This window comes from Heptranchias perlo, chromosome 41 (assembly GCF_035084215.1).
Source record: "Heptranchias perlo isolate sHepPer1 chromosome 41, sHepPer1.hap1, whole genome shotgun sequence".
NCBI lineage: Eukaryota > Metazoa > Chordata > Chondrichthyes > Hexanchiformes > Hexanchidae > Heptranchias > Heptranchias perlo.
Window position 1 is genome coordinate 6,181,645 of NC_090365.1, and position 144,179 is coordinate 6,325,823.

At 46.5% G+C, this 144,179-nt stretch overlaps 2 protein-coding genes across 8 annotated transcripts; one reads left to right on the forward strand and one right to left on the reverse strand.

The window, feature by feature from the left end:
- Positions 1–5,111: 5,111 nt before the first annotated feature.
- On the reverse strand, positions 5,112–81,014 carry LOC137305995 (protein Smaug homolog 1-like). Of its 7 annotated transcripts, XM_067974997.1 has the most exons (14): positions 80,998–81,014; positions 71,098–71,189; positions 60,314–60,839; positions 41,747–42,262; positions 30,292–30,558; positions 23,636–23,745; positions 21,899–21,985; positions 19,846–20,146; positions 18,602–18,687; positions 14,918–15,033; positions 10,489–10,690; positions 9,484–9,610; positions 8,620–8,706; positions 5,112–5,946 (listed from the first exon to the last, which is right to left on the reverse strand). In XM_067974997.1, the coding sequence occupies exons 3-14, from the start codon at positions 60,507–60,509 to the stop codon at positions 5,918–5,920; spliced, it is 2,124 nt and encodes a 707-aa protein (XP_067831098.1). In that variant the 5' UTR covers positions 60,510–60,839; positions 71,098–71,189; positions 80,998–81,014; the 3' UTR covers positions 5,112–5,917. The 7 variants fall into 7 exon arrangements, with proteins under 7 accessions (XP_067831098.1, XP_067831102.1, XP_067831097.1 ...); XM_067975001.1 differs by lacking the exon at positions 80,998–81,014 and having other exon boundaries at positions 8,620–8,703; positions 71,098–71,320; XM_067974996.1 differs by lacking the exon at positions 80,998–81,014 and having other exon boundaries at positions 71,098–71,320.
- A 1,495-nt stretch (positions 81,015–82,509) lies between these two features.
- On the forward strand, positions 82,510–98,457 carry LOC137305999 (glia maturation factor gamma-like). Its single transcript, XM_067975007.1, has 7 exons — positions 82,510–82,831; positions 86,768–86,864; positions 88,344–88,393; positions 90,634–90,683; positions 92,809–92,891; positions 94,709–94,782; positions 98,181–98,457. Exons 1-7 carry the CDS (start codon positions 82,829–82,831, stop codon positions 98,250–98,252), a joined length of 429 nt encoding a protein of 142 aa, XP_067831108.1. The 5' UTR covers positions 82,510–82,828; the 3' UTR covers positions 98,253–98,457.
- The last annotated feature ends 45,722 nt before the right edge of the window (positions 98,458–144,179 follow it).

A 144,179-nucleotide genomic window follows, 5' to 3' on the forward strand; every position in this document is an offset into this window, starting at 1 on the left:
GTTCAGTTTTTGTCAAGTTACTCAGAAGGTTGTGCAATACATACCTCACGATAGCACCGTACACTCACCAGGCACACAATACAACAAGGCTGCAACATACGCTGTACAGATGTCTGAATAGTAACAGGGTTGAACCTTACAGGGGACCTGCCCCTCTATACCAGTTCAAGCCTCTAATTTCAAGTGTTATTCTAAAACAGGAAACTGTTTCTATGGTAAAGTCCTGGGCAGCTGCACAACTGTTGATACAAAAAAAGAAATCTCCAAAACAGACCAATACACCCGAGGGTGGTAAAGTGGGATATTTATAAAACCCAAATCTTATTTTACTTGACCTGTTGGGGGAGGGAGAATGGAAGATTCCTAAGAGGACTAACGCTAAATTACTGCTCGAATACAAAAAAAAAGGATGAAACCAGGCAGTTTTAAAACTTGGGAGAATTGCATTTTGTGACGCTCAGTGCATGGTTTAGCCCCAGACTGCCTTGAAAGCCACATTTATTAGCATAGTGACTTACTGCATTTTAGTTTAAACCACTCCAGTAGAAGTTGTAGTGTTCCTAGGTCTCAGGCAAGCGATTCAAAATATAGAAATTGTTCTCAAGGTAAGAAGTCCACCTTTCATCAAACCCCGACTTTTAAGGTGCAATATTTAATTTTGGGTTTTTTTTTTGCTTAAAAAGAGAGGCATCGCAGGATGTGATTGCATTCTGCACTTCCTCATAGTGGGGGGGGGGGGGGGCGAAAAAAAAAAAGAGGATGAGTCGCCCCCTAGGCTGTACTCTGGCACACCACGCACACAAAAAGCCCTCCCTCGCCTATTAGTTCCCTGCTCTCACTCTCTCGACCTGCTGCAAGAAAGCCTCCTCTTTAGGAAAGGGAAGAACACTTAAAATTACATTAAATCCATCCGGGCTTTATTCGTGACCTACAGCATTAACAACACTGCCACAGATCCAACAGTCTGACTGTTCCAGCAAAAAAAAATGACCAGCCAAAGATTGAAGACGGATTTAAACAATGACTTTTAGGGCAGCTGTCCTTATTTTTGCATCACTTAATTTTAGCAAAAACGATGGATCATGCGGCTTGTAATCTTATTCCCCAGTTAGTCACAGCTCGGCCTTTCACCAACACAGCAGACAAATCCTTTAGGGAGTGAACTTCACAAGCTGGCCATGGTTTAATGGCAGGACTCCAACTGGTGCATGAGTTCAGTTGAGTAGGAAGAGGGACAGAATTGGGTTGGGGCTGAGAAAGCATAGACAACATGGTGACTCAAAGGGGCAAGTGCCTCATTGCAACGGCACATTCAGAATGTGGGGGCTGTGGCAGAGTGACAGGACGTGTGTTCCAGCTAATTTAAGAGGGAAGGAAATAGCTTTAGGAGGGAAGAGGGGATAAAAACACAAGCTAGCTGAACAGTGGTGCCTTCTATCTGGCTTGTGTAACAGCAATCGCTCTTTCACGCAGTTTTAAACAGGTATTTATATTTTGCAGGATACATATTGGATTTGCAGTCCCACAGGAACCAGCCACACTTCCAATGTCACTACATTTAATAGGCAAATCCATCCGCCTTTGTAAAGGATGACGGGAGCTTAACATTCAAGCCCAACGTTACAAATTTACCAAATCGCCTGTGCTTAAATTAACAATTGTAAACAATTTTACAACACCAAGTTATAGTCCAGCAATTTTATTTTAAATTCACAAGCTTTCGGAGATTTTCTCCTTCCTCAGGCAAATGTTTCAAGATTTGCCTGAGGAAGGAGAAAATCTCCGAAAGCTTGTGAATTTAAAATAAAATTGCTGGACTATAACTTGGTGTTGTAAAATTGTTTACAATTGTCAACCCCAGTCCATCACCGGCATCTCCACATCTTAAATTAACAGGCAGTGCAGGTGGTGACAGGCCATGGTTTTACCTGGCTAATTTGCCATTCCTGGCACTCTGATCGTTGTCAGGTGCCAGGAGCAATGTGCTCAACTGCAGCCGTGAATTGCCATTGGCCGAGAACGGTCTTTGGAGGCAGGATAGAAAACAGCAGTCTCTAAGGGGCCAGCGACACACTGCAAGCAAATACAGACCCATTCTCCCTGCACCCTCCCAGCAATACAAATGGCCAACACATGTGCTGCATTCATGCATATGTTGTAACAGCTTAGCAAAACACAAACATAAGTGACGGAAAATATATCTAGGGAGCCGCATTTTCATGGTGGCGATAGTGTTTAAATAATGAGATGGGTTGTTGCCTTTAAAACAAGTTTTAACTGAACAAAAAAGGTAAATGAAGTGGGAACATGGACCAAAGCATTCTGCAGGCATGCTCAGAGCGGGGAGCTCAAGGTCCAGTACATTTTAAAAAAAGCAAGAACAAAAACCATCTTTTTAGCCTCCCCTCGGAGTCTGGATAAACCACACACAGAGATCCAAACATGAGGAGCATCTATTCACTCTACACACAGCGACACCAATTAGGGTCAGATTCTTTGGCAAACTATCAAGGCGTCCATCCTGCTTTAATAATGTGCCCGTGACTGTTCTTGTATAAATCAGCACTTTCAAGAATAACTTTCCTGCAGCTCGGTAAGGTGGGGGGGGGGGGGTTGTAAAAGTACATTTCATGCCCCAGTCGCAAAATCATAGACCATGGCACAAGTTTCAACAGGGATTTTTGATGCTATGCAAAGATGTTCCTTTGTACAAAATGATATATTCTCGATTACATGCTCCCTTACTTTCTTTTGTCATGTCTCTGGAAGTTGGAAAAACAAGGGTTTTGCTGTACATCGGGTAGGGAATTGTTGATTTAGGAAGGGCTCACCCTCCATCTTCCTGCGGGCAGGGTGACCAGCCCTCCTGTTTTTGAGATGGACAGTCCAGTTTCGCCAGGACAGCAATTGTGCTATTTGAGAAAAGGACAGCTTAAAAAAAAAAGTGGTTTTCCAATCCTGGGCTTTTTTTTTTTAAGAAGCAAAAAGGACGTGAGCTGCCACGAGCAGGCGATTCCGTGCATGGGGCAAATCACCTCCTATTCTTGGCGCACGCAGCACCGATCCCATTTTTAAAGTTTATAAAAAAAAAATGCCCCAGTCTGGTTTGGGACTGGGCAGAAGGTGAGCATCCTACCCCTGTACCCGCCTCTTCAAGACGACAGTTAGGACAGCATTTCTTACCTAATGAAACAAAATCTGTTGACCAGAGTGACAGGACCATTTAAAAAAATAATTCAAAGTCATTTAAAGTCGTGCCTGTGTTCTGTGTTGTACATGTCCCCCCTCCTAAAATGTAAACACATAAAACTTCTTTGCTGAAGCCACAAGACTCCAAACAAAAACAAAATGTGATTCATATAAACAGGCCCTTATATAACTGAAACCCTTTCGAGAATTATTCTCACTTTTCCATACATACATTTACTATATACATGAAACCTTTTTTTTTCTTTGAACAACATACACATTTTCTCCCCCCCTCCCCCATTCTGTGCCTCATGCTAGAAAATTATGACCTATGAACTCTCTTTAAATGCAACTGTAAGCGATCGGGGAGGATTACACAAATACACGGCTCCCCGATTTCTTGCTTTTTTTTTTGTTAAATTTTTCAAAAAAAAGTTACCTTTCCTTACATCGTCACAAAAAGAAATACCTTGTTCTGAAAGCACCAACATTACAAAACTGCAGAAAACAGTTTTTTTTTTGTGGTCGATACAGATGTTGCATTTTGATCAATTAGGGGAGGTACTGGGCCTTTTCCCTCTCTCCGTGCACCCCCCTCACCCCCTTCCACCCTGACTAGAGGCAGGACGCTGGTTGTTTTCGGTGTAATCGGCTTGCAGTCCCGTAGCTGCATATTTACGTTCGGACATTTCCTACCGGCAAATGAAAAAAAGGCACGAAAAGCAACCGTGCTTTTACATAGTGAAACGCCAATATCCCACCCGGCTACAGAACACTTCTGCGTTTGAGCAGCAAACACAGAAACTGAATTCTCAGTGCGTATGTCCGATTTCTCCCCGAGGTCTCTCACTGGGTGCCTAAACGTAGCACAGCCTTGGGTCCTTCTTCGCTGTGCCACTGCTCAATAATCCAATTGGGGTGCCCCTGCAACAAGCCACATGTCACGCTCTCTCCCCTCACCCCAAAGCAAAAACCCGGTCCGGCAACTCCAAACTGGCAAAATCTACTGCAGACACAACTGGGATGAAGTGTTAGGACAGCTCTTCAATTCCATCCTAAGACAAGAGTTCCCTGGGATGGGGGTGGGAGTTATAGGTTCTACCCCAAAATTTTTGCAGCGAGCTTCTCAGCTGCTCTGGTACCAGACCAAGAGCTCTGGGAAAAAAAGTGTTCTACTCTGGGTTTCATAGGATTCATTTGTAACTGCAAGCCCTACACACTGATGAAGGTGGTTGTTTGGACAGTGGTGGTGGTGGGTTTGGGGAGGGATGAGTATTTATCATCCTGGTTTAATCTTTCACAGGGCTGGAAAAACAGAGTCCAGTTTCTCATGGTCAAGACCCAATACCAGAAACACTCCCTCGGTTATAGTATGATAAGCGCTGGAAAGCTCAGAGCTCCTGGAAGGGTTTTAGATAAACGCTTAGTTTGTTTATCACTGCTCGTAGGTCTTGCTACTGGGGTTTAAATTGGAGCCACGTGGCCAGATTCCTTCAAGGCCGCTCATTTCTTTCAACCATTCCAAAATCCACGCGAGTATGGAAATCCCGTCCTGAAGGAGTCAAACAGGATTTCCGACTCCTGCCATCTCAAGCTCTTCATCCATGGTGAATGTTCTGCAAGTCAGCTAGCTCCCAATTCCCCAACCTCCCGAAAAGGTCAAGACAGCGTTCATGAGATTCAAAAATAAAACAAAACAGAATCACACATCTGACCCACAGCCAAACGAGAACGACGAAACGGTCATCGAGCCTCCGCCAGGAGCCGAGTCATCGACTATGTTGTTGATGGGGGCATTCGTAGTGATAGATTCGGTGGGGGTGGGGGGAGTGCCTCATGCTACGAATCCATAGTTGAGAAAGTGGGAAAACAATATCAACCACAACGCATTTGAGAAGGAGTAAATTCAGTCCAAACCGTGCTATTCTGGAGCCCGTTCAGATGTATTTTTGCTGTCAATACAAGCACAAAGATACAATTGTATATAAGCAACGCAATAACCCTAGAAAAAAAAAAGTCAGTTGTTTCCCCATTTTGCTCACCACATTGATTAATCCTCTTTGCAGCACCTCAACTGGAACATGCTGGAATAGCAGATTGGATAATGCAACATATTTTTATTTTTTTTTAGTAATGCGGGCTTCAGAACAGAACATCTCTTTTATATATTTTAAAACTTTCTTAATGGTTAACTTGTATTGTATTCATCACTTTGACAGTTGACCAGAGGTTTTAGGTTAAATTAGTGATAGACAGATACAAATGCCAGACCTGTACTACTGCCAAGTACTGCATGCACTGGTACCAGACCTATATGACAGCACAGTGATTAACATGTACAGGTTTATGTTAAGACCATTGTAACACCAGCCCAAGAGTTCCGGTCTCCTCTCTTTCTGTCATGAGCACTGCTCACCACCTTACACTGTCAATCACTAATTTCAGGTTAGTTCCCAGTTTTTAAATTAAGTTTTGAGCTATACGACTTATTTGTACCGGTGCAGAACCTTTTACCAGATGGGTACTGAAAAAAAGTTAAAACAAAAATATACTGGAAAACAGACCGGAAGTAGTTTGGGTCCCGGTCTATTTCCCCCAAGGTTAAATAAAGGTCAGCGGCAATATACATTGTAAGGTGTAGTGACCCTCTCAAACTTCAGTGGCATTTCCTGCAGCTGCTGAGTGATGTCAGTCTCTCAGTAAGTGTTCACAAGCGAAGTACAGCGTACTAAATAGTCGATGTCTTCTCCACTCCATCTGTTGAAATAAATTAAATCATTTCAGTGAAGAACCGGAAAAGGGCAGAATTACAACAACCAGAACATACTCATTTACTTTATTTATCAGGGTGGTTTGATAATGCAATGTGTCCCCTGCTAGCTGAAGCCCCCAGTGTGAATTCCAGCAGGAACCACTGACTGCCACCTACATACCCACTCCATCCAACCCCCATAGCTTGGCGTCCTATTTGACTCCGAGATGAGCGTCCCACCAGATATCCGCTTCATCACTAAGACCACCTACTTCCACCTCTAATATCGTGCGTCACTGCCCCTGCCTCAGCTCATCTGCTGAGCCCCTCATTGATGCCTTTGTTACCTCTAGACTTGACTATTTGAATGCTCTCCTGGCCAGCCTCTCATCTGCCACCCTCCATGAAATTGAGCTTATCCAAAACTCTGCTGCCCGTATCCTAATTCGCACCAAATCCCCATCTCCCATCACCCCCTGTGCTTGCTGACCTACATTGGCTCTCGGTCAGTGAGCACCACGATTTTAAAATTCTCATCCTTGTGATCAAATCCCTTCATATCTCTGAAACCTCCTCCAGCCCTACAACCCTCCAAGATCTCTGCGCTCCTCCAATTCTGGCCTCTTGTGCATCCCCAATTTTAATCGCTCCACCATTGGTGGCCATGCCTTCAGCTGCCTAGGCCCTAAGCTCTGGAATTCCCTTCCCTAAACCTCTCCGCCTCACTCTCCTCAAAACCTACCTCTTTGACCAAGCTTTTGGTCACCTGTCCTAGTATCTCCTTATGTGGCTCGGTGTCATATTTTGTCTGATAATCGCTCCTGTGAAGCGCCTGGAGACATTTTACGTTAAAAGGTGCTATATAAATGCAAGTTGTTGTTGGAAGCAGAGACCGTGAGAACAGATCACCGCCAACATACCGAAACAAAAAGCAAAAAAACTACAGATGCTGGAAATCCAACAGGCAGAATATGCTGGAACCACTCAGGTCAGTCAGCATCTGTGGAGAGATAGAGGACTTAACATGCCGGGTGTGGACCCATCAAAACATGTTAACTCCACTGTTCTCATCACACATGCTGCCACATCTGCTCAGCGTTTCCAACACAAACACACTTACTGTCCACCCAAGAAGCTTTATGAACCACATCATCCAGCATCGATTGAGGCTCCTTACCCTTCAAGCTCGAGCCTGATCTATGCTGAGGATCACTCAAACGTACAAAAACAAAAAAGCTGATCACCTGGAAGCGATTCCTCTCACCTCTCCCTCCCCAATGCAATCTTTATTTCTTTATTTTATTGATGCCACTAGCATGGGTTCTCCTCTAAACATTCCTCTCTCACTCCTAAGCTCCAAATATGCCATCCTACACATTTACTCCTCCTTGCATTCTCATTATGTTGAAATCAAGACTCATTATACCATCTCCTGTGCCAAGACCGCCCTCAGTCTGTTCTCCTCCATCATACAACTTTCTGGCTTTTCAAACCCAAGCTGGCGTCACCTAATACTAGTGTCCAACATCATCTATCCTACCCTTTCCAATCTTGGTGTCCCGCACCTTACCTACATTTCTCAATTTTAAAAAAGTCCTTAATTTGCACGTGTCGGGTAACTTGAATTATAACTGAACAAAGCAAGTAAATATTGCATAACTAAGTAAATTAACATTTATTACAAAAACTCATACACCTATTGTGCGTTGAGCTTAACTGCGACCGTATATGTTTATTGAATGTCCTTAGTGTTTTATAACTCATTCCAGCCAGCTCTAAAGGAACATGTTTTTTCTTTTTTAAAAAAAAGGATATATACTTTTAACATCTTACAGAAATAAACAGTGTGAAGAAGTTTAAAAAGGTACAGGGGTCATTTTTTTGGGGGGGAAGGGGGGAAAAAAAAAGGGATAACGAAAAAAAAAAAGGGATAATGCTTGCAGCAGCCGTAGTCCTCTGGACTCATTCCCCCCGCTACATTCACTGCTGACAAACAAATCACTGGCACTCGGTACCGTGGCAATTTTTTCCAAATACACTTATTAGAAAGATGATATCCCCGATGGCTCGTATGTCAGTCCGCCGTGGAGCTGAGCTATTCTGAACAGGGACGGTCCCAGATTCAATCCATGGTGCGCACTGATTTAAGGAAAGGGTAACAGGGAGGGATTATATTATTGGCCCGCAGCACCCTGGGCTAGTGAGGCAGGAATAAAGAAAGTTAGCCGGTGATTTGGCCGTTGATCACCAAATGATCCCCGGCAGAACATGGGTGTCAAGGTAGGACTGATGAAGCTCAGATGTGATCCCTCTCCTCCCCCCCCACCCCCACCCAATACCATGGTGAGTAGCAGCCAAAATGAAGAACGTTCCCTTGGTTGCAGCCGTAGCAAAGCAGGAGCCATGGACAAAACACACATTTGTCACGTGTTTTATAAAATTCCACATTGAACCTTTACCATCAGCAGACAGAGGAGACTTTCATCTGGGCTGGATTTATACCCAAATCCCAGAGGTGAAAGATGAACATCTAATACACTGCACCAACCTGCCTCCCTCCTCCCAATATTTTGCACTTATAATACTGAATATTCTTACTCTGAATTGGACGAACCTCACTGCATAAATTCTCTAGTCCTTAAAATTCAACGGTGGAATCCATGATTGCAGGCACTTACCTCCTAAGGCGTGCTCTGTCATACTGAGGCACAGAGACTCCAGTCTTGTATTAATCTCCGGCTCTGTCACTGGCACTTGACATTCTGCTGAAACAGCATAAAGCCTCAGTAAACTTTATATTCAGACCCTCGGCAGAATACAAATCCTCCCCGTCCATGTGCAGTTTCTTCCTCCCTCCCAAGTTTCTCTTCTCCCCTCAAGAGCGCGACTGTTGCTGGGATTTGCTTCCATTGGCCTTAGCAGCTCTTCAGTGACCATTCGTTGTAAGCGAACGCAGAGTGTGTTATCGGGCTACCCCACCACATAGGACACCAAAGTGCGGCCTGATCGTGTCCCCACCTATGATCCGGAGATGTGCACCTTCCAGCGGGAGTCACTGGACACGGATTAGGAGCGGGGAACCCTGGTTAATTTCTCTTCTCTTCCCTCGCACACCAATCCTAAGGCCTGAGGTCAATTGTAGAAATCCAACTGTTACCCGCCTCTTCTACCCACCGCCCCCACCCCCCCAACTCCAGCTAAGATCAAGTAGCTCAACACAGATAGGGCACGTTCCGATTTGTATGGCTCAGTATCACTAAACCAAGTGAGGTTTGGAGGGGAGGATGGAAAAAGGAAAGCTCTCTATGCAATTTAAACTCACTGAGGATGGCCAAGTGGTTGGTTTAAAAAAATATTTCCAGCATCCCTCAGTTTGTTCCAGACTAACGCCAAAAACAGTAAGGATTATTTTCAGGCACTTCAACCTGTCTTGCAAGCAAACTGCACCTCATTACTGTCAGCGAATCTGTCCCGCTCCGTAGGGTGATAGAACCATTTCAGGCCAATGGAAGAAATTATCTGGAGCCAAAAAAACTACAAACCTGACTGCTGGAACATCAGGATAGCTTGTGGGGAGGTGTGCACAGGTAGTGAGTACGTCCGTTGCACAGAGCTGCGACTCTGACTCGGCATGCTATTACTGCCACCTGGGTTTGCAAACCATAGGTTCTGCAGGAATAAAAGGAAAACATGTAAATCTCACAGGCAGATAGCGATCTATTTGTAGGTTGATTTTTTTCCGCTCTTTTTAGTAATAGGAACGCAAGAATTGCTGGACGAAGACCAAGTTCACCATCTACCACCCTAGTGGTCGCAGGATACAACGATAATGGAGTTTGAGCACTGGGTTAGTGTAGTTTCCTCACTCCACTTTGCCTGAAGGTGCTGACGTTTGCTGGATTAGTTCCATGGGCGCTGCCAGCTCTTTGGTACCTCATTCAAGTGGGGATTCTCCAATGTGAGATTAGACAGCGAACGCTGGCAGGCTAACCAGCTGTGGAGGGCAGCAGAGCGGAACCTGATCCTTTCTCACCCAACACCTACACTTTCCAGCAGGGGGTTGCCGGATAGTGATCAGGGCAGGAATCTTGACTGATTTTCCCTTCCCTAACCAGAGAACACCGGAACCTCTAGTAGTGTCCCCAAGGTTGAATCAGCTGAGGTCGGCTGGGGAATGAAGCATTTTCATTTCAGACTCCCTGTCGGCAAACACAGTACCAGTATCGCATTTCCATTTCCCATACCAGGCGTTCTGTGGACTCTGAGCAATTACCGCTATTCTGTGCCTGTGTCCACTAGGAACTGGACAGAAACTGCCCAAACTCATTTCATGGAAGATCCTTACAGCCAAGAAACAGAGAAGATGTTTAACCCATCAGTCTGGGCTGGATTTAAAGTCAGGCTAGCGTTTAACCCACTGCACTGCCCAGTCTCCCTACACATCCACTTCTGACAGTACTTACATCAAATAAGTTGGATAAAACAAACTTTGAAAACTTTCTGTTCCCTTGCACCCAAATGCTGTATTGCAGGAAACATGTACCAACCTGCCTGCCTTGGCTTGTCAGTGGATTAAGCGTATGCCTTGGAGAGACACCACCCAGACTAGCAGCAGAAGTGCCAATCAGACCCATGCGGTTGGCAGACAGACCCCGCGGAGGTACCTGGAATGGCCGTTGGCCTCGTCTGCCGAGCCCTCCAACCACAGAACCGGCTGTGGGAAGGGAACTGGACTGACCGAAACCCCAGCTGGGAAGAAGAGAAAAAGAAAAGATCTCATGAATTCAAATATAAACCAGAGGACAGCAAACGACAATAATATTTTACTGGTCAGCTAAACCAAGACAAGTGGTCAGGGTATATCAGGGTGCCTTTAAGGCTCCTCAGCTGATCTTCGCCCGTACTCCTCTCCTGAAGCAGTTGACGATTGCTGGGGCAACGGCTGTCCACACCATACTTACCTGCCCATTTTTCTGAACTCTATCCTCTCCTCACGATATCCACACACATGTACATTCCAGCAGGAGTCACTAGATTTAGATCAGGAGTGGGATCCTCGAATGATTTTCTGCTCAGTGGAACACTGAAGCTAACTGTGATTCCCCAGATAGCTACTCCGATCGAGACCAGCTAACTCGAGCACAGACCAGCGAATAAACTGTCCCATTACTTTAATAACTTTCACATCACGCGTTACCCTTTCATCTACTTCACAGTGCCTCATGTTAGCAAACCCGAATAACAGCAAGAGTCAATAAGTACAATTAGGTTTAAATAAACTAGGCGTTAGCCGTGGCTCAGTGGTAGCATTCTCGCCTGAGTCGGAATATCGTGGGTTCAAGTCCCACTCCAGAGACTTGAGCACATAATCTAGGCTGACACTCCAGTACTGAGGGAGTGCTGCACTGTCGGTGCTGCCGTCTTTCAGATGAGACGTTAAACTGAGGCCCCGTCTGTCCTCTTCGGTGGATGTAAAAGATCCCACAGCACTATTCCGAAGAGCAGGGGAGCTCTCCCTGGTGTCCTAGGCCAATATTTATCACTCAACCAACATCACAAACAGATTATCTGGTGGGAGAACCTTCACGACACGGACTGCAGCGGTTCAAGAAGGTGGCTCACCACCACCTTCTCAAGGGCAACTAGGGATGGGCAATAAATGCTGGCCTTGCCAGCGACGCCCACATCCCATGAACGAATAAAAAAATTATCTGGTCATCATATTGCTGTTTGTGGGACCTTGCAGTGAGCAAATTGGCTGCTACGTTTCCTACATTACAACAGTGACTACACTTCAAAACAAAAAGCACTTATTTGGCTGCAAAGCACTTTGGGACATCCTGAGTCTGTCTGTCTTTCTTACACAATGCACTCCATTTATTGCAGACACGGTATGTTTGGAGATTCAAGTAATTTGGATAAATGGTGCATTAAAAATGTGAGCACCACTGGTTTGTTCTGACACACTGATAACACGTGCATGACTCTTGGGGTGAGAAAGGCAGTTTTCCATGCATTGCATTGCATTAAAAACAAAAAGAACACACAAGTGGGGAGTCTGAAATCCCATATTTGATATGTGAGTCTTCCCACTGCATTTTGTGCACTCCTGACTCACCACTCATTGCAATTTCAGAATTGTACAGAGTCAGAACACAGTGCTGCTATTCTGCTTCCGCACACCATGGACTGAATTGTTCAGCTTAAGAGACATTCTGACTAAACCAAGTTGGCATAGATAAGTCTGCCATAAGTGGCTTACACTGTACATTTTATGATAATAAATAGGATGGCGGTGAGTTTAATGCAGTAATTGAAACTCAGGAGTTCTGCTGATGCTCGTAAAATCACTCGATTGAATACATCCTTTGTTACTCATTGCCAACTTTCAATTATCCTATATATAGTATCTTGAACTCTCCTGTTCATTTATCTTGACAACCATCAGGTAATGAATGGTATGGGTGCGACTGGGATTCACAGGTTAAAGCCTAACAGTTGGCACAGATTCACAGTTCTACCGCGGTGGTACAAAGTCAGTTTGCTGCAACCATGCCTTCGATTTTCAGTGCTTAAAACTAATATTCTGCATTGTCCAGTGCATGACTGAGCCATACAGATGAATGACTAGGCAGTGGCTACTTTGCCCCCTTCTTTTCCCTGAAGGCATTGCTGACCCTTGCCATCAGTTTTCAGCGTGCAAAGTTTAAAACTTGCCGTAAAACACGTACGAACAAGGTGACACACTCATTTTCCCCTCCCCTTCTCCTCTCCAGTCTCCCTGCTCCGTACATCGGCCACACTTGCAGCTGTGCACATGGAACCTTTTACATTGGGTGTTTCTGAAAATGCCTTCCAAGGTGGTCAGCATCTGGGAGTTGGCACCTGGCGTTCGGCTGTTAAATCCTAACTATGGAAACCGCTTCACATATACCTGGATCTGAAAGAAAGCCCAAAATATAAGCAGCTTAAGCGAAAAGCACACTGCAGGACTCAATGGTGCCAAGTTCAGGGACCGGGCCAAGAGTTCATTGATAGTAAAAATCTTTTGTCTGTGTCTTGATGCTGTAGAGTTTCTTCAACTGGACCATGGAACCAGAGACCAATCAGATCCCCAAACGATGGGGTAAATTTTAACACCCAGCCAGGAAGGGAGCGCGGGGGATTTTCAGGAGCAAAATTCAGAAAGTAAGTGAGCTTATTGAGAGCCATCAATATCACTTCCAGGTTTCACGCCTGGCAGCCAGCTGATTGACAGGCTGGTTGTATGTAGGCAGTGAAATAAGCTGCACGTCAGAGAAGTGGGGCAGGAGGGAAAGGTCGATCATCGGGCTTGGAAAAAAAATGGGGGGCGGGGGAGGGTTCAGAGTCAGCAAACATCATGGATTGGGCAGGGGGGGGGGTTCGGCCGACTGGGGGGGTCCTTAACCCCAGCAACAGTTAGTGCCAGGTGAGTTTGTTGGGCCTGGGTGAAGCACTCCTGCTCCTCCGAGCCCACAAGCAGTGCAATAAAGGCACTTTATCCGGCCCTTCCTGCCTGCTTTCACCTGACGTGATTCGGAGGCGATGGGAAACCCGAATAGGTAAAGTTAAATTTTCTTAAATTGTACAATACACAATGTTAAGTACCTAAAGTATCTCAATGAGGTACATTGCCCTTTTAAGTATTGCCCCATTGGCTTTATGTGGGGACGGGATTTCCTGGTGCTTGCTCGCCACAGGCGTACAAATCTGCCTGGGTTAAAAACAGAAGTGGGCGTGTTGGAGCCGGGATGCGGTCCCGCTCCGAAAGCTTATTTTCACTGCCCACCTGCTCCCAACCCACATGTTCTTGGGGGTTAAAATTTACCCCACCGTCTCCACGGACAAATTAACTCCCAGAATTATATCATTTTATTTCTGATTATATCAGTCACAAATATGACCATATTCGACCAAACATTTTCTATAGCGTACATGACAGTTCCTTGCCCCCTAAAAATAAACAGTCAACTTACAAATTAAATTCCATTTAAACAAACCCCTCAAACTTCCCATCCACATTGCAATTGCTGTGAAGTCTCTCTCTCTCCTCCCCCAACCCCTCTCCAATATACATAATCAATAAACTTGACCCAAAGTATGCTCTCCCCCACGAGCACATTACCCCTAGTACACTTTGCTCAGCCCGGGTATGATCCAAGGTGAAGTATACACGCACACAGACTAAATGCGTGGCATGGCATGTTCAGGGGTTCCACCCACAGACTTTTAGTTCCCAGGGAGGTTCCATATCTCAGCACCACTGGCCCCACTCTCTAGCCCCGGGGTCCAGCCCGCTATCCATAGCCCTTAACAGAGAGCTTGGAGCTTCTCCATGTCCCCACTGCCAAAGGCTGCTGGTGCTTCTTATATAGCACTTTGTACTTTTTGAATGAATACTTGGGGGTTGATAAACCCCTTGTTACTGATTCCCCAACCAGACAAAATGATCTGTCCCTCTTTACACCCATCCATCAGCACGTCTCTGTGTTGAATCCCCTCTATTACTCTCCATGCTTTTCTATCTTAGTTATTCTCTTCCTGCAATCAAAGATGCAAAAGGGAACAAGTGGGAGAGCGGGAATAGCGAGAACAAGCAGGAAGAGCGGGAATGGTGAGAGGTCGCACAGAGTAGAGAGCCGCAGCAGTCAGAGGCAGAGGAGAAAGAGAGCGTATGAGGGAAAGGCAGACACCATGAGCATGTGCAGACATGGCATACCGAAGTAAATTTACAGAAATGTACAGCAGGGCCACAAGCATCTATCGGAAAAAATGAGGGACTAATGTTTCAAGGGAAGACCCTTCATCAGAACCGAAAGCTGATAGTGTTTCTTCCCAAAATATTAACTATGTTTCAGACACTGAAGGCTGTGCTGTGCAGCTTTTATTTCAGATTTCCAGCAGTTTCCACCCTCCCTCACCCCTCAGATCTCAAGTATGATACCGAAAACTCACCTTCTCTGGCGAACACCTGGCATCTCCAGTAAGGCCTTTCTAGGAAAAGACCTCAGTAGCTTAAACACCTGCTGCTTCCATGAGAATAGTCTTTTCTTCTGTGTTTCAGTAAATGCCTGAAATCAATGACACATACATGTGATTCCCATGCAATACATAGAAACATAGAAAATAGGAGCAGGAGTAGGCCATTCGGCCCTTCGAGCCTGCTCCGCCATTCAATATGATCATGGCTGATCCTCTATCTCAATACCATATTCCCACTCTCTCCCCATACCCCTTGATGCCTTTTGTGTCTAGAAATCGATCTAGCTCCTTCTTAAATATATTTAGTGACGTGGCCTCCACAGCCTTCTGTGGTAAAGAACTCCACAGGTTCACCACCCTCTGAATGAAGAAACCTCCCCCCCCATCTCAGTCCCAAATGACCCACCCTGTATCCTGTGACTGTGACCCCTCCCCCCCCCCCCCCCGTTCTGGACCCCCCAGCCAGGGGAAACATCCTCCCTGCTTCCAGTCTGTCTAGCTGTGTCAGAATTTTATACGTTTCAACGAGATAAAAGATCGAGAGCGATAGATTTTTGGACTCTAGGGGAATCAAGGGATATGCGGATCGGGCAGGAAAGTGGAGTTGAGGCAGAAGATCAATCGTGATCTTATTGAATGGCGGAGCAGGCTCGAGGGGCCATGTGGCCGACTCATGCTCCCATTTCTTATATTCTTATGAGTCACTGAATAGCAAGCAGGAACCCTGGCATAATTCCACTCCATCCGTCCCCCCACCTATAGGCAATTGGGACTAGCTTAGTGGTATAAACTGGGCGACATGGACATGTTGGGCCGAAGGGCCTGTTTTCATGTTGTAACTTCTATGATTCTATGATTCTATAACCCAGGGTGTACTGAGGCCAACAGTAGCCTCCCCTCCCCACCATAGCTCCACCCTTGCTGAGATAAGCTAACTCAACATCAAGCAGGAATGGAAACCTGGGACTTTCCTCGTCTGCACGGTCAAGTTTTAAGCTGGGCTGTGCATCTACCAACTGAACCAGAGGGAGAGAATTGTTTGAGACTAGCCTGGCACTCGGTACTTTCTAAAGTTCAAGTTTAGAATGAACATCAGGAAGTATTTCTTCACACACAGGTATTATACATATAGTTTGTGCAATTTCCCTGCCATTTATTTAAGACAGGACTGCAGACAGCTTAATCCCATTGTTCCTTATACAATATAATATGTAACGTGTTCATTCTGGTGTGCAATACATAGCTCGCAACATCAAAAATTGTAAGGAGTAACATTTTGAACAGGACAGTGTTATTGTAAATCTACTTGCACATCAGGAACCCGAGTGTGACCAGTTAAAGGAAGTCACATTTTGTGGTGGTGGAATGGCACAAATATTTAGATCACAGGGTGGGAATTGGTACAAGTTTGAGCCCTGATGAATTGCACTACTCAGCACAATTTGCAGCGTCTCCCATCAGGAAAGGAGAACCATTCCTTGGCAATCCCCAGTATCCATAGCAGCACGTGTCCTGGTGACAGGACAAGGACAGCAGGCCACGTGCCTGCCCTCTAAGTTACAAGATGTCAGCCGGAACAGAGAAAAATTAGAAAAGGCGGGGGAAACAACTTGGCCAGAAAGTACCCCCATGGAAACAAAAAAAAAGTTTAAAAATGTGCATTTTTTTTTTTTTTAAGAACAAAAATGAGCAATTGTAGCTCCCGAGTGGCAACTGGCAGGTCTGAATGAAGTGCATTAACTCAAATAATCAGAATTTGCCTGATCACAACATCCTCATCAAACTGCAAAACATAGCCTGAACTGATTAATCACACTTGTGAGAGACAGCAACACTGATGAAAACCAGAATGTTTGAGACAAAAACTGCTAACATACAAAGATCAGTTAAAAATCTAAGACCCATCGCTGGTACTGAACCATAAAGTCCAAAAAGATTCCAGATGCAATTCTTGGAATGTGGCGAGTGAGCAGATCTCAGCAAGGGCTCCAGTAGGATGACGACAATTTGCACAAGCACACATGGGCTCGGCAGAAAGAGAAGAATCAGGGTTCCTGCTCCTGATGACTATCCAGTGACTCGCTGGAAAGTGCGAGGGTGGACACTGGGTGAGAACAGGATTAAACTGGCTGTGATCTATCCACAGTCTAACAACCTATTGTCTATCCCAACACACGAGGAACAGCCGGTTGGGTAACACACTGACGGTCATTTGGTAACGAGACCCTATCCCAGCAACATTCACGTCATCATGGCTCAGTGGCAGCATTCTTACCTCTCAGTCAGGTTAGTCATGGCTGCAAGCCCCACTCCAAGACTCCAGTGCATAATTTCAGGCTGACATGTCAGTTGCAATACTGAGGCAGTGCTATTGGATGAAGCATTAAACCAATGCCCTATCTTTTGGTTCAGGTGGATGTAAACAATTGCATGGCATTAACCAAAGAAGAGCAGTGAGTTCTCCCAGTGTCCTGGCCAACATTCCTGCCTCAATCAACACCATCAAAAACAGATTAACTGGTCATTCATTTCATTGCTATTTGTGGGAGCTTGCTGTGCGCAAATTTGCTACCGTGTTTCCTACGTTACAACAGTGACTACACTTCAAAAGTAATTCATTGGATGAGAATTGAAAAAAAAGAGAAATTAGGTAAATATGGGTTCAATAGCGCCCTTTACTTTGTACATTCTAATTAAGCCACTGCTGTGAGATTTGGGCTCAGAATAAAATACAGGAACAGGAGTAGGCCACTCAACCCTCGAGCCTGTTCTGCAATTTCTAACAATTCTTCTGAAAAAGGAAAACAGTTCCAGCAATTGGAAAGGGATGGTATGTTCTAGAAATACACATTACCACAGGATGCCAGCCCTCACCCCACACCATTACCACAGGATGCCAGCCCTCATCCCACACCATTACCACAGGATGGCAGCCCTCACCCCACACCATTACCACAGGATGCCAGCCCTCATCCCACACCATTACCACAGGATGGCAGCCCTCACCCCACACCATTACCACAGGATGGCAGCCCTCACCCCACACCATTACCACAGGATGCCAGCCCTCACCCCACACCATTACCACAGGATGCCAGCCCTCACCCCACACCATTACCACAGGATGCCAGCCCTCACCCCACACCATTACCACAGGATGCCAGCCCTCACCCCACACCATTACCACAGGATGCCAGCCCTCATCCCACACCATTACCACAGGATGCCAGCCCTCATCCCACACCATTACCACAGGATGCCAGCCCTCACCCCACACCATTACCACAGGATGCCAGCCCTCATCCCACACCATTACCACAGGATGGCAGCCCTCACCCCACACCATTACCACAGGATGCCAGCCCTCATCCCACACCATTACCACAGGATGCCAGCCCTCACCCCACACCATTACCACAGGATGCCAGCCCTCATCCCACACCATTACCACAGGATGGCAGCCCTCATCCCACACCATTACCACAGGATGGCAGCCCTCAATCCCACACCATTACCACAGGATGGCAGCCCTCAATCCCACACCATTACCACAGGATGGCAGCCCTCAATCCCACACCATCACCACAGGATGGCAGCCCTCAATCCCACACCATCACCACAGGATGGCAGCCCTCATCATAACATGCAAGTACCCACCTCATGAGCCAGGCACTTCTCAAGGAGCTGCAAGTAAGAGCTTATATTTTCTTCATCTGGTCTGGATACCAGCAACTGAGTGCAAACTGGAGGAAAACAAGAGATAAAAGCATGTTAAAATCTGCTCTCCTGGAATAAATTCTACAATCAACAATGCAGAAAACATTTTCATTCTTTCACCCTCTTCCCCGAACAGCGTGCTAATATACAATGCCACCTACCCTCTATCATAAAGACATCAGAAACTCGAGAAAACTTGGAACCAGATTACGATTATTGAGGGTGCTAGGTGACAAGCCAATTGCATCAAGATTGAAAAGAGAAAATATGAGGCACAGCAGGAAGCAGTGACTAGCTGCTTAGGTTTTAAAAGTCTGTAAATTATAAGAATGGAAGATTAGGGGAAATGATGAGTTCCACAGTTTGGAGCTCTTGGGAAAGAAAGAGCTAGAGTAGAAGACATTGCAACGAGTCTTGATTTCAACACATTGTGATGAAAGGAGGAGGCATTGCATGTACAATTAATACTATTCAGCCCGCTCCTTGAAAAGCATGGACAGTTTCCACAGTCTGTGGATCTCTCCTGCCTGCACTTACCCTAAAGCCTTCAATGGTTTTCAAAACCAAACTTAGAGGTCCTTTTTAAAAAGGAGCCAATCATCATAAAACTCAATCAATTGTGTTTCCTATCAATTGGCTAAAAATCCCATTTCAGTCCAAACATAATCCTCCAAGTGCCTGAATAACCTTGGTCTCTCTTTCTGCAAGCCCTCTGGAATGCACCAATGCTCTTTTGAGGGCAAGGCGGTTAAAACTACACAAAGTATCCCAAAATGCAATGTTATCAATAATTAATAAAAGAAAAACCAGCCAGTGCCCTGGTCACTATCCAGTGATCCCCAGCATGGCTTGGCAATCCCCGTAATCGACTGCCCTCCCCAATACAGTCTAAGCACCTACACGGAGAAGGTACGAGGTATCAGAGGGCAGCCAATGTCACGGAGCCATATGCAGTAGGAGTTAGAGACCTTGGGGGGAATTGGGGGAAAAAAAAAAGCTGCTGAAGTTTGTAATCCAAGTAGAACCAAAACTGAACAACCAAACTACTTCCAATTTTTGAGTTTCTACTTTTTGTTCTCCGATATGTTCGCAAACTCATTTGAGTCCTGAAGAGGGCGAGGACTACCGTTTAACCCTCTTCGAACTTTCCCCTTGTTAAATTTTGCTTTTGGGTAAGAACTAACCTTTCCCCATGACTCTGGTGAACTGTCCAGGTATGTCACCTTCAGGTACAGGGGCTGCTGCTGACTCTCCATCACATGTTGAGACACTCTGGGACTGAAAGCCACCAGACGTCGATTCCTTTTCGGCAGCTGCTTTGGTTGTTCGGCTGTCTGTGCCTAGTCCGGCTGTAGTAGTGGAGGAGTCTGTGTTGTGGCCCTCTTTAGGGGTCATTTGAGGTGGGGTGTAAGCTTTGATCGGGGTTATAATTATCTGCTGCAGCTCCTGAAGGGCATTTCGCAGGTTTCCTCCCTCAAGAATGTCCTATTAAGAGAGTGAACGGTACAGCAAGTGCTCATGATTCTAATCACTAGGCGCCGTGCATTATACGCTGGAATGATTCTCACTCAGTTTTATCACCTTTTCGCACTCTTTGAATTCATCATATTAGTAATCTAACTTTGTGGGGGAAAAAATTAATATTTTTCCATGCAATCCATCCACATGACTTCCGTGAATGAGACAGAGACAGTTTATTGCTGAATCTATGCAGAACCACAGAGAGTTTTGTGCTATGTGCCTGAAGTCTACTAGATATAAGGTTGAGGCTCAGACTACAGGCTTTCATGCCATCAGATTAGGCTAGATCTGCACCCAGGTCCCAATAGTCAAAGGACAGACAGTGCCCCACTGTTACCTATTCGCCCCTATCCCCCCACAACACAACCATAAGTCTTTTTACTGATCCATTACTTGCCAGAATTTTAAAATGTTACTATTAGTAATTTATGTCCAGAACCCAAGAGTCGATAGATAAAAAAAAATCAACTAATACATCTCCAAACATTCCCACTCCCCCTGTACCAAAGTGTGTGAAGGCACTAAGCCGTACAGACACAAAGATCCCAGCTTTGATTCCGGGTCTGTGGTGAATTAGCTGATCTCAGCCAGGGCAGCAGTTAGAATGCTACAACTGATAGTGGGACTACAGAAGGATACTTGGATAGGGAAGCATTTACACTTCCTGTTGAGCCCACTTGGGTAAGGTGCCCTCGCCTATAGCACTGCACACTAGCAGGAATCAGCATTTTCAGGAAGGGAGAAAATTGGCAATAAGTGTCATTTAAGTAGAAGACTCTCAGTGAATGAGCCACCATCGACAGCAGATGCATTACTGTAAACCCAAGCACTTAGGATGCAATAAAATCTCACTGCCAGATTCTTTCAGATCTTAGAAATTTCATATTTCAACATTTCCTGCAAATAACTGGCATACTTGTGGAATTTGGTTAATGTTACATAACTGGGTCTACCACAGTATGTCACATAACAGTACATTTGACTGCAAAGGAAGTTTAATAGGCACAAGCAGCAGACACCCACCTCTTCTAAGCATTACATCCCTCAAGAGGGATTCTTAACAAGGCATCTCTCCTGGAACCTCCTGTACATTAGAACTAACTGAACAAATTTTAAAACAGAACTATTAATTACTGATGGTTGAGGTGTACAGTCCTGTTCAGAGGGGGCTTGATTCAAATATGGCTTGTGGTCTATAGCTGGGTGTCAATCAGGAATATCTCATGGTGGCTCAGTTTACAATTACTTGGGGTGGGAGCAAAAAGAAAGGAATGACAGCGAGGAACGCACACCTCCCATGTTAACAGCCCAGACAGCTCAGTGTGTTACTGCACCACGTGATATGGGCCAAATGTCGTAGTAAGATCCGATTCAGAGATGGCATCGTTAGTTGATCTTAACCAGAATGACAGTAAGAGTGCTGAAGTTGGCTTCAGCGCCTCTGGGGAAGGAGACACAGAGGAAAGGAGTTCCTGCTCTTGGTCACTATCTGGTGACCCCCTGCAGAAAAGTGAATGTGAACGCGCAGCAAGAATGGGATGCGAATCAACAACTATACTCATGACTGACTATGTTGCCAATGTCCACAGCCTAAGCTCTCATATGATGACCGGCCATTTGGGCGAGATGTCAGAGGCCTGACCGTATCTATGAAATTATACCCAGCACTTGCAGAAGAAGGGAGATAATTGGGGAAAGAAAAATCCCTTGACTCACCTTTTCTAAGGATTTCAGCACGCCCTGTCGCTCCCTCAACTTCTGAATGCTCAGGGCTATTTTGTGCCGTGCCCCCTTTGTGACATTCTGCAGAACAAATTTTAAAAACATTTTAATAAGAAGTTGAATGTCCCTTTTTCTGTAATTTCTGTTTTTTTGGGCGAGATCAAAAAAGAAAGCTTCAGCATCAAACCTGAAGTCAAGTACCACTGACTAGGAGCCAAACCAAATCAGTGTGTTTAACTACATCAGTTGTTCCAGTTCCAGTATCCTGAGCCAGGGTGACAGTGTGCTACTACCATCACCCTTCGTTTCCCCAAGCCTTTTTTTTTTGGAGGGTGGGGGGGGGGGGGGGTGGAGGTGGAGAAAGGGGACAAAGAAGAAAACAGAAGAGGGGGAAAAAAGAATTAAACCAAATTCCCTTCTCCTGATTCCCATCCAATGTCCCCCTCTTTAGAAGCGTGCCTGGGTGGAGGTCAACGGAGGACAGAATTGGGCTCACGTGTGATAGTATCCAGGAGCACATAAGTATGGCCGCTTGGCTGAGGTACTGATAGCTGTACAACAGTATCCCACAACAAGTCATCTTCAGCAGAGATGGGGAGGGAAAAATAAAAAGCACAGCACGTTACTGAGAGTCACTACTGTCTTTCTCACTTGTGAAAAGAACTGAGTAATAGAAAGTCAAGGACACATTACACAGAAACTTCAAGAGGCACAAAACTATAAAATAATCATGTGGAATAGTTTAAAGATCACCGTTAGAAATTGCCTATTCAGCCCCACCCGCAGTCTCCTGCACAAGGACCTTACCCAGCACTCCGTCCTCGCTGACCTACACAAGCTCCCTGTTGCCCAACGCATTGAACTTAAAATCCTCAGCTACAAATTCCATTACAGGCTCACTTCATCCTCCCTCTGTAAGGTCCATCCTCCCTCCAAGCTAATGGCTCCTCCAGTGCCTTCCCGTCCTCTGCCTCTGATCTCTCCTCCCCAACATCAATGGCGGAGCCCTCAACCGCCCCTGCCTTACTATCCGCAACCCCTCCACTTCTCTAATTCTCTCCCTGCCGTCAAATTCTCTTCATCAAGCCTTAAGTCAGCTTGCTAACTTTCCACAACTTAGACTTTGCATCCATTCCTTTTCTCGTGAAACATCTTGGGACATTTTCCACGTTAAAAAGGAGCTATATAATTGCAAATTGTTGTTTATGATACCATCCAAAACTCTCCATTACGTTGCAGTCTTGTAGCCACTCCCAGGTAGCCACCATTTCAATTTTTTAAGATTTAAAAAAAATGTTGACGACACCAAGTGCCTGAAACAAAAAAAGTGTTCCATTCTCCAATTTTGACATCTCACCTTGATAAGCACAAAGTTACCACAGAAAAGTGATCTGAACTCTAGTTTATGGGGTGCTTTAATTCAGCTTTAGTATAGACAAGCAGCAATAATGACTGCTACATAAAATAAATAGTTGGTAGCCCAACATAAAAATTCAGGACCCACTTACTGTCTACCTCCCTGGTTTACATGACAAAAAACAATGAACGTTAGCACTTGGGCATGTGGAGATAAGTGCACAGTCACCATAACCTATAACGGCAGCCCGTTGACTTTCCAACATTTGACGTTTAATAGCCAAACTATTTTGATTGCGTGCAAGGGGGCGACTATAGAATTCCCCCGTGTCATTTATAAACATTACTGTATAATAAACTGATTAAATGACAAACCTGAGATTCCAGCTGGTGTTCGGTCAGGGTCATCATTTCCTCATAGGTTAGTTGAGAAAAGAGTGATGCGTATTTGTGTAGCCGAAGACTTTTTAACCAAGTGGGCACATCTGCAAAAAAAGAGGGAAGAGGGACTTCAGTTAAGTGGAGATACTAGAGAAGTTGGGGTTACTCTCCTTAGAGCAGAGAAGGTTAAGAGGAGATTTGAGAGAAGTGTTAAAAATCATGAAGGTTTTGATAAAAGTACACAAGAAGAAACTGTTTCCAGTGCCAGAAGGGTCGGTAACCAGAGGACACAGATTTAAGATTATTGATAAAAGAACCAGAGGCGACATGAGAAAAAAAATTTTACGCAGCCAATTATGATGATCTGGAATGCATTGCCTGAAAGGGTAGTGGAAGCAGATTCAATCGTAACTTTTAAAAGGGAATTGGATAAATACTGGAAGGGAAAAAATTTGTAGGGCTATCGGGAAAGAGCAGGGGAGTAGGACTAATTGGCCAGCTCTTCCAAAGAGCCGGCATAGGCACGAAGGGCCAAATGGCCTCATTCTGTGCTATATCATTCTATGTTTCTAGGATAGAGAAACTGAATCAGTTACAGAAACATGGAGCCACAGCAGTAATTCATGGTCTGCTTTACAGTACGACATTCCAGTGACAGACATTCGATAATAAATAATTCAATGTCATACATTGTATAATATGACAATTATAGTTATACAACAGACTTAGAAATGCCAGTGACCAATTTGGGTAATCACGCAATGAACCTGCAGTGGTCATAATTATTATTCACCCGTGTTGCAGTCAAGATCATCCATAAACAGCCATAGTCACATTGCATCCATATGCTACATAGCACTAGAATATAGCTTGACTGCTGTTCATCTCCAGTGATTTTTTGACAACTGACATCAACCTCCAGAAAGAATTCATAATCTCAAATATGCCAATGGAACAGCCACCTAACAGATCCAGATTCTTTCCCACAGGGAGAGGGAGAATGGGAAAATGAGTCACCCAAGGCACTTCCCACAGACCTAACGACTGGATAGAGAAGAACTGGTGTCTTGGTCGGGGATATAGTGTGTGGGGAAAGCAAAACAAGAAAGGGAATGACAGAAAGAGCAAACAAGAGATGTGGATTTGAAGCCAGGTCCCAGAGGCAAAATTAGTTTGTAATTACTTCTAATTCAGTTCTCCAACAAAAGCAATCACAGAGCTACCAATATAAACCATAAAGATCAAGAGATAAGTATGGATGAGGGTTCCATAGAACCCTACAGCCCCCATCACAGCCCTTAACAGCCTCTTGATTCATTCCTGAGTTTTTGCCTCCACTTCCCTACTTGGAAGACTATTCAAGGTACTGACCAAGTTCAGGAAGCGATTCTTCAGGCACACCATGATGTTTTCTATTTTACTGTGCCCTTATCCTCCAGTTGAGGTTTAATTTAAAACTAGTTCCACTACTTCTCCTGACGTTCCTATCCCTTTACCATCTCCTTACTCTGTAATCATGGTTTAACTAGCACCACCACAAACATGAGGCAGGCAAGAGAGAAACCGCATCTTCCGACTCAGCGAGCAATAGCACAAGAGATCTAGTAGCAATGTAAAATGTTCTTAAGAAAAGGCTATTAGACCCAAATAAACCAGTCTCAGATGGATTAACTTATTCGCCTTCTCTCCATAATCCCTTTATCTCTTCAGAAATATTCGTGGTGCTTTAAACCCACATATACTGTCTGCCACAACGTGATTACCCCTTCAGTGAAAAAGTTCTCCTCGACTTCCCTCCTGATTTCCTCATTTTTAACCAGTGTCCCCTGGGATTAGAACCCTTCACTTGGAACAATTCGTCCGGATCAGCTTAAGTCAATTCTCTTCATAAACTCGAAAACTTAAATTGGGTAGTATTAAATTCTCTACTTTTTAAAAAAGAAAACAAACTCAATTCTTTTAACATTCCTCAATTTAAATTCTTGATATATGGAATTATTGCTGCTCACTAGGGGAGCATACAGTAGTCCTTTTATTGCTGTCTATTTGCTTGTAATACAATGGATTCTTACACAACAGCAGAACATTATGTACCTTACACTGCAACATGTATTCGTTAACTCAGACCAAGTCCTACCTAAGATAAACCATTATTCACACAGAAACTCACTGCAATATAAAATACAAGTGATTATTGTAGATGATCACCAGTTAGGAGCCACAGTAAGTTGTGTGGATGGGAGCAGGAACTTAAAAGGGATACAGACAGGTTAAGTGCGTGGGCAAAACTATGGCTGATGGAGTTCAAATGTGGGCAAGTGTGAGGCCATCTACTTTGGATCCAAGAAAATCACATTGGAATATTTTCTTAATGGCGAGAGATTAGGAAGTGTGTCGGAGCAAAGGGTGTCCATGCACACAAATCATTAAAAACTAGCGCACGGGTACAAAAAGTAATGAAAAAGGCTAATGGAATGTTGGCCATTATCTCAAGGGGGCTGAAATACAAAAGGAAGGAAGCTGTGCCTCAATTATTCAGACCCTACCTTAAGTACTGCACTAAGTTTTGGGCACTGTACCTCAGGAAAGATATATTGGTGTTGGAAGGGGTATAGTGCAGATTCACCAGAATGACACCAGGGCTTAAATTAGGAGGACAGGGTGCATAAACTTGGCTTGTATTCCCTTGAGTTTAGAAGATTGCGGAGTGATCTAAATCAAAGTGTTTAAAATGATTAAGGGATTTGATAGTTTCTCCATATCTACCCTATTTCCTCTGGTGGAGGAATCCAGAACAAGGGGGCACAATCTTAAAATTAGAGCTATGACATTTGAGTGAAATCAGGAAGCACTTCTTCACACAAAGGGTAGTGGAAATCTTGAATTTCCTCCTCCAAAAGGCTGTGGATTCTGGGTCAATTGAAATGTTCATGACTGAGAGCGTCAGATTGCTTTTTTTTTTATTATTAGGTAAGGGTGTCAAGTGATATGGATTAACACAGGTAAAAGGATTTGAGGCACAGATAGATCAGCCATGATCTAATTGAATGGCGGAATGGGTTCAAGAAGATGAATGGCCTCCTCCTGTTCCTATCACAGCCCACTTGAGTTAGCCTTTTACCCAAAATTTTAGTTCAGAACTTTTCTCCCCTTTGCTGTGACCTGGCAACATCCACCATTCATTGAGCTGAGAGAACATACAGATAACCCCTGCCTGGGCTTCCCTTGATGCCACTCTGCAATCAGCTACTAGGAAGAGACAGAAAATGCCCTGGTATAACTTCCTCTGATTTTTCCTCCTTTATATGAAAGGGGAGAGAAGAGAAGTGAAGACAAAATTGTAGGATGTGTCTAGCCACTTCTGATGAGGAGACTGAGAAAAGCAACCCGTCAGTGAGGAACTCAAAACCTTAATACCAACTCATGGAAACTCCACTGTTCCATCCCACCTAGCTAATACATCAACACTTTTTGTACATTGCTGAATTTCATTACATATTTTCATAATAGTTGATTACTCCAAACATCGTGAAATGTATCCTCTAAATGTGGCTACAATTCATTGAGATTCCATTTCTGACCAATTAACGTCAGCAAAATGGCAGTTGCTGAAAGTCTCAGAATTTAACGCTGGCTACCAGACTGAGACCAACGTCAGTCTGATCATCAAATGACTGAACTGACCAGTCAATGAATATACTGTATTGCGTTCCCATATACCTTCGAGAGTAAGCCACAGACTACTCTCATAGACCACCTAGCACTGGCCAGACAGAAGCAATAACAGAAGCCTGGCAGCAGTCCAAATCTCTAGCATGGGGAAAAGTGTGCAGTGTAAGTGGAAACTAAAGCAGAGAAAGGAACAACCTAGAACAGCACAAATAATTAAAAGAAAATCTTTGATCAGCTTCTTTATTCTGAATATCTAGATTCTCACGATTTGCCAGAGAAAGCAATATCACCACCAAGATTTCAGAAATGTGTAATGATGGGTGCATGAATTTTTCATACCATGTCATCCTGAACAGTGAAAAACAAAAAACAGTACAATTATAGAATGCATCCTTCCAATCTAGGCGTGTCTGGAGTATTTGGACCTATATAGCACTAAGGGGTTACATGTCTATCACTATGTCGAGAGTAATTTGGATATGATTAATTAAGAGCACAGCACACTGTATACTGGCTTAATTCCATTTCTTACTGTAATATGTTGGCACCAATCCACTAAATAAGCTTAGTGACAACACTGGGAGGTTTGAACGATGAACCAGATCTTGTTCTGGCCTGGTTCTATCTATTCAGCACTTTGTTTAAGGAGTGACATGGTTAAACATTTCCTACACCGAGTGAAACAAAATCATCAGTTTGTGTGAAACTAATTAGAAAATTCCTAACACACTTATTGTCGAGGGACCAGAGATAAATGAACAATCTGTTGATGTTACCACTGACATTACTGATGCTATATAAAGGCAACTAAGTTCTATAGGCCTGAGACAGTAGAGTGGGCGGAGCAGAGGATAAAAAAAAATCACAGGATGTGGGAATACTTTTCCATTTACGAAGCACCATTTCTTGGGTCATATTACAAGGCAACACATCAGGAGGTTTTAAATGATGTCATAAACCAAGCATGCAAGGCTTCAGCAATTACAGATGTCATCTGAGCACATGGATAGGTTACTATCTTGTAACACACCCCCAAGCATTTATAGTACACACAGTATTAGACATCAAATGCATACAATTCGAGGAAGAAATGTAGACTGAGGGACTGAAATGGATGGAACGAAATTGCATGCATCTAACTCACACCAAAATAATCCAAGTTATTTCCATCAGATATTAGAAAAATAATGTTACTTACACACATCCAGTTTAATTAAAAACACCCTCCCTGATGTCATTCGTTGTGCCCCCCACACTGCTCATTTCCTGGGCATTATCTACATAAAGAACGGGCACTTGGTTGAGGTAGCGGAGATCAGCAACCACCAGCATAAGTCGCCTTCTTTGTGGGAGGGGGAAATGCTTGGACAACATTTTCTTTCCCCTTGAAATATAGAAGACGCTTTTTCTCTAGTCCTCAACAGATGCAATTGTGTCCAAAACCGAAATAAACAAAAACAGTGTAAGAGCACCCTGCATAGGATGCAAAAAAAACCCCAAGAATGTCTAAGGGCATGTGATTGTCCCAACAGCTTTAAACGCAAACTACAGAGACGACAATCACACACGGTCCCTGCTCATTGACCACTACTGGAAAGGAAAGATCAAGATCTGGCTCTGTTGTGATTTCCCTCTCCCCTGGTCAAATAGCCTGCCATCACTCCATCTAGGCTCATCAACAAAGAATAACCACTCAGGTATCAGAGGGCAACACCCATGATGTCGTATTACAACAAGTTATCAATTTCAGGGTAAAGACTTTTTGATGAGAAGTTAAACAGAGGCCAAATCTGCCTGGTCCAGGAGGATTATTCGAACTCCCCATTTCCTAGCAACATTCCTCCATCAACCAATTCCATCCCAGATAAATTAACAGGTCACTTATCTCACTGCTGCCTGTGGGATTTTGTTGTGTACCAGATGGCTGCCACATTTACCTGCAGAAGTCATTGCATTTCTAAGTAATTTATTGTGATGAAGTGACGAGACATTTTTGGGAAATGTGATAGATGCTACAAATGCAAGTCTTTCGGTCTAAGAAGTAGCTGTAACTTCAAAAGTAGTTTCTTTAAGGGCTCACTTGAGAGAACAGTATTCTCAGAGCTTCTAGCATCAGTGAAGTTCACCAGCACATGCTAATGTTTCCATTTACTGCTTTGGAAAAAATATTGAAAAAAGTTCTTGCTACCAAATAATGTATTTTATTGCTAAAATACACGGGAAAACTAAAAAGGTCAACAATGGAATATTTTTCAATTACTATAAACTATTCCAACGTGTTTTACTAGTTATTGATCAAAGGAGATGTGTGTTACTGTCTTTCCTGCACACTGATAAAGGCAATAAAATGAAGACCAGTATGCTAGCAAGGCGTAAGGGCTAATTTCAGAATGAAGGATTATAAGTCATCTGTGCACAATCAATAGTGTCCCCTTCTCAGAGCAAATTAAAAATATTCAGTGTGGAACAGTCTAGGCGAAATGATAAAACAAAGTTAAAATCCTGCAGGAAGGTATTTCCTTTCAAAAGCTGTGTTTGGTCTTGAAGGTGACCACTTTGACAAGAAAATTAACATTCTCAGGCACAGGAAAAAGTCATTAGGCTAAACAATCCTGCCCCCTTTTACACAAATCAAATGCAACTACCCAGCTCATTAGCTGCCTTAGACAGGTGCTTGCACTGCTCTGTTCCTGACACATTGGGCTTGTGTAACCAGCAGCAACCCCAATGCAAACTGGTCACGTTCAACAAGACTAGCCATCAGGAAAATCTGTTTTTTAAAAAAAACCCTAATTTTTACTGCCTGCTCCAATGTCCTTCCCTATAACTAATTCCACAAGTCTGGGTGAAAAATGTCTACCTACCTCTCATCTTACTCCTTACTTCCTAATCTTTATGAAGACTTTATTCTACTTTCAGCCTAAACTCTGTAGTGCAATCACATTTTCTGAGCCAATAACCTAGTCATTGTCTCTTACCTTTCATTCCACTCCCCTCCTCCTGAAATGTGTTTCGACTTGACCCCTGCTCCTCTGTCTGCTCACTGCCGCCACTCCCAGAGGAGGCTATGCTGCTCTGCGGGGAGAGTGGTGCATGGTCTGATGGGGCGTAGACTGCCCTGGTACGCAGGTCGTCTGGAGACATCCACTCGCTGACCACAGACTGGTTTGTTATATTGATCGGTGGGGTGAGGGAAACTGAGCGCTTCAGAGGACTGTGGTTGGTTTGGGTTTGGCCTTGGAGAACTGAAAATAAAAAAAATGGTACATGAATTTATTTGAAAAATTAAAATAAAGTAACCTGCCCCCTTCTACAACAAATAGAGTGGGCAAAACCAAAAAATACTGAAAAGATGGGTTTCAGGTGTTCAGTCCTGGTCAGTCCTACAAAAGAGTCCCTCGGCCCCCCAGTCTGACTGGGTTGCAAAATGTTAACCTCTCTTTTTCTCGGTTGCTAATTGACATTGCTGTGCATCTCCAGTATTTGCAGTTTTTTGTAATGTGAACACTTAAGGGACTTGTATCAGTCTGAATGGGTAATGGATGTGCTCCATCTGCAGCTGGAGAAACACAAGCAGTGTGAGGGCCCCCTTCATGAGCTGTCCCCTCCTGCAAGAGAGTCTAGTGCCAAAAGGTAAACACTGAGCTCCTGATAGCGCACTAGTTAATTCTAGAAACCAGATTATACTCCGTCCCCACGAACATCATCCCTAATGTTCTTCTCCAAACTTTGGCCAACTTAAGCCAAAGCACAACCCCATGCCATGTGCAGTGCAATTTTAAGCATAGAGGGATCTTCAAGAATCTCAACATGTCTGCCCTGAGATCTGAAATATATGACTCAAAGCATAAAAACTTTACACAACAAACTTTAAAAAAAAACAGCCCCTTTATGTACACACAATCGAATAAGTTATGATTCCATGGTTTAAATGTGTAGATGTATGATCCTTAGAATGCACATGTACAAGAAAGCTATTATAAAGCAGACTCTAATCACTTTTACATTTTTCAATATCAGAATTCAAAAGTTATAAATAGGAAAAGCATCTTACTTTCCACTTTCAAAAAACATTGAGGTCTAAATTTAACAGCAGGTCTAACTAAAAATGGGATTTTCCATTTAACAGATACTCAGCTACATTAGAACTAAGAGCAGTTTATGGACAATGGATTGTAGCCAGTGAATAATGAAACAGTAAACTGAACACCAATTAACAGATCAGCATTTACAAAGGCTAGAATGGGCAAAATTAATCCAGTGCTGGAGCATGTATTGTTGACACAGACTGGAAACTTGCACAAGGATGGATTTGCCTTGTTGCAATAGCACAGGCCTCTCATATATAAATAGCAAACACCAGAGATCGTATTCACGCTAAGTATATTAAGTCCATGTTGCCTATTTCCCGGCTCCATCCTTTCTACGACTCTACCTGGGTTAAGGTTTAATGGGTACCATCAATCCTCTGATACATCACTCCAGGGATCATTCTTCATGAGCACGAGTGTACGTCAGTAAACTATCCGACAGTTGGGGCAAACATCCACGCATGTACAGTCTGACAGGAGTTAATGGATAATGATCAGGAGCAGGAACCTGGTTAATTTTCTACCTCCGTTGCTTCCCTGACTGAGATCAGCTAAGAGTGACCGGAAGCTTTGCATTACTTTTTTTGAAAAATAATTTCTTCTTTTCTCTCCCTAGGTTTTCCTATCTTTCACATCGTCTTGGGGCCTCAATTATTCACAATATTTATTAACGACTTAGATGAAGGCATAGAAAGTCTCATATCTAAGTTTGCCGATGACACAAAGATTGGTGGCATTGTAAGCAGTGTAGATGAAAACATAAAATTACAAAGCGATATTGATAGATTAGGTGAATGGGCAAAACTGTGACAAATGGAATTCAATGTAGACATGTGAGGTCATCCACTTTGGATCAAAAAAGGATAGATTAGGGTACTTTCTAAATGGTAAAAAGTTAAAAACAGTGGATGTCCAAAGGGACTTAGGGGTTCAGGTACATAGATCATTGAAGTGTCATGAATAGGTGCAGAAAATAATCAAGAAGGCAAATGGAATGCTGGCCTTTATATCTAGAGGGCTGGAGTACAAGGGGGCAGAAGTTATGCTGCAGCTATACAAAACCCTGGTTAGACCACACCTGGAGTACTGTGAGCAGTTCTGGGCACCGCACCTTCGGATGGACATATTGGTCTTGGAGGGAGTGCAGCGTAGGTTTACTAGAATGATACTCGGACTTCAAGGGTTAAGTTACGAGGAGAGATTACACAAATTGGGGTTGTATTCTCTAGAGTTTCGAAGGTTAAGGGGTGATCTGATCGAAGTTTATAAGATATTACGGGGAACCGATAGGGTAGATAGAGAGAAACTATTTCCGCTGGTTGGGGATTCTAGGAGTAGGGGGCACAGTCTTCAAATTAGAGCCAGACCTTTCAGGAGTGAGATTAGAAAACATTTCTACACACAAAGGGTGGTAGAAGTTTGGAACTCTCTTCTGAAAACGGCAATTGATACCAGCTCAATTGCTAAATTTAAAATGAGAGATAGATAGCTTTTTGGCAACCAAAGGTGTTAAGGGATATGGGCTAAAGGCAGGTAGATGGAGTTAGATCACAGATCAACCATGATCTTATCAAATGGCGGAGCAGGCACGAGGGGCTGAATGGCCTGCTCCTGTTCCTATGTTCCTATAGTGACCAAGAGGGCGGGAATATGCCCTGCTCCCAGATCGCTACCAATGCCACTCAAACCATTTGCACGAGAACAGCTCAGCAAGTCAGTCCTCTGATTTTCCTTCTTCCCTATGGGAAAACACTTTTAGTTCCTAATCAGCATAGCCTGAAGGAGATATGACAGATCAGAAACTCAGTGTAGAGAATCCAAATCCTAACACTATGTGCTACTATGAGTGGAATACGGAGCAACTACTTACTTAACTGAGCTATATGCTTAACAAAAGCTTTGTAGAAAAGTGTTACCTTCTTTAAAGGTGAGGGAAAATAAGAGTTTAACATCTAAAAAGGGTAGCACATCTCCTATGGCATTACTTATGATCCACAGGTCAAAAGGTCTCCAATTCAACACTAATTTTGCATCATCACTCAAGAAGCTCCAAAGATTTTTTTTTGTATGCCTGGGGGGGGGGGGGGGAAAGAGTGGGGGAGGAGATGGAAAGGTCAAGAGTGATGCAGTCAGTAGAGGGGGTGTTTCAAGGAAGCATTTTGTTCCAAAAACAAACATGGGTGCAAGAAATTCCACTCCCACTGGCATGTCCCAAATGGCCGCCCTTGATGCTTGAACCTTTGCAGCGAGTGTCAGTATATTTTTCAATTGTGGGAGACACCATAGCCAAGCCTGATCACATCACTCTGCACCTCACTGGATAGTGACCAGGGACATTAATTTTCCATCTCCCTAGCCCATGGGCACCAAGGTGAATTGTAATTCCGTTATCATCCCAGCTGAGGCCAGCTATAGGTGAGGGATCATATCAGAGACCTTCTTTGTCTATATTGCTCAAGTTTCAACGTGACTACTGAGTCACCGAGAGGCACAAGAATATCAAGTGATTTGTTCAAGGTTCAAAAATGTTAGCTCAGAACTGTTCATGTCCTCCTATAATCCAATTAGAGCATGAACTGTGCATACAATGATTCAGAATGCTCACAGGAGCTCCCCTCAACAAATATAGTTTAATTAGAAACATCAGTTCTAAGATCTGAAGCTGTAATCACAAGTGCTCTTCAGACAACCTGCCCAGTTTTTGGTTTCCCTTCCAAATACCATTTCATGGTGCACTAATGTGCTGCACCAAGGAGCAAACTGTTACCATGACTCACTGTGTGATGGACTCAGTTGATCCACGTGCTGGAGGCTCTGAATAGAAGTTTGAAACTTACCCACTGGGAGGGGAGAAATTTAGCACAAGCCATCCTGCACCAGTGTCATACACCTAAGTGTTGCTGGTATAGACGCTAGGCTATTGCAGCTTACTGTTTGGTTGAGGGAGGAGATGAACTGAAGAATTTTAAATGATTTCCTTTTAAACAAGAGATGGCTTACGCTGCTGGTCTGTTGGTAAAGATACAATATACACAATATGCTTAAGGGACCACAATTAGGAACCACGAAAACAGGAGTAGAACTGAACAGTCTTTCATTACTCCAGAACACCAAATAAAAGTGTGCAACTAATACTGCCCAGACACAAGTGCTTGCTCCTTATTGTGTTATTAGAAGGCACATGTTTTCTCAAAGGGCAGAGAAAATTGGAGAGTTTTAATATTCTACCTCCCTTTCAATACCTTCAATCACTGCTCCCATTTAAAGAAAAGTTTCTTTTTTTTGTTGGACCACAGCTGCTGGTTATAGTTCTGTTGTCATTTACAGCTCCTCCAGACTGATCTTTTGTTTCTTAACTTGTCCCATTACCACGCTCCTTGCCTTGCACCATCATCTCTTATGTCAATTAATCACTCTTGCCCTCTATCCTATCGTAGACCTTCCGTTTTGTTCTTTTCTCCCCTCCCTCCCCCCTTTCCCTGGCCCTGTACTTGCATAAAAACTTTAACATCTTCCAGTTCTGACAAAAGGTCTTCAACCTGAAACAATAACTATTTCTTTCTCCACAGATACGGCCTCACTTGCTGAGCTTTTCCAGCATTTTCTGTTTTTATTATAGTAGTACGTGGGTGCCCCAACACAACGCACATCCCACTTTCCCCCAACACAACGCACATCCCACTTTCCCCCAACACAACGCACATCCCACTTTCCCCCAACACAACGCACATCCCACTTTCCCCCAACACAACGCACATCCCACTTTCCCCCAACACAACGCACATCCCACTTTCCCCCAACACAACGCACATCCCACTTTCCCCCAACACCAAGCAAGCACACAATGCAAAAATCAACATTAACCATACAGCTAGTACATTTTCCATTTTAGTCAGACAAAGTTTGTATTATTGCCAGGATATTGAGAATCTGAATTTTAAGCCCCTTCTTTCTTAGAAGCCACATGCTCACTTTACTGAACTTGCCTGTATAACCATCTGGACCTGAGCCCCACAGCTAGTGGATGTGAGTTTTCCCATTTGGGATGTTCTATGTTTGCAATCTCCCACACTTATATTAGGTGAAATATTAAATAATCTTTTGCCGTAAGTTTCTAATATTTGCCATCTACAACGTATAACCCCAAGGTGGTGCTGGGGAGATCACCTCTTCTCTAAATAAAAACTCACCAAACAAAATTAGCTGTACTTTTAAAATGAATGAAACTTGATTCAAATATGGAAATTTCCAAGAATACATCAGGCTCCTGGCACAAGCCACACTGCTTTGGGAAATTTTCAGCCAAAGTAAGAAGGTTATGCTGTGACTCAGTGGAGGAGAGGAATTTGGCCCATCATCTTTTCCTTCTGCCGCACATTCTTGCCTCTCTCTGTGTGTTGGGGTGGGGAGAGGAAGGCATGTCTATGGCTCCTTTCACTAGAGTTGCTGTTTCTGCATTGCATGTCTCCCACTAAGTTTTTTTCCTATTAAACTCAGACAGCTGAAAATAGCCCTATTATTCCCCAAAGCAGCAGCTGGACTAATTTTCCATCCAGTAGAAATCTGCACTCTTATAATAAAAACCCTGTAAGATAAACAGGGGATTCCAGTATTTTTTAGGGAGAGGGCTGAAGACAAGTTGTGCAAGTCTTAAGTACTGCTGCTGACAATTCTGTTCCTCCTCTCCTAAAAGGGACGTTGGTACCAGTCAAGTACATCTCCCAAGTGCCACTCTACATATATGAGCCTCAGCCGGCAATGCGCGCGTGGGAGGTTCAATCACAGCTTGGTCCAATCTTGCACTCAACTACCATGTGTGAGTGTGAGTGTGTATAAGCACATACACAGCCGAGAGACAGAGTGCCACCAGTGACATCACCACTGTCCCAACTAAGACAAGCCAACACTCAGACCAAGGAATGAACCATGAGACCACTCACTCATCGTACACCTCAGCAGTACACGGTGAATTTATCATAATGAATCACTGGGGAAGTTAAAAAGCAATTTTAATAGAAATGAAGCAGATTAATGATCTAATTCAAGAGCATGGAGGGGGGCATTTCTCATTCCTCTCCAACTTTCTAACAAGTTTTTGTATTTTTCTCCCTCTCAGTTTTTGTAAGCTATATTGTTAGTTCATTAATTCTATTTTTCTTTCAGAAGCTCTCTTCCTTTTCAGGGACAGGAGAAATCTGCATTTTGCAGGCAGGCCAACCTTTCAATTGTACATCCCAACCAGTAGCTTCCCAAGGGAAACATTTCCATTACCAAGAATGTCCAACCACCTCCATTATATAGCTTTTCTTCATGGAGGGAGAACACATCACATTAAAAAGCCCCATAAAAGGGAGACAGACCAGACAACAAGTTAACAAACTAGGCATATTTCCTGAGGTATGCAAATATAATTTGGGTAGACAGAGATCACACAAGTATGTTAAATATGTAAATACACAGCCAAGGCAAACTCATCAAATAAAACCCAGTTAGTGAAAACAGATGAATATGACAACAAAGTTAGTGTGGGGTAAAGCACATAGGTAAGTCAGGGCAGCCATTAAAATAGCTCTTATTAATTCCCCTGTTTTCAAATTAAAAACAGGGGAATTAATTTAATCTCCACTGAGGTTTGTTGTGCCCATAATGGCACACCTGTCATCATCAGGCCAGAACTCCCAGGCATTTTTTCCCTAATTTAAAAAATAAACCACCCGTTTCACATTTCTTTTTAAAAAAAAAGCATCTGGACAGAGTGACCAGCATAGCTCCAGTGTAGTGCAGAGAAGTGATGAGTTGTGTGTTCATGCTCACCATGCTCTGATCATAGGGAAAGGTCACTCCACACTTGGGGAGTAGCCAGTTTGGGACATGTTGTTAAAAGGAAGGCGACATCCCAACAGAGGGGGAAAAAAATAAGTCCTAGCAGCCAGCTCATGGCAGTGCTGGCTGAAATCTCAGCTGGGGAATAGTGTATGGTATGAATTGTTTTCTCTGAAATCGAAACTGAAGAAAATAAAAATCAATGCGCCATGGCAACACAAATTTAATTACTAGTCTACAGAGTGCCTGCAGTACATCTTACAAAGACAGTATTCGGTAAAGAAAACACTAAGTTCCCCTCAATGTTCTGTGGGAGAGAGATTGCCAGTGGTACTCTTTAGAAAGCCACAAGGATGTGTACACAAAGAACTCAGGAGCTGGACCCTCTGCACAGCAGTAAAACAACTGATTTCTGCTGCACACTTCCCAGTACTACAGTGAAGATTAGACTGTGTGCAGGCACTTACGGCACAGCAAGATCACTCAGTAACAACCGATTGTCCCCTGTTGGAGAATCTTTAAACCACATTTATATTGCAGGGCCAGTTAGCTAATTTCTATTATCAAATTTGCTTGGTTTATAACATATGGTAAATTTGGTTACACAAACACCTATCATGTGCAAAATTTGTGCATTCGCAGTTACTACAGAGCCGCATTTGTGACTTTTCCAATCCAGCCTCAGATCTTGTGTCATGTCGGGGAAGGTCCCAACCAACAAGCAATGTGAAAATTAAATTTCCAGCTTGTCCACAGCAAGAATAAAATGGCAGACAGCGGCAGGTGTCAGCAGTCACTTCCCATTACAATTCCTGCATCTCTAGAAGGGGGCAATAATTGAGTAGAGAAGTCATTCTTTTCCAGAATAAAACCCTAATCAGAACTGGCCTGCTGCCAATGAGTTTTCAACAGTGACATCTGACCATAGCTGATTGAAGTCCCTCATTTATTTCTATTGGTTTCACATGCATTTCATTCACAGAAAGCTCTAGATGCATAATTTTAGTTGACTGCACAGAGGAGATAAACAGCTGTAGGTTTGTACTGCCTTCAGACATTTTTGTTCCAATCTATATATAGGCTGAAGCCACTGGCATGGTTGAGTACTGAATGTTCTCTGTAGCTTTTATAATCCACATGTTTTCTATTATGTAACATCTGCAACAGACATTTTCTGAGTGTTGTTTTAATAAGTTATTTTCTCCCTCCTTTAGGACCCCCTTCCTAGACCACGCATTGCTCCTCAGCAAGAGGGCGGACAATTGGTATGCGTCACTGAAACCAAAACCAGATGCACGTGAGAGCTTGATGGTGATTTTCTAGGCTATTTTCTCCTTCTTTGAGGGGAAGTGCTGTTCTTCCTTTCTCTACACCACCCCCCCAATCCCAAATGACGTAGCCAAGTTCAGAAACTTGCGGTGAAAATTCATTACCTATTCTGTGGCGCAGTTTGTTGGAACAACTCACTGAGCTACTTAAATGTTTCTACTGCTAAAATACCCTGGAGAGGAATGGATGGAACAAGTGAATGATTCTTAAAATATGGCACTGCAGTCAGGGATTTCTGGATGAAAATTACTTTGCAGCAGTTAGGTGAGACTATCCAAGCTAAGCAAGCACATTGCAACCTTTTTCCTCCCCTCTTCTAAAGGCACCGACTCTTTTGCTGGGGTGCCACTCCATAGGCGCTGCTCATCCTTTTGTACCTAGCTATACTTTATTTGTGAACCTGAGCCACGATAGTGACGAGATAGTGTTGACAGACTTTTCAAGCACTGAGGACATCACAGCCAGGACTAATTCTGATCTCACCTGATGTTCATGTGCATGTGCTTTCCATTAGTAGTCACTGGATAGCGATCAGAAGTTCGAACCCTTTCTAGCCTGGGGTGTTGAGCCCTATCATCCCACTTGCTACCCAGACAGATCACCCAACTCAGCACAGGCCAAGAACTGAACCTGGGACCTTCTTGGCATTGCCTTTACCCGATAGGTCATTGGGGGAGCCCCTATTTGCAGTTTTTCGAATATTTCTGTGCAACATCAGAAGTTTCAGAGTCAAAATAAAATCCTCCTCTGAAAATAGAAAACTTTGGCACGCTCATCACTCTTGACGCTTCTGAATTCTCAATTCTCCATTTGTATTAAACTTCAGCATGCAATCCAGAAAGATCCTAATGACAAGCAATGCATTGTCTCTGAATATGTAATTCAGTTATTCTAGTGCAGAAATACATAATTACTTCAGTGCCAAGTGCCACATCTACAAGGTTCTGTGAGGGTATGAATTATTTTTCTACAATCAGAGGTCCATCATGTCATGAGATTACTGTGTACCATGTCCATATTCTCAAGCGGTTCCCAATTTCACTGCATGGATAACAAAGGATAATGACTGCAGACCTCAACACTGATTTTGAAATTGGGTGTACAATTTTCTTAAACTAATTGTTAGCTTTTCTCATTTAGGCAGTGTATTCAGGAAATTTGGGGACACTCAACTCAGGCTGGGATATGGCTCTGCAAATATCAGCAGCCCTCCGGTATCTTTCCCAAGTAGCTATTAATCATGCATGTACCCTTACAGTATACTGAACTATGGGACAGTGGAAATCATAGATCCCTGTCCTCACCCAACGCCCACACATGCAAACTTTCCAGCGGGGTCAATGGACAAGATTCGGAAGCAGAAACCGCTGGTGTTTCCTCTTGCCTAGCCCAGGGCTGCCAACATACTACTCCAGCACCTCTATTACCACCAGCTAACTTTGAGGAACCAGGAGCTACCTGGCTGCTTTCACACTGGGGAGTGTACTTACCAACTGAACTACCAGGAGAACTGAACATTTTGATGCAATGCTATGCAAAGTGAGGCCTCACACACTTGTTATAAAGTGAATTTTGGACGAGTATCTTTGGAGAGTACCTGAATACAGCTTTTATCTATCAACTCTGCTTTTAAGTATTTAAAGGGTTAAGCCATTATCATCAGGTATTGTTGAACTTGGCACACACACTAACTCACAGCAAACTCCCATGAGCAAACCACTCAGACCCGTGGGAAAAGATCTTTTAGTGCTTCTTTCACACCAATAGCATTGGAAGATAAAGTGTGCGCCACAGGGCTAGGCAAAAATCAGGTAATGCAAACCACATCAAATGAATCAAAACAATTAGACACTGCATTATCTGACCCTAAATCTGCATAAAAGCTTGTTTATTTCCTCCAATGAAAAGTTTATATTTTAACTGAAGCAGAAATGAGGATGAAACTCTGGCTAATTTCTATCAGTGCCCTAGTGCAAATAATGAAAACATTGGTATAAGCAGGGCTCAACATTAGCAGATGCCACAGGCATTGATTCACTTTTACATCACTGCTAGTGAACTGTAACTCCGTGACTACTCTTCAAAAGTAATTCATAGCCTGTGAAGTGCTTTGGGACATCCCGAGGACATGCAAGTTCTTCTGTTTGTTTGATAGTTTTTTTAAAAACATTTTTGTTTCTTTGGTACCAAATTGGGGCTATTTACACTGGAACAGTGAAGGTTCAGGGGTGCTCATACATCTTAATATACAATATGAAAGGTTTTTGAAAGTGTGAATAGTGAAAGACTTTTTGCAGTAATTGGTGAATGGGTAACAAGGGGGAACAGACTCAGGATTATCACTAGAAGAACAAAGGGGAAGTCAGAACATAGGAGCCCACTTGTGGTCAAGTATTCTGAGACAGAGACTCTAACATCATTTAAAAGGGAATTGGATAAATATCTGAAAGGGAAGGATATAAAAATGTGAAAAGGGCAGGGACGTGTAATTGGAGTTGATAACTTCAACTGAAGAGCTAGCACCAGCACAGGCGCCATAGGTCGAATGGCCTCCATCGGTGGTGTAAATTCTACGGTGCATGAGCCACTTGTGCACTGTTTCAGTCCAGTGTTTAAACCTAGTTTGCCTGATATTATGTATGTAAAATCAGTGTTGAGTAGTAGCAAATAAAATAAAAAAAATTCGACCAGGGTTACTACTCCCAAATAATGTCCAAGAACTTCTGCTGGAAAGCAGACAAATATGGATATTCAGCAAGGACCAAATCAGATTCATCTGTGATGTCCTCCATCATCAAATAGCCTACCATCACTCATGGTCTAGGTTTACACAGGAAGAACGGCACTTTGTTATCAAGAATCAAGACTTGGACCTTCTACTAGGTGCGGATTAGTGTTAGCATTCAGTGCTGCCTTTACCCAGTGGGGTGGGGAGAGAGAGAGAGTAAAGAGTTCCAGAACATACACCAATGCCAAAAAGCTTCATAATTGGCCACAAAGAAAGTAGATGTAGAACAGAAGAGATAAATGCAAAGTCCACTTTTGTTGACTGGGTCACTAGTCAACAAATTAATCTTTAGCAGCTACACAGGGACAAAATCCTGCAACAATGCCAGAAACACTCGTGAATTGAGCTCAAGTACAAGCCAGTCTTTATGTGCAAACTTGATAAATTAAATGTCTACCTTACCTGTGCTTGTATTGCTTCCAATGTTGTTCATAGCAGATGGCACCGATGCAGACGTATGCAGAGGCAAATGTCCATTCTCGCAAGTCATTGGCTTGTCCTGCCAAGCGGGGACACTGACGCACATGCCGCTATCCGCTCGATTCTGCCATTCATTTAGTTTGTCTTCGACATTCTGCCTTTGATTTTGGTTGTACACTCCTGTGTAAATAGAGTCTGCCCGGCCCACATTCTGTGAACTGTAGTTGCTCGACATGCGCTCCTCCAAGTGGGTTAGCCATAAGGCCAGAGAACTCCGGTCATCCAGTGAGGTGGCAGGATGGATTAGTGCATAGGATAAGAGCTGTCTACTCTCCTCTATGAACAGATTGCTATCGATGGAATAGGCCAGCACCTTCTGAAGCAGCTTCATATACTCAGACTTTGCCTCCACATTTCCAGGCTGAAGTAAAGGAAGATGGGAAAGCAACTGTAAAACAACTTTTTCCTTAGGGTCCTGATGCCACTGACTGATGAAAGCTGAAAAATGAACAAAGTACAACAATTCAAATAACTGGAGATAAGGCTGTCACTAAGTTTTCACCTCCATTCATTTGCCTTCAAAAATTACATGTGACATTAGCCCATGCATGTGATCAATGATCAGTAGCTACCTGGCAAACTCGAACTCAAGTCTTTGCATATGAGTAAAGGGAAATTCTGGATCAATAACTTGTTAAGCAAAAAATTTGTACCAAGCTTTTTATTTTGGGTGGGGTGGGGGGAAAATGAAGTGCAACCAAGCTTACAAAACGTCTCAACTATCACTAAACACGAGGCGGCACAGGGTGGAATGGACTCAATAACTGCTGCAATTTAGGAGTAGTTAACAAGGCTTATAATATTCAAAGATCAATATGCTTTCATTGTTTTCTTCAGCTTTGCAATGCACCGAAATTTAACAAGAATTGTTGCAACCAAGTTATTTATCTGGGCTGAACTATACATGGAGCAGGATTATATACATACAAAAAAAAACTTAACCCTGTTGATATTTATACTCAAGCGAGGCATTGTCATTAGGCCTGTTTAACATATTGACATCAACATACTGTGACAAAAATTGCACTTAAACCAGTACACTTCAATGTGTCAATGTAATTCTTGTGTGATGTGCTGAATTCATCTTTTCAAATTGCTCCCACTACTCCCCATAACAGACCTGTAACCACCAGTATTTCAACTTACAGTAGGATATAACTTTTTCCCATAATGTAGAACAGTAGAATAGGACGACAAATTTAGAGAGATTCACTTAGGATTTTCCTCCAGCTTTCTCTGAGGTTTTTAAACTTTTCTGTATCTCTCTCATCCAGCAGTTTCCCATTATCTGCCACACTGAACAGCAGTCACTTTCCAGGTCATTACCTCCTCCTGCTCAGGGAATTTCCAGCTGCGCAGGCTGTCCTCCCTCTCTAGAGATTGTACATTGTTAGGATAGAGGACCAACCAGCCATTCAATACACTCCTAATCCATAACCTGGACATGTGGATATGAGAACGAAATAGAAAATAGGACAGCAGACTGAGCACAAGAGTGGAGGAAAACCAACGAGATCCCTACAAACTTAAGGGGAAAGAAAAGAAAATAAATATGGTCACTGTTTGTTTTAATGATCGTCTACAATGTAGCCCCTCGATCAGTCCAGTTTCATGTCAAAATAATGCAACTGTCGCCCTGCATTGCTGACTATACTTAGTCTTACAGATGTTAGTAAATATGCACAAATTAAAGTTAGGTTTTGGGATTACTACAAATGGTGACATGGTGCAGTGGAATTCTAATGGACAGCACCAAGGAGTGTCCAACATGCCGGCACCCAGAATTCCCAAACGCAATTTTCTGGTCTCAATGATGTTTTCATAGGGAAGCCAGGCACGTTCCCTATGGAAGAAGATTATATTAAAAAAAAAAGCACAAAAAATAGGTATGAGGCGCCACTCTTTTGGTGCCTCCTGGTGCACCAGTGGAAGTCTGGAGTAGGTCTCTAGCTGGTTCCCTCTTGGCCAAGTAAGATGTGAACTGCAGGGAGATGAACTACAAACAACCTGCCTCTTACCTGAAGCTACCACCTGAAGCAAGCGTTGATTTGTGAACTCTGTCCCAAAATTTAAAGTATAAAAATAAACAGACCACCCAGTGGCACTTCCATGGGCTGTGCCAGTTTAGTTTACATTTAAATTCCCTGCAGAGATTCCAACTTTGATCGTATCACTGGGAAGACTATGATGAGCGAGTAGAAACTATCACTCCCCCTACCCCGCTCAACTTTCTACCCATCTCAATTCTTCCTAGTGTATAATTCAACAAGGGCTGGGAGCTCCTTGTTAATGCACTCAAGCATGCATTCTTCAAGTGAGAGCCTATACAGAATGTTGGCAGATTAATCATAAAGGGCACCAAATGAGGACGATCCTGTCCTGATCAGATATCCACAGATCCATGGGAGTCATGGACAGCAATCAGGAGCAGGAACCCCAGTTGATTATTCCCATCCTGAGGCATACAGACCAATAAGCTTCTAGGTTCAATCTCTGGGCTGAATCACCTGATCTCAATTGGACTAGCAGCATGAGTGCATAACTGGCCTCAGCACCCCTCAGGTGGGGACAGAATGAGGGAGGAAAAATAAAACAGTGCTTCCACTTGATCACCATCCAGTGATCCCTGCTGTAAGTGCGTCTATGTGGTCACTAGCCAAGGACTGAACGAGGCTTGGATGTGATGCGTCACCACCTCCCCACAGTTGAACGTTCTGCCAACTCTCAACTGTTCAGGTCAAAAATGAAGAATGGTGATGTTGGACTAGTACCTCAGGGCAACTGGCATCTTTGGAACTGTGCCTCTGCAAGACTCGGTCTTCAGAAGGGGTAAAAGCAAAGTGGAGGGAACAGAAAGAAAACTACCTTGTTTTTTTTATTATTTGTTCACGGGATGTGGGCGTCGCTGGCGAGGCCAGCATTTATTGCCCATCCCTAATTGCCCTCGAGAAGGTGGTGGTGAGCCACCTTCTTGAACCGCTGCAGTCCGTGTGGTGACTGTTCTCCCACAGTGCTGTTAGGAAGGGAGTTCCAGGATTTTGACCCAGTGACAATGAAGGAACGGCGATATATTTCCAAGTCGGGATGGTGTGTGACTTGGAGGGGAACGTACAGGTGGTGTTGTTCCCATGTGCCTGCTGCTCTTGTCCTTCTAGATGGTAGAAGTCACGGGTTTGGGAGGTGCTGTCGAAGAAGCCTTGGCGAGTTGCTGCAGTGCATCCTGTGGATGGTACACACTGCAGCCACAGTGCGCCGGTGGTGAAGGGAGTGAATGTTTAGGGTGGTGGATGGGGTGCCAATCAAGCGGGCTGCTTTATCTTGGATGGTGTCGAGCTTCTTGAGTGTTGTTGGAGCTGCACTCATCCAAGCAAGTGGAGAGTATTCCATCACACTCCTGACTTGTGCCTTGTAGATAGTGGAAAGGCTTTGGGGAGTCAGGAGGTGAGTCACTCGCCACAGAATACCCAGCCTCTGACCTGCTCTTGTAACCACAATATTTATAAGGCTGGTCCAGTTAAGTTTCTGGTCAATGGTGACCCCCAGGATGTTGATGGTGGGGGATTCGGTGATGGTAATGCCGTTGAATGTCAAGGGGAGGTGGTTAGACACTCTCTTGTTGGAGATGGTCATTGCCTGGCACTTATCTGGCGCGAATGTTACTTGCCACTTATGAGCCCAAGCCTGGATGTTGTCCAGGTCTTGCTGCATGCGGGCTCAGACTGCTTCATTATTTGAGGGGTTGCGAATGGAACTGAACACTGTGCAGTCATCAGCAAACATCCCCATTTCTGACCTTATGATGGAGGGAAGGTCATTGATGAAGCAGCTGAAGGTGGTTGGGCCTAGGACACTGCCCTGAGGAACTCCTGCAGCAATGTCCTGGGGCTAAGATGATTGGCCTCCAACAACCACTACCATCTTCCTTTGTGTTAGGTATGACTCCAGCCACTGGAGAGTTTTCCCCCTGATTCACATTGACTTCAATTTTACTGGAGCTCCTTGGTGCCACACACGGTCAAATGCTGCCTTGATGTCAAGGGCAGTCACTCTCACCTCACCTCTGAAATTCAGCTCTTTTGTCCATGTTTGGACCAAGGCTGAAATGAGGTCTGGAGCCGAGTGGTCCTGGCGGAACCCAAACTGAGCATCGGTGAGCAGGTTATTGGTGAGTAAGTGCCACTTGATAGCACTGTCGACGACACCTTCCATCACTTTGCTGAAGATTGAGGGTAGACTGATGGGGCGGTAATTGGCCGGATTGGATTTGTCTTGCTTTTTGTGGACAGGACATACCTGGGCAATTTTCCACATTGTCGGGTAGATGCCAGTGTTGTAGCTGTACTGGAACAGCTTGGCTAGAGGCGCAGCTAGTTCTGGAGCACAAGTCTTCAGCACTACAGCTGGGATGTTGTCGGGGCCCATAGCCTTTGCTGTATCCAGTGCACACAGCCGTTTCTTGATATCACGTGGAGTGAATCGAATTGGCCGAAGACTGGCTTCCGTGATGATGGGGATATCGGGAGGAGGCTGAGATGGATCATCCACTCGGCACTTCTGGCTGAAGATGGTTGCGAACACTTCAGCCTTGTCTTTTGCACTCACGTGCTGGACTCCGCCGTCATTGAGGATGGGGATGTTGTAAATGCATAGCAGCTGCACAGACTTTCCAATATGGCTTTGGGCTATTGAGCGCCACTCCTTAAACGTAAATCATCCCTTTTGTTTTTTCAATTTGAAAATCTCACATTTAAAAAAATGGAAATGGTAGAAGACCAAAGATTGTTCTGGGAAAGCTTCAAAGGAAGTTCTGTATCCAAATATCAAACCTAATCTCACCAGCAACCCTCTCAATCACATCAGCATGGTCAAGGTCAGAACATTCACATCTCTGCACATATTGACCGAATTGTTTCAAACCCTTAACAGCCTAATTGTAGAGCAGCTCAACAGCTTAAATCGAAACAAGGTGATAAAATGCAATGGCATCGCGAGACAGAATGCATTTATTTGCCATCACAGTAAAGTAAAACGGATTAACTCAGTAATCATGATCGTATCAATGGGGAAAGCTCCCTCCAGAGCCGAATAGGTAGGAGCATACCCAATGTAAGCTATACAGACCAGAGTGTCACAAGCCTCATCCCCAGGGCCAAGTTAGCTGAATTCAGATGGAGCAGTCGCTGGGCTGCTACGATGGGCAAACAGTCTGACACTCACCGTCTGGGCATACGCAACAAGAGGAGCCACTTGAGCAAGGCATCAGAGGGCACACACAGTCATTAAACAATACCCAGCAAGTGGCAGCATCCCAAAGACAGGAGAGGACAAAAGGAGTGGGGGGGGGAAAAAAAAAGTTGGGTAAATGACCTGGCTGATATCAGCTCATTCACCAAAGATCAAATTTGCTGGGCAGTATCACAACTCCTGGTCAGCTGCCTCCACAGTCAACTCACTGTTAAGTCTCATACATAAGCAATGGATGAGGTACTGGGCACACCCTCCACACATAGGACCAATCCAAACAAACAGTCCATGTTATTGAGGGGAGGGGGAGAAAACGGACAGTTGTTAAAGAAAATTCAATGTTTATTTTTCCTTTTTAAACTAATCACTGAGTTTAGAACTACAATACTATTTGTGTCTTCATTATTTAACTGAACATTAGAAATTAAAACATTTGTCTCTAGTTTACCACCTCTAAACTTTATGAAAACTGCGCATGCACATGGAAGTTAGCATAGTGCTGTAGGAACATATGAAACAGGAGGAGGCCATTCAGCCCCTCCAACCTGCTCCGCCATTCAATTAGATCAGGGCCGATCTGCACCTCAACTCCATTTCCCTTGACACCCCTACTGCAGTGTAGGGGCATTCAAGTCCGTCCCTCCCAACCATTCCTTGAAGCTCAATACATCTTGAGCACAAACATGTCTGGGGACAGTATGGAAAGCATGTGAAATTCAACTCTGCAGCAAAATAGCACCAAAAGGTTAAAAAAAGTACAGCAAAGGAAACCAGTGCTTACAATAAACCCAACACTTTTACTGTAAACAGCAATTCACAAACAAATTAAAAGAAAAGGATTGCTACAATGAGGCAGGCATCTGTAAAAATGGTATTTAAAACTCAATGTGTCATACACCCCAAGGTCAAAGATAAAAATAGCTGAACTCTGAAGTATAGATGGCACAGGCGCATGCTTGAGTGAAATGTAATTACATTTTACCCAACAGTCAAGTTTTAAACATATTCTAGAGATAGCATTGTGCAAAGCTGAGCCTTAAATTTCATTTTAAGTACTATGATATAATGTATTTAAGTCTCTAGACTGGGACTAAAAATAATCACAAATATGCATTTTTGTGTTTGTCACCACAGGCCACAAAATCACAAACTAAATTTTAAAAATGTCACGAACACGAGAAGTGGCAGAAGTGCTGACATATTTAGTTTAGAAAGTGCCGCACGCTTGTTGCTGTTTATCAAGAAGGTCGTGCCCTAATTTAAAAACTAGTTCACGGACCGACTCCAATGCTGTTCCTCAACAAATTGCTACAGTGCGAGAAGGTGACACCTAAGTTTATTTGCCTTGCAACTTTCCTCCCTAGGAGGGGATGCATGACCTGCGTTGGCTGCCTGAGTATTGACATGGTCGGAGAAGTTGGTTTGGAGCAGAGGCAGAACCAGACAGTATGAATCAGGGTACAGAGTTGAAGCTGAAAGTTTAACCATCATGTTTACACAGTCAGATGCAGCAAATTCCAACTAGGTCAGCCCATTAGGTTACCTGCTTTTACAACGTATTTCTTTGCAGTTTCGTTAATAGAAACATTGACAGACTCCCCTAATAGCTCAGCGAGTGAATTAACTATTTTGCACAGCACAGCACCATATATACCAGGAGTAGCCCAGGTTTGTGTGGAGTTAGCCAATCTCATCTGCAGCAGCAGTGGGGATGCTTTAGCTCATTTTGGCATCCCTAGTCTAAGGAGAGGCAAGATCAGGCAGGGCTCCTGCTCAAAGAACATTGTGATTTTCTTTCTGTTTGTACTCAGAATATTCCCAGCTCTAAAGGAGGGTCTGAAGGGGCTAATCTTGGCTTGCTTTCCTCTATATCACTGTGCTGAATTTCACAATTGTCGTCACAGGTGACCCCTGCAGAAAAGTGCGTATCTGTGGATGCCAGGTAAGGACAACATCAAGCCCAACTGTGATTGCCCCCACAATCAAAGATCTGGCCGAGATTCGTCACAAGGCCACTGGTTTGCGATGACTGAATAAGTCAAATTCCATTAATACATGGGATTACCGGATTTTCACCATGTTTTAGAGATAGTATTCTATGAGCCCATACAGTTTTCTCTGAAAACTACAAATCAGAGTCCTTGCTAATATATGAAGAATGTACACTTGGTTTAAGGCACCAGAGAGCTAGTGCAACCTATGGAACTGTACAGTTGCATCCAAGACAGACAAAAAGGAGGGGGAAAAAAAAGGATACCAAGGATTTTTGAAATCTGTTTACCAATGTCCAGAACTCTCAATCAAGAAAAATTATAAAAATGCTACTAACTACACAAAATCAACATTTGAAAAAATATGCAATTTCATAAATAAAAAAGGTGCTATATATCAAATTAAAAGGCTGCTTTACAGCTATATTTGTGTGAAGTTCTCTTTCAGTAGCGTTAGAGATCCCCTAACAGAGGAGGAAAATCCCAAGAAATTTGCACTTAAGCTAGCCCTCCAAGACCAAGGTAGAAGTCTATTATTAAAAGATAACAATTAAGAATCAAGGGGGCAAGAAAAATAATTGTAGGAAGGAGGAGACAAATCCAGGACTCACCACAACCATTATGGTAAGAGGAACAAAAGGAAGGAGTAAGAAATCTAGATCAACCTACCTCCTGCCACATCCCACCATGTCAGTCACTGGAGTAGCCCAAGAACTTCTCACAGCCCAAGATAGCACATCAAGCCCTGCAAACTGTACTGCAGGAATAGAAACTATATTGCAGAGTTTCAGTCACACTTAACGGGAAAACATCCTTAGGTTGAGACATTAAACCTGCCTGCTCAGGTGGACATTAAAGATCCTAGGGTACTACGTGATGAGGAGCAGAGTGTTCTCCTGTTGTCTTGGCCAATGTCCCTACCTCAATCATAATCAAAAAACAGATTAATTGATCATTAATCGAATCATCATAAAATATTTGAAAAGTCTGTAGTGGTCCAACGAAAAGGTCGCAAGACCATGGCAGCTGTCTGAGTACAATGATTGCAATGTCCTATCCTCATCGGATATCCACATTTACTTTCCTGCAGGAGTCTCTGCCCAGGGGCACTTGACTGGAACACTGCTACCAAGTTGGTAGAAACACCTAACTTGACAGACCAAACTTGGGACCTTCTTGATCTATATAGATGTGATATGTTCCCTTTGCCATCTGAGCCATTTGGGGAACTGGTGACAATGCTGGGTCAATTTAAATTTTCAAGGTGCATAGATTTTTTTTGAGTAAGGGTATGAAGAGATATGGAACAAAAGTAGGTACATGGAGAGGTACAGATGAACCTAGATCTAACTGAATGGCAGAACAGGCTCGAGGGACTGAATTACCTACTCCTGTTCCTATGTTCCAATCTCAATAAAAACTAGAATCCTGACAGAAGGTAAAGCTACAGCTTATATTCTCAAAGTCAATCTTCTAAATGTTTATAATTAGCACACACAGAAAGGACATTTCAAAATCTGTAAATAAGGTGTAGAGTTACATTTAGTCAAAGCACTGTTATCACTCTACAGGCCCATTATCTTTCACTAAAACCCTCTCTCACTGCCAGCTGATCAATCAACATTTGTGAAATTAGCATTCTTTCCATCACAAGACTGAGCTCTATGGAAAGCTCAAGCCATCCATATCTGTGGAATCTCAAAGATTATCTGCATAGGCTGAAGAAGCAGACTCCAAGAGTGTACTCAGGAACTGTTATGGGGAGTTCTCCAAGCGTCTTGGCCAACATTTATCCCTCAACCATCATCACTAAAAAGATTATCTGATCATTTATCTCATTGCTGTTTGTGGGACCTTGCTGTGCATAAATTTGCTGCCAAGTTTGACTACATTAAAACTGTGACTGCACTTCAAAAGTATTTTGTTGGTGGTGAAGTGCTTTGGGACCATCCTGAGGTCATGAAATGCGGTATAAAACACAAACATATACTCCTAGAAGTAAAGGGAATTAGGGGTTACGGGGAGCGGGCAGGAAATTGGACATGAATTTAGATTTGAGGTTAGGATCAGATCAGCCATGATCTTATTGAATGGCGGAGCAGGCTCGAGGGGCCGATTGGCCTACTCCTGCTCCTATTTCTTATGATCTTATGCATATGAATACTTTTTCCAAAGAGAATGACTCCTCAGTCACTCCAATTAAAATATCTACATTTTAAATTTACCACATGACTTAAAATATAAGCACTCTCCTACCAAGACGACAAATCTTCCTATTTAACAAGACAACATGAAATTTCAGGTAAGGAATTCACTGGACAGCCACACAGCTCATGCTGTGCTGCCACAAGGATTTTAATTCGGACTGATGGTAAACGTCAAATTGTGTGTCCACTTTGACTGTGAAACACCCAGGAGTACAGTTAGTTTACAGATTGTGTAATTTGAGCTACATAATACAATAGTGAAGTACTAGTGGTTACAAATCTGTCACTTGATGGCAGTGCTGGGAGCAATTTGAGATGATGAATTAAAGAACAGCACAAGAAACATATTGGCTGAAATGACTCTCCCTATAGCTTATTGGCACCAATATGCTAAATAAGCCTAGTTACAACACTCAGGGGTTGAATCAGCAAGCAGCTACATTCATTCATTGGGGAGCATCTTTCATCTTTGAATGGTGTTCTAATAGCGGTCATTTTGTAATTCAGTTTCAGCCAATTACTGTTGCATACTTGTTTAAAAGAGGCCGAGACTCTCCAAGGGTATAGAACACAATTCAAATGGTAAGATAAACAGCTCCAGCCTTGCTCTTATAGTGTAGGATATCTGAACCCTACAAATGCATTAGAATCCAGTTTTCCAAAAAGATCACGGTTTGTTAAATATTAAAGGCAATAATAAAACTCCAGATCCTACCGGAATTGCTCAGTACCTACTGGGTTAAGATCTTGAGTCAGTTTTGACTGTGTGGGGATCTGCAGATCAGAGTTCCAGTGCTGTAATTTCATTTCACTGTTATTACCCTTTACAGTCTGTACTGCAGGGTGAGGTACAAAGTCATATAGTCACAGGTTGGATTTCTGGTCAGTGCTGAGTTAGGCAGCAGTTGGGGTGCTACAATTAGCCTAGACACCCCTAGGCCAGGATTCTTGCTCCTGCTGGAAGGTTCACATGTGAATGAGATGCCCCAGCCCCTTTCCCTGGTTGAATAACCGAGTCACCTATGCTATACCTGACCAATGGCCACTTGGATGAAGTACCAGAGGGCTGCTGGCACCCTGGAACTACTGTAGCAAGAAAGAATTCAAAACCTTCCGCGTATCTTCTAATACTCACTGAAGCTGCAGAATTTCGGTCTTACACAGACTAGCTTTGTATAAGCCATAACTTTATGAAAGCTATAATTTTTTTCTTTAACAGGGTTTAAGTTTATGATGTAGAAGGGTCACCAAGCACATCAAGATTTTCAAACTATCCCGTACAAAAATCCCACAACCGTGCAGACATCTGGTGGGTGCCCAGATTGAAAATTGGTACCAGTCACCAGTCTGTTAAGTCGTTTAGACTCTTGGCCTACAGGAGATTAAGAACAACAGCATTTTGTGCAGTGACTACAGTTTAAAGAGATAGACTGGGGGGGGGGGGGCGGAGGAGAGAGAAAGAGAAAGAGAGGAGGATGGATTTCAGACATTTGCACAGCACAAACAGGACAAGTTAATTTTTTGGCTGCCAATGTCTGAAATGAGCATTTTCAAAAATAAGTAATTTCCTGTCATGACGCACTGTAGATGTACATTGTAATGTACAGAACAGAACCATGCTTGAGGAAAATTCTCTTGGCCAGACAACTGTGGATAACCATTGAATGTTTCCTGACAGACCACAACAGCAAAAACGTACCCTCCTGACTCAAGTCCTTTTTACGCTGACCTATATTTTTCTGTCTCAATATGTGCATACATCTTATTTTTATATAAAGGACAGTTCTTTCAATGGTTCAACTGAAAAGTGTAGTGCAAGGTGTGGTACGGAACCAGGAAGGTCCAAGTTTCAATTCTTGGTTCCTGCTTAGCTAATAGATCAGGAGTGGGGGTCTACAATGGACTTCAGTACCTCCATTCTAGAGAGAGGGGGTGGGGGCAGCCTTGATTTTTCAATTAATCTTCATTACCCTGCACTCCCTAGTTTTCTCCTGTCCTTACAAAGGTTTAGATTCTTGCTGGGATATACACTAGAATGATGGCCACTTGGACAAGGTAGTGAGAGTTACTAGAGTTGATAAAATCTGTACCCTAGCTACAGTAACCACCTTCAGGAAACAAGTGGAGAAAACTTGAGGCAGGATAGCAGGGTGGGGGGGTAAGATAAAAGTAAGAATATGATTTCAATTTAAAATCTTGAGCTGAAGTTACAAAACTTGAAAGTTTAGACAGTAGTTGAATAGCAATGGAAGCATAAGGGATATGGCTCATTTCGCTCCACCTCCAACACGTCATTTGGATACAATTTAAGAATAAATCCGTAAGAAAGCCAGAGAAAGGGTTAACCACCATGATTCTTTTCAAAAGGCAAGATTGAGAAAACAATCAAGCTATTGCAGAGGAACCTGTGAGTGACAATTTATCCAAGTTGCCATCCAGTGCTGCTCTCTACAAGACCATAGTATGTCAGTGGGTGCAGTTAGCCAGTGGAGAGCTGCAGCAGTTGCTCAGTGTCACTGCAATGTTTTCAGAAATGCCATGGGTCCTTTGAGTTTAATCCTACAGATTGCGTAAGGATTGGGAGGGAGGCGAGGACCAGAAGAAATTTAGGGAAAAAAATGAAAACCACAAACCAGTCTGTTTTGCTTCCTAACATTTTGCAATTCAATCTGAACATCCCATCAATTCCATCTGAATCTCCTTCACTCTCTGCCTCCCACACATTTATCCCAATAGGGAAGGGATAAATGAAAAAGGTTGCATTAAGGCTGTAAATTCAGAAGTATTTCAAATTTATACCCTCTTTATATTATAGGACCACTTCCTAAAAAGTAGCTGTATACAATATCCAGGGTGTCTGTTGCTTTAAATATGGCAGATCGCAGAGTGCTGCAACAGCCTGAGCATTCAGAAAGGAAAAATATCTGAGCAGTGAACTTAGTGGAATGTTTAACACAGAGCAGAAGTGGGTGAGGCCAAAGTTGAGGTCAAAAGGGTTTTTAAAGGAAGCTTTTGAAGGCAAAAACACGTGGCAACTTGGGTTTGCTACCAGAGGCCCTTGTGAGGTACCAGACTTACAGAAATTCAACTTCAAACTCAAATTTGTGTCACCTACTGCTCAATATTTAGGGTAAACGTCAAAGTTTCTTCGCATCAAACAGAACCAAGCAACATAGAAAAAATGAACTGAAAATTAAGCTCATTCCAGGGAGATCAGCAACTGAGCGGTCAGGGTGAAGACTCAATTCTGATTCCTGCTAAATGCCACTTTCTGCTAGTTAGAAAGGGACTGCAGTGTTATCACTGGGACCATTTAGCATAGAGATACTCATGCCATAGGAAAAATTGCACAAATCAATGTTTTAATATTATGTGATATTCTCAATTCATCAGTTCAAACTGTTGCCACCACTCACTATCTGTGACAGATCTGTAACCATCAGTATTTTACCCTGTTACATAGTTCAATGTGCTCTCTCCAAACACAACCTAAGATTGGAAAGGAAAAATCTAATTGTACGGACAGAAAGTCTGAAGTAGAAACAGAAAAGTCTGGAAATACACAGCACGTGTGTCAGCATTTAACAACAGAAAAAGCACGAGTGGTTACGTGGGAGAGAGTCTGTTCTGATGAAAGGTCTCTATTCGAAATGCTAACCTAACTTTTCTCTTGTCAAACAGTGATGGATCCGCTGCCCATTATTTCCTCTTATTTTTATTATATCGGATAGATGTTTTCCATTCATTTGGACACGGTGTGAAAAGATCTCCCACCCACCATTAGGCTTTACTGAAATCCTAGTGAGAACATGGGACCTGTGACTGTTACATCCTTGCAGCATGCAGAGTAGAACTCCTAACTTAGGTTTCATTACTTTAAATGCCAAAAGCTTCAAAGTGGTTCATAAGACCAAAAAAATCCCAACAATAGGCTAAAGGATTTGATAAAGACTAAAGTATCAATTATATTTAATCCAACAATAACACGAGATTTAAAATCCAAGCATCATTTTCAACAGAAACTCCTCCAACAGCTCAAGTAAATGAACAGAGATTGTACCAACAAACCACAGAGATCAGGAAGGTTTCATCACTGGCCTGTGCCAAGTTAGGTGATTTTAATAAAGGCAGTAATGAGGAGGAGGTGGGGGTTGCTACAATTAGACCCACTATTGCCAGGATCTCTGCTCCTGATCTCTATTCAGCAATCTTTGTATGGATAGGATCAAGGTTGGCCATGAAGTCCTTACAGTCAAATCATACTTACTAGCACAGTTTGCACATGAATGCTGTATGCTCAAAAGAACTTACTACAAATTCTCTCTCTAACTGAATGCATCAAAATATCTTTTGATACCCTGTTCATCCTATAAGCTGTTCATCACATCATTAAAACATTTCAATCTGGTTCCAACAGTTGCATAATTTTAAAACATTATTTAATGACACCGCTTTTAATGTTGAATAATGGAAATGACAGGCAACTGACAAGATGAAGTCATCACATTATCGGGCTTATGAATGGTAACCGAATCCTTGCAGATAAACAAGACAGTCTAGTCCATCAACTGCACTGTATCAAGGAGCAAAGAATTACGGATTACAATGAACGAGCAAGAAGAAATTAAAACATAATATACGGAAACTTTGCACCAATAGCCTTCAGAGTTGACATGACAGTTTTGCAAGGAATCGCAGTGCAACACATACATTAAACTGCCTTCTTTTGAATTACAACTTGGTCGAGTCATCAGAAAATAAGCCTCTGAATAATTTTGCCCTGGAGTGTTTAGCTCTGAAGTCAAATTTTAGTAATCAATCCAGATGTCAAAAAAATTGGAGCCAAGCCATTTAAAATTTTTTATAGATTACTAAGATTCGAGAAACCAACAATGCTGAGATTTTACATGATCTCCCACGCCCAGCATTCTCCCCTTCTCTCCTGAAGGCATGGACTCATGCTGGGATACATGACCAGAGACACCAGCAGCCCTCTGGTACCTTACACAAGATGGCTCTTCCAATGAAGAACCTCCATGAGCGTCAGGGGGCCCTCTGTTTAGAGACCATCAAAGCAAAACCTGATCCCTCATTCTCATTTGACGTCCACACATGTATTTTCTAGTAACGAGTCAATGGATGGTGAACAAGAGCGGGAAAGCCAGCTGGTTTTCTCCCCTCTTTAGCTCAAGGGTAGTACCCCAAATGCTTCCCTAGTCGAGATCAGCTCTTGCAGCAGAGATTAGAAATAGAATTTTGCCTCTTAATATTGCACTATGTGGTTCCTTTACCCACTAGGCAAAATAGGAGCCTTAGATTTTGCATATCAAAGCCAAATGCAAGGGATACAGGCTAAAAGGGCATCAGCCGTGGCTCAGTGGTAGCATTCTCACCCGAGTCAGAAAGTCATGGAATCAAGCCAACTCCAGAGACATGAGCACATAATCTAGGCTGACACTTCAGTGCAGTACTGAGGGAGTCCTGCACTGGTGGAGGTGCCATCTTTCAGATGAGATATTAAATCAAGGACTTGTCTGCCCTCTCAAGTGAACATTAAAGATCCCATGGCATTATTTGAGGAGCAAGGGAGTTCCCCCAGAGTCCTGGCCAATATTTACCCCTCAACCTATATCACAAACAGATTAGCGGGTTATTTATCTCATTGCTGTTTGTGGGATCTTGTGCACTAATTGGCCGCTGCGTTTCTCCACATTACAACAGCGACTACACTTCAAAAGCACTTAATTGACTGTGAAATGTTTTGGGATGCCCTGACATTATAAAAAAGCATTACAGAAATGCAAGTTCTTTCGCTTCTTAAAAGTGTAAAGATGATGAATTATGCATTAAATGTGGCACACCGAGTATGCAGAATGTGTGATCACACAAACAAGATCAACCCTTTCACTGTATACAGTTATATATAAATAGGCACTTTTGTACTTTTTTTTGTTCTGGTCTTGGGAGAGCAACTTCAGTGCACCTTTATCCCTCCTTTAGACTGCACCTTGTTTTCTTGTAAGCCCAGAGACCAGCGTTGGGGCACAGCTGGGAGAAGTGTGGCATGGCCAGGGAACCTGATGCTGAGCTGGCCACCTGCTTATGCCGTGATGCTATTTTGCATCATAACGTGTATTGTAATAGACTTGAACTCTCAATGCATTTAGCAGGCCGAAGGCAGAGGTAATTTCTTCAATGGGAGATCCACAAGAAAGGTAGGTTGGGTCATTTATACACAAGTTCAGCAAGTACCCATTTTCTGTCTGCTACACTCCAGGAGCAAAAAGATGCTAGTTATATAGCTCAAATTATTCTCCTATGTAAAAGAAGGGCAATATTGAAGGACAACAACATTCAGTGTTTTAAAATAAAAATGCCGTCTCTATCTGAAAGTTCCCATGAGATGTGAGTTTGGGCAGTCTCAATCCAGTACTTAGTAGCATCAATACAAAACCAGCCCCGATTCAGCACTAAATTAGCATGGTCACCCAGAGGATGCAGAACAGAGATGGCAAAAATTCTCACGCTAAGGATGAGGCAGAGTAGAGCCTGAGTTAAGCCTGAGTGCATAATATGAAAAGTATTCCATTCCCAGGTTTCTAAGTCTAAAAACTGATGGCTGCTTATATCTGCTACGCATCCATAACAGCGATTACTAAAGCACTCCAGTCCAAGCCGGCTCACTAACTCATTCAAAAAAAAAATGAAAGGGGCACAATAGAAACCCCATGTAGTTATGTAAAGCCAAGAGTGCATCAAGTTCAAAAGCTGTGTGTATATTATATAGATTATATATACACAGATCTTACGCCATCAGCAGGTTCAGAAAAACTTGTGTCTCCCTGGGCTAACCAGTTTTGTTTTCAGGTGATGCAATGCAACATCACAATGATAAAGCTACGCAAAAAATCAGATTGATTACGGCAATGCTAAATGAAATATTAATTTTTAAAATTAATTTTACTGTGGTAACTATATGAAGTCCATAGCCAGTCTGAATGAAACACAGCTTACTTGGGCTGAAAACTTCTGCTTTGGCAAAATCAAAGTGCACAGCTAATAACTAAAGATGAGAAATGCATCTGTGCATTCAATACCTGAAAGACTAGGCTGAAATGTAGAGGGAGTATTCTACCATGCCATTCTATCTACCCCCAGCCAGAGTGGAGAAACAATGTTTACAAGGCCTAGCAGCAGTGTGACTTTAAGGGTGAACTCTGTATGATGCTTCTAGATACCAATTAGTCAGGCAGTACTGGGCTTCATGTATTTTGTGTCACCAAAATAATGATGGACTGGATGATCCGGAGAGATCGAAAGGTCTAGTCTATCAATCTCCCACAACAGCTTCAATTTGACAAGATGGTATACACAATTCACCACTGATGCTCAGTCACAGAAAGGTTTTGTATGTCAACTCTATTTCTTAATATGCACTTTAAAGTTATTACTGTACTGTCTGTACGACAGACATCCTACATTAAGGATACAGAATCAATGCACTGGTCAATATAGAATCAACTGTCTGAAATGATGCATTTAAGGGGAAGCTCGATAAACACATGAGGGAGAAAGGAATAGAGGGTTAGGCTGATGAGCTTTATTCATCTAACCCTGTGTGGAGCATAAACACAGGAATGGACCAGTTGGTCTGAATGGCCTGCTTTTGTGCTGTGTACATTCTTACATGCTATGTAATTCTGTGTAAATATCCATTATCCGACTGCATATCAGCATAGAGACAGATGCTGCAAAGTCATGGTGTATTAAAAAACCTCAATTTTGCTCTACCAACAGCTCAACCAGTAAATGTACTAGCCAGTGTGGAACCGAGTCATACAGACAGGAAAATTCCAAGTTTGATCAACAGCAGGTGCTAAGTTAGCTGCTCTCAACTAGACCACCACTGGAGCATGGCAAGCAGCCTCCATGTCCTTGGGCTAGAGAGGACAATACTGTCATGGCTCCCACTGCCAATCGTTACCCAGTAACCCCTGCTGAAAAATACACAGGCGTGGGTGCAGAGTGAAGATGGGATTGAGCTCATCTGTGATGTCCGTCACTACTTGCTGTCAGGCTTACACATGAAGGATGGCTTCTTTGGCAAGGTACAGAGCATCGTACCAACGTAACCATCTCTGGCAGCAATCACCAAGAAGAAAATTAGAAAATAAATATTTCAGGGTCTAGACAGATTAGATAGAGAGAAACTGTTCCCATTGGCAGAAGGGTCAAGAACCAGAGGGCATAGATTTGTGAGTGGCAAAAGAACCAAAGGTGACATGAGGAAAAACTTTTTTTTTACTACACACAGCGAGTGGTTAGGATCTGGAATGCACTGCCCGAGGAGGTAGTGGAGGCAGATTCAATCATGGCGTTAAAAAGGGAACTGGATAAGTACTTGAAAGGAAAAAAATCGAGGGCTACGGGGATAGGGCGGGGGAGTCGGATTAGCTGGATTGCTCTTGCATAGAGCCGGCGCGGACTTGATGGGCTGAACGGCCTCCTTCCGTGCTGTAACCTATGATTCAGAGATTCAGGAGTGTAGCCTGCTTCAGTATACCAAAATTATTATTCTTATTGGGTATGTTCTCTGAGCTGTAAATTATATTGAATGTTTTTAAATCTTATCTATGGCAAGGTAGCTGGACTCTCAATAAGCTAGCCTTACATGCTTCTACTTTTTTTCACTATTGTTGGCAAATCAGTTTGCAAAGCTCCCCCTCTACCACTAGCCGAATCCCCACATTATACAATCATTGGGACATCCCCAAGGTATCCTCTATGGCCTTCAGTGATGGTTAGCGTACAATTTTCACACAAAGACCAACATTCGGATGCTGCACTCAGCTAATTCTACACAGACCAGGGATCATACCTCGGCCCTTCCTAATGGCTCATTTACTCGCTGCCATTATCAACTGAGCTATCAGGAGAGCGCCCAGCTCTCTTATTAAATCTCCCTTGTTAAAAAAAAATCAGGGAATCAGAATTTGAATTATTCTATAAATTCTACTATGGGGCCCAGGTTGGCTGAACCCACTCACCAGCATCATTGGCCTCTCCCTCCAGTATGTGGATTTCGGTGCAGTCGGCCAGCGAATGCTCCAAGCAGATCTGAAGAAATCGGGCCTGGGTCCGACTGACCCTCTTCAGTAGAGACAAAAGGGCTACTGTCTGCTCACATTCATTCCATCCCTTAAACCACCCAGCTAACACGCCAACTTGATCTCGAAACATCATGATCGCAAGCCTGCACGATTATCTGTTTCTCTTTTTCTCGGGCTCCAACACGACAGAAGAACGTCACATGTTTTCAGTCTGGGTAGTTAAGATTATTGTCTTTGTAACAGTCAGTGCCTTTTCTGTCAAAACATTTTTTGGGTGATACGAGTACTTTTTTCCTTCTTCCCCCCACCCCCCCCCCCCAGATACAATAGTTCAGGAGAACCACGGTCAACACTGGCAATTCAATGGAGAAACAACTTCAGGCAACTTCTGACAGGAGACCGTTGGAAGCTCTGCACTTGCTTATTTTTCCTTGTTTCTTGCAGTTAGGGTTTCTTGTCGTCACTGTTTAAAACAAACAAAAAAAAGGTATAAAAAATATAGAAATAACAAACACACATTTTTAAGCGTACTTTTGCTCCAATTTTCCACAGTCCCCTTTTTTCCCTTCCCCATCCTCTTGGCCACAGTCCGTGCAGCCCACCCTGCACCCAGGTCTCTGCCAAAACTGCTCTGAATGCACCACTAAGCAGTAAACAAGGGCAGCCTGGGAATTAGTCTCTCTTTCCCAAAGTGATGCAGCTAAAATTAGAAGCCAGCAGAGTGAGAAAATTTTAATCTGACCCCCACTATGCGGTTCAACTTTCACTCTCTTTCTACCTTCCCCCACCCCCTTCCCACATAACCTGGTTTGGAAATGCCCATAAGCTGCTTGGCACAACCCCACAGCAACATACAAGATGGATTAACACAGGTGTGTGGAGCAGAATTGTGGGCAGCAACTCATATCTTACTACTTGGATGTACCCTGTTGCTCACTATATCACTGACACTGGATGTCAGCCGTGGCTCAGTGGTAGTAGCACTCTCGCCTCTGATGGTTGTGAGTTCAAGGCCCATTCCAGAGACTCGACCAAAAATCTAGATTGACACTCCAGTGCAGTACTGAGAGAGTGCTACACTGTCGGAGGTGCCGTCCTTCAGGTGAGATGTTAAATCGAGACCATGTCGGCTCCCTCAGGTGGACGTAATAGATCCCACGGCACTATTCAAAGAGCAGGGTTTTACAAATTGTATAGCCGGGTGAAGAATAGAATACTTGAGCCTGGTCTTCAGTTGCTTGCAAGCCTTTAATCAGAGATCAACACTAACCACACTCTAGATAAGCTCTCATATAAATGGATATGAGTGTCCCAATTGATACACACCACCTGAATATAATTAACACTAATTGATCTAAATCACACGGATACAATTAACACAGGGGCATTCACCCCAGTGTCTTGGCTAATATTTATCCCTCAACCAAACATCACTAAAACAGATCACATTGCTGTTTGTGGGACCTTGCTGTGAGCAAATTGGCTGCCGTGTTTTTTACATTACAACAGTAACTACACTTCAAAAGTACTTAATTGGCTGCAAAGTGCTTTGGGACATCCTGAGGTGCTATATAAATAAAAATCTTCCTTTCCTCTTCTTTCTATAGCACGTAAAACTGAAGCAACTTAATTAGGCCACTGCTAGTTATACACCTGGCATAGAAAGCAAAGGAATGCAAGACCACTGAGGTTCACTGCAGTTGGGGAAAAAAATTAGAAGCTTGTTAACCTATCCAGGATAAGGGTGAGGCAAATTCTGCTCCGAGGAAGCCTACAATAGGGACACTTGTAGAAATGTCAACATGATTTTTGGACACTTGGGGAAAAAAAGTGTTGCTAATCAAGTATGTATGGTCCAATTTTTGCATGATCTGATTTTTGCATGCGTATTTATAATTACAAACATCACATTGTTTAAAAAATTAAAGGCACTCAAACTGGCATGGTCTGGAGCAGTAGGATTTGAATTTGCACCCACAATTCCCTTTATAACAAATTCCTCATTGCATCTAAGACATCACTGGGGGCAACTAAGCAGAGAGCTTAGCAAGAGTAGGAAGAAAAAAAGTGCTTTTGTACGTGCATGCATGTGTTGGAGAAGGAGGGCAGCAAGTACCATAGGATTTGGGATACCTGCAAGACAATTCCAGAAAATGAGAACAATTCACCCTCTTACATCATTAACTTACAAGGAATAACAAACTGCACCTACAAAAATACTCTATATAAATAGGTACCAACAGTGTGGATACTGTTCCCAGCACATTCCCATTAACTTTGGCAACAAATTGGGAGCTGGAAAGTGGCCACTGGAATAGCTGAGTTGACACAAACTTTGGGAATATACACTGGAGATATTAGGCTTGCTACATCAGTTTTTCAGCTCCCTCTTATGCAATGAACTCCCCTGAACGCACACAGTACTGCCAATTGATACAGTCAGAAACACTTCCAAGAAAAAAAAACTCCCCACCCCAGCTCACGCCCCCAGCCCCATCTGGAGCAGATATTAAGCCAAGAACTAACTTCCATCAGTGTATGACATCATTCCCTCAGCAACCTACATCTGGCATTTATTAGTATTCGAAGAGCACTCAGTGCTGGCACACACTGGATACAGACGAGGAATTTGCACAAAATCACACTGCAGATCACTTGACCACAGTGTTGCCTCGAAAGGAAGCAGAACTTTTGCTGATCAGAGACCTTACTGTAAAGAGAAAGTATCCTGTTTTATTTCAGAGTATATTTTACTGTGATTAGGGCTTCCACTTAGATTTTGAAATACATTGAAAGAAATAATCACACAATGGTTCAGCTGGTTAAGGTGAGAAGCTGAGCTATAAAAGACCAGAAGATTCAAAGTTCCATCCCTGGTCTGTGCCAAGTCACTGGTCATAATCGGAGTACTGTGCTATAATTGGCTTCACTGTCCAAGGGAGGCAGTGGGGGTAGAAGTCCAGGTTCTTACTCCTCTTCACCACCCTCCTGGAAAGAACGACGCATAAAAACTGGATTAGGTTCAGCCATGAGGTGCTCCCGCAGACAAACAGCCTGCCAACACTTACTTTAAAGGGTAATGCATGAAGCAGGGCAACTTGGGCAAGATATTAGAGGGTATCTGGTACCCGTGGAACAGTACCTTCAGGGAGGAGGGATGAATTTGGAGAAGAAGAACAGACAGACCATGGTGTGGTTTCCAATGCAAGCTCCTGATTTCAATCATCTGAGGAGAGGGACTGTCTGAAACTACACTGGCATATTTCCTACTGGCCAATTTGTTTGGACAGCTACATCGTTCCAAAGCAAGCACTCCACCACAGCCGGAAGAAAAAGTACAAAAACACCTTTAAAACAAAATGTCAAAGCATGCAACATTCCCGTTTCATGGGCCATGGTGGCACACTGCTCTGCAAAATATCTAATTTCAAAACTGAACATCTTTGTGAGTTGAGCAGAAAGCTCTAAAACCATACAGCGGCTGCAATAACTAGCTGTCTCCATGCAGACCTCCCTATGCTGCAATCAGTGTGACAAAATCTATTGACCCTGCTTTGGATTCATCGGTCACCAACAATTCTGCATCAGGAGCTTCTAATGATCCATGCAACTACGTGAAGGACAGCTGTATAAAAAGACAAGTCAACAATGGCAGGGACCTGGAAGGATGCTGTCCACCTTCCCTCTCAACTAACAAGCAGTGATAGGTGGAGAAAAGTTATAGTAAGAAATGCTCAAACATTTCTACACAGACGCCTGCCTTGCAAGCATTAATATTACAAAGAAAACACCAACAACTTTGGTCTCAGCCTAAATGATAAATCACTTCCATACAAGTGCATAGCGTACAACACTTGTTACTTAAATGGTCCCTATAGGCTGCTGCCTTGATGGTTCAATGGGTAATAGCACCATACAACATGGTACTGAACCACACAGATAGGAAGGTTGCAGGTTAAATCCCTGGTCTGTGCCAAGTTAGCTGATCTCAGTGGGGAAATTAGTGGGAAGCACTACAAATGACTTCAGTGTCCTTGGGCTACGAAGAAAGAAAGTTCCCACTTCTAATCCAGCAAACCCTGTTAGGAAATGCTGACGTGGACATCAGGTGATTAGTCACTTGGGTAAGATAAGTGGGTATCAGTTGAATAGTCACTTGGAGGGCCATTGCCATCGTGAGCTGTACCCAAGAAGTCATTGTCTTCAGGAGAGAAGAGGGTGTACTGATAGTGAAACTCTCTCTTACTGAAGGACAAGTCACCCATCCCATTAGCTACAAAAAAGAAATCAAGACTTTATTTGCAATTATTAAAATATCTAAATCATCACTGGATACTTGCTAATCGTGGACCATTAAACCAGGTAAAAGTATTTTCCCACCCTTAGACTGGCAAGACTATTACACTGCAGGGCTGGTGGATCAAGTGGCTGCAAGCACAGGTGTATAGAAACACAGGCACTGCAATACCAATGGATAGGGAGCACCAATCACCAGTAACGTAATATAAACTTCCACTCCAGCCTGACTGCACAAGTAAAACAATATGCTGCACTATGCCCCACTGACTGGTGGAATATGGTTTCCATGTCTGTGACTCTATACACATGACATTCCCCACCGTGCTTCCGATTAGGGAAAACCGTTAAGTGGAGGTCAGCCAAATTCCCCAGAAAAGTAAATATTCCAAGACGTCACCTTGCTGAAATCCTACAAATTCATCACAGAACGCCATTTACAATAATGAGAGACGGCTGTCTGCAAGGCGCAGTTACGGTTGCACCTTTGTCGCGGGTCTTATATTTTTCCACACTCTTCCGGCAATTTTCATTCTTCTTTGATTCCATCTAACTATCCTTGGACAGAGGTCAGATAGGCTGCTTCTACTGCATACCAACTCTGAACGGATTTGAAGTGATTGGTTAGGGCTCATTTATCATTTGGTTCCACTCAGAATTTGTACAACATTACAACAGTGACTACACTTCAAAAGTACTTCATTGACTGTAAAACGCTTTGGGATGTCGCGAGGTTGTGAAAGGTATTATACAAGTGTGAGTCTTTCTTTCTTATTAAGTACTGAAATTAATATGAATTACAAATCCTCAGCTGAGTGCTACAAATGGGATGCTCTCAGCACCCAAATTCCTATCAATAGATTCAACACAAAAAAAATTAAAGCAGCTGATCACTTGGATTTCACAAGTTGAACACTTCTTGTTTGTAGTCCTTCGTTGGGACTTTGTGATTCACAGATAAGTGAACTGAAGCAGGAACACTGGCCTATTAGTGTAGCACCCTAAATCCTGCCCAATGTACGGTGAGGGAGCCACATGAATGTACATTGTTCTCATCCTTGCTTCACCCATCTACTCAGAAATGCTGCCCACCCATCAACACCGCTTAAACAACTCGAAAGGAGACTAAATTGTAGAGGGCACAGATCCCTTTCCAGGCCAGTTCCTCCTCCCTCCCTTCCAGGTGGTGAGGTGAAGAATGAAAATTTCTCCCCCTCCCCTGCCCCCAGGTGTTGACTTTACATTTTTCAATTTGGAAGAAAGCAGAGCCTGTCCATCAGATCAAAATGAAGGTTGTAGTGCAAGCCTACATGCATCAGAAGTTCCTGATCTGTAGTAAAAGGAATAATAAAAAGACACACTTGCCTATCAAAAGATATTAATTTTCCATGCTATGGCCAAGCATTTCCCACAGATTAAGAAAGGGCGAAAGAGAAGGGTGCGTTTGAGATTACATATATGCTAGCATGCACATATACACAAACAGGAGAGTTGCCCTCCAACTCCTCTCTCGATTGACGCTTAACGCATCTTCTAGCAGCCCATAAAGTGCAGAACTAGCGAACGCTTGCATGGAGGCTGGCCACCCAGTTGGCATCAGCAACAATGCACTAAGCAGGGAATGATAACATCACTGGAGGCTCCACTCTAGGAACGTGCACATGTGCTAGGACGGGATCAGGCTTGGTTGTGTTATACTCCCATAGTCAAACAGCCCAACATTCACCATCAATGCTGACACAAAGAATGGTCACTTCGATGAGGTACTAGAGAGCTGCTGGTGCTCATGAAACTGCACCTCTTCAAAAAGGGAGAAGCATCAAAAGAAAATTGAAAGTAAAAGGGATACGGCTCACACAACTGAATTCCTAATCTCTGCTGTGCTCCTGTGAAGGAGGAACAGAAAACAAGGTGGACACATGTCTTCGCTGGGCTGCTCTTGCATGCTTCCTGGCAGCAAAAAATTAGGGAAAAAAACAAAAATACCACAGATATGGAAATCTGAAACAAACAGAAAGATGCTGTAAACACACAGCAGCTCAGTCAGTATCTGTGGAGACAAACAGATAAGTTAATGTCAAAAGCAAAATACTGCAGAAGCTGGAAATCTGAAATAAAAACAGAAAATGCTGGAAAAGCTCAGCAAGAGGCAGCATCCGTGGAGAAAGAAACAGAGTTAACATTTCAGGTCGAAGACCTTTCATCAGACAAGTTAATGTTTCGGGTGTGAATTCTTCTTCAAACCAGAAGGTTCCACACCCAAATCATTTACTGGTCTGTCCACTCCACAGATGCTGACTGACCTGTTGTAGTTCCAGCATTTTCTGTTTTTGTTTTAAACAGATATTAGTTAGTGGTGGCCTGACAGCAAGCTGCCCACCCCTCCCCCTCAACTACACAAGGTTTATGGCAAAAAATAAATTAATAAACAGAGTAACATACAGCATATGAGGGGAAGTACTGAGTGGGCTACCCCAGGGGTTAGTGCTAAGGCCACATGTGCTCCCAAAATGTTACTTTCGGAGACTGCAAGACAAAAAGGCATAGGTTCAGGGTAGCGAAGGGAAAATTTAAAACAGATATCAGGTATTGCTTTGCATTGCGGGTGACTAACACAGCTGGAATGGGTTCAGGCGAAGGCACTGGATTCAATTCAGATGCTATAATGGGAAGATGATAGCGCTGGTATGCCAGAAGCACAAGATCAAATGGGATGTGTGCCTTCTTCATCCAAACCCACTTCAAAATAAATTATTGAAGACCCTAATTAGAAAAGGCAATTTCCCCAACTGTCCCATTGTATCCTCCCTGCCTGCACACCTGGATTATTGACTATGGCAGAGGGCAACCATGATCAATCCCACACTGTCAATGCTACCGCTCAACCTCTACCAGGTGCCCAGTCTGTTGAGCTGGGAATTCTTGCTGGGGTACAGTTCGCTGGTACAAACAACTTTCTGGAACCTCGCCTAAGATCCAGCCAAGAGAGTCAGGGCCACGAGACCGTTCAACCCTTCAGGACCAACCCCATTCCTGTTTCTGTACACACTTTGTAGCGAGGACTCCTGCTTAGCGATCAGGAGCAGAAACCTTGACTTATTTTTCCCCCCCTTCTACAGTGCGGTGGCATTCAGTCCAACTTTAGTACCCCACTACTATCAACTAACTCAGCACAGACCAGGAATAAAACCAGTGATCTTCAGGTCTGCATAGCCTAGTATGTGACACACGAGCACTGCAGGGTTCAGTCATTGGTACCCCACTCCACTCATACTTATTTATAACCCAATCAAGGATCAGATGATACTGAAAACTATTCCAGCTTCAAGATACCTTGAATCCAGGAACTGTCACTGGATATGCAACCAGCAGCAGGATCTCTGGTTGTTTTCCTTCTCCTAATCCAAGGAATTCTGCAGTCATGCGATATTGAAAATATTTTCAAGCCTTCCTTTAAATACCTTTTCACCTACATATAACTCAGAATAACTTCCGTTTTCCCTACAGCATGACTGATGTGTACCACAAAACACAAGTCAGGTCAGCTGCTACGGCACTGCCCTGTTGTGCAGCTGAGTCATACAAAGCTAGAATGTCCAAGGTTTGATTGCCTGTCTTAGTGTTAGCTGATCTCAACGGGGGCGACAATAAGGATGCTACTGCTAACTTTGATTCCCCAGCTTGGGGGGGGGGGGGGGGGGGGGGGGTGTCTGGCTGAGAGGAGAAGAAATCAGCCAGAGTACTGCTGCTCATCACGATCAAGGAGGTCCCATTCTGAAAAGTGGCGTATAGTCAAAATCAGGCTCATCCACGATACCCACAACAATGGAACAGCCTGAAGTGTCAGTTCATGCTTGAAGAATGGCCACTCGGGTGCGAGGTACCAATGGTGTCTGGCACCTAAATAACGAACTGGACCCCAGAATGTCAGGAGAAACAGGAAGAAAGTTGGAAAGGGGAGGTTGGGGGGGGGGGGGGGGGGGAGGGGCCACAAAACTACAAGTTTTTTTTACATCACAGGCTGCTCATGTTTTCACTAAGTTTATGACATCAGAAACTTTTGATTCCATTGCTGCCTTCAATCTCACAGCTCGCCATACATTATTCTGCATGTACTGAAAAAAGGCCATTTAATTTTAATAATTTCACATTAACCAATGAAAACACATGCAAAAATAGTAACCATTTTTTCATTTTGCAATTCGATGTGCCACTATCGCCCAGATCCGATTTTACTTTGAATATCCAGAGATACCCTGAGTGCTTTTACTTCATAAACAATCAGAAGCACAGCAACATACCTGTACTGTCAGGAGGATCATTTTTAAATATTAGCTGATTCCCCAGTCCATGCAGAGTTAACTAATCTTAGGTGGGATGGTGGGAGAGGAGTGTTAAAATTCACTTCGGTGTCCCTGGGTTAGGATAAGGAAAACAGCCAGAGATCCTGCTGATCACATATCCAGTGACAGTGCCTGGGAAGTGCATGTATGTGGATTTTGGGCAATGACAGGATCAGGCTCAACCATGATACCTCATACAGTTGAATAGCTGATGGATAATCACTGTCAAGGCTCACGTGAAAAATGGCCACTTGGGTGAAGCCAGAAATAGCATCTGCAAGCAGAATTTATTAAGTGCAGTGAATATACTGATCAATAAATTATTTTTAAAAAAACATTCTAAATTTAAAAAAAGTAATCTCACCTTAATATATTTTGAATACATTATCTCTTCTATTACTAAATTAAAAAGTTCCCTCCGACACTTTGGCTCAAACCCAAGCCAGACTCAATGAAAGTTTCCTCTTGTCTGTGACAATCCTACGTCAAGCGAGCGCTCGCAGCAGTCATGGACACTCAGCACAAACTACCCCTTAACCTGGCAACCTCACGAGCAATGGGCACATTGCTCGTGAGGTTGCCAGGTTAAGGGGTAGTTTGAGTGGTGGTGCAGTAAATAGAAAATGACAGACTAGTGAAGCAGAAGCTGCTCTGCAAGATTAAAGGTACGTTGTTCATGCAGAAGAGGGAGATTTACTGTACACCTTGACCTGGAATTGCTTGATGCTGACACTTGATGCCCAAAATGGGAAAGCCTGGCATCAGCAGTGTTGTCATCCCTTACCAAAATTCACTTCATTTAAAGTCAATAAATATTCCAGAAACATTACAATGCCATGATGTATTTCCTACAATCACGAACCGAAACGTCAAACGTAATTGGCAAACAGCCTTCAGGTGGAAGGAAATTGTTCTCACGATCGTCTGCTAATTCACATCAGCAGGTAATAGTGGGCGAGAGCAACAGGCAACCCACAGGCCGCACAGTTAGCCAACCACAAAAAAAGAAGTATTTTTCTATTAATAAATTTAGCCCACACAATTCCTTTTTAAAAAGGTGCACCGATCATAGCTTTAAGTCTTCCTTTACCGTTCCCGTCAAAAAAGGCATAATGTTCAAAAATGTCCCATACAAAAGTCAATAGTTCACCATACTGAACTCCTCATTCGTACAACATTTTGGCTATACATACAATTTATTTTTTAGATTAGATGATAATTATATCTTACTGAACTCTAAAACCATTCCTGACACAATGCATTGATATTTATAACTTTTTATGTATACATAGGTGCAATATTGAGATTATAAATATAAGATCAGCTTTTAAGCTACAAAATAATCTCAAACTGGTGCTAGACAGGAATTGTCAAATAGGTCATCTAGATCGTGCAATCTTTCATTATACTTACTAAAAATGTCCTGATGTTGCATGGAGTCTATTTTACAGTAATTTGCCCATTCAGTAACTGTGATCCTCCCTTTCAACATGTTTTCACACATGGGGGCTCAGCTCAGAGAAAACAACCTCCATTAAATTAAACCCTCACATTTGAGAAAACCCAGCGAGAGAGAGAGAGAGAGAAAGAAAAAATCAACTGAAATATCTCAGGGTCTTGAGATATTTGAAAATATAGATTTTGTTCTTAAAAAATGAAAAGGGAAGCAGAATGAAAGCATTGAGCAGAGAGAGAGAGAGGAGGGAAGGAGCAAATCTACATACCAATGCTGTGTGCTCAGCTTTTCCATGAGGAATCAGGATGTTTCCTGGAGCTGGGGAGGGTATTTTTTTTTTGGGTGGTTGTTGTTGGGATAAATTATAAATTGTGAAGCAGCAGAAGCTCAGGCTTCTCCTCAGACCCCACTTGACGTGAAGTGGTTTATGGTTTAATCCCCTCCTCCTCCTCCTCCTCTTCTTCCTCCTCCTCTCTCTTTCTCCCTCCCTCCTTCCCTCAGCACCAAACTCTCAACCACACAGCACAGAAATGGCGAACACCTCAGGCTCCCCTTCCCCCCCTCCCTCCCTCAACTTTCTCTCCCTCCCTCCTTCTCCGGGCAGCCATCGCCCACAGTGTACTCACCCCGCCGCCGCCATGGAGCTTCGCACACTCACTCACTCACTCAGGTGATGGTCGAGGCCTAATTCTCCCCCTCCTCCTCCCTCCACACGTTTCTTCAAAGAAAAAAAATAAATGTCATCCAATCGATCCGGCTCCAGTCCCAATCGACAGCTCGTACCCGACATTCAGTCAAGAATATCGATTATTTACCCGTCCGGCGTCGAATTTTCTCGATTTTTCTCACCTGGGGGGGGGGGGGAGGGGGGAGGGGATTTCGACAAATGCCCCGCAACAGGGGGGAGGGGGGGGAAACTGGCCAAAGAAAGTCGAGCCTAAGTAACTTGATGAGCCCTTAGTCGCCCGCTTATTGGCTCCGTGCCGCTGGTCCCGCATAGTTCCGAATACGATTGGTTGGCATCCCTGTCAATCAACAGCGCCCATCAACACGTTAGGTTGTAGTTGCACTGGCATGGGAGAGACCGGAAATGACACCATGGCAGACAGGAAATAGAGGGTGATTTGTCGCAAGGGACGCTGGGAGTTGTAGTTCTTTGGTGCTCAGAGCCCTCAATGCAGCAACAACAACCACCATTGGGGAAATCCCCGGGGCTGGACGAGCTGACGGTGGAGTTCCTCTGGGCCTTCTGGGACGTCCTGGGTGGGGGTGGGGGGGGGGGGCGACTACGCGCGGGTCCAGGGGGAATGTCTGGCGACCGGGGAGATGCCCCTTTCGTGGCGCAGGGCGGTCGTGGTCCTGCTGCCGAAGAAGGGGGATCTCCGCCACCTTAAAAACTCCTCAGCACGGGTTATAAGGTCTTCGCCAAGGGCAATGTCTGCTCGCCTCGGCACCGTGCTGGCCCACATGACCCACCCCGACCAGTCCTACACGGTCCCGGGCCGGAAGATCCACGATAACATCCAGCTGGTCCGGGACCTGATCCACCATTCCCAGAGGGCTGGTCTGTCGGTCGCCTTCCTTTCCCTGGATCAGGAGAAGGCGTTCGACAGGGTGGATCACGTGTACTTATTCGGGACTCTGCGCGCTTTCGGGTTCGGGTCGCGTCTCGTCGCCCGGACCCGACTTCTGTACGCCGCCGCGGAGTGTCTGATTAAGGTTAACGGATCCTTGACGGCGCCCCCTTCGCTTCGGGAGAGGAGTGCCTCAGGGGTGCCCCATGTCCGGCCAGTTATACGCCGTCTGCGTGGAGCCTTTCCTGCGCCTCGTGCGCAAGAGGCTGTCGGGACTGGCTCTGCGCGAGCCGGAGGTGGAGGTCGTCCTTTCGGCTTACGCCGACGACGTGCTCCTCGTGGTCACGGATCCCGTTGACTTGCGGAGGATGCGCGAGTGCCAAGAGGTCTACTCTGCGGCGTCCTCCGCAAGGATCAACTGGGAGAAATGTTCCGGACTCCTGGTGGGTCAGTGGCGGGTGGACTCCCTGCCGGAGGAGCTACGGCCTTTCGCCTGGAGCACCACGCGCCTCCGGTACCTGGGAGTCTACCTTAGCCCTGCCGAGGAAGCCTGGCCGGCGAACTGGCAAGAGCTGGAGGCCAAAGTCACCGCTCGCCTGGCGCGCTGGACAGGACTGCTCCGAGTGTTATCCTACAGGGGTCGAGCGCTGGTCATAAACCAGCTGGTGGCCGCCATGTTGTGGTACCGGTTGGTCACTTTGACCCCTCCTCCTGAGTTTGTCGCCAAGATTCAGAAGAAGCTCGTTGACTTCTTCTGGGCCAAAGGGATGCACTGGGTCGCTGCCGCGGTCCTGAGTCTCCCGCTTAGGGAGGGCGGTCAGGGGCTGGTGTGCGTCCGCACCCAGGTGGCAACTTTCCGCCTTCGGACGCTGCAGCGATACCTGTACGCGGAGCGTCCTCTTAGATGGCGTGCGCCGGCGATGTATTTTTTCCGCCGGCTGCACGGCCTGAACTACGACACGCAGCTCCTGTTTATCTCGCTGCTGGGCGGCCGCAAGTCTTTGCAGGAGCTGCCTGTCTTTTACCAGGATCTGCTCAGGGTCTGGAACATGGTGGCCTCCAGCCGGTGCTCTCGCCCGTCGGGGGTAGCGGCCGTCCTGCAGGAGCCGCTGCTCGGGAATCTGTTCCTCCGCGGTGTCGGCTTCGGCCGCTCGCGGCTTACGGAGCGGATGGCCATGGCTGGTCGGGTAACCAGAGTCAGGGATGTCCTGGATGGCGGAGGGTCTGGTTGGAGCCGTGGGCGCTCGCCGCACGGAAGTCCTCGTGGCATGTCGGGGATGCGGCCGCCGCCATCCAGGCGTTGAAATCGGCGCTCGGCCCTGTCTCCACTCGGGGTGTGGAGGCGGCTCAGGCGTGCGGAGCCATCCCGTCCGATCTGACCCCCGTTCGGACGGAATTCCTCCTCGGCGCCAGACCCCGAAACCTCCCTCGGGGGGCCGCGCCTCACAACTTGAGCCGTCTCTCGGAAATCCGCTCCGTGCCTTTTCACTCCGCGCGGAGGGATTTCCTGTACGGGCTGCTCCTGCACGCTCTCCACTTCCTCGCCCTCGTCTCTCGCCCGGACACGCCCTGGCGTACCATCCTGCCGTCCGGCGGAGGCGGGGGTCCCCAGTGGGGGGCTCTCTACTCGGGGATCCTCCCGTGTTCCATCGGGGATCTGGGGTGGAGAGCGTTGCACGGAGCAGTCGCGTCCAATAGGCGTTTACGCCACTTCACGGACTCCCAGGCCGCCTGCAATTTCTGCGGCCTGGACGAGTCCGTGTTTCATTTGTTCACGGGGCGTGGGAGACTGCAGCCCCTGTTTGATTATTCGGAGGGGCTGCTCCTCAAGTTCCGGCTGCACTTCAGTCCCACGCTCCTGATCTTTGGCCGCCCGGTGAGGAGGGGGGTGGGGGCGGCAGGTCTTCCGTGGAATCCTCCGCGCCCGGGTGGCCCTGGAGATGGAGCACGCGGTGTCTACCGGAACGCTCGAGGCTTTCCGTGACCGGTGGGCACCACAGGGGCTGGAGTGCATCATGGACAAGGATAATAAAATTATAATTTGAACTTGTTTTGGTTTTTCTTTTGGATTTTCACACATAAACACACCCGAAACCCCTCCTTCTTATAAAAAGGAAAAAAAAGAAAAAAAAGAAAAACAACAACCACCACCTGCATTTGTATAGCACCTTTCACCTCTTAAAACGTCCCAAGGCACTCCACAGGAGCGATTATCAAACAAAATTTCACATCCAGTCACATAAGGAGGTATTAGGACGGGTGACCAAAAGCTTGGTCAAAGAGGTAGGTTTTAAGGAGCGTCTTAAAGGAGGAGAGAGAGGTGGAGAGGGGCTTAGGGAGGGACTTCCAGAGCTTAGATGAAAATCGGGGATGCGCAAGAGGCCAGAATTGCAGGTGCGCAAGAGACTCCTCCCTATCTCTATAATCTTCTCCAGCCTTACAACCCTCCAAATTCTCTGCGCTCCTCCAATTCTTGCCTCTTGCGCATCCCCGATTTTTAATCGGCCTCTCCATTGGCGGCCGTGCCTTCAGCTGCCCAGGCCCCAAGCTCTGGAATTCCCTCCTTAAACCTCTCCACCTCTCTCTCCTCCTTTAAGACGCTCCTTAAAACCTCCCTCTTTGTACAACCTGTCCTAATATCTCCTTATGTGGCCTGGTGTCAAATTTGGTTTGATAATCGCCCCTATGTGAAGCGCCTTGGAACATTTTACTACTTTAAAGGTGCTATATAAATGCAAATTGTTGTTGTTGGTTGTAGGGCTGGCGGAGGTACTCTTTCAAAGAGCCGGCACAGGTACGACGGGTCGAATGGCCTCCTTCAGTGCTGCAAGATTCTATGATTCCAGTACTGCATTAACAGGGCTATATATTTATATGATTGGTAATACCTATACTGGTGTGATTACTAATCCATGCTATTGCAATTTATAAACTTTCATAGAATGATTGAATTTTTCAGCACAGTAGAAGGCCTTTTGGCCCATTGAGCCTGTACTGGCTCTCTGAAAGAGCTATCTACTAATTCCCATTTCCCTTCCCTTTCCCCATACCCTTTTAAATCATTTTTTTGTTTTATTGCCGTATAAACTTTCTGTGGTCTTCTATCTAACATGTGCCAGTCATTTTCTGTTATCTCAGCTAAGTGCCGCAACAATGAGTACATGTAGACTGTTCGCCCATGGGAGGCATCACAACCAAGCCCAATCCTGTCCTTCCCCGATGCCCATTTTCTAGCAGAGGGTCACTGGTGGATCGTGCATTTATAAACAAAGTAAGGTGTTGAAAATTTTCCAGACTTCAGCCTTCCACAATCCCACCGACCCGACATTTTGCCTTCAGAACTTGGCCTCCATTGTTTTACGCGGGTGGTGATTTTTTTTTTCTTCTTTACTTCATTCAGGTGCAGTGAGTTTAGGAAGAGTGGCCACAATTTCCCGCATGCAGAGGGAATACTAGACTAGAATCATAGAATCATAGAAGTTTACAACATGGAAACAGGCCCTTCGGCCCAACATGTCCATGTCGCCCAGTTTATACCACTAAGCTAGTCCCAATTGCCTGCACTTGGTCCATATCCCTCTATACCCATCTTACCCATGTAACTGTCCAAATGCTTTTTAAAAGACAAAATTGTACCCGCCTCTACTACTGCCTCTGGCAGCTCGTTCCAGACACTCACCACCCTATGAGTGAAAAAATTGCCCCTCTGGACCCTTTTGTATCTCTCCCCTCTTACCTTAAATCTATGCCCCCTCGTTATAGACTCCCCTACCTTTGGGAAAAGATTTTGACTATCTACCTTATCTATACCCCTCATTATTTTATAGATTTCTATAAGATCACCCCTAAACCTCCTACTCTCCAGGGAATAAAGTCTCAGTCTATCCAACCTCGCCCTATAAGTCAAACCATCAAGTCCCGGTAGCATCCTAGTAAATCTTTTCTGCACTCTTTCTAGTTTAATAATATCCTTTCTATAATAGGGTGACCAGAGCTGTACACAGTATTCCAAGTGTGGCCTTACTAATGTCTTGTACAACTTCAACAAGACATCCCAACTCCTGTATTCAATGTTCTGACTAATGAAACCAAGCATGCTGAATGCCTTCTTCACCACCCTATCCACCTGTGACTCCACTTTCAAGGAGCTATGAACCTGTACTCCTAGATCTCTTTGTTCTATAACTCTCCCCAACGCCCTACCATTAACGGAGTAGGTCCTGGCCCAATTCGATCTACCAAAATGCATCACCTCACATTTATTTAAATTAAACTCCATCTGCCATTCATCGGCCCACTGGCCCAATTTATCAAGATCCCGTTGCAATCCTAAATAACCTTCTTCACTGTCCACAATGCCACCAATCTTGGTGTCATCTGCAAACTTACTAACCATGCCTCCTAAATTCTCATCCAAATCATTAATATAAATAACAAATAACAGCGGACCCAGCACTGATCCCTGAGGCACACCGCTGGTCACAGGCCTCCAGTTTGAAAAACAACCCTCTACAACCACCCTCTGTCTTCTGTCGTCAATCCAATTTTGTATCCAATTGGTGTGCAGGGTGCCTGTCCCTTGTTGAAGTAAGTGGAATACTTAGCAGAATCTGTATATCTGCACCTGTGACTGACAAGGATGGGACACTGTAGACCTTGTGAACGTACTGATCTGTGGGAGTCCAAGCATTGCAAGTAGCAGGAACCGGTTACCGTTCCTGAGAATATCCTACGTTTCAATAATCCTAACCTTACTATAGATTATAATTGGCTTTACAATTGCAGATTTGAGTTTGCATTATATCCAATGCCTCACACAACGTCTGCCCTGTGCAAACCCTTCATGGAAGCACCATCAATAAGGCTAATGGAATACTGGCCTTTATATCTAGAGGATTAGAGTACAAGGGGGAAGTTATGCTGCAGCTATACAAAACCCTGGTTAGACCGCACCTGGAGTACTGTGAACAGTTCTGGGCACCGCACCTTCGGAAGGACATATTGGCCTTGGAGGGAGTGCAGTGTAGGTTTACTAGAATAATACCCGGACTTCAAGGGTTAAGTTACGAGGAGAGATTACACAAATTGGGGTTGTATTCTCCAGAGTTTCGAAGGTTAAGGGGTGATCTGATCGAAGTTTATAAGATATTAAGGGGAAGAGATAAGGTGGATAGAGAGAAACTATTTCTGCTGGTTGGGGATTCTAGGAGTAGGGGGCACAGTCTAAAAATTAGAGCCAGACCTTTCAGGAGCGAGATTAGAAAACATTTCTACACACAAAGGGTGGTAGAAGTTTGGAACTCTCTTCTGCGAATGGCAATTGATACTAGCTCAATTGCTAAATTTAAATCTGGGATAGATAGCTTTTTGGCAACCAAAGGTATTAAGGGATATGGGCCAAAGGCAGGTATATGGAGTTAGATCACAGATCAGCCATGATCTTATCAAATGGCGGAGCAGGCACGAGGGGCTGAATGACCTACTCCTGTTCCTATGTTCTTATGAATAGAAAGTGGGAATGACTGATTCTTTTTATTAAGCAAGTTTCTTCAAAAAAAATTGTGTTCATATAAAGGTGAGGGATGTTAGAGCTGGGGGATGGACTATTTTGCATTTCAAGAAGCCAGTGTTGGCATCAAGCACTGTGGAATCTACTGTCACTCCCACATTTCTTTTAGCCCCTCCTCAAGCTAGTTTGACCAAAATCTTACACATTGAAACAACAAATGGGGGATATACCCCATTTGTTGTTTCAATGTGTAAGATTTTGCACTTATCTGTATTGAATTTCCAGACTGATATCGGGAAATTCTTCTTCAGGCAGAGATAGTGGAATAAATTTCCAGATGGGGAAATGGAGGCAAAACCCTGGAATCCTTTAAGAAACAATTAGAAGCTTGCATTGAGGTGACATCAAGATCTCTCTGGATGGATGATGGACCAAATGTCCTTTCTCATCAGTAATTTTCTGGTGATCTTGTATTTCTGAATCCATCTCCCCAGCACCGATCTCTGGGACACCCCACTCAGTACATCTCCCCAGGACCGATCTCTGGGACACCCCACTCAGTACATCTCCCCAGGACCGATCTCTGGGACACCCCACTCAGTACATCTCCCCAGGACCGATCTCTGGGACACCCCATTCAGTACATCTCCCCAGGACCGATCTCTGGGACACCCCACTCAGTACATCTCCCCAGGACCGATCTCTGGGACACCCCACTCAGTACATCTCCCCAGGACCGATCTCTGGGACACCCCACTCAGTACATCTCCCCAGGACCGATCTCTGGGACACCCCACTCAGTACATCTCCCCAGGACCGATCTCTGGGACACCCCACTCAGTCCTCTCCCCAGGACCGATCTCTGGGACACCCCACTCAGTACATCTCCCCAGGATCGATCTCTGGGACACCCCACTCAGTACATCTCCCCAGGACCGATCTCTGGGACACCCCACTCAGTACATCTCCCCAGGACCGATCTCTGGGACACCCCACTCAGTACATCTCCCCAGGACCGATCTCTGGGACACCCCACTCAGTATATCTCCACAGGACCGATCTCTGGGACACCCCACTCAGTACACCTCCCCAGCACCGATCCCCAGAAGCGGATTGCAGGCGACACTTGGAGAGATCGCCCTCCTCCCAAAATGCTGAGGTCTGTCTCACATTCAGAAGGAAACTGATGCTCTAAATAGTAGAACAACTTACTGAATGGATCAAAGAATTTGAATTCAAGCAACTGTTACAATATATAGCTGGAAATTGATATAAAAATGTTTGGAGGTTTAATTTCCAGGCGTATAAATTGTGGAATGCCAGTCAGTGATGCGATGTGGTTTCGGTGAGGTCAGTGAGTTCACTTTTGGTCCTTGCGCACATTTTTTATGTAACTGGGAGTGGGAGATAAGACCACAATTTATTGGAGTGTTCCAGATAATGATACCACCCGCAAGGGCAAAGCATAAGCTTATCTCCTCTGTGTAATTACAGCCTTGTTACTCCCTCTCCACTGCCTTTAACTGCATTTGTAAGAAATTTTACTTCAGGTTTTCATGTTTATCAAGGTGAGGCTGCGAATGGGACACTTTCCCATTTCAGGGAACAAGTGTTGACATCAAACACTCTCCGTGCAGGTACAGCACGGGTTAGATACAGAGTAAAGCTCCCTCTACACTGTCCCATCAAATGCTCCCAAGGCAGGTACAGCACGGGTTAGATACAGAGTAAAGCTCCCTCTACACTGTCCCATCAAACACTCCCAGGGCAGGTACAGCATGGGTTAGATACAGAGTAAAGCTCCCTCTACACTGTCCCATCAAACAATCCCAGGGCAGGTACAGCACGGGTTAGATACAGAGTAAAGCTCCCTCTACACTGTCCCATCAAACATTCCCAGGGCAGGTACAGCACGGGTTAGATACAGAGTAAAGCTCCCTCTACACTGTCCCATCAAACACTCCCAGGGCAGGTACAGCACGGGTTCGATACAGAGTAAAGCTCCCTCTACACTGTCCCATCAAACACTCCCAGGGCAGGTACAGCACGGGTTAGATACAGAGTAAAGCTCCCTCTACACTGTCCCATCAAACACTCCCAGGGCAGGTACAGCATGGGTTAGATACAGAGTAAAGCTCCCTCTACACTGTCCCATCAAACAATCCCAGGGCAGGTACAGCACGGGTTAGATACAGAGTAAAGCTCCCTCTACACTGTCCCATCAAACATTCCCAGGGCAGGTACAGCACGGGTTAGATTCAGAGTAAAGCTCCCTCTACACTGTCCCATCAAACACTCCCAGGGCAGGTACAGCACGGGTTAGATACAGAGTAAAGCTCCCTCTACACTGTCCCATCAAACACTCCCAGGGCAGGTACAGCACGGGCTAGATACAGAGTAAAGCTCCCTCTACACTGTCCCATCAAACACTCCCAGGGCAGGTACAGCATGGGTTAGATACAGAGTAAAGCTCCCTCTACACTGTCCCATCAAACACTCCCAGGGCAGGTACAGCACGGGTTAGATTCAGAGTAAAGCTCCCTCTACACTGTCCCATCAAACACTCCCAGGGCAGGTACAGCACGGGTTAGATTCAGAGTAAAGCTCCCTCTACACTGTCCCATCAAACACTCCCAGGGCAGGTACAGCACAGGTTAGATACAGAGTAAAGCTCCCTCTACACTGTCCCATCAAACACTCCCAAGGCAGGTACAGCACAGGTTAGATACAGAGTAAAGCTCCCTCTACACTGTCCCATCAAACACTCCCAAGGCAGGTACAGCACGGGTTAGATGCAGAGTAAAGCTCCCTCTACACTGTCCCATCAAACACTCCCAGGGCTGGTACAGCACGGGTTCGATACAGAGTAAAGCTCCCTCTACACTGTCCCATCAAACACTCCCAAGGCAGGTACAGCACAGGTTAGATACAGAGTAAAGCTCCCTCTACACTGTCCCATCAAACACTCCCAGGGCAGGTACAGCACGGGTTAGATACAGAGTAAAGCTCCCTCTACACTGTTCCGTCAAACATTCCAGGGCAGGTGCATCATGGGTTAGATACAGAGCAAAGCTCCCTCTACACTGTCCCATCAAACACTCCCAGGGCAGGTACAGCATGGGTTAGATACAGAGTAAAGCTCCCTCTACACTGTCCCATCAAACACTCCCAGGGCTGGTACAGCACGGGTTCGATACAGAGTAAAGCTCCCTCTACACTGTCCCATCAAACACTCCCAAGGCAGGTACAGCACGGGTTAGATACAGAGTAAAGCTCCCTCTACACTGTCCCATCAAACACTCTGTGGCCAATCCCCCTCAACACTCCATGGTATGTTCCTCTGTGTCCCCCACACCCAAGCTCAATGGTAGGTACCCATGCAGCCCGTAAAGGCAAAGCACTCGGATAGAAAAGGGATTTAAAAGTTAAACTTGACATCTCACCATTTCAGCTGCCGCTGTCCCCAGGTGTGGCCTCGGGAGATTCTGCGCTTTGCGAGAATTTGTTTTTCCTGGAACGTAATCGTGGAGAAAATTGAAATCGGGGGAGAAAGGTTTTGTGTAATTTGAGCGACGAAAGTGGAAAATAACCAATTAGAAAAGAGAAAAACACAGCGGCTTTAAAACATAACCAATCAGGAGGAAGCAAATTGAGCAAAAGTTGGTGTGTGACAACGTAGGTGACAGACTCCCAAGTGACAGATGGCAGAGATTTTATGTAAAAGATGTTGTAACTGGTGTGTATCACCTACTTTAAGGTGTGTTTGCTCTCCAGCTGATTTAATCAGTGCAGTAATTGTGCGCAGTGCCTCCTGCTGCATGTGTGAGTGACGTAGCTTACAACATGGTGCTCGACTGAAGAACATAAAGCAGATTCAGTGACCAACATGCTCCACGGACAGTGTCAAACCGTAGCCCAGTGGGAGATTTTCCGTCGGGTGCTGTATACCTGAGGCGTCAGCTCGAGATGATAAAACGGGAACACAGTTGAAAGCAGCTGGCTCCATCTGTCAGATGGGTGGCAGGGGAGAGCTGGTCTCGGTGCGAATCAGCGTTCTGCGGCCGCTCGAGTCAAGTGAAAGTGAAGAAATATAAGGAGAGACTTGCATTTTTACACAGTGAGGCACTTCATCTCCTCTCTCCGAAACATCTCAAATCACTTCGTATAAAATCAATTATAGAATCATACAGCACAGAAGGAGGCCATTCTGCCCATCGTGTCCGTGCCGGCTCTTTGAAAGAGCTATCCAATTAGCCCCACTCCCCCGCTCTTTCCCCTGTAGCCCTGCAAATTTTTCTTTTTCAAGTATTTATCCAATTCCCTTTTGAAAGTTACTATTGAATCTGCTCCCACCGCCCTTTCAGGCAGCGCGTTCCAGATCACAACAACTCGCTGCGTAAAAAAAAAATTCTCCTCATCTCCCCCCACCACCCGGTTTGGGGAATATTTGAGGAATATTGTCTCCCCAGAGTACAGCGGTGCAGCGTCCATTTTGCACAAAGCAAGATCCCACAAGCAGCAGTGAAATGAATCACCAGCTAATCTGTTTCTGGTGGTCTCAGTTGCGGGAGGAATATTGCCTGGGTCTTGGAAGTACAGCACTTAGATTATTAATAGAGGACGTCTCCTTTTTGCTGCACATACTGGGACAGAGCACGATTTAAGCAAATACAAAACAGATTTAAATGAGGAAGACCCTCTGGTCCAGTTGAAGGTGCTGGTCCAGAAGAGCAAGGCCGCTCCGCGTGACGAGCGGTCCTTTTATTTTTGCTTTCCAATCTGCTCTCCGGCTTCTCTCCCCTCGCCCCCCCTTCACCTGCTGGAGGTGCGACTCCAATTTTAAAACCCAAACAGCCCAAAAAAAAAGGGCACTGACTTTCTGATCATGACGTTGGATGGGCAGGAGTTCCGTTGAATTTCTTTGTAGCAACTCTGTGGTGAGCTGCACAGGATGTTGTGCGAGTTGGGCCTCCATCCAGCGCTTGCCGAGGAGGAGTAAGCCTCAGACACGGTCGCTAAACTGACATAATCCACGGGTGCCTGGAGAGTGGAGAGAGGGCAGACGCGGATCGATAAACAGTTTCGGGAGTTTGCCGTCGGAATTTTGTTTTTTGGAGGGAAAGTTGTTTTAAAGCAATTTTTGCAGCACGCATATCTGTTATCAGGATTATTGAGGAACTGACAGCTCGAACATCCTGTCACAAGACTAAGCGGACTGGGGTGGGGGGGTGAGTTTGAGCAACAAAGGCTGCAGAGAAGGGCTGAGGAGGAGAGATGGTAAGTGATTTGTATTTTCTAAATCGTTTCGATATCTCACCATTTTCTCACATATTTCGATATCAAGAGCAAGTGTGCCAGATATCACACCTGCCTCCTCACACTACTTCTGACACGACCCTTCAGAGGCTCGCTCTGGTTTCTTTTTGGACGACAACTAACTTCAGGCCGCTACTGCTTAATGTGATTCTTTTCACCCCTGCGCACTCTTGTGATGTGCAGAGGAGAGAAGGGGGAGAGGATCGTCCTTCCGGCAGGGATTGTGAGGGTAATTGGGAAAGCAACCTTGTGAATCCGTCGTCGTTCTCAAGATTTCTGCTTAGTCACTGCTGGCTGGGACAGTTGCAGAAAATGCAATAAGTGCAAATCAGACCCCCCTCGAGTCTTGTTCAATCCTAAACAAGATGCAGCTCCGTATTTTTAAATGGGTTTGTGATCTGCCCCACTGTTACTGATGATAAATTTCCCGCCCAATATTTCCCCGCTGCTCGAAGCTCTGGGTGTACTGACAGTAACTGGTTCTGTGTGGCTTGAGGGCAGTAAGTTCCTGATCAAGGGCTAGTATTGGTGAGCCCGTTCTAGTTGCTTCTCCGGCCCAATCCCAACAGCGGGGAACGGGTCGTTTGGCGGGTCCCACTCACCCTGCTGTTAGGACAGTTTGCAATAGGATTGCACAGTTTGCACTAGGAACATAGGAACAGGAGTAGGCCATTCAGCCCCTCGTGCCTGCTCCTCCATTTGATAAGATCATGGCTGATCTGTGATCTAACTCCATATACCCGCCTTTGGCCCATATCACTAGGATTTGCACAGTTTGCACTAGGATTGCACAGTTTGCACTAGGATTGCACCATCAGCTGCACATTGTTCACACCCGTGCAGAAAGACACAACGGATGCTGGGATAATAAATTTCAGGGAAGAGATGGGAGCAGGCTGCACAGTCCCCAACAACAACTTGCATTTATATAGCGCCTTTAACGTAGTAAAATGTCCCAAGGCCCTTCACAGGAGCGTAAATCAGACAAAAAAAATTGACACCGAGACAAAGAAGGAGATATTAGGACAGGCGACCAAAAGCTTGGTCGAAGAGGTAGGTTTTAAGGAGCGTCTTAAAGGAGGAGAGAGAGGCGGAGAGGTTTAGGGAGGGAATTCCAGAGCTCAGGGCCTAGGCAGCTGAAGGCACGGCCGCCAATGGTGGAGCGAAGGAACACGTTATAGCCGGAGAGTTTCACATGATGCATGGAGAACCAAAATAGAGAGGGAAACATAAATTCACCCCTCTCATGACTTTTCTCTTGTCCTCACCTCACTTCATCCTTGGGTAAGAAAGAAAGAGTTTGTATTTATATAATACTTTTCACATCCTCAGGACATCCCAAAGTGAATTACTTTTGAAGTGCAGTAACTGTTATTATGTAGGCAAATACAACAACCAATTTGTACACAGCAAGATCCCTCAAACAGCAACACGATGAATGGCCAGTTAATTTGCTTTTGGTTTAGGGAGGAATGTTGTCCCGGGCACCGGGAGAACTCTCTGCTCCTCTCCCAGGCTGTGAAAAACAGGTGTATTTCATGCCTTCTCCATGTGTTCAGTCTTCATTTGTGTTCTGAGATAGTGAGTGGTTGCTGGCTATTCAACTGTGGGGGCGTCGCAGCTCAGGCTAATCAACTCCTTACCTGACATCTCAAGCACACACATGCACACTCGCGCGCGCACACACACACACACACACAGACAAACAAACAGACACACACACACACACATACAGACGCGTGCACACACCCACACACACACAGGCACACACATATGCACAGACACACGTATACGCACACACAAACACGTACACACACGCAGACACACACGCACACAGACAGACACACACAGACACACGCACACACAAAGATACACACACACACACACACACACACAGACACACTGCATTTTGCAGCAGGGGCTAGTGATCAGGAGCAGGGACCCTGATGATTTTTTCTTCCTTCCAAACCCATGGATTCTGAGGCTAATTCTAGCACTCAGCTGAGATCCGCTAACTCGGCACAGACTGGGATCAAACATGGGATCCTCCTGGTCTGTACAGCTCAGTGTCACACTGCTTGATGCATTTATCAGCAGAACCATAGAAATAAGAAACAAAACAAATTTGAATTTTGAAATGATTTATTGAATATGGTGTCTGGGCCTGAGGCTGCAGGAGGATAGGGAAATGGGACAGGATTAGGCCGACCTGTGATAAACCTCCCCCCTCATGGTCTGTCATCGCTCACCGTGTGCGATGACCCTCAGCATTCTGGGCTCGGGAGGGGAGTCTTTTGCACCAACCAAGTGAGGGCAGGATTTGATGGTCAGAGCTGATGCCCACTAAGGTCGAATAGTCCGATAACGCCCATTGTCCAGGCTCACCCATGAATAATGGGTGAGTTCCCAGAGGGACCAACTGTCCAGAGACTTCTAAAATGTCAACTGAGACACCTGGTTTTTAAAAATGGCTCACTTTTCCTCTCTCCTGTGCCCTGTGAAGCGGATCCGTTCCATATTCGGGTTTCCTGTGAATTATCATCAACAGCGGAGGAAATGTCAGCCGTCAAGCACAGCCCTCTGCCCTCGGAACCTGCCGCGGGCCGACACACGCCGGCTTAACCAGCGAGGAGACGAGCGAGTGGCCCGCGTGCTTGGTTCTGTCCATTTATCGAGCGTGTTAATCCGCTGGATTGGCTGGGATGGAGCGGAGAGTGAGAGAGAGAGAGTTTGCCGCTCAGCCCCTCAACCCCCTGCAATCACACCCCTTGGAGCTTAACGTTTCAGCTTATGCGAATATTAAACCACGTCATTTAATGTTTTCACTCAGGTTTACCGAGTCCGTTTGTAGTCTACGCAGTCAGGGAACGTTTTCACATCCTCTTTCTTGTCGATTGTCTCGTTTCGGAACCCTCCCCGCGACAGTTTGCCCAGTCACTTCTTGTTCATGCCAAGTTTGTTTCTGTAATCCAGTTTTATTACCTCCCCCCCCCCCTGTTCTCGTCGGGGTACAGGGGCTAACAGGCCTCCGGCATCTCACCTCACTGCCCACTCTTCACGTGTGAGACCAGGCAGCCAGCGTTGGCTGCTATTCAACTGCAGGAGGATCGCGACTGAGCCTGAAACTGTCCCCACACACACTTCCCTGCAGGGGTTACATGGGGGTGGGGGGATCCCTGGCTGACTTTTCCCCTCTCTAGCCCTGGGGGCAAATTTTAATTTTTATTCTGATAAAGGAAAGACTTCCATTTCTATAACACCTTACGCAACTCCAGGAAGTCCCAAAGCACTTTACAGCCAACTTTTTGAAGTGTGGTCACTGTTGTAATGTGGGAAACGCGGCGGCCAATTTGCGCACAGCAAGATCCCACAAACAGCAATGAGATAAATGACCCGATAATCTGTTTTTTTAGTGACGTTGGTTGAGGGATGAATATTGGCCCCAGGGCACGGAGTGGGGGGAGAACTCCCCTTGCTCGTCATTGAGAACTGAAAACAGTTATCTAGATTTAACAAACCTCCTGGGTCGATACGTGGCTGGATAAAAATTCCAAAAACAAAGTAAATCCCGCCCCCCCCAGGGATTGAAGGCCCGTTGCCTCGGATGAGGATTCTGTCTGTTCCGCTGGTGGGGAGGGGGGGCAGAAGGTTAATGATCCCACAGCAGTGTTTGAAGAGCAAGGAGCATTGGCCAACACTCCTCATTTGGCCGACACTCAAAACTACAGGTCAACTTGTCGCTCGTCTTGTGGGATCTTGCTGTGCGTGGAGTATAGCCACCCTGAGGGAGAGGCCGTGCACCCCCCCCCCTCCCTCCCTCCTCTCCCCCCCACCCCCCCCCCCCCAATGCATTGCGGGTGACGCCGTGTGTCTTTGTGTTGCTGACTCTCCCTTTAGTCCGATTCGCTGGTTGTGTGTGACGTGGATCCCGAACTCCTGGAAAGGCTGAAGAAGTTTCGCTTCCGCAAAGAGACGACCAACGCCGCCATCGTCAGTGAGTAAGAGCGCCGGGCGCCGTGGCGACGAGGTCTCTGGGCGACGACGCCCCGCCCACCGCACTCCTCCTTGCACGCAGTGTCACGGCGGGAGGCCTCCCTCCGCAGCTCATGGTGGGGGGGGAGCGGGAATCAGTTTCCTCCGCTTTGTACCTGGGGGGTCAACAAAACAGAAGTTAAAGGGGGATGAGACCCCCGGTGCCGGGATTCCCTTCCCCCCACTCTCCCCGTTTGGAGCTTCCCCCCAGCCGTGCCCATAGAGGGGAAGGGGGGAACTGCTTACCTCCGCCCAAGGCGCACGCATTCTGGTCCTGTGCAAATGAGGCATGAGGGGTGTTAAGGGCAGTGCCCCTTAGGAAGGGCACATGGAGTTTGATGGGAGGGATTGGCAGCAAGGCCGTGGCGGCCAAGAAAGGTCGACCCCCTCCCCCTTCTCTGAGGGCAACAGGACGACCCTCGAGGATGGAGGACTTCTGGTTACTGTTTTTGGAAAGAGGTGGTGGTCACCATGGCTGCCACAGGCTTCTCGGTCCTCGGTTGTGGGTGATTCCCACCTCCCCTCCTTTCCCTGCTGGGCTCGGGGTACATCAGGCCCCAGGGTAATGACCTGACCCTGAAATCAGCCCTAAACCCTCCCCCCACCCCAGACAGGGAATGCCCCCAACCCCCTCATGTGAGCTCGTGCCCAGTAAGAGCCAAGTTGCCCAAACTCACCTCACCTCACCCACCCGCTGCCAAGACACTTCGATATCAAGTCCAAATTCAGAGGCACTTTTATAGCAAAGGGGAGCCATCGGCAGTACTTACGATGTTCCCGCTGCTTGCAGCATTTACGATGCTCTTGCCATTGGCAGCACTTATGATTCTCTTGCCACTGGCAGCACTTACGATGCTCTCACCGTTGGCAACAGTTACGATGCTCTCACCATTGGCAACACTTACGGTGCTCTCACCATTGGCAACACTTACGATGCTCTCACCGTTGGCAACACTTACGGTGCTCTCACCGTTGGCAACACTTACGATGCTCTCACCGTTGGCAACACTTACGGTGCACTCACCGTTGGCAACACTTACGGTGCTCTCGTAAAAATCCATATGGTTCACTAATGTCCTACAGGGAAGGAAACCTACCGTTCTTACCCGGTCTGGCCTATATGTGACTCCAGTCCCACACCGACGTGGTTGACTCTTAACCGCCCTCTGAAGTGGCCTCGCAAGCCTCTCGGTTATATCAAAACCCCAACAAAGAATAACAAGATCTTCACCGCACGGACCGCAGCGGTTCAAGAAGAAGGCCCTCCACCACCTTCTCAGGGCAACTAGAGATGGGCAATAAATGCCGGCCTTGCCAGCGACGCCCACATCCTGGGAATGAACTAAATTACATTGTGCAGTGCATTTCCCCACTGAGCCCCTCAGGGGAGCCTTTTACCTTTCCACAAATGTTAGCATTTCACTTGTCTCCTCTCTTCTAGTCAAAGTGGACAAAGTGAGCCAGAAGATGGTTTTGGAGGAAGAACATGAGGTGGGTGTCATAGAGTCATAGAGTCATAGAGTTATACAGCACGGATAGAGGCCCTTCGGCCCATCGTGTCCGCGCCGGCCATCAGCCCTGTCTACTCTAATCCCATATTCCAGCATTTGGTCCGTAGCCTTGTATGCTATGGACGAGTTAACGGCACAAATAACTACGTATGGGTATGATCTTGTGGCCATTACAGAAACATGGCTGCAGGGTGACAACGACTGGGAATTAAATATGCCAGGGTATTTAACAATCAGGAAGGACAGGCAGGAAGGAAGGGGAGGTGGGGTGGCTATGTTAATAAAGGAAGGAATCACTAATACAGATAAATGATATTGGGACAAAGCATCAAGATAATGAAACAGTTTGGGTGGAGATAAGGAATAATAAGGGGAAAAAAACACTAGTGGGCATAGTATATAGGCCTCCTAATAGTTGCAACTCTGCTGGAAGAAGTATTAATCAGGAAATAGTCGGGGCATGTAATAAGGGAACAGCTATAATTATGGGGGATTTTAATTATCATATTAACTGGACAAATCAAATTGGGCAGAGCAGCCTTGAGGAAGAGTTCATTGAGTGCATCAGGGATGGATTTCTTGAGCAGTATGTAACTGATCCTACAAGGGGGCAGGCAACCTTGGACCTGGTCCTGTGTAATGAGTCAGGATTAATTAATAATGTCCTAGTTAAGGATCCCCTTGGAACGAGCGACCACAACATGGTTGAATTCCATATCCAATTAGAGGGTGAGAAGGTTGATTCTCAAACAAGCGTACTGAGCTTGAATAAAGGAGACTATGATGGTATGAGAGCGGAATTGATTAAAGTGGACTGGGAAAATAGATTAAAGGGTAAGACAGTACATGAGCAGTGGTGTTCATTTAGGGAGTTATTTTACAACTTTCAAAATAAATATATTCCACTGAGGAAGTCTTGCAGCTTTATTACTGACAAGTTGTATAATGTACGGAACCTTAGACTGTGAGTGTAACCCTGGTGATGGTGATTTAAAAATTCTCATCCTTGTGTTCAAATCCCTCCATGGCCCTCCCCCCTCCCTGTCTCTGTAACCTCCTCCAGCCCTACAGCCCTCCGAGATCTCTGCGCTCCTCCAATTCTGGCCTCGTGTGCATCCCCCTCTCCCATCGCCCCATCATTGGCGGCCGTCCCTTCAGCTGCCTGGGCCCAAAGCTCTGGAATTCCCTCCCTAAACCTCTCCGCCTCTCTCTCCTCCTTAAAGACGCTCCTTAAAACCTACCTCTTTGACCAAGGTCACCTGCCCTAATATCTCCTTATGTGGCTCGGTGTCAAATTTTGTTTGATAATCGCTCCTGCGAAGCGCCTACATAAATGCAGGTTGTCATTGCTGTTGGTGATGGGTTTCTGCCTGAGTTACTCAGCCAACCTGGAAGAATGAGCAGGCCCCACAGTATGAAGGGACTGAGTTAGGACCCAAAGTGAGGGCTGTGAGTCCCAGTGGTGACATCGAGGTTTTGTCACTTCCAATTCAGTCTCCAACTGTTAGGCCAACACGGACATTTGGAAAGTGAACAGAAACTAAAAGACACTCAAAGTTTTCTTCCTTTCTGTCCTCTCCTGATGTCGCTGACTCTTCAGCTTGGCTCTAGTTGCCCTCTGTTAATGGCTGCTCTTCATGCGTGAGCCCAGACAGTAGGCGAGGAGTTGATATGCTCTCCTCCATGGGCTGGGGATCACCCGCACCCCAAGCCCCATCCGGCCCTCACCCCAATGCCACAAACACGCACTCTCCATCGGTGAGGGGGGAATCGGTCATTGAATGGTGCTGAACGCCTGGCTGATTCTCCTGCTCCCTGGCCCGCTGCAGCTGAAGTTAACTGCAGTGGGCCAAAGGCGGCTTTGACTGAGATCAGCTAAATCAGCACAGGCTGAGAATCAACCCTGGGATCTTCCTGATCTGTCGTGCTCAGTGCCACACCAAGTCGTCACCCACCGATCCTTGATGGAGCAGCAACTGGGCCGCAGGATTGTGCACGGATGGAACTCATTCCCTTAAAAGTGTGGCCATCAGTGGAGACAGTCACTGTGTGTACGATTGCAGTTACTGGTCCAGGCCGATGTTGTAAAGACGAATTGTGTACAGTGTCAGGGTGAGTGTTTGCACCAGTTAGGCACACAGGCCATGGATTTATCGCACATTTCATCTGTTCGTGAAGGGTCGCCTTCATTTATTAAACCTATTCGTTTTCCCTTTTTAGGATATTTCTCCGGATTCACTAAGGAGCGAACTACCAGAGAGGCAGCCTCGGTATCCTTTAGCAAAGAACCACCTTATCCCGTCCCAAAGCACTTCCCGCGCAATGAATTACTGGGGTGTGTTGCCACTGTTGCTGAACTGGAACCAGTTTCTGCTCATCACGATCCTACCATGAGACGAGTCACCAGTTAACCTAGAATCATAGAAAGGTTACAGCACGGAAGGAGGCCATTTGGCCCATCGAGTCCGCGCCGTCTCTGTGCAAGAGCAATCCAGCTAGTCCCACTCCCCCCGTAGCCCTGCAAATCTTTTTTCCTTTCAAGTACTTTTCCAGTTCCCTGTGGCACTGAGGCCAATTATAATCCCATAACATTGGCTCAGCCTGGGTCAGCACAGAACGTTTAAGAATAGGTTTGGTAGGTGATTGAAGGAAAGGGGGAATAAAGAGATGTGGGAACAGGGTGGGAAATGGGATTAGGATTACTGCTTGTGTGAAGGATAACCACCAACATGGACTGGCTGTATTATAATTTCTATTTAATTCTTTGTAATTCTAGTAAGGAGTCTTACAACACCAGGTTATAGTCCAACAGCTTTATTTAAAATCACAAGCTTTCGGAGGCTTCCTCCTTCGTCAGGTGACGAAGGAGGAAGCCTCCGAAAGCTTGTGATTTTAAATAAAGCTGCTGGACTATAACCTGGTGTTGTAAGACTCCTTACATTTGTCCACCCCAGTCCATCACCGGCATCTCCACATCATTGTAATTCGAGGACAGCGTTAAGTGTGAACCCCACTGTTGCCACGGTGACCAACGCACTGTGACCCATCCCTCACGTATGATATTTTGAGTCGCCTCTCGATCTTTGGGGACATTATCGGCACATTATAAAGGAGCAACAGTGCAGTTACTGAGCAGTCATCTATACCTTGTTCCAATGGCACCCCCCCGTGCCCGTTTGTGGTGCAACAGAGAAATGTGCAACGATGCCATTGGTCGTGTGGTATCTCTAAAAAGTTCAACCAGACTAAAGGCACCAATTCACAGTTCGCTCTTTGCAAACTTGTTGGAACCTTTCACCAGATGGCAGTGTCTCTTTACAAAGAGACACGTGAACGCTATCTGCTGCCTCATTGGGTCTAAAGCACGCTGTTCTTTCACTCCTCGGCCCTGGATTTGAAACCAGCCCCAGAATGACGAGACAAAACACTCCTTGCGCTGATTATAAAGACCCTCAGTGTTTGGGCATTTCTCAACCTTAGCTCAGCAGGTGCGGGACAAAGGCGCAGGGTGGTTCTGAGTTAGGAACAGATTAGCAACCTCGCTGACAGGACACAAAGGACAGCTGGTGTGGTCAAGGGATAAAATGTCACACTGTTCAGTTAGGGCACTCTGAGGCGCATTGTAGAGGGAGCGAATGTCTGGTGCTATTTCCCTCAAACTGCAGCACCAAAGCAGCGCAGTTAATTATCTCATTGCTGGTGGCAAATTTACTGTCCTGTTTGTCTGCATAACAGTGCCCAGACTTCAAAATTAATTAATTGGCTGTGAAACACTTTGGGTGTCTTGGGAATGTGTACAAGTTATTACTTCCCTTTCATTATTGATTATTCTCCATTATTTTTTTTATTCGTTCACGGGATGTGGGCGTCGCTGGCGAGGCCGGCATTTATTGCCCATCCCTAATTGCCCTTGAGAAGGTGGTGGTGAGCCGCCTTCTTGAACCGCTGCAGTCCGTGTGGTGAAGGTTCTCCCACAGTGTTGTTAGGAAGGGAGTTCCAGGATTTTGACCCAGCGACGATGAAGGAACGGCCGATATATTTCCAAGTCGGGATGGTGTGTGACTTGGAGGGGAACGTGCAGGTGGTGTTGTTCCCATGTGCCTGCTGCTCTTGTCCTTCTAGGTGGTAGAGGTCGCGGGTTTGGGAGGTGCTGTCGAAGAAGCCTTGGCGAGTTGCTGCAGTGCATCCTGTGGATGGTACACACTGCAGCCACTGTGCGCCGCTGATGAAGGGAGTGAATGTTTAGGGTGGTGGATGGGGTGCCAATCAAGTGGGCTGCCTTGATTAACCTTATTATTATTGGTTATTCCCAATTATTATTAATCATCCCCATTATCATTAATTATTTTTTTATAACCGGAGACGTATATATTTCTTCCTTGATAAACTGATCAGGTTTATAGTTTACAGCTATAAGTACGTGCATCATGACAAGAGAGTGTCGTACCCCATGTGCTTGATTTTCAGCAGCCCGCAGGGTAAGTACACGGATCTGTGATCAAAGAGCCTGGGCGACTGTCTGACCGATCTCTCTTGTTTCCAATGATAAATCAGTTGATGCTTTTTGCCATTGTTTTATGGGAAGTTGTGCCCGGCCTCTTATACGCTCATTTTAAATGGGTGGACTCTAGGCCGGGCTTCCTGTCCAGAGAGAATACTCACAACACAGGTCACGTTACCTGTGAGGAGCCTCACCCACCCATCAGGAAACCGTGGGCATCACGGCCAAACTTCTCCATCCATCACATCGTGGGCGGCACATCCGCCATTTCCCAATACCCATGTCTGGTTGGCGAGGCTCCTCGTAGGTAGCTCGTAAAATCACTGCCCACCATCCGCTGGCTCATAAGGAGATGCCTTTCATTGTATTTTAAGGAAACTATGCATGGAGGTACGGGAAGGTGTAATTGTTGGATCATTGGGCTGCCCTAAGGAGCCAGAGTTTGCAGTCCGGCAGTTCTCTTGTCGCTGTTCAGCTATCCTGCCGCAGGACCCGTGGGAGTTTGGTGTCTCGTAAAACTTTGCATGAATGGTGTTGGTCCAAAGTAAAAGTGTAATATTACAAAGAACTGTCTTTCTTCCCTAAAGTCCTGCATCTTGCTGGGGTTTAGATAGCTGGATAGGCGGGGCCCTCTGGTAACATGTCCAAGTGGCCAAACTCCAAGTATGAGCCCTGACATTGTGCGTCACTGGGTGATTTGACCAGAAAGGTTTGGGAAGGGAATTCCAGAGCTTGGGGACGAGGCAGCTGAAGGAACGGCCGCCAACGGAGGGGCGAAGGAATTCGGAGGGACGCAGAGCTGTATGAGGGTCGTAGTGCTGGAGAAGATTTCAGAGATAAGGAGAGATGAGGCCATAGAGGGATTTGAACACAAGGATGAGAATTTTAAATTTGAGGCGTTGGGGAACCGGGAGCCAATGTAGGTCAGCGAGCACAGGGGGTGATGGGTGAACGGGACCTGGTGCGAGTTAGGATACGGGCAGCAGAGTTTTGGATGAGCTCAAGTTTATGGAGAGTGGAAGATGGGAGGCCGGCCAGGAGAGCATTGGAATAGTCAAGTCTGGAGGTGACAAGAGCATGGATGAGGGTTTCAGCTGCAGATGAGCTGGAAGATGGACTCATCGCAAGTCATGGTGGCGGCAGCCTGATTGACTCTAGCCCTGAGAAGGTTTGGGTGGCATTAACGTTGGGTGGTTTAAAGGATGGCCTGCAGTTACCTCCAGAGACCATGTAAGCTCCTGTATATGTACAGTACACGTCAGGAAAAGGATGGGGATTCATTGATGCCTAGAGCTGTACCGAGCTCAGGATTACTCACATTGTAAGTTCCTGGTCTCAGTCATGGCCAAGGAGAGGGGCAGAGCAACAGTTAGTCCCTTTCCCACAGAGACCAATGGGAGCTTAAGAGTTGAGTCACTGCCCTGCTGGATCAGGGGCTGAGGGAGGGAGAGGGGCAGGGGGAGGGAGGGGCCGAGGGGGGGGGGGGGAGGTGGGAAGGGGGAAGGAGGAGGGAGGAGGAGGGGGTAGGGAGGGAGGAGGAGGGGAGGGAAGGGCTGAGGGAGGAGGGAGGGGGTGGGAGGAGGGAGAGGGAGGGAGGGGGCGGGGCCGAAGGGAAGTGGGAGGGGCCACCCTTATCATTCATTGTGTAGAATGGTGCATAGAATGAAAATGGTCATTGCGTGACCCTAATAGTGACCCTTACATTCTCCACATGTGTCTGATTTGACTCATTGTTCACGGCTCCTTGATATCGACCTGACGCTCCCAGCCGACCGATCTCCCCTTTGGTTGCAGGATGTAATCCCCAACAGCAGATGATGTACGCCGGGAGTAAAAACAGACTGGTGCAAATCGGAGAGCTCACCAAGGTACGTACATCTCAGGAACAAGTGCCCTTCAATAGGCCTCTCAGTATCATTTGTTATTAAATGCTCCTCCTTTTCTCCTCCTCTCCTCTGTACCACCCGACAGTCCCATTCTCCCCCCGACCGTCCCATTCTCCCCCCCGACCCCATCCCATTCTCCCCCCGACCATCCCATTCTCCCCCCGACCATCCCGTTCTCCCCCGACCATCCCATTCTCCCCCCGACCATCCCCTTCTTCCCCGACCATCCCATTCTCCCCGACCATCCCATTCTCCCCCCGACCATCCCGTTCTCCCCCGACCATCCCATTCTCCCCCCGACCATCCCATTCTCCCCCGACCATCCCATTCTCCCCCCCGACCGTCCCATTCTCCCCCCCGACCATCCCCTTCTCCCCCGACCATCCCATTCTCCCCCCGACCATCCCCTTCTCCCCCGACCATCCCATTCTTCCCCCGACCGTCCCATTCTCCCCCCGACCGTCCCATTCTCCCCCCGACCATCCCATTCTCCCCCCCGACCGTCCCATTCTCCCCCCGACCATCCCCTTCTCCCCCGACCATCCCATTCTCCCCCCGACCATCCCCTTCTCCCCCCAACCATCCCGTTCTCCCCCCCGACCGTCCCGTTCTCCCCCCGACCATCCCCTTCTCCCCCGACCATCCCATTCTCCCCCCCGACCGTCCCGTTCTCCCCCCAACCATCCCGTTCTCCCCCCCGACCGTCCCGTTCTCCCCCGACCATCCCCTTCTCCCCCGACCATCCCATTCTCCCCCCCGACCGTCCCGTTCTCCCCCCGTACCGTCCCCTTACGTACCGTCCCCTTCTCCCCCGACCATCCCGTTCTCCCCCCCGACCATCCCGTTCTCCCCCCGACCATCCCGTTCTCCCCCCGACCATCCCGTTCTCCCCCCGACCATCCCGTTCTCCCCCGGACCATCCCGTTCTCCCCCGGACCATCCCGTTCTCCCCCCGACCATCCCCGTTCTCCCCCCGACCATCCCATTCTCCCCCGACCGTTCCCTTCTCCCCCGACCATCCCATTCTCCCCCCGACCGTCCCATTCTCCCCCCGACCATCCCCTTCTCCCCCCAACCAACCCATTCTCCCCCCCGACCGTCCCGTTCTCCCCCCCGACCGTCCTGTTCTCCCCCCGTACCGTCCCATTCTCCCCCCCGACCGTCCCGTTCTCCCCCCGACCGTCCCGTTCTCCCCCCCGACCATCCCCTTCTCCCCCGACCGTCCCATTCTCCCCCGACCGTCCCATTCTCCCCCCGACCATCCCCTTCTCCCCCCGACCATCCCCTTCTCCCCCCGACCATCCCGTTCTCCCCCCGACCGTCCCATTCTCCCCCCCGACCATCCCATTCTCCCCCCCGACCATCCCCTTCTCCCCCCGACCATCCCATTCTCCCCCCCGACCAACCCGTTCTCCCCCCAACGATCCCGTTCTCCCCCCCGACCATCCCGTTCTCCCCCCCGACCATCCCATTCTCCCCCCAACCATCCCATTCTCCCCCCGACCATCCCATTCTCTCCCGACGATTCCATTGTCCCCCGACCATCCCTTTCTCCCCCCGACCATCCCATTCTCCCCCCGACCGTCCCATTCTCCTCCCGACCATCCCTTTCTCCCCCGACCATCCCATTCTCCCCCCGACCATCCCATTCTCCTCCCGACCATCCCTTTCTCCCCCGACCATCCCATTCTCCCCCCCGACCATCCCATTCTCCCCCGATGCCCACTTTCAGTGATGGTCATTGGATATCAATCAGGAGTATGAGCCTGGGCCCATTTTCCCTACCATAACCCGAGGGTTTGGATTGTAGCATTCCTCCCCCTACTAATGCTGTTCCACCTGAGATCAGCGAACTCACACAGAGCAGGGGATCAAATCGGGCACCTTCCTGGACAATAAGGCCAGAGACAAACAATATCTCTGAATCATTAGAACAATTCACAAGTGTCAGACAGAGGGATGCTGCATTGTTGGAGATGCCGTCCTTCAGATGCAATGTTCCTGAGGCCCTTGGTCTGGTGGTTCAGTTAGACATGACACCACTTGAAGGAGAACCGGGAGTTCTCCTGGTGCCCTGGTCAACCTTCCCCCTCAGTGAACACCACCAAACAGTCCTGTTTGTGGGATCTTGCTGTGTGTCCACATAACAACAGTCACTGAGCTTCAAAGTAGTTCACTTTGTGTGAAGCGCGTTGGGATGTTTCTGGGAATGCGATAGGGTCTGTACGATTTCCAAAGGTTTCCTACCCTGGAATGGGAATGTATACCAGGACTTCAGAGGAAAGGATAGAGGAGACTGCCGAGGACCCATTGGACTTTTTAAAATGAATGTTGCTGGATTCTTTAGCATTTTGATTTGCGCAGTGACCCTGTGCTGACCTGGAAATGTCAGGGTTTGAACTCATTTTAATTCCTTGTAAATGTCAAAACTGGGGCATTATTAGGAGTGGAGCAAAACAAATTGTGTCCATTATTACTGGGAATCTGCAAAAACTTCAGTGATATCTGAACCAGGCTCTGTACTGCTTTAAATCTCACGTACTCCTCTACTTCATCCAGTCCCCTCTCCTCTCAAAATCAGCGAACTCGCACAGAGCAGGGAATCAATGTCAGCACCTTATCACCATCATTAGAAGGACTAAGCAACTGAAAACATGCAGACATCTACTGTGTTGATTTTCAAATGTCCCTCTGCATGTCGCACGTTCTCCGTATCCCTTGCAGATCCGGGACCTCACCCCAGGCGACTGTTCCCGAGGTTGGAATATTGACAGGGGTCACTCAAGCATTGCAGTAGAGCCTTCCCTTGAAGTGTGCTCTCACTCCATGCATATCCATCTGTATTGGCGATCCATCTCTCTATTCCCAACTAAATCAGCACAGATTAAAGGATCCAACCTGGCACGGACTGGTCTGTACCTCTCGGTGCTACACCAGATGGCACCCTCGCCCATTGAACCCAGAACCCTACCCTCTCCAAACCCCTTTAAGGGATATGGGCCAAAGGCGGGTATACGGAGTTAGATCACAGATCAGCCATGATCTTATCAAATGGCGGAGCGGGCTCGAGGGGCTGAATGGCCTACTCCCGTTCCTATGTTCCTAAATCCTCAGGGATTCTCTGCTGTTCACTCGAGCATCCCAGTCTCCAAAATAATCCTGTCATGGTCCAGGAAAAATGAAACGGTTCTTGTTGACAAGAGACGAGGCAATTAAAGCTTTCGCCTTTTTACGCTTCCCCAATTGAGAATCGGCTTTAGCTTCGTAATATCAGTGCGGGGCCAGCTGTGACTTTCTAAGAGTTTGATAAGGAAGGTATCTGTGTGCAGATGGTCCTCTCACGCCCCCCCCCCCATTATGTCCCACACTTCGAAAAACAGGTGTTTGAGATTCGGAACATTGATGAACTGACTGAGGATTGGTTGCGTGAGAAGCTGTCGTTCTTCCGCTGATGATCCATTTCCTGCCTCGGCCCTTTAAGATATAAAGCTGTTTCATCCAGGAAATTTCATTTGGTCCACCGAGGGATGTTGAACAAATTTTACTTTTTTTATGTCGGATTTTTATAACGTATAAATAAATGAAAGCATCAAAGTGTTAGTGATGTTCAGACTGTACTTCAATGGTCGCTATTAAAATGTTGATTTTCAACTTACAGTCATTTTTTTAATGAAGTTTTCCCTCTGCCTGATGGCTGTAACGTCCCTGCGTGAAATGAGTTTGGCCAGCTCCCAGCCCAGCTCCCAGTGTGCGCAGTCCCACAGCACAAGATGCCTCTTACGCTGGCACTAAGTTGCTCATCTCACTCAGAGAGGCCGCGGGATGGCTGGCATGGATAATGGAAAAATGTCACAATGGGTAAGTAGAGGGGCACTTGTGTGGGGGCATTGTCTCTAACCCGTGTTGAACCCACCCTGGGAGTGTTTGACGGGACAGTGCAGAGGGAGCTTTACTCTGTATCTAACCTGTGCTGTACCTGCCCTGGGCGTGTTTGATGGGACAGTGTAGAGGGAGCTTTACTCTGTATCTAACCTGTGCCGTTGCTGCCCTGGGAGTGTTTGATGGGACAGTGTAGAGGGAGCTTTACTCTGTATCTAACCCGTGCTGTACCTGCCCTGGGAGTGTTTGATGGGACAGTGTAGAGGGAGCTTTACTCTGTATCTAACCCGTGCTGTACCTGCCCTGGGAGTGTTGGGCAAACAGAAACTGCAGTGTGAGCCTTTCTTAACCATGTTATCGGTCAAAACAGATTGTGTCTGGGTGAGGATTGTCATCTACACAAAGGTGCTTTAATGTGGAGTTCGAATTTCAGGATATACTCCAGACCTGGGCATAAGCCAAACTGGGTAACCGGGCAGCAATTCACCAGACTCAGATTAAATCGGCACCTCCAGTGCCAACAGAACAAGTTGGGATGATGCTTTTCTATGTCCTGGTGCAGCCAGTGGGGACGGTGCCATTGGTTGTGCCTAGTCAAGGCAAAAGGCCCTTCAGCCTGGTGATGAAGCAGTGGTAGGTTGAGGCCTAGGAGTGGGAGCAATCTGAGGGGCTGAGTTAACAACAAGAACCTGCACTCATACGACACCTTTAACATAGAGAACATCCGAAGACGCTTCGCAGAGTTGTAAGGAAATAAATGGAGGCGGGACCAAAGACAGAGCTATTAGGACAGGTGACCAAAAACTTGGTCAAAGACTTGGGTTATAAGGAGGAGAGTGAGGATGGATGTTGGGATGAAATTCCAGAGTGTGGAACGGTGGGGCAAAGGGGAGCTGGGGGGGGTGGGGGGATGCACAAGAGGTCAGAGTCAGAGGAACGGAGGCTTTGGGAAGAGGTTGTAAGGCTGGAGGAACTTGCAGAGATAGGGAGTGGCGAGGTCATGGAAGGACTCAAACACAAGGATCTAGCGTCAGATAGGAAGTGTACTGATTAGTGATTTTTCCTACGGTACCAACAGACTGAATGAATCCAGTGGCGACACGTGATGTGTTGCTTTGAATTGGCGTCTGGTTGAGTCAGCTGATTGCCACGGTGCACCCGATAGCATGGGTTTGATTGGTGAACTGGGTGTGATAATAAGATTGCTTCGAAGTAGTCAGGAACCAGCAAACCTTGAAATTCCACGGCCGTTTGCTCCACACACTTAAAACTCGACATTCCACGTGCCCTGTCGCTGCTACTCAATCTCCAAAAGGGCAACGGTTTCATAAACGAAAGGGCTGACGCACCGAGTCTCTACACTCATACATTGTTTGGCCTTTGCTGGCTTGTGGGTACAGGAGTTGTTGGCGAGTTCATTTCTTCTTCCCACTTCTAATGGGAGTATGGTGGGAACCAGACGCCAAGATCTAATGAATATGGTGGGAACCAGACGCCAAGGTCTAATGAATATGGTGGGAACCAGACGCCAAGGTCTAATGAATACGGTGGGAACCAGTCGCCAAGGTCTAATGAATACGGTGGGAACCAGTCGCCAAGATCTAATGAATATGGTGGGAACCAGACGCCAAGGTCTAATGAATATGGTGGGAACCAGACGCCAAGGTCTAATGAATACGGTGGGAACCAGACGCCAAGATCTAATGAATACGGTGGGAACCAGACGCCAAGATCTAATGAATACGGTGGGAACCAGACGCCAAGGTCTAATGAATATGGTGGGAACCAGACGCCAAGGTCTAATGAATATGGTGGGAACCAGACGCCAAGGTCTAATGAATACGGTGGGAACCAGACGCCAAGGTCTAATGAATATGGTGGGAACCAGACGCCAAGGTCTAATGAATATGGTGGGAACCAGACGCCAAGGTCTAATGAATACGGTGGGAACCAGACGCCAAGGTCTAATGAATATGGTGGGAACCAGACGCCAAGGTCTAATGAATACGGTGGGAACCAGACGCCAAGGTCTAATGAATATGGTGGGAACCAGACGCCAAGGTCTAATGAATACGGTGGGAACCAGTCGCCAAGGTCTAATGAATACGGTGGGAACCAGACGCCAAGGTCTAATGAATACGGTGGGAACCAGACGCCAAGATCTAATGAATACGGTGGGAACCAGACGCCAAGGTCTAATGAATACGGTGGGAACCAGACGCCAAGGTCTAATGAATACGGTGGGAACCAGACGCCAAGGTCTAATGAATATGGTGGGAACCAGACGCCAAGGTCTAATGAATACGGTGGGAACCAGACGCCAAGGTCTAATGAATATGGTGGGAACCAGACGCCAAGGTCTAATGAATACGGTGGGAACCAGACGCCAAGGTCTAATGAATATGGTGGGAACCAGACGCCAAGGTCTAATGAATACGGTGGGAACCAGTCGCCAAGGTCTAATGAATACGGTGGGAACCAGTCGCCAAGGTCTAATGAATATGGTGGGAACCAGACGCCAAGATCTAATGAATATGGTGGGAACCAGACGCCAAGGTCTAATGAATATGGTGGGAACCAGACGCCAAGGTCTAATGAATACGGTGGGAACCAGTCGCCAAGGTCTAATGAATATGGTGGGAACCAGACGCCAAGGTCTAATGAATACGGTGGGAACCAGTCGCCAAGGTCTAATGAATATGGTGGGAACCAGACGCCAAGATCTAATGAATATGGTGGGAACCAGAGGCCAAGATCTAACAAATACGGTGGGAACTAGACGCCAAGGTCTAATGAATATGGTGGGAACCAGTCGCCAAGGTCTAATGAATATGGTGGGAACCAGTCGCCAAGGTCTAATGAATATGGTGGGAACCAGTCGCCAAGGTCTAATGAATATGGTGGGAACCAGTCGCCAAGGTCTAATGAATATGGTGGGAACCAGTCGCCAAGGTCTAATGAATATGGTGGGAACCAGTCGCCAAGGTCTAATGAATATGGTGGGAACCAGTCGCCAAGGTCTAATGAATATGGTGGGAACCAGTCGCCAAGGTCTAATGAATATGGTGGGAACCAGATGCCAAAGTTTAAGGATTTTTAATTAGGCAGCAAGCGCCCGCCCTATTGTGCTCTCACTCGCCAGCGAATCTTTGCACTGAAAATATCTGTCATTCTCCTTGAAGCTCAGCGCTCGGGCTTCCAGCTGCAAAAACTTTTCTAGAATCATAGAATCTTACAGCACAGAAGGAGGCCATTCGGCCCATCGTGCCTGGGTCGGCTCTTTGAAAGAGCGATCCAATTAGCCCCACTCCTTTCCCATATCCTTGCAAATTTTCTCCCCTTCAAGTACTTATCCAATTCCCTTTTGCAAGTTACCACTTGACATTTTTAAAAATTCTTCTTCCCAGTTTTCCCACAAATGAAAACACTGAAAAATCTGAAATGGTTATTTCCAGTGGTTCAGAGGGAACACAGCAGGGTGAGGCTCTCAATTTGGCACAACACAAGTATCCAATGCCATTTCCTCAAGTAGTGAGTTCCTGATCACAGTCAGACTGTCAGGGAATGTGACAAACTGAGACCAAGAACTTCCTTACAGGAGAGAGGCGATCTGTTTTTCTATCTGTTTCTCGCTCTCTCTCTCCGCTTTGCTCCATTAGTCTCTCTATATTTCACTTTCGTTCTCTCTCTCTCTCTCTCACCCTCCCTCTCTTGTTTCTTTCTCTACCACGTTCTCAATCTGCCTATATCTTTCTGTCTTTCTGTCTATGGTTATGTGTGTTTGTCTACCTATGTCTTTCTCTCACCCTCTCTTCTCTCTCCCCCTTTCTATATTTGTCTCTTTCTCATCTTTGTCTCTGTCTCCCTCTATCTTTCAGCTCCTGTCTGGCTTTGGACTTTTCCCTCTCGATGTCTGTCTGCCTTTCTCCATCTGTTTCTGTTCTTTCTGTACCTGTATCTTTCGGTCTTTCTGCCGTATTGTGTTCTCTGTCTCTCTATTTACCGGTCTCTCTCTTTTTGTCTGTCTCTTCCTCTTAGCCCTCAGTTGTCAGTTGGTAACTGTTTTTTTTTCCTTTCTCTCTCTCTCTCTCTTTCTCACTCGCTCACTCCCTCTCTCACTCGCTCGCTCTGTCTCTGCCTCTCTCAATCGCTCACTCTGTCTCTCACACTCTCCCTCTCACATTCTCTCTCACTCTCTCTCTCTCGCTCACTCTCACTCTCTTACTCTCTCTCCCCTCCCTCTCTCTCTTACTCTATCTCTCATTCTGTGGAGATGCCGGTGATGGACTGGGGTTGACAATTGTAAACAATTTTACAACACCAAGTTATAGTCCAGCAATTTTATTTTAAATTCACAAGCTTTCGGAGATTTTCTCCTTCCTCAGGCAAATGTTTCAAGATCTCCTTGAAGCCTACGCATTTATACATATTGAACAATAATACATGGTGTTTACAGACTGCCCCTGCAACTGCCCGTTGCCAAGGCAATCACCGTGTTCAGACAGAGAGGTGTTACCTGCAGAACCTCCGAATACACATTCAACAAAAAAACAAACAGGGAAAAAAAACAGAGAAAAAAAAACACAGAGAGAGGCAGAAACATCCGGAAGGCAGAGAGAGCCAGCAAATGACCCATTATATTAAATACAGATAACATTTGTTCGCTGGTGGGGTAACGTGTAGCGTGACATGAACCCAAGATCCCGGTTGAGGCCGTCCTCATGGGTGCGGAACTTGGCTATCAATTTCTGCTCGACGATTTTGCGTTGTCGTGTGTCTCGAAGGCCGCCTTGGAGTACGCTTACCCGAAGGTCGGTGGATGAATGTCCATGACTGCTGAAGTGTTCCCCGACTGGGAGGGAACCCTCCTGTTTGGCGATTGTTGCGCGGTGTCCGTTCATCCGTTGTCGCAGCGTCTGCATGGTCTCGCCAATGTACCATGCTCTGGGGCATCCTTTCCTGCAACGTATGAGGTAGACAACGTTGGCTGAGTCACAGGAGTATGAACCATGCACCTGGTGGGTGGTGTCATCTCGTGTGATGGTGGTATCTGTGTCGATGATCTGGCATGTCTTGCAGAGGTTACCGTGGCAGGGTTGTGTGGCGTCGTGGACGCTGTTCTCTTGAAAGCTAGGTAGTTTGCTGCGAACGATGGTCTGTTTGAGGTTGGGTGGCTGTTTAAAGGCGAGTAGTGGAGGTGTGGGGATGGCCATAGCGAGGTGTTTGTCCTCATTGATGACATGTTGAAGGCTGCGGAGAACATGGCGTAGTTTCTCCGCTCCGGGGAAGTACTGGACGACAAAGGGTACTCTGTTGGTTGCGTCCCGTGTTAGTCTCCTGAGGAGGTCTATGCGATTTTTTGCTGTGGCCCGTCGGAACTGTCGATCGATGAGTCGAGCGTCATATCCCGTTCTTACTAGGGCGTCTTTCAGCGTCTGTAGGTGTCCATCGCGTTCCTCCTCGTCTGAGCAGACCCTGTGTATTCGCAGGGCCTGTCCATAGGGGATGGCCTCTTTGACGTGGTTAGGGTGGAAGCTGGAAAAGTGGAGCATCATGAGGTTGTCCGTGGGCTTGCGGTAGAGTGAGGTGCTGAGGTGCCCGTCTTTGATGGAGATTCGTGTGTCCAAGAAAGAAACTGATTCTGAGGAGTAGTCCATGGTGAGCTTGATGGTGGGATGGAACTTGTTGATGTTATCGTGTAGTCTCTTTAGTGATTCCTTGCCGTGGGTCCATAGAAAGAAAATGTCATAGAAAGAAAATGTCATAGAAAGAAAATGTTCCCTCCCAGTCGGGGAACACTTCAGCAGTCATGGACATTCATCCACCGACCTTCGGGTAAGCGTACTCCAAGGCGGCCTTCGAGACACACGACAACGCAAAATCGTCGAGCAGAAATTGATAGCCAAGTTCCGCACCCATGAGGACGGCCTCAACCGGGATCTTGGGTTCATGTCACGCTACACGTTACCCCACCAGCGAACAAATGTTATCTGTATTTAATATAATGGGTCATTTGCTGGCTCTCTCTGCCTTCCGGATGTTTCTGCCTCTCTCTGTGTTTTTTTTTTCTCTGTTTTTTTTCCCTGTTTGTTTTTTTGTTGAATGTGTATTCGGGGGTTCTGCAGGTAACACCTCTCTGTCTGAACACGGTGATTGCCTTGGCAACGGGCAGTTGCAGGGGCAGTCTGTAAACACCATGTATTATTGTTCAATATGTATAAATGCGTAGGCTTCAAGGAGATCTTGAAACATTTGCCTGAGGAAGGAGAAAATCTCCGAAAGCTTGTGAATTTAAAATAAAATTGCTGGACTATAACTTGGTGTTGTAAAATTGTTTACAATTATCTCTCATTCATTCACTCTCTCTTTCACACTCTCACTCTCTCTCACACTCTCTCTCCTCCCTCTCTCTCTCACTCGCTCAATCTCTCTCTCACACTCTCTCTCTCACATTCTCTCTCACTCGCTCACTCTCTCTCTCACACACTCTCTCTCTCTTGCTCACTCTCACTCTCACTCTGTCTCCCCTCCCTCTCACTCTCACTCTCTGTCCCCACCCTCTCACTCGCTCACTCTCTCACACTCTCTCTTACATTCTCTCTCACTCTCTCTCTTGCTCACTCTCACTCTGTCTCCCCTCCCTCTCACTCTCACTCTGTCTCCCCTCCCTCTCACTCTCACTCTCTCTCCCCACCCTCTCACTCTCACTCTCTCTCCCCACCCTCTCACTCTCACTCTCTCTCCCCACCCTCTCACTCTATCTCTCACATTCTCTCTCACTCTTTCTCTCTCTCGCTCACTCTCTGTCCTCCCTCTCTCTCTCTCTCTTTAGCAGAGGCACAGGGCCGGGACCAATCGCTATCTGACTGGGGAATGTCTCTTGATGTGTGTAGATGGGATAAAAGGGGAGAAGAGACTTTGCTGATTCATTTAATTAGCTTTTAATTTTTTTTCGATATTTCCTCTTCCATTTTCTATTTTTCTTGTTGGTTGGGCCCATCTCCACCATAAGGGTCGCTACCCGATCAGAGAATCACATAGAATGTACAGCACCAAAACAGGTCCTATGCTCCACACGAGCCTCCTCCCGCCCCTCTTCATCTATCAGCATATCCTTCTATTCCTTTCTCCCTCATGTGTTTATCCAGCTGCCCCTCCAATGCATCATTTTTGTACAGAAATTTCGAAAACGTAAACCAGTCACATATGGATGAAGTCGTGCTGTTTGATATTAGCATAAAACACTTTAGAATATTTGTATAAAATTCTCCTGCGGGCTATTTTAATGAAGGTGTTAAGGTGACAGACAAAGGAATTTCATACAAATGCCTTCTGCTAATATCGCACAGCATGATTTCTTACAGTAAAATCTTCTCCACTCTTTGATCTCATGATGTGTAGATATTAGTTATTTCGGTTTCCAAATTAATTTTCACCAGCAAAACCAATATTGGACGTCTAGGTGCAATCGTCTGCTCCCGTCCATCCTCAGAGTTCCCAGGCCATGGTTGAGCCAGTTTGCAGTCCGTCGCAAGAAGGTCAGAGAGCAAGGCCACACTAACGGTCAATCTGAGTCTGGACCTGGACCTCCTAAACTTGCAACGGTGTGCTTTCTTTCTATAAAACATTAACAGTCTTCGATCTACTACACACTTCCTGTTTGCTGCCTTTCCTTTCTTTAACGTCACACTTTCAATGTCACACTTTATATACACCCCCGATATACACCCCCCGATATACACCCCCCGATATACACCCCCCGATATACACCCCCCGATATACACCCCCCGATATACACCCATCCAATATACTCCCCCCGATATACACCCCCGATATACACCCCCCGATATACACCCATCCAATATACTCCCCCCGATATACACCCCCGATATACACCCCCCGATATACACCCCCCGATATACACCCATCCAATATACTCCCCCCGATATACACCCCCGATATACACCCCCCGATATACACCCATCCAATATACTCCCCCCGATATACACCCCCGATATACACCCCCCGATATACACCCATCCAATATACTCCCCCCGATATACACCCCCGATATACACCCCCCGATATACACCCATCCAATATACACCCCCCGATATACACCCCCCGATATACACCCATCCAATATACTCCCCCCGATATACACCCGTCCAATATACACCCGTCCGATATACACCCGTCTGATATACACCCCCCGATATACACCCGTCCGATATACACCCGTCCGATATACACCCATGCAATATACACCCCGATATACACCCGTCCGATATACACCCCCCGATATACACCCCCCGATATACACCCATCCAATATACACCCCCCGATATAAACCCGTCCGATATACACCCCCCCGATATACACCCATCCAATATACTCCCCCCGATATACACCCCCGATATACACCCCCCGATATACACCCATCCAATATACTCCCCCCGATATACACCCCCGATATACACCCCCCGATATACACCCCCCGATATACACCCATCCAATATACTCCCCCCGATATACACCCCCGATATACACCCCCCGATATACACCCATCCAATATACTCCCCCCGATATACACCCCCGATATACACCCCCCGATATACACCCATCCAATATACTCCCCCCGATATACACCCCCGATATACACCCCCCGATATACACCCATCCAATATACACCCCCCGATATACACCCCCCGATATACACCCATCCAATATACTCCCCCCGATATACACCCGTCCAATATACACCCGTCCGATATACACCCGTCTGATATACACCCCCCGATATACACCCGTCCGATATACACCCGTCCGATATACACCCATGCAATATACACCCCGATATACACCCGTCCGATATACACCCCCCGATATACACCCCCCGATATACACCCATCCAATATACACCCCCCGATATAAACCCGTCCGATATACACCCCCCCGATATACACCCATCCAATATACTCCCCCCGATATACACCTGTCCAATATACACCCGTCCGATATACACCCGTCTGATATACACCCCCCGATATACACCCGTCCGATATACACCCATGCAATATACACCCCGATATACACCCGTCCGATATACACCCCCCAATATACACCCCCCGATATACACCCGTTTGATATACACCCATCCAATATACACCCCCGACATAAACCCGTCCGATATACACCCCCCGATATACACCTGTCTGATATACACCCCCGAATATACACCCCCCGACATACACCCGTCCAATATGCACCTGTCCGATATACACCCGTCCGATATACACCCACCAGATTTACACCCGTCTGATATACACCCCCGATATACACCCGCCCGATACACACCCGTCCGATATACACCGGTCCGATATACACCTGCCTGATTTACACCCCCCGATATACACCCGCCCGATTTACACCCCTCAATATACACCTGTCCAATATTTACCCTCCGATATACATCCGTCCGATATACACCCCTGATATACACCCTCTGATATACACCCCCCGATATACACCTGTCCGACATACACCCCCGATATACACCCCGATATACACCCGTCCGATATGCACCCCCCTGATATACACCTGTCCGATATACACCTGTCCGATATACACCTGCCTCAATATACTCCCCCCGATATACACCCCCCGATATACACCCCCCGATATACACCTGCCCAATTTACACCCCCTCAATATATTCCCCTCGATATACACCTCCCTGATATACACCCCAATATACACCCCCCTAATATACACCTTCTCAATGAACTCATTGACCTAATTATTTTTACATTTTTAAGCAATGAATCACATTTATCCAAATACCTTGTGGTTTTTAAATTTATTTTCCAATAACATTAAAAGGCCGTCAGCGCTCAGTGATTCGTGAATAATAGCTGGCACAAGAACTGGAGTGATTATCGCCTAGAAAGTTATTTATGCAGGTTAGCATGTTGGATAGGGAGACGGGGTTACCATGGTGACCGTTTACCATAGCCACATGGTCCTTCCCTGGTAACTTTAATCATGTGTTACAGAGAGTCCCGAGCAGCACGGAGTCTAATGGCAAAACAGCGAGGATTCGGGTCAATTGCTAATTTCTCCCTTTCCTGAAAGAGCTGGGAGACCGATGGATAGATCAGCCCCCCCGTCAGTACCCCCCCCCCCCACTGTCAGTACCCCAGCCCCCCCGTCAGTACCCCCCTCCTGTCAGTACCCCAGCCCCCCGTCAGTACCTCAGCCCCCCGTCAGTACCCCCCCGTCAGTACCCCAGCCCCCCCCGTCAGTACCCCAGCCCCCGCCGTCAGTACCCCAGCCCCCCCCCGTCAGTACCCACCCCGGTCAGTACCCCAGCCCCCAGTCAGTACCCAAGCCCCCCCCGTCAGTACCCCAGCCCCCCCCGTCAGTACCCCAGCCCCCCGTCAGTACCCCAGCCCCCCCCGTCAGTACCCCCCCCGGTCAGTACCCCAGCCCCCAGTCAGTACCCCAGCCCCCCGTCAGTACCCCAGCCCCCCCCCCCCGTCAGTACCCCAGCCCCCCGTCAGTACCCCAGCCCCCCCCCCCCGTCAGTACCCCAGCCCCCCGTCAGTACCCCAGCCCCCCCCCCCCGTCAGTACCCCCCCCGGTCAGTACCCCAGTCCCCAGTCAGTAACTCAGCCCCCCGTCAGTACCCCAGCCCCCCGTCAGTACCCCAGCACCCAGTCAGTACCCCAGCCCCCCATCAGTACCCCAGCCCCCTGTCAGTACCCCAGCCCCCCCGTCAGTACCCCAGCCCCCCATCAGTACCCCAGCCCCCCATCAGTACCTCAGCCCCCCCCATCAGTACCCCAGCCCCCCCATCAGTACCTCAGCCCCCCCCTGTCAGTACCCCAGCCCTCCGTCAGTACCTCAAACCCCCCCATCAGTACCCCAGCCCCCCCGTCAGTACCCCAGCCCCCCCGTCAGTACCCCAGCCCCCCATCAGTACCTCAGCCCCCCCCTGTCAGTACCCCAGCCCTCCGTCAGTACCTCAAACCCCCCCATCAGTACCCCAGCCCCCCCGTCAGTACCCCAGCCCCCTGTCAGTACCTCAGACCCCCCCTGTCAGTACCCCAGACCCCCATCAGTACCCCAGCCCCCTGTCAGTACCCCAGCCCCCCATCAGTACCTCAGCACCCCCCCCCCCCTGTCAGTACCCCCAGCCCCCCATCAGTACCCCAGCCCCCCCGTCAGTACCCCAGCCCCCCCGTCAGTACCTCTGTCCCCCCCTGTCAGTACCTCAGCCCCCCGTCAGTAACCCAGCCCCTGGGCTTTCTGGGTGAGCTACAAGCTCACAGCGGGCATTGCAGCCTGAGATTGATCCTGACCATATCTGATGTCCACACACACATGCACACCCATACACGCACAAGCACACATGCACACGCACACACACCCATACATGCACACATGCACACACACACATGCACACACAAGTGCACACACGCATATGCACACATGTACACACACTGCGCACGCACACACACACACACACACACACACACCCACCCCAGTGAGAGTCGGCACCTTCAGGAACTGTATCCCAGTGAGAGTCAGCACCTTCAGGAACTGTATCCCAGTGAGAGTCAGCACCTTCAGGAACTGTATCCCAGTGAGAGTCGGCACCTTCAGGGACTGTATCACAGTGAGAGTCGGCACCTTCAGGAACTGTATCCCAGTGAGAGTCAGCACCTTCAGGAACTGTATCCCAGTGAGAGTCGGCACCTTCAGGGACTGTATCACAGTGAGAGTCGGCACCTTCAGGGACTGTATCACAGTGAGAGTCGGCACCTTCAGGGACTGTATCACAGTGAGAGTCAGCACTGTCAGGAACTGTATCCCAGTGAGAGTCGGCACCTTCAGGAACTGTATCCCAGTGAGAGTCAGCACCTTCAGGAACTGTATCACAGTGAGAGTCAGCACTGTCAGGAACTGTATCCCAGTGAGAGTCGGCACCTTCAGGGACTGTATCACAGTGAGAGTCAGCACTGTCAGGAACTGTATCCCAGTGAGAGTCAGCACCTTCAGGAACTGTATCCCAGTGAGAGTCAGCACCTTCAGGAACTGTATCACAGTGAGAGTCAGCACTGTCAGGAACTGTATCCCAGTGAGAGTCAGCACCTTCAGGAACTGTATCCCAGTGAGAGTCAGCACCTTCAGGAACTGTATCCCAGTGAGAGTCAGCACCTTCAGGAACTGTATCACAGTGAGAGTCAGCACTGTCAGGAACTGTATCCCAGTGAGAGTCGGCACCTTCAGGGACTGTATCCCAGTGAGAGTCAGCACCTTCAGGAACTGTATCCCAGTGAGAGTCGGCACCTTCAGGGACTGTATCCCAGTGAGAGTCAGCACTGTCAGGAACTGTATCCCAGTGAGAGTCAGCACCTTCAGGAACTGTATCCCAGTGAGAGTCAGCACTGTCAGGAACTGTACCCCAGTGAGAGTCAGCACCTTCAGGAACTGTATCCCAGTGAGAGTCAGCACCTTCAGGAACTGTATCCCAGTGAGAGTCAGCACTGTCAGGAACTGTACCCCAGTGAGAGTCAGCACTGTCAGGAACTGTACCCCAGTGAGAGTCAGCACCTTCAGGGGCGAAGTGGAGAAATTAGTAAAAAACATCCTCCAGGTTTGAGCTGACTGCAACTGAGTTGTAATGACTGCAATAATCCATTGGGTGGCAGTGCCTCATCGGGTTCAATATTCCTTCTGCCTGATTTGGGGCTGTGCCGTTCACTGTGAGACATTAATATAATGGTTCAATTAAAGTCTTAATTTAAATACTAAAAAGCCTTCCTTAAAAATAAAGGAAATAAAACAACAATGAAAAATGACTGAGCTGCTGCTGACTCTCTACCAAGTCTGCCACCTTGGGACCAGTGTACTTTGGGTTGAGTTCCAGCTGTTCTTGTCTGCCCAGAGTCGTGTCCGTAGATTGTACCCTCACTACCCACTTAATAAGTGCGGAGGCTGGGATCTTGCTATCCTGGCATCTCAATCCATGTTTATATCACGTAATATGCCGGTAAAGTGAAGTCAATGCAAACTCAGACACAAACAATGATTGCTCGATTTTGTTCCTCCCGTGAACTAACTCCTAGAGACTGTGAGACTGACACCACCAATCATTAGCCATCGTCATCATCATCATCAACAGCACCGACAACACCACAACCACCATCATCACCATTCCCAGAACGGCCATCCCCAACATCACCATCACCATATACCCCTATCCTTCCACTCCAGGCCCTGTATTTGCGGCTCTATATAGCAGACCTTGTATCCAAGTATCTCCTGCCATGTGCCCCCTTTGCTCCTGCCCTGTGCCCCCTTTGATCCTGCCATGTGCCCCCTTTGATCTTGCCCTGTGCCCCCTTTGATCCTGCCGTGTGTCCCCTTTGATCTTGCCCTGTGCCCCCTTTGATCCTGCCATGTGCCCCCTTTGCTCCTGCCATGTGCCCCCTTTGCTCCTGCCATGTGCCCCCTTTGCTCCTGCCCTGTGCCCCCTTTGCTCCTGCCATGTGCCCCCTTTGATCTTGCCCTGTGCCCCCCCACCATTACCCTATCCTGTATACCCCTATCCTTGGATTAGCCCAATTCAGAAAATGGGGGCCGGGCCTCTGTTTCTCGAATCATCCTCCGACCAGTTTACAGGAAACACAGACGATAGCGGTTTTGGAGAGCAGGTGACGGAGAACAAGCAGGGGTTTGTATCCCATGAGCTCATCCTGCGATGTAATGGGTAGAATCCCAGCAGACCAGCAGCCTTTGACCTGTTCCAGGAACACTGCCACTGGAAGAGATCCCACACGTCCTTTGAACTCTGACCTTCCTCGCTATGATTGGATGCCAGGCCGCTGCTGCAGTGATTGGTGCAGATTGCAGGGCTGGGCAGCCAATGCACTGCCAGAATGAGGGCGTCAGCTCGGGGAAGGGGGGCAGGTCCATCACTGGTCCAATCGCTGGGCAGCACGGTGCAGGCACTCAGAATCGCTTGGGAGGTGCTGTCGAAGAAGCCTTGGCGAGTTGCTGCAGTGCATCCTGTGGATGGTGCACACTGCAGCCACAGTGCGCCGGTGGTGAAGGGAGTGAATGTTTAGGGTGGTGATCAAGTGGGCCGTTTTGTCCTGGATGGTGTCGAGCGTCTTGTGTGTAGTTGCACTCGCACCCCTCCTGGGAGCGGAGAGTTCCACTTCCTGATCTTGGGCTCAGTACCACTGGCCAACTGAGCAATCTCGGGAGAGTGGGTCATCTTCCTCACTCACTGTCTACACTTACCCGGAAACCATGGGTGCTCCCCCAGGCTCCCTACTCCACTAGTGCCCATTTATTAAATTTCTCCATTAATGGCAGATATTCAATAGACCAAAAAAAAAAAATCCATAATCCAACACCTCGACTCTAGGGGTTGCCAACTCTCCAGGATTGCCCTGGAGTCTCCAGGAATTGTAGATTATTCTCCAGGACACTGCTATGTGCAAAACCCAGGAGAAAAATCATAGGGGCGTTGAAAAAAAATGTTATTGTCCTCATTTTCTTTGAAATGTATTCGTTCTAGTGTCAGCCGGGGCTCACTTCTGAGTCAGAAGGTCGTGGGTTCGAGTCCCACTCCAGAGACTTGAGCACAAAATCCAGGCCGACACTCCCAGTGCAGTACTGAGGGAGCGCTGCATTGTCGGAGGTGCCGTCTTTCGGATGAGACGTTAAACCAAGGCCCCGTCTGCCCTCTCAGGCGGACGTAAAAGATCCCATGTCGCTATTTCGAAGAAGAGCAGGGGAGTTCTCCCCGGTGTCCTGGGGCCAATATTTATCCCTCAACCAACAACACTAAAACAGATTATCTGGTCATTATCACATTGCTGTTTGTGGGATCTTGCTGTGCGCAAATTGGCTGCCAGGTTTCCTACATTACAACACTTTGGGACATCCTGAGGTCGTCAAAGACGCTAAATAAATGCAAGTCTTTCTTTCTTTAAAACTATTGGGGATGGGGGAGGGGGGAACAGGCTGTTTGACCAGGCGAGGCGGTTGGAGGCAGCAGGTCATGTGATGAAACGCCTCCAGGAGCACGGCCAAAGCAGCGTTGGCGACCCTGGCAGTCTCTGGGCAGGGAGTGGGGGACTGGCAGTGATCTCAATGCACCAGAGGCTGGAGAAATGGAGGATAGGTGCCAGGTAGAGGCCAAGCTTAGATTAAAAGCCCCCTCCATTCAGAGAGGTATAATTTATAGAAGGGAGCAGAGACTAAGTGCGAGTGGTTCTGGCATCAATCAAACAGGCTCATCCACGGACGCCCAGATGAATAATCTGGTTTGAACATTTGCCCTGCAGAACTGAATAATTTAACAGCTGAAACTAACTGAAATTCAACACAATGAAATTAATCAGTCTGATCCCATCCTGTTTAAGATTCCCCAATCTATTATTTCTTGGGACCTAAATTTAGGCCCTTTGTTTTTGTCCCCTCTCCTCACTCTCGCTGGGGTGCAGGTCCCACAGGCACAGGCTGCACACGGGACTGTGGACATCTGAGCACTGCTTCAGGCTTCATGTTTGGGCCCAGTGAATGTCAGCTAATATCATTATGGGATGGGGGCTCACATACACTCACATATACACACACACACACACACACTCACTCACACACACATACACACACACACACTCACTCACACACACATACACACACACATACACTCACTCACACACTGACAAATACACACACACACACACTCACACATACACTGACAAATACACACTGACACTCACACATACACACACACATACATACAGGCTGACACATACATACACACTGACACACACTCACACATACTCACACACATGTACACACTCACACACACATACATACACACATACACACACATGCACACACTCACTCACACACACACACTCACTCACACACATACATACACACTGATACACACTCACATACGCACACACACACTCACTTACACACTCACACACACACACTCACACACACACACACTCACAGTCACAAACCCATGCTTGCACTCACACATTTGCACACTCACACACTCACCTCCCACACACGTGTATATGGATGTGAAGGCACGCACAAACACACATACTCACTTTCGATGCATACACTCACTTACTCGCACACAAACACACACTCACTCCCCCCACTCAAATACAGCAGGGGGTCACTGGATGGTGAGCAAGTGTGCGACCCCCCCCGGAGAGTTGTGACCAGTTGTTGCTTCTCCTGCTCTCCGTATGTTCATTCTGTTTTTCCAGCCCCCCGTTGTTTGTGCCAGTCAGTCTCTGGACCACAGCTGATTTCTAACTACTAGTGAGGAGGGTGATGGTGGCTGAAAGCAGTTGGCTCGTACGATTAAATATTGAACAAAGAAAGACAGGCTATTAAACGATGAAAATGAGAATAAATACACTGGCAGCTGTACTGAAAAATAAATTGAAGGCTTGAGTGGGAAATTCATGACCTGGGCACTTACTGAGCGTCTAAATGATTAACTGGCACAAGCAGAATTTTTAAAACTGACCTTAGTCCAAATAGCTCTATCAGTAAGTCACCTTTACGCTGCTAGTGACCGATCACAAGATTGGGGCCAGAGTGATGATGAATTGCTTTTAAATTGTCTGTGTCCACATCTGAATCTCTCTCTACAGACGTGATACCCCAGCAAGATGGACAGTCTGGGGTATGTCTGGTGACCGGCTCCGGCCACGGTCAGTCTGGGGTACGTCTGGTGACCGGCTCCAGCCACGGTCAGTCTGGGGTATGTCTGGTGACCGGCTCCAGCCACGGTCAGTCTGGGGTATGTCTGGTGACCGGCTCCAGCCACGGTCAGTCTGGGGTATGTCTGGTGACCGGCTCCGGCCACGGTCAGTCTGGGGTACGTCTGGTGACCAGCTCCGGCAAGACAGACAGTCCGGGGTAAGTCTGGTGACCAGCTTGGGCTACGGTCAGTCTGGAGTAAGACTGGTGACTAGCTCGGGCTACGGTCAGTCTGGGGTACGTCTGGTGACAAGCTCGGGCAAGACGGACAGTCTGGGGTAAGTCTGGTGACCAGCTCGGGCCACGGTCAGTTTGGGGTAAGTCTGGTGACCAGCTCAGGCCACGGTCAGTCTGGGGTACGTCTGGTGACCAGCTCAGGCCACGGGAGTCAGTCTGGGGTAAGTCTGGTGACCAGCTCAGGCCACGGGGGTCAGTCTGGGGTAAGTCTGGTGACCAGCTCGGGCCACGGTCAGTCTGGATGTGACTGATCACTCGGGAGGGCCAGAGTGAGCACCAGGCAGGAATGAAGAGAGCGGAAGATTTACAAGGCGAACAATTTCACCAAAGTAGTAATTACTGTATTAAAACTCTGGCGGTTTCTAACACCTCAAAATATTTCTCTTCATCAGCACCACTCAAAATAAACTGAAGTGTAAAATGCATCAGATATATTTTTAAACTTCCTATAATCCTGTGAAGACTGTAAGCACTCGAACGTGTAATTACCTGCCTGTCTCTACAGACACCCCTGGCACTCACACACACTCTGGTGAGCTCTTCCGTGTAGAAGTGGGGTCTGGAAAGAGCCAGGTAAGGGCCAGGGTGACCTTGAGTGCTGTCCCCGCCCTGGTGCGAGGCTGGAGTTGTGGCTGCGGCAGGTGACGGCCACCTCAGTGAAACGAAGGCGCCTGAGACACTGCTCCTCGGTGAAGTTAATGTCGGAGAGGCGCTCCCTGAAGACCCGCTGTGGGGATGGCCTCCTGCGCAGTGCCCTCCCTCCTCCTCCCTCGTGTCCCAGCTGCTCCTCCTCCTCCTCCAGCCCCACCAGACCATGGCTGAAGTCAAACTGTTTAGTCGGAAGCTGACAACAGTGCAGCACCTGCAAAATCTTCCTCTCAGCAATCAAACAGAGTCAGGAAACTGGCCTAGAAGTTAACCAGGCTGAAATGACAAACCAGCAACTAGTTTGTAAAAACTGCATAACTAGTGCTAGTGAAGGGTCCTTCCTGCCGGTTAGTGGCATGGGCTACTGACCGATTTAACACAGGACGTGTCAGACAGTGGGACAGCCCAATATCAGAAAAGGGGTCCTTCAACCAGCTAGGACTCTTATTTACATAAGTTGTTCATTGTTCTGGCCGCGCTCTGGATGTCCAATCCAATATGGCGGGCGGTGCGTATCCAGCTTGGAATAAGATTGCGGTTCCCGCCGCCTTATTATGTGCACGTTTCCCGCCCGAGAAACGGGTGCGGAGTGATCGGATTTGTCGGCCTAGGTGTCTCCTTCCTCTCCTGCTCACTCCATGATAACTGGAGTGTTACTGTTCGCAACTGTGGCGTCCTGTGTGACCCTGAGCTGAGCTTCCGACTTCATATTCGCTCCATCACCAAGGCCGCCAACTCCCACCCTCCGTAACACGGCCCGTCCAAAACTCTGCTGCCCGTATCCTAACTCGCACCAAGTCCTGTTCTCCCCTCGCCCCCTGCGCTCGCTGACCTCCATCGGCTCCATGCCCGGCAACGCCTCGATTTTAAAATTCTCATCCTTGTTTACAAATCCCTCCATGGCCTCGCCCCCTCCCTATCTCTGTAACCTCCTCCAGCCCTACAACCCTCCGAGATCTCTGCGCTCCTCCAATTCTGGCCTCTTGCGCATCCCCGATTTCCATCGCCCCGCCATTGGCGGCCGTGCCTTCAGCCGCCTCGGCCCTAAGCTCTGGAATTCCCTCCCTAAACCTCTCCGCCTCTCTCTCCTCCTTTAAAACGCTCCTTAAAACCTATCTCTTTGACCAAGCTTTTGGTCACCTGTCCTAATATCTCCTTATGTGACTCGGTGTCAAATTATATTTGATAATCGCTCCTGTGACGCGCCTTGGGAGGCTTTACTATGTTAAAGGCGCTATATAAATGCAAGTTGTTGTTGTTATGAAACCGCTCACACTTGCTCTGTGCTGCAGGTTCCCTCCCCCTCACCGATTCCCCCTCCCCATTCATGCCTTTGGACCCTACCCCCCCCCACCCCTTGTATTTTGATCTGTTACCATCTCTCTCCAGTCTTCTGGTTGATGATCTGAAACTGCTGAGTGAATGAACGGATGGTCATTGGTGCAAATCCCACATCCCATCACTTGGTGGTGCAGTGCACCCACATCAAAATCCTCACGATGCACCAGGCCAATAGGAGAACTAATCATCGTGATTCGTTCACCGCCACACGGTATAACATACAGGCTGGAGCGTGTTACATGGTATAACATATAGGCTAGAACATGTTACATGGTATAACATAAATGCTGTAGTGTGTTGCGTGGTATAACATACAGGCTGGAGCGTGTTACATGGTATAACATACAGGCTGGAGTGTGTTACATGCTATAACATACAGGCTGGAGCGTGTTACATGCTCTAGCCTATAGACAAATCCAATCCGGCCAATTACTGCCCCATCAGTCTACTCTCAATCATCAGCAAAGTGATGGAAGGTGTCGTCGACAGTGCTATCAAGCGGCACTTACTCACCAATCACCTGCTCACCAATGCTCAGTTTGGGTTCCGCCAGGGCCACTCGGCTCCAGACCTCATTACAGCCTTGGTCCAAACATGGACAAAAGAGCTGAATTCTAGAGGTGAGGTGAGAGTGACTGCCCTTGACATCAAGGCAGCATTTGACTGAGTGTGGCACCAAGGAGCTCCAGTAAAATTGAAGTCAATGGGAATCAGGGGGAAAACTCTCCAGTGGCTGGAGTCATACCTAGCACAAAGGAAGATGGTAGTGGTTGTTGGAGGCCAATCATCTCAGCCCTAGGACATTGCTGCAGGAGTTCCTCAGGGCAGTGTCCTAGGCCCAACCATCTTCAGCTGCTTTATCAATGACTTTCCCTCCATCATAAGGTCAGAAATGGGGATGTTCGCTGACGATTGCACAGTGTTCAGTTCCATTCGCAACCCCTCAGATCATGAAGCAGTCTGTGCCCACATGCAGCAAGACCTGGACAACATCCAGGCTTGGGCTGATATGTGGCTGATTTGTGTCACACAAATGCCAGGCAATGACCATCTCCAACAAGAGAGAGTCTAACCACCTCCTCTTGATATTCAACGGCATTACCATCGCCCAATCCCCACCATCAACATCCAAGGGGTCACCATTGACCAGAAACTTAACTGGACCAGCCACATAAATATTGTGGCTACAAGAGCAGATCAGAGGCTGGGTATTCTGCGGTGAATGATTCACCTCCTGACTCCCCAAAGCCTTTCCACCATCTACAAGGCACAAGTCAGGAGTGTGATGGAATACTCTCCACTTACCTGGATGAGTGCAGCTCCAACAACACTCAAGAAGCTCGACACCATCCAGGACAAAGCAACCCACTTGATTGGCAACCCATCCACCGCCCTAAACATTCACTCCCTTCACCACCAGCACACCGTGGCTGCAGTGTGTACCATCCACAGGATGCACTGCAGCAACTCGCCAAGGCTTCTTCGACAGCACCTCCCAAACCCGCGACCTCTACCACCTAGAAGGACAAGGGCAGCAGGCACATGGGAACAACACCACCTGCACGTTCCCCTCCAAGTCACACACCATCCCGACTTGGAAATATATCGGCCGTTCTTTCATCGTCGTCGGGTCAAAATCCTGGAACTCCCTTCATAACAGCACTGTGGGAGAACCGTCACCACACGGACTGCAGCGGTTCAAGAAGGCGGCTCACCACCACCTTCTCAAGGGCAATTAGGGATGGGCAATAAATGCCGGCCTTGCCAGCGACGCCCACATCCCATGAATGAATAAAAAAAACAGGCAGGAGCATGTTACACAGTGTGACATACAGGCTGGGGCGTGCTCCTCACTCCCCCACCAATGATTTAGGTTGGCTTCCTTTCCCCCACTGAGAAATAACCAGTCTCTACTTTAATTAGGAAAGACAATCACAGTCTGTATGGAATTTAAAAGCAGGGAATCTTGCTCAGGGGCCGATACACAGCGACGCGATTCAGTTCCACGCTTGGTTTGAGGAGCTTAAAATAGTCTGTGACTGGGTATCGTGCGATACCCTTGAGAGCAGTGATTCGGAATCCATGTTCCCTCCCAGTCAGTACCTGATGAATTTGCCTCGAGATTACACAATTGTGAGCTGCAGACACCATTCACTGTCCCATTTAATTGGCCACAATTTAATCAACAGGGACCGTGTGGGAGCTGTGTCATATCCAGTATCTGTCAGAAGCTCCAATACACTGCTGAATTAGGAAATTCGAACCTTAACACTGCACATCTATTTATAAACATCTTTCCTCCAACTTTTATTCCCGTCACACTGAATGTGGCAGAATTGGAGAATTGGTCTCTTTTTGACACAATCTTATTTTAATTTCCTCTGTGCCATTGGTTAATGTGTTTACATTAATGTCCCGTCGCCGATATTCTAAAGCGGTTGTTAACCCTTTAATGGGTGCGGTAAATTGGGCACAGACGGGAATTTAATGTCGAATGCATTTCAATCACAACCTGCATTTATATAGCGCCTTGTGTGGAGACAAAAAGCCCCAAGGTGCTTCGCAGGAGTGGAATCAGGCAATAATGGTCGCCAGGACCAAGAAGGTGATATTAATAGGAATGGTCAAAGGCATGGGTTTAAGGAGGGTCTTTTCGGAGGAGATGGAGCTGGAGAGGGTGAGGGATTTAAGGAGGGGATTCCAGAGCTTAGGGCCTGGGCACGGCCGCCAATGATGGAGTGATGAAAATCGGGGATGTGCAAGAGGCCAGAATTGGAGGAGCGCAGAAATCGCGGAGGGTTGTAGGGCTGGAGGAGGTTACAGAGATAGGGAGAGCTTATTGGGCCCAACAAGCTGGTCCCTCTTCGATAGGCCAACACCACCCACTCACCTTCTCACCATATCCCCCAACACCACCCACCCACCTTCTCACCACATCCCTCAATCCCACCCACCCACCTTCTCACCACATCCCTCAATCCCACCCACCCACCTTCTCACCACATCCCTCAATCCCTCCCACCCACCTTCTCCCCGTATCCCTCAATCCCACCCACCCACCTTCTCCCCATCTCCCTCAATCCCACCTACCCACCTTCTCATCACATCCCCGGCCCTTTCATGCCAGAAAGACGAGGCAGGATCAGCTTCCTGGGGAAAGCTCCCAATGTTTCTGACCACTGTTGGCTTTGACACATGGCATCGCCTCCAAGCGACTCAATCCAAGGGCCTGTGCCTGTGGAGATTACCATTCGCGCCCTAATAAGCAATAAATAAGACAAGCTGAAAAACAACTGGAGTGAGAGTAAGTTGTGCTGCAGGATTGGAAACCCTGCTGGGCCTTATTACCTGCTTCTCCGAGTTTACTGGTAGTTCATTAGAAGCAAGTTTTAAAACTATTGGTCATGGATGGAAGAAGAAGAAGTTTTATTTTTTTTAAAGAAGTTGAAAAAATTATTTTTGTTACAATTTGTTCTCCAGTGTCAGCCAGAGTGTCCAGGGTGGTTTATACCAGGGTGACATCGCCTCGAGCCCTCCAGGGTCTTGTGGACGGGATCATTCTCTGTGTATGAGCCTAGACAGTGAGAGTCAGCCGGATAATCGGCCATGAGGAGCAGGGCTCGATCCCATCCTCTCCCATCCTCTCTCTCTCTCACTCTCTCTGTCTCTCTCTCACTCTCTCTGTCTCTCTCGACTTCTCTCTCTGCCTCTTTCTCCCGCTCTCTCTCTACTTCCTTCTCTCTCTCTGCCTCTTTCTCTCTCTCTACTCTCTCTGCTTCTCTCTCTCTACTTTCTCTCTACCTCTCTCTCTCAATGCTTCTCTCTACTTCTTTCTCTCTCCCTCTCTGTCTCTCTCTGCTTCTCTCTCTCTACTTTCTCTCTACCTCTCTCTCTCAATGCTTCTCTCTACTTCTTTCTCTCTCCCTCTCTATCACTCTCTGCCCTCTCTCTCTCTCTCTCTGCTTCTCTCTCTCTCCACTTTCTTCCTGCCCCTCGCTCTCTCTCAATGCTTTTCTCTCTACTATTTTCTCTCTCTCTAATCTTCTCTCTCTGCTTCTCTCCCTCTCTCTACTTTCTCTCTGCCTCTTTCTCTTTGTGCGTCTCTCTCTCTCTCATTCAATGCTTCTTTCTCTCTGTCTCTCTCCAGCAGGGGTCACAGGTCCAGGAGTGGAGACCCAGTGTTTGCTCCTCCTGAGGCCATGTCTGTGAAGACCTCCAACTGCCACCTTGGCTAAGGTCGGCCAGTTCAGCCCAGACAGATCAAAGCTTCCCCGGCCATGCTGGCGGTATCTCAGTCCACGTTTACTTTCTCAAATATCCTGCCGACACCCACCGTGCAGGTCAACGGGGGTCAATGGGTGAGATACTGACTTTGGAAGGGCAGGAACTACTTCTATTTACATTAAACCCTCTCACACAGCACAACGTCCCAAGGATTTTCACGAGGGGAGGTGCTGGGCACTGAGCGTGAAGTAGGGAGCAGTTAGAGGAGGTGATGGAGGGCTCAGTCAGGGAGGTGAGAAGAACCCGCACCCAGCAAGACCCAATGTGGGGAGGAGGGGAGAGAGTGGCCAGCCTGCTGGGTAAGAACAAGGAGATTGGGAGGAGCTTGCAACCAAATCATTTAAGAACATTTTAACTTGATTAAAGGCTAGCACTTAGAGGGTAAAACGATCCCATTAATTTTTTCCCTGTATTGTACTACTGTAATATTAGTCCTGTGAGGCACAATTATATAGGGATTGTTTTCACGATAGATTAATTGGAATGGGTCACATTAGTCATGAGTGTTCTGGGGATGGTTAGGATCAGACTGGGCAGCTCAGCTGCTAATCATCTTACTCAGTCAGGCCCTGTCTCCCGCGTAAGCTGTCAGAACGAAGCTGGATTTTGGCCCCTGTTTTTTTTGGGTCAGTGAGGTAGATTTGTATTTTCATCCACTCCTTCCCTCTCCTGTCCTTCGGGTCGGTGATGTCTCAGCGCTGGCTCCTCCGCTGGCTCTTTTGGGAGGTCCGCTGCCCAAAGATGGTCCTGAGCCAGGAAGGCCCGAGGTTTTAGCAGCCAGTCTGTGTTGAGTTAACACATCTCAACTGGTGTGGCGGTTTGGACTCTCCACTTACATAGGGTTACATAGAATTTACAGCACAGAAACAGGCCATTCGGCCCAACTGGTCTATGCCGGTGTTTATGCTCCACACGAGCCTCCTCCCTCCCTACTTCATTTCATCCTTTCAGCATATCCTTCTATTCCTTTCTCCCTCATGTGTTTATCTAGTTTCCCCTTAAATGCATCTGTGTTATTCGCCTCAACTACTCCTTGTGGGAGCGAGTTCCACATTCTGACCATTGTCTGGGTAAGGAAGTTTCTCCTGAATTCCCTATTGGATTTATTAGTGACTATCTTATATTTATGGCCCTAGTTTTGGTCTCCCCCACAAGTGGAAACATCTTCTCTACGTCCACCCTGTCGAACCCCTTCATAATTTTAAAGACCTCCATCAGGTCGCCCCTCAGCCTTCTCTTTTCTAGAGAAAAGAGCCCCAGCCTGTTCAGTCTTTCCTGATAGTTATAAACCTCTCAGTTCTGGTATTATTGACCTCAGCTCTTGATTATTCTTTAGTGACTCCTGCAGAGACCTTCACATTGGGTGGATGCTGAATAGAGCCAGGATGAGTGGTAGCTCAGTGGGTAGCACTCTCAGGAGGTCATGGGTTCAAGCCCCACTCCAGAGACTTGAGGATATAATCTAGGCCGACCCTCCAAGCAGCACTGAGGGAGTGCTGCCCTGCCGGAGATGCCGTCTTTCAGATGAGACGTTAAATCGAAGGTCCTGCCTGAAAGATCCCATGGTATTTTTTTTTGGAGAAGAGCAGGGGAGTTCTCCCCGGAGCCCCGGCCAATATTTACCCCTCAACCAACTTCGCTGAGAGATTATCAGGTCATTTATCTCATTGCTGTTTGTGGGATCTTGCTGTGCGCAAATTGGCTGCCATGCTTCCCTACATTACAACAGTGACTACATTGGCTGTAAAGCGCTTTGGGACGTCCCGAGATTGTGAAAAGCGCCTCAGAAATGGAAGTCCATTTGTTCTTTCTTCCCAAACTGATGAGCTCAATGTTCACCTGTTTGACAGCAGTGGATGTCGTTATGACCCTGCGTCGGCCAGTTTGAAATCATCTTTTCCATTTCCTTCTTTTTCTGATGAAAGATGCGCATATCAGATCAGGACCCATTCCGACTGGTTGAATTGGTAAAGGGTTTATTGGTTGCTATGCAACTCAAGGCTCATGAAAAGCAAAGCGCAGGAATGATTGAATTTCGCCTGATATGTGTGAAGGTTGCAGACATTCAGGGAAAGGGCTTAAACACGCATACAGTCCAGTAATACAGTGACACTGGCTTCATTATTCACTAAGTATTCTCCTGATAAGATAATAGCAAGACAATTGGAGTATTCATTAAGGGCAGATTTTCACTGACTGAAAGCCAAATTGTCTCCAGGAAACCATTTATAGGTTGAATGAAAGGTGCTGATGGGAAAATCTTTCTGTTTATGACAAGGTTACATTCTGAGAGAGGCAAATGTTAAATTATACACTGGCTAAAATTAAAAGCAAAGTCTCCTGCCAATCGTTTCCAAGAATATTCCTAGTCTATCCATATTCTGTAATAACACGGCCTCAATGTGTTTCAGCAAATATGCTCCCAATCCTATCTTTGTGCAAAGGCATGGCTCACTGTTTGGGATTTCTGCTCAGCATTGCTGGTGGGGCAGGGAGAGGGGAGAGAGACAGGGAGAGGGGAGAGAGACAGGGAGAGGGGAGAGAGACAGGGAGAGGGGAGAGAGACAGGGAGAGGGGAGAGAGACAGGGAGAGGGGAGAGAGACCGGGAGAGGGGAGAGAGACAGGGAGAGGGGAGAGAGACAGGGAGAGGGGAGAGAGACAGGGAGAGGGAGAGAGACAGGGAGAGGGAGAGACAGGGAGAAGGAGACAGGGAGAGGGAGACAGAGACAGGGAGAGGGAGACAGAGACAGGGAGAGGGGAGAGAGACAGGGAGAGGGGAGAGAGACAGGGAGAGGGGAGACAGGGAGAAGGAGAGAGACAGGGAGAGGGGAGAGAGACAGGGAGAGGGGAGAGAGACAGGGAGAGGGGAGAGAGACAGGGAGAGGGGAGAGAGACAGGGAGAGGGGAGAGAGACAGGAAGAGGGAGAGACAGGGAGAGGGGAGAGAGACAGGGAGAGGGGAGAGAGACAGGAAGAGGGAGACAGGGAGAAGGAGAGAGACAGGGAGAGGGGAGAGAGACAGGGAGAGGGGAGAGAGACAGGGAGAGGGGAGAGAGACAGGGAGAGGGGAGAGAGACAGGAAGAGGGAGACAGGGAGAAGGAGAGAGACAGGGAGAGGGGAGAGAGTCAGGGAGAGGGAGAGACAGGGAGAAGGAGACAGGGAGAGGGAGACAGAGACAGGGAGAGGGGAGAGAGACAGGGAGAGGGGAGAGAGACAGGGAGAGGGAGAGACAGGGAGAAGGAGAGACAGGGAGAAGGAGACAGGGAGAGGGAGACAGAGACAGGGAGAGGGGAGAGAGACAGGGAGAGGGGAGAGAGACAGGGAGACAGGGAGAAGGAGAGAGACAGGGAGAGGGGAGAGAGTCAGGGAGAGGGAGAGACAGGGAGAAGGAGACAGGGAGAGGGAGACAGAGACAGGGAGAGGGGAGAGAGACAGGGAGAGGGGAGAGAGACAGGGAGAGGGAGAGACAGGGAGAAGGAGAGACAGGGAGAAGGAGACAGGGAGAAGGAGAGAGACAGGGAGAGGGGAGAGAGACAGGGAGAGGGGAGAGAGACAGGAAGAGGGAGACAGGGAGAAGGAGAGAGACAGGGAGAGGGGAGAGAGTCAGGGAGAGGGAGAGGCAGGGAGAAGGAGACAGGGAGAGGGAGACAGAGACAGGGAGAGGGGAGAGAGACAGGGAGAGGGGAGTGAGACAGGGAGAGGGAGAGACAGGGAGAAGGAGAGACAGGGAGAAGGAGACAGGGAGAAGGAGAGAGACAGGGAGAGGGGAGAGAGACAGGGAGAGGGGAGAGAGTCAGGAAGAGGGAGACAGGGAGAAGGAGAGAGACAGGGAGAGGGGAGAGAGTCAGGGAGAGGGAGAGACAGGGAGAAGGAGACAGGGAGAGGGAGACAGAGACAGGGAGAGGGGAGAGAGACAGGGAGAAGGAGACAGGGAGAGGGGGACAGGGAGAAGGAGAGAGACAGGGAGGGGGGGGGAGAGAGACAGGGCGAGGGGAGAGAGACAGGGTGAGAGGAGAGAGGGGAGAGACGGGGGGGTGGGGGAGAGACAGGGAGGGGGGGAGAGAGAGACGGAGAGGTGGGGGGAGAGACACAGGGAGAGATGGAGAGGGGAGAGACAAAGAGAGGAGGAAGGGCCTTTGCAGAGAACCATTGAAGAGTTAGCTTGACAAATTTCTGTTCCATTGCAAACTGCTGTGCCTCGTGAAGGGTGATTAATCCATGGTCAGCGTCTCAATCAATGAACATTTTAGATCAAATATTGACAGTGCTCATCAATTTTTTATGCTTCATGTCAGTTTAATTTATAAATAGACCGATAGCTTTAGCTTAAAAGTGTGATCTACGTTTAGTGTGAAGTGAGCGTGATAGTTTAATCCTCTAAAAAGATCACTGCAAGTGGGGTAACCAAAATCCTGATGCCACACTAGGGTAGATTGCTGAAACGATACAGCATTTGGATTGAAAGGCCAAAATCTGCGAAACTGCTGAGTGAGAAAATAGCTCCATAAAACCTAAGGTTGCAGCATTGTGGTGCAGTTGGTCTGTGCTGCCCATGAATCAAGTGCTGTGTTGTAATGGCTGTTTTTTCTATTGTCTGTGGCCTATTTCCCGTCACCCTGATTTCTGGTATAAATTACCTGTCAGATGCAGAGACTCTCCTATTTTCTTTCCCCTGTCATCCTCCAGCATTCTCTATTGATTTGTTTTTCTCTACTTTGCTTTTTCCACTTCAGCTGTTTGATGTAAGCCTGATTGCCCGGTCACATTAACCCTCGCACCCCTGGGTTCCGCAATTCCATTTAAAATGAAATGGGGATTCCACTATCATCACAACAAAACGAGACCCCCCCCCACTCCTGCCCTCAGCCCTGGTAGCTAATCAAGAGTTCCACCTTCCCGCTGGTCCTCCTCACTGCTTATAGTGGCAAGTCCCGGCCAGTATGGAGATGATTGGGTAATTCCCCCGTCAATCACACCTGGAGACCGCACTGCTGTAAGTGACTGGGATGAATTCGTATTATGTAACTATCCTCCACTCACTGCATTTTTGCTGGAGAAATAATCCTGCTTTTATCGGGAGAAGTTGCTGTAGTTTCCGTCATGAGTTCCGTTTGCTGGCGTTTGCAGGGACTCTTTTTAAATAGATTCTGTGGACTATTTGCTGTGGCGCGCTGTTCAAACAGACTCTGTTTGCTGAGTAAATAGACTGTTCGCTGAAAGTCCTGCAATAAGTCCCGCCCAGCCTCCAACTCAATGGCTGACACAGTGGTGTCAGTAAACACTCTGGTGGACGATTGGCCACCGTCGCTATGTGTTAGAGTCTTGGTAGTCCTTGGGGGAAGATTCCCTTTGGCTGTTGATTCCAGTGAGACTGGAATCCGGCTCCTTTGAAACACTTCGATGATTTTGTGAGAAATTGCAAATGGAAGTCATCCTGTTCTATTTACAATGTCGCTGACACAAAGCGACCAGAGGTAATTCACCTGAAGTTGACTCCTGCTTGACGTACTCCAAATGCCCACTGGCCAATCATCCAAACTGACTACAGACGGCCTCCAGGCTAGGGCCTAATGTCAATGAAAATCTTTGAGGATAATCCCTAATGCAGGTAATAAGAGCACAGATAAACCAACTGGTACTGCCCCTAATAATTAGGCTTTGGAATTCAGGAGTTTGAATCAATAATGAACCTTATGCGCTGATCTGAGAATGTGGCAGTGAGCTTTTATTTAAAATGGCAAAATTGAGATGAAGCGACAAGGCCCCACCGCAGGCCCCACCGGGTAAGTCTCCCCATCTCCCCATCTCCCTCTCTCTCTCTATCTCCCCATCTCTAGCTCTCTCTCTCCATTTCCCCATCTTTCTCTCTCTCCATCTGTAGCTCTCTCTCTCTATCTCCCCATCTCTCTCTCTATCTCTCTCTCTCTCTATCTCTCCCTATCTCCCCATCTCTATCTATATCGTGCTCTCTATCTCCCCATTTCTCTCTCTCTGTCTCTCTCCATCTGTAGCTCTCTCTCTCTTTGTCCCCATCTCTCTATCTCTCTCTCTCTATCTCTCGCTATCTCCCCATCTCTCTCTATCTATAACATGCTCTCTATCTCCCCATCTCTCTCTCTGTCTGTCTCTCAACCTCTCTCTGTCTCTCTCCCTCATCTCTGTCTCTCTCTATCTCTATTTCCCCATCTCTCTCTCTATCCCCATCTCTTTCCCTATCTCCCCATCTGTCTCTTTATCCCCATCTCTCTGTCTCTCTCTCTCTGTATCTCACATCTCTCTCCCCATCTCTCTGAGTCTCTCTCTCTCCCCATCTCTCCCTCTCTCTTTCTATCTCCCCATCTCTCTCTTTCTCTCTATCTCCCCATCCCTCTCTTTCTCTCTATCTCTCCATCTCTTTCTCTCTCCCCATCTCTCGCAAAAGGCAGATTATTATCTGAATGGTGATAGATTGGGAAAAGGGGAGGTGCAACGAGACCTGGGTGTCCTTGTACACCAGATGCTGAAAGCGAGCATTCAGGTGCAGCAAGCAGTTAGGAAGGTGAATGGTATGTTGGTCTTCATTGCAAGAGGATTTGAGTACAGGAGCAGGGATGTCTTACTGCAGTTATACAGGGCCTTGGTGAGACCACATCTGGAGTATTGTGTGTAGTTTTGGTCTCCGTTTCTGAGGAAGGATGTCCTTGCCATGGAGGGAGTGCAACGAAGGTTTACCAGACCGATTCCTGGGATGGCAGGACTGATGTATGAGGAGAGATTGGGTCGATTAGTCCTATATTCACTAGAGTTTAGAAGAATGAGAGGTGATCTCATCGAAACATATAACATTTTAACAGGACTAGACAGACTAGATGCAGGGAGGATGTTCCCGATGGCTGGGGAGTCCAGAACCAGGGGGTCACAGTCTCAGGATACGGGGTATGCCATTGAGAACCAAGATGAGGAGAAATTTCTTCACTCAGAGGGTGGTGAACCTGTGGAATTCTCTACCACAGAAGGCAGTGGAGGCCAAGTCATTAGATGTATTCAAGAAGGAGATAGATATATTTCTTAATGCTAAAGGGATCAAGGGATATGGGGAAAAAGCGGGAACAGGGTACTGAGTTAGACGATCAGCCATGATCATTTTGAATGGCGGAGCAGGCCCGAAGGGCCGAATGGCCTACTCTTGCTCCTATTTTCTATGTTTCTATGTTTCTCTTTCTCTCTATCTCCCCATCTCTCTCTTTCTCTCTATCTCCCCATCTCTCTCTTTCTCTCTACCTCCCCATCTCTCTCCCCATCTCTCTGTCTCTCTATCTCCCCATCTCTCTGTCTCTCTCTCTATCTCCCCATCTCTCTCTCTCTCTCTCTATTGCTGCCTTTCTCCTCTCTGTTTACTGATAGTACAGTACCATGGCCAATGCTGCCCAGGGTTGTCCCCTGTGAGGTTCTCTCTCCGCTCTGCCCCTGTTGAAAGCTGTGCATCCTCACTGTTCACATGACGAGAGGTCAGCACCAACTAAGCAATCTCCTGTTCCTTGTTTCCTCTCTTGTACCAAACCCATTTGTAATGAGATCACGGCCTGAATTGCAATGATTCTGTTGCTTGAAGTGTTTGACCATGGGGAGCTGCTGCCATTTTTAAACTTTCATTTAGCCTCAAACCTGCTGTCTCTTCAAGATTGGGGTTGGCTTATTTTCAGGTTTCCATTTTTACCTTGATTATGGTCTGTGAGCTTTAATTGGTGTCGTTAACAGGTGTGAATTAGCATAAAGGCGACAGCTGGCAGAAGGGAACTGCACAGTGCATTTAAAAGCCAGCTGAGCGATTCTCAAAGTTAAATAAATGTTACTATATTTAATTATACACTTTCTTTAGATTATTTCCCCCTTCCCCCCCCACCATGGGATTGTGGTCACATGACCAACTCCTAGGCCCAAGGCTGTCTGCTCTTTTCACGCTCCACATTCGGTTATTTTCTTGTCCCTTGGAGTTTTCCTCTCCCGAAGCGGTCCTGGATTCCTCGGGCAGTGCAGGTCATCTGCTACCCCAAGGGGTTGCCAACCCTCCAGGGAGGTTTTAAGGAGCGTCTTGAAGGAGGAGAGAGAGGCGGAGAGGTTTAGGGAGGGAATTCCAGAGCTTAGGGCCTAGGCAGCTGAAGGCACGGCTGCCAATGGTGGAGCGATTAAAATCGGGGATGGGCAAGAGGCCAGAATTGGAGGAGCGTAGAGATCTCGGAGGGTTGTAGGGCTGGAGGAGGTTACAGAGATGGAGCTTCTAACAGCTTCTAATGTCTTACTTCAATTATATAGGGCCTTGGTGAGACCGCACTTGGAATATTGTGTACAATTTTGGTCTCCTTATCTCGAAAGGATATACTTGCCATAGAGGCAAGTATATCCTTTCGAGATAAGGAGACCAAAGGTTCACCAGACTGATTCCTGGGATGGCAGGATTGTTGTATGAGGAGAGATTGAGTAGACTAGGCCTGTATTCTCTAGAGTTTAGAAGAATGAGAGGTGATCTCATTGAAACATACAAAATTCTTACAGGGTTCGACAGGGTAGATGCAAGGAGGATGTTTCTCCTGGATGGGGAGTCTAGAACCAGGGGTCACAGTCTCAGAATAAGGGGTCGGCCATTTAGGACAGAGATGAGGAGAAATTTCTTCGCTCAGAGGGTGGTGAATCTTTGGAATTCTCTACCCCAGAGGGCTGTGGTGGCTCAGACATCGATAGATCGATAGATTTCTAGATATTAAAGGCATCAAGGGATATGGGGATGGTGCAGGAAAATGGCGTTGAGGTAGAAGATCAGCCATGATCTTGTTGAATGGCGGAGCAGGCTCGAGCGGCCGAATGGCCTACTCCTGCTCCTATTTCTTAACAGCGAGATAATGTAGGCCGAAGCCATCTGAAGAGCAGTGAATGGGACCTGTCACCAGGGACAAGGGAGCAGCTTTCAGAGTCCGTAGGCAGAGAGCCAACCTAAACTGAGTGTCACCATCGATGGTCTGATCAAAAGTTAAACTCTTGGGAAGAACTATCATTAACTTTGAGACTCGTTGGTTTTATTTCTCTCGATAACGATCCTCCGCTTATAATGGAGAGGTGCCCGCCTGTGGCGAGTTGCTTAGCCTGGAAGGTGTGACGGACGTGATTGAGTCGTACCTGTTGAAACTGAGGTCCCTCTGGGCTAATGACTATAATTATCTCCGATGTCAGGTTTGGCTGTCTGACTCTCGTGCCCGCCCCCGATGATGTCGTCAAACAAAAAGAAACCCCACAACCCAAAATAGACAAATATTCACAATGACGACTTCTAACATTGGAACGGGAAGGAGGACATTCAGCCCTTCGAGCCTGTTCCGCCATTCAATTAGATCATGGCTGATCTCTATCTTAACTCCATCTGCCCGCCTTGGTTCCATAACCCTTAATACCCTCACCCAACAAAAAAATCTATCAATCTCAGTTTTGAAATTTTCAATTGACCCCCAGCCTCAACAGCGTTTGGGTGGTGGGGGGAGAGAGTTCCAGATTTCCACTCTCTTTTGTGTGAAGAAGTGCTTCCTGACATCACCGCTCAATGGCCTGGCTCTAATTTTAAGGTTATGCCCCCTTGTTCTGGAGGAAATAGTTTCTCTCTATCTACCTATCAACTCCTTTAATCATCTTAAACACCTCAATTAGATCATCCCTTGATCTTCTATATTCGAGAGAATACAAGCCTAGTCTCTGCAACCGGTCCTCGTAATTTAACTCTTTTAGCCTACTTACTGTTTGATTTTTATCTAAAAAGAGCAGGTTGATGTTCTGACAAAGTTCCACACACGAGACATTAACTTGTCTTCTCTGCGTATTTCTAGCATTTGCAGTTTTATTTTCGCTCACTATCGCGTTAGCAGAACAGGCTCGAGGGGCTGAACGGCCTCCTCCCGTTCCTATCTGTTTTCCATCTGGAACTCTCTCCCCCAAAAAGCTGTCGAGGCTGGGGTGGGGGGGGTCAATTGAAAATCTCAAGACTGAGGTTGAAAGATTTTTGTCAGGCAAGGGGTATTAAGGGATATGGAGCAGATCAACCATGATCTAATTGAATGGCAGTCATGATGTGGAGATGCCGGTGATGGACTGGGGTTGACAATTGTAAACAATTTTACAACACCAAGTTATAGTAAAATGTTATCTGTTTTTAATATAATGGGTCATTTGCTGGCTTTCTCTGCCTTCCGGATGTTTCTGCCTCTCTCTGTTTTTTTTTTCCTGTTTGTTTTTTTGTTGAATGTGTATTCGGGGGTTCTGCAGGTGACACCTCTCTGTCTGAACACGGTGATTGCCTTGGCAACGGGCAGTTGCAGGGGCAGTCTGTAAACACCATGTATTGTTCTATATGTATAAATGCGTAGGCTTCAAGGAGCTCCTGAAACATTTACCTGACGAAGGAGGAAGCCTCCGAAAGCTTGTGAATTTAAAATAAAATTGCTGGACTATAACTTGGTGTTGTAAAATTGTTTATAATTGAATGGCGGAACAGGCTGGAGGGGCTGAATGGCCTTCTATGTTCCATCACTGGGTTTGTGCGGAACTCCACTTCTCTCCAGCTTCAGAGCGGTGCGGAGGTGGAGAAATCATCGATCCCTCTTCTACCACGAGACTTCGCTGCCGCGTGTCCGTCAGTCCCTCATAAACGTAAAGTTAATAAACTTCCCTCACCCGTCCTCAGCCATCTTTCTTTCTCTTTCATTGCCTGTTTGTGTTTTTTTTTTCACTCTGTTTACTCTCTATCCCCTGAGTGTGTCTATTTTCTCTTCATAGAATGAGCCATTCGGCCCATCGTGCCTGTGCTGGCTCTTTGAAAGAGTGATCCAATTAGTCCCGCTCCCCCTGCTCCTTCCCCATAGCCCTGCGGACTTTCCTCCTTCAAGAATTTATACAATTCCCTTTTGAAAGTTATTATTATTGGATAAATACCGGAAAGTGAGAGCGGGAAAGAAATTAGCTATGGAGGTAGGGGTTACCCAGAATCCAAAGAGTGAGCGACAGTTCCATATTAAAAGTACCGGCCTTCAACAATCAATGGGGCGGATTCTCTGCTGGATTTATACTCTGAGGTGAGGAAAATTGCACAGGGAGCTCAACAACTGGTTTCTGGCTGCAGGTCATTTACGCAGAGGAGAATCACGGTTAAACAGGCCATTTTAAACAAGGCTCTGTCTCCACAGCTAGACTTCACGACCGTAGTGATCTGTGCACGACTTGTAATGAGGATGTAACATGTCCGTGCAAATGTGCTGTGTAATGAATTCCTTTTTGAGTAATAACATTCTAGCTTTGAATTCCCAGGTGCCTGAGATCACGTTCTGAAGACATTAAAAATACATCTGTGAGTTGGCCGCAGTGTTCAAACTCTAAAAATAGTTAATGATTCCCATTTATTTTTGTGCATGCATTAAGTAGGAGATGCAAAGATTATACGAAATCATTGAAAACAAAGAAATTAAAGGATGTATTATTTTTAAATTACAAGATGGGAGTGTATTTAAAGAATAAACCAGAATAGAGCCTTAATCACTGGCAACTTCAAATCATTTTCGAGAAGTACGTATTTCTGCCTCTGCAGTTAGGGCCAGCCCTGAGAATCACCTTATCCTTCCCCAGGTGTCACGGTGTACGTGACGATATCCAATCGCGAGAATCCATCAGGATTTAGTTGCTGCCCTTCCCGAGCTCATTATCTGCTCTTCTGCTTCACGTAACGCCCCAGCAGTCAAATAGCCCGCAGGTACTCACTACCAAGCCTCCCACTCGAATCATGGCCGCTTGGGTGAGATAGTGAATGGTGGAGGCAGGATTTGGTGATGTGATGGCTTTCACAGTTAAATAGCCGGCCCGACATTCCTTGCCTGGACACCCACACGAATAATGGCCATAATACCGGCTACATAACCCAGTCAGTGCCTTGGGGAGGTGGGGGGGAGGTGCGCAGAGAAGATAAAATAAAAGAACAAATCAATAAAGTATAATTGGATTCCCAGCAAAGCAGAACAAACTTTTATTCAGTGCACAGTTTGACTTTGTGACGTGGAGAGAGTCAGTTGCAGGTTATGTACCCACAAGTGATATAATGCCAGGGTCTCATTAAGGAAACAGCCCTTGGACATGCTCAGTGGATCTCACCTCCTACAGACACGGTCAAAACTCTCCGTTCTTTTAAGGGGACCACCTCTCCCCTCCCCTTCTCAGATCCTCCTCTTCCAATTGAAAGCCAGAAGCCTCCTCTAGGGTTTGAGGTCAGGACTCCGTCCAATCCACCCAGCTGCTGTATGACCTGATTTATCAGGTTTCTCACTTTGGAGAATATCGCACTCTCGTTAAGAGGAAACAAGGTCTTTATCATGTTGGACTGGAAAAATAGGCTGGATTTGCTCCAAAAATTCGAGTCTAACAATCATTACCTATAATCCAATAGTTTAGAAACATAGAAACATAGAAAATAGGAGCAGGAGTAGGCCATTCGGCCCTTCGAGCCTGCTCCACCATTCAATATGATCATGGCTGATCCTCTATCTCAATACCATATTCCTGCTCTCTCCCCATACCCCTTGATGCCTTTTGTGTCTAGAAATCTATCTAGCTCCTTCTTAAATATATTCAGTGACTTGGCCTCCAGCCTTCTGTGGTAGAGAATTCCACAGGTTCACCAACCTCTGAGTGAAGAAATTTCTCCTCATCTCAGTCCTAAATGTCCTACCCTGTATCCTGAGACTGTGACCCCTCGTTCTGGACCCCCCAGCCAGGGGAAACATCCTCCCTGCATCCAGTCTGTCTAGCCCTGTCAGAATTTTATATGTTTCAATGAGATCTCCTCTCATTCTTCTAAACTCGAGTGAATACAGGCCGAGTCGACCCAATCTCTCCTCATACGACAGTCCTGCCATCCCCAGGGTGAACCATCGCTGCACTCCCTCTGGGGCAAGTATATCCTTTCTTAGGTAAGGAGACCAAAACTGCACACAATACTCCAGGTGTGGTCTCACCAAGGCCCTGTATAACTGCAGTAAGAAGTTTGGATTCCCCTAGAAGGTGGTGTGACCACACAGTGTGGGACTGGACTCGCGTGTAGGCCCAGACCGGGTAAGGACGGCAGGTGTGGGACTGGAGTCACGTGAAGGCCCAGATTGAGTAAGGATGGCAGGTGTGGGACAGGAGTCACGTGTAGGCCCAGATTGAGTAAGGATGGCAGGTGTGGGACTGGAGTCACGTGTAGGCCCAGACAGTGTAAGGACGGCAGGTTCCCTTCCCTGCAGGACATTAGTGAACCAGTTGGGTTTTTATGACAATCGGACAGCTTCATGGTCACTTTATTTGGTGCCAGGTCACAATTCCACAACTTGCCAGGGTGGGATTTGAACTCACGATCTGCCAGGTTACTAGCCCAGAACCATCATCATTAGTCCAGTATCATCATCACTAGTCCAGTATCATCATCACTAGCCCAGTATCATCATCACTAGTCCAGTGTCATCATCACTAGTCCAGAACCATCATCACTAGTCCAGTATCATCATCACTAGTCCAGAACCATCATCACTCGTCCAGTATCATCATCACTAGTCCAGTATCATCATTACTAGTCCAGAACCATCATCACTAGTCCAGTATCATCATCACTAGTCCAGAACCATCATCACTCGTCCAGTATCATCATCACTAGTCCAGTATCATCATTACTAGTCCAGAACCATCATCACTAGTCCAGTATCATCATCACTAGCCCAGAACCATCATCACTAGTCCAGTATCATCATCACTAGTCCAGTATCATCATCACTAGTCCAGTATCATCATCACTAGCCCAGAACCATCATCACTCGTCCAGTATCATCATCACTAGTCCAGTATCATCATTACTAGTCCAGAACCATCATCACTAGTCCAGAACCATCATCACTAGTCCAGAACCATCATCACTAGTCCAGTATCATCATCACTAGTCCAGAACCATCATCACTAATCCAGAACCATCATCACTAGTCCAGAACCATCATCACTAGCCCAGTATCATCATCACTAGTCCAGAATCATCATCACTAGTCCAGTATCATCATCACTAGACTAGTATCATCATCACTAGTCCAGTATCATCATCACTAGACTAGTATCATCATCACTAGTCCAGAATCATCATCACTAGTCCAGAACCATCATCACTCGTCCAGTATCATCATCACTAGACTAGTATCATCATCACTAGTCCAGAATCATCATCACTAGTCCAGAACCATCATCACTAGCCCAGTATCATCATCACTAGTCCAGTATCATCATCACTAGTCCAGAACCATCATCACTAGACCAGTATCATCATCACTGGGCTACGATGCCTCCAAGATGTTTCCTGGTGTTTTGGGGATCGCATTCCTCGATTCTATCCTTTATTCTTTTAATCTTAAAGCCATTAAAAGCGGAGCTGACAGTTACTCAGTTAATCTTCAGTCTGGGATGACTCAAGACAATCAAAGAGAAAATTACTATTTCATGTTCAGAACTCAAAGTTGAGCACATAGCTGTCAGTACAAAGAGTAATTGTATCCCTTTGATAGTCTTGGGCCAATTCAGACTGAATCAAACTGAGCAACCATCACTTGTAATTCCTATCCCTTTGTAAGTCTGAAGAGTTAAGTGACGGAGTAATTGATTTAATGAAAAGGAGATTATTGGTCAGGATAAAGGCCAAAGGATTGTCGAACATCTACCCTTGGCTCCTAATCTTGCCGTGCTAAGTGTGTGTGTAGTTCTGGGAGACATAGTTACAGGCTGGAAACCTCAAATTGAACATAACTTAAAGTGCAATGTCTGTCCAACTAAATGGCCGCATTTAGCTAAACCTCTGTACCATGTGAACACATCGGTCTGCAACTGCTGGTGCAAACATAGGAACTTAGGAACAGGAGGAGGCCATTCAATTAATTGTGACTGATCTGTATCTGAACTCCATCTCCCCGCCTTGGTTCCGTAACTCTTAATACCCTTGCCTAACAAAAACCTACCAAGCTCAGTTTTAAAATTGACCCCCAGCTCTTTGGGGGAGAGAGTTGCAGATTCCCACTCCCCTTTGTGTGAAGAAGTGATTCCCGTTGTGGACCATTGCCAACATCGCCCGGCTTTTATTCCCATTGACTTCAGTTTCACGCCCGAGAGGCAGGTTAAAAATCGACCCCATTGTGGCCCGGACTTCCCTCCACATTTGCGGCTGGAGACACGCCCGTAAACCGATTACGTGGCTTGAAAGATCGAGGAATTTTGGCCGTGAGTGAGTTACCCGCGTAGGTACAATACGAAAAGATCGAGTCTCCCAGGCCGCAATTCTGGGTTTGGGCATTCCTCAAGCAGGTTTGTGAACGTCATACCCAGACCAACAGAACTGGACCATTTGGATCATGGGCTCAATCCCAGTTTCCAACCATTCACATTTTTTCCTGCGATATCTCCTTCTATAAACTGGAATTGAGGCATCACGTGGTCGATCAGGAGCAAAACCATGAGGGATCTGCTACGTTAGTAATGGAGGGCACCCAGGAACTGTGGGATGAAAGTTGTCAGTGCCTGCGGAGAAAGGGACAAATGGGATGGAAGTAAGGGGGATTAAGGAAGAGCCAGGGCCTCAGTAAGTGTGCAGACAGCACCCTTTTATAACGTTTGGGCACAATGGGACAATCCTGGTCTCCATATTACAACAAGGCACTGGAGAAGGTGCAAGAAAGATTTACCAGAATGAGAGCTTATAACTATCGGGAAAGACTGAACAGGCTGGGGTTCTTTTCTCTAGAAAAGAGGAGACTGAGAGGTGACCGCAGAGGCTGTGGGTCTGATAAAGGTCTTTGGAATTATGAAAGGATTTGATCGAGTGGAAGTAGAGAAGATGTTTCCACTTGTGGGGGAGTCCAAAACTAGAGGTCAGAAATAATAAATCCAACGGGGAATTCAGGAGAAACGTCTTTACCCAGAGAGCGGTTAGAATATGGAACTCGCCACAACATGGAGTGGTTGAGGCGAAATAGCATAGATGCATTTAAGGGGAAGCTAGATAAACACATGAGGGAGAAAGGAATAGAAGGATCTGCTGATAGGGTGAGATGAAGTAGGGTGGGAGGAGACTCGTGTGGAGCATAAACACCGACATGGACCATTTGGGCCAAATGGTTTTTTTCTGTAAATTCTATGTAATTAATGTACTATTAATTTAACTATTAATTTAAATAGTTGGAACAGGCTGATCACTCACCTGGGGTTAGGGTATCACAAAATCACACAGCAAGCACTTTAAACATTTCAGTAATTCCAATTATTGAACACTGATGGCCACATAATTACCCCGTAGACGAGACACTCAGGAACTTGCATTTCATGAGACGAGCACAATTAATCTCATTTTTTTCGGTAGATAATTCCTGATTGTGTCCCGGTTTTGAATTTAAAGAAAAGCCAATTGAGTGTTTTCTTCAGGGCCGAAGCGAACTTTTCTGTAACAGGTGGGATCCTGTCACCGTCACAGGAGACTCCCAGAGCGCGACAGGCAGCTTGAGAATGTCTGCGGCTGGTGGTAGCTCCCCAACACACCTCCTGCTTGATCCTGCCTTCAAGCTCTTTCAGGCTCAATGCACCCTTTGCTCAAAAGGAATTATTTCATTCATCCATATAAAGGCCCGAAGACCATTCGTCGCATTTTGAATGTCGCACTTCGACATCACACTAAAGAGATTAAAACTAAGAGGTAGAAAGGCAGGAATGTCGCGTTGAGTTTAATTCCAGGTTAACTTCTGCCGGTGAGGGAAATTTTATAGACTGACCTGGAGCCCAAATTTACAAGCACCTGGTAATTTGCGAACGTCCCTCACCATCAGCAAGTAACCTGGAGTAGGCCATTCAGCCCCTCGAGCCTGTTCCGCCATTCAATTAGATCATGGCCGAACTGTATCTTAACTCCGTCTACCCGACTTGGTTCCGTAACCCTTAATAACCTTGCCTAACAAAAATCTATCAATCAATTTTCAATTGACCCCCAGCCTCAACAGCTTTTTGGGGGGAGAGAGTCCCAGATTTCCACTACCCTTTGTGTGAAGAAGCGCTTCCTGACATCACCCCTGAGCGGCCTAGCTCTAATTTTAAGGTTATGTGTGAGCCTTTACTGTGAGGGTCAGTCTATTCGATTGTCTTCTGATCAGTTGGGCCCGCACACATTTTCCAGCAGGTGTTACAATAAAGAGGGGAAATCCTGGTAGATTTTCCCCCTTTCTCGTCTCCCACTGCGCTCCGCTGACTCGACACAGACCATTCTGTCTGGCTCGGTGCCATATTAGATGGTGCACTTAGTCTCCTGTTTATAATCCTCAGCATACGAAACATAGCCAAACATCTGTCGTGTATCACATACAGATTGATTACTGTCTGGTATCGCGTCTACTTTTTTTGACGAGTGCTCTTGACTTTGTTTAATTGATGAATTAATGTTTCAATGAGGTGTATTATGGAGATTAGCAAATCTTCAGCACATAGAAGTCCTGATCCAGTCCTAATCCAGATCTAAGCACGAGTCTCCGTGCCAAAACCTTTAACTGAATCCAACTGCACAATGGACGATCTGTGCACGTCCCCATCTGAGCGACAGTGCACCAATTCCTAGACATGAACTGTGTGCCCACAATGAGAACAGACTTGGCTACAGGCAACTGTGAAGCTTTTCCCATCCCTTTAAAAGGATCCCACTCTGTGTAATGGGAATCTCATTCATTTGAACAGTTGTGCTCATTAAATTGATCTGAGTGTGTATGATTTGGCAATCCTGGCCTGTCCCAGTCCACAAGCACCACTGCTCCAAGCAGATGGCTCTGTTTATGGCTGGACCATGCCATCTATTGACATTAAAAGCTCCATAAGAATGTCAATACAGGTTTAAAATTTAGTCTTGTTGGTTTCTCCGATAAACCATCTCCTCCCGTGGGTGCTATGGATCTCTGCAATTTGTCCGTGAAAAAAAACAGTAAAGGAATCATAAGAGGGGGTTTCAGAGGGACGCAGTGCATTGGTGCAATGCTAAGATGTCCAGATCATGGGCTACAGGCCACATGTGGCCCGCGGGCCCTTGTTCCCAGCCGATATTGCCCTGGAAGCTCCATTCTACTTGGGCTTATAGTTCTTGTCCTCTGGTTTCATAAAGGTCTGGAAACCTGGTGGAACGATGAAAATCAGAGGTGCGCAAGAGACCAGAATTGGAGGATTGCAGAGATCTCGGAGTGTTGTTACAGAGATAGGGAGGGATGAGGACATGGAAGGATTTGAAAACAAGGACAAGAATTTTAAATTTGAGGCGTTGCCGGACCAGGAGCCAATGTAGGTCAGCGAGCACAGGGGTGATGGGTGAATGGGACTTGGTGTGAGTTTTCAAATCCCTTCATGACCTCACCCTTCCCTATCTCTGTAACCTCCTCCGGCCCTACAATGCTCCGAGATCTCTGCGCTCCTCCAACTCTGGTCTCTTGCGCATCCCCGATTTCCTTCGCTCCACCATTGGCGGCCACGCCTTCAGCTGCCTAGGTCCTAAGTTGTGGAATTCCCTCCCTAAACCTCTCCACCTCTCCACCTCTCTCTCTCCTCCTTTAAGACGCTCCATAAAACCTACCTCTTTGGCCAAGCTTTTGGTCACCTGTCCTAATATCTCCTTATGTGGCTCGGTGTCAAATTTTGTTTGATAACGCTCCTGTGAAGCACCTTGGGACATTTTACTACGTTAAAGGCGCTATATAAATGCAAGTTATTGCTGTTGAAAAGTCCAAATTTCTCCAGTCTTTCCTCATAACTCAGACCCCTGGCGCTGGGAATCTGTCTTGTTTCTCCTCTCCTCTCTGCACTGCCACCAGTGTTCGAATGTCTCTCTTGTGTCTTGTCGAGCAGAATGGGACAAAGTTCTCAAGGTGCGGTCTGACCAGGGCCCTGTACACTTTGATCACTACTGCCTCAACTTCTACAGTGTAATTGTCCTCGACAGGTGATTCAAACAGAACAAAATACCCTAGAGTGAGATTAGCTTCACCTCAGACACTTTCTGGCATTTTAAATGGATATTTGTGACCTCATATCCTAATTATGACTCTTCATTCTTCTGCGCTGCAGATTGTAATTATGGGTTGTTTTGGAGTCCTGTGAGAAGATGCAATTAGGTTTTTAAATATAGACAAATAAACAATACACATCTGTCAAAGTTCATTCCTGGAATGTCCGTTGTATAATTCCTTGTCGAGAAGTCAAGTTTGTAAGCGGGAACATTTAGTGAGATCATAAATTCGCATTCAGGTTTATCTGAAATCAGATGGTTGCCCACCTGAGAGAGGAATTCCCAGACGGCTTACCACCGCCTTCTCAAGGGCAATTAGGGATGGGCAATAAATGCCGGCCTCGCCAGCTATGCCCGCATCCCATGAACGAATAAAAGAAAAAGGTGACTGAACTGTACTGGGGGCAATAAAACACACCTAATAATAGTTATTTACAAAAGCTGGGAGACTGAACTGCTGCCTGGTGTTTTCATACACAGAGAATGAGGAATCATCAGAATCAAATGAAACCTAAAAAGAGGTTCTAAATCTGTTTTCCATTAGGAAGTGATTTTAAGGCAGCAGCAGTATATTGCAGAATAAAAGACCATCATACAATTTATACAGTAATGATGACCTTAACAAACTTGCTTTCAGCTGAGGCAACTTAAGGTTCACAGTACATGGGGTTTGTGATTTGTTTTTTAAGCTATGTTGAATGCAAGACTGGCATAGAGGAGCAAAGAAAGAAAGACTTGCATTTATTACCATTTTATCACGTCTCAGAAACGTCTCAAAAATATATCATGGGCTGAGTTGATTGCTGACAAACACAAGCAGCCATTTTTGCACACAGACAAACTGTAATGGGAACATAGGAATTGCTAGACCACGACCTGGAGGTGACGAAGGTAAATATAATGGCTCTATGGGGCTGAGGTAGGGGTGGGAGTGGTCAATTATTGCATAGAATTTACAGCACGGAAACAGGCCATTCGGCCCAACTGGTCCATGCCGGTGTTTATGCTCCACACGAGCCTCCTCCCACCTTACTTCATCTCACCCTATCAGCATATCTTTCTGTTCCTTTCTCCCTCGTGTGTTTATCTAGCTTCCCCTTAAACGTATCTGTTATTCGCCTCAACTACTCCATGTGGTAGTGAGTTCCACATTCTTTCCACCCTCTGAGTAAAAATGTTTCTCCCTATCGGATTTATTAGTGACTATCTAGTTTTGGACTCCCCCACAAATGGAAACATCTTCTCTACGTCTACTGTCAAACCCCCTTCATAAGACTTCTATTAGGTCTCCCCTCAGCCTTCTCTTTTTCTAGAGAAAAGACCCCCAGCCTGTTCAGTCTTCCCATTATGCGGAGGTAGAAGTGAGTGGTCTTTGTGGTGGACGGGAAATGGGATCTGAAACTCCGCCCAGGGTTGAACAGGATGTCAGGATGGCGAAGGGTCCATTTCAGCTCGAGACGGTGGCTGGGAGCGCAGTTCATGGTGGGGGCCAAAGATAATGTCTTCAGCCTCCCCAATGTTATTATGAGGCATTTTCCTCATCTACCCCTTCTTACTTTGACTGTTGTGTGCAGTCTGTAGTCCCAGAGGGCTGTGGATGCTCAGTCGTTGAGTATATTCAAGGCTGAGATAGGTAGATTTTTGGACTCTAGGGGAATCAAGGGATATGGGGAGCGGGCAGGAAAGTGGAGTTGAGGTTGAAGATCAGCCATGATCTGATCGACTGCCAGAGCAGGCTCGAGGGGCTGTATGGCCTATTCCTGCTTCTATTTCTAATGTTCTTATGTTCTTAAATGGCAGGTGTCTGGCCTGTCCCCAAGCCTCTACCAATTAACTAGATCCTCCATGGTGTGTGGGATAGATCTGGACATGATCCTGATCTTTAAAATGATTAGAGAGTGTTGGATAATATTGATGTAAATAAATGTTTTACCTTCTAAAGTGATTGCGAGACTAGAGGAAATAAATGCACAATAGTAAAGCTTTAGGTGAGGTGATTGGTAGAATTTGTTTTAAATCAATGAGTGTTAAATCAATGAACTCCTTTAAGAAGGAACTGGCTAATTATCTGTCTGGAAATCAAACTGGAGAAAATAAGGACAGATTTAGACAAAGATAATTAAACTGTTTATGGAACACATATTTCAGGAAGTGCTGATATTGTCGAGGAACATAGCAACAGGAGGAGGCCATTCAGCCCCTCCCTAAACCTCTCCGCCTCTCTCTCCTCCTTTAAGACGCTCCTTAAAACCTACCTCTTTGACCGAGCTTTTGGTCACCTGTCCTAATATCTCCTTATGTGGCTCGGGATCAAATTTTGTTTGATAATCGCTCCTGTGAAGCGCCTTGGGACACTTTACTACGTTAAAGGCGCTATATAAATGCAAATTGTTGTTGTTTTTGGGAGTCTTATGAACAAAACTGTACCCTCTAGTGTGGGCTGAACTCTGTAATTCATTTTTCTATTTAATTGCAAATAAACCCATTGGTCGTTTTAGTCTGGTTTTGTATTTAATATCTGGAATTCTGAAGTGAGTTGGGCAACTTGGGACTGTGTTAAATTCAGTAAATATTACTGCAAGTAGGGTAGCTGTTAACCCTCAGAGGGTGCAGTTTTGCAAGGGCAGATTATAGAAACAGTACAGCTAATGGATCATAAGGGACAAGTTTCACTGACAGGAACTGATGTTAGATTACTGAGTGAGAAGATAGCTCTATACAAAAGCCTGACTGTAATGAGCCTATAGGTCACCTGCTAGTCAGGAGTGGACAGAATACAATACCAGTCAAGGATGTTTAGGGGCGGGAGAGAGCCAGGGATCGGGTGCTATTCTGGAAAGAGATAACTAGGAGTTATAGTGTGGAAATCTATGAAACTGTCAGCGTAATGCTTAGCTACAGTCATAAGGCAAATACAACTCTGGGCTGCAATAGCAGAGGGATAGAGTACACATTTAAAGAGATTGTATTGTTGCTGTGTAAGGTGTCATTTAACTGTGTGTAGTTCAGGACAAATAATCGTAGGAAAGGTATTACTCAGGCTGTGAGGGAAATGATGAGGAGGTGGGATTGAGGGATATGGTG

Coding starts and splice junctions, on each gene's coding strand:
- LOC137305995 (XM_067974997.1), bottom strand. CDS start 60,509: ATGATGTTTCGAGATCAAGTTGGCGTGTTAGCTGGGTGGTTTAAGGGA. Junction 42,263..60,313: donor GGGAGAGGCCAATGATGCTG/GTGAGTGGGTTC, acceptor TTCATTTTTCAG/CTTTCATCAGTCAGTGGCAT. Junction 5,947..8,619: donor GACAGAGCACGCCTTAGGAG/GTAAGTGCCTGC, acceptor TTATTTCAACAG/ATGGAGTGGAGAAGACATCG.
- LOC137305999 (XM_067975007.1), top strand. Junction 90,684..92,808: donor CTACCAGAGAGGCAGCCTCG/GTATCCTTTAGC, acceptor TAAACTGATCAG/GTTTATAGTTTACAGCTATA. Junction 92,892..94,708: donor GATTTTCAGCAGCCCGCAGG/GTAAGTACACGG, acceptor CTTTGGTTGCAG/GATGTAATCCCCAACAGCAG.